At 41.3% G+C, this 144179-nt stretch overlaps 8 protein-coding genes and 2 long non-coding RNA genes across 16 annotated transcripts in view; 3 read left to right on the top strand and 7 right to left on the bottom strand.

Annotated features, from left to right (window-relative positions):
- Positions 1 to 367: 367 nt before the first annotated feature.
- Positions 368 to 17100, top strand: LOC109893516 (POZ-, AT hook-, and zinc finger-containing protein 1-like). Of its 2 annotated transcripts, none has more exons than XM_020486774.2 (4): positions 368 to 2027; positions 2209 to 2272; positions 3401 to 3572; positions 13776 to 17100. In XM_020486774.2, the coding sequence occupies exons 1-4, from the start codon at positions 808 to 810 to the stop codon at positions 14294 to 14296; spliced, it is 1977 nt and encodes a 658-aa protein (XP_020342363.1). In that variant the 5' UTR covers positions 368 to 807; the 3' UTR covers positions 14297 to 17100. The 2 variants fall into 2 exon arrangements, with proteins under 2 accessions (XP_020342363.1, XP_031680722.1); XM_031824862.1 differs by lacking the exon at positions 13776 to 17100 and adding an exon at positions 5078 to 6601.
- LOC109893548 (uncharacterized) lies at positions 14213 to 20015 on the bottom strand. 2 transcript variants are annotated; one of them, XR_004210007.1, is made up of 4 exons: positions 19974 to 20015; positions 19640 to 19789; positions 19288 to 19370; positions 14213 to 14321 (listed from the first exon to the last, which is right to left on the bottom strand). It is a non-coding gene; the product is annotated as an uncharacterized LOC109893548 (long non-coding RNA). The 2 variants fall into 2 exon arrangements; XR_002255771.2 differs by lacking the exon at positions 19974 to 20015 and having other exon boundaries at positions 19640 to 19967.
- Positions 20016 to 26809: 6794 nt separating this feature from the next.
- Positions 26810 to 44760, bottom strand: LOC109893533 (solute carrier family 2, facilitated glucose transporter member 11-like). The gene is made up of 12 exons (XM_031824867.1): positions 43913 to 44760; positions 35236 to 35334; positions 34852 to 35012; positions 34632 to 34756; positions 34372 to 34501; positions 32464 to 32612; positions 32062 to 32249; positions 30622 to 30732; positions 30196 to 30297; positions 29043 to 29118; positions 28770 to 28897; positions 26810 to 28160 (listed from the first exon to the last, which is right to left on the bottom strand). Exons 1-12 carry the CDS (start codon positions 43934 to 43936, stop codon positions 27966 to 27968), a joined length of 1488 nt encoding a protein of 495 aa, XP_031680727.1. The 5' UTR covers positions 43937 to 44760; the 3' UTR covers positions 26810 to 27965.
- A 1224-nt stretch (positions 44761 to 45984) lies between these two features.
- slc2a11a (solute carrier family 2 member 11a) lies at positions 45985 to 58615 on the bottom strand. The gene is made up of 12 exons (XM_020486753.2): positions 58452 to 58615; positions 57927 to 58025; positions 57518 to 57678; positions 56404 to 56528; positions 55998 to 56127; positions 55645 to 55793; positions 55219 to 55406; positions 51705 to 51815; positions 51173 to 51274; positions 48460 to 48535; positions 47986 to 48113; positions 45985 to 47153 (listed from the first exon to the last, which is right to left on the bottom strand). Exons 1-12 carry the CDS (start codon positions 58560 to 58562, stop codon positions 46935 to 46937), a joined length of 1599 nt encoding a protein of 532 aa, XP_020342342.1. The 5' UTR covers positions 58563 to 58615; the 3' UTR covers positions 45985 to 46934.
- Positions 58616 to 61376: 2761 nt separating this feature from the next.
- LOC109901499 (protransforming growth factor alpha-like) lies at positions 61377 to 74946 on the top strand. Its single transcript, XM_020497525.2, has 6 exons — positions 61377 to 62070; positions 67438 to 67593; positions 70536 to 70650; positions 71445 to 71594; positions 71837 to 71946; positions 73287 to 74946. The coding sequence occupies exons 1-6, from the start codon at positions 62028 to 62030 to the stop codon at positions 73292 to 73294; spliced, it is 582 nt and encodes a 193-aa protein (XP_020353114.1). The 5' UTR covers positions 61377 to 62027; the 3' UTR covers positions 73295 to 74946.
- Positions 74947 to 95947: 21001 nt separating this feature from the next.
- Positions 95948 to 108858, bottom strand: LOC109901395 (mitochondrial mRNA pseudouridine synthase TRUB2-like). Its single transcript, XM_031824894.1, has 8 exons — positions 108727 to 108858; positions 105755 to 105907; positions 105348 to 105485; positions 105132 to 105206; positions 98818 to 98873; positions 98448 to 98512; positions 96534 to 96670; positions 95948 to 96322 (listed from the first exon to the last, which is right to left on the bottom strand). Exons 2-8 carry the CDS (start codon positions 105789 to 105791, stop codon positions 96063 to 96065), a joined length of 768 nt encoding a protein of 255 aa, XP_031680754.1. The 5' UTR covers positions 105792 to 105907; positions 108727 to 108858; the 3' UTR covers positions 95948 to 96062.
- Positions 108859 to 111895: 3037 nt separating this feature from the next.
- LOC109901292 (uncharacterized) lies at positions 111896 to 114576 on the bottom strand. The gene is made up of 4 exons (XR_002256721.2): positions 114149 to 114576; positions 113865 to 113950; positions 113578 to 113748; positions 111896 to 113001 (listed from the first exon to the last, which is right to left on the bottom strand). It is a non-coding gene; the product is annotated as an uncharacterized LOC109901292 (long non-coding RNA).
- Positions 114577 to 117582: 3006 nt separating this feature from the next.
- On the top strand, positions 117583 to 129433 carry LOC109871035 (ectonucleoside triphosphate diphosphohydrolase 8). Of its 3 annotated transcripts, none has more exons than XM_031824930.1 (10): positions 117583 to 117791; positions 118548 to 118704; positions 119933 to 120050; positions 120622 to 120772; positions 121998 to 122157; positions 126250 to 126483; positions 127032 to 127298; positions 127915 to 128025; positions 128279 to 128410; positions 128773 to 129433. In XM_031824930.1, the coding sequence occupies exons 2-10, from the start codon at positions 118576 to 118578 to the stop codon at positions 128980 to 128982; spliced, it is 1512 nt and encodes a 503-aa protein (XP_031680790.1). In that variant the 5' UTR covers positions 117583 to 117791; positions 118548 to 118575; the 3' UTR covers positions 128983 to 129433. The 3 variants fall into 3 exon arrangements, with proteins under 3 accessions (XP_031680790.1, XP_031680788.1, XP_031680786.1); XM_031824928.1 differs by having other exon boundaries at positions 117584 to 117665; positions 126253 to 126483; XM_031824926.1 differs by having other exon boundaries at positions 117605 to 117665.
- On the bottom strand, positions 126538 to 139689 carry LOC109893491 (uncharacterized). 3 transcript variants are annotated; one of them, XM_020486744.2, is made up of 10 exons: positions 139462 to 139689; positions 135064 to 138706; positions 131018 to 131168; positions 130700 to 130834; positions 130483 to 130564; positions 130195 to 130309; positions 129952 to 130056; positions 129738 to 129814; positions 129484 to 129582; positions 126545 to 128948 (listed from the first exon to the last, which is right to left on the bottom strand). In XM_020486744.2, the coding sequence occupies exons 2-9, from the start codon at positions 138652 to 138654 to the stop codon at positions 129489 to 129491; spliced, it is 4350 nt and encodes a 1449-aa protein (XP_020342333.1). In that variant the 5' UTR covers positions 138655 to 138706; positions 139462 to 139689; the 3' UTR covers positions 126545 to 128948; positions 129484 to 129488. The 3 variants fall into 3 exon arrangements, with proteins under 3 accessions (XP_020342317.1, XP_020342333.1, XP_020342325.1); XM_020486728.2 differs by having other exon boundaries at positions 126538 to 129582; positions 139462 to 139688; XM_020486736.2 differs by having other exon boundaries at positions 126545 to 129582; positions 135064 to 138662; positions 139462 to 139688.
- A 560-nt stretch (positions 139690 to 140249) lies between these two features.
- Positions 140250 to 144179, bottom strand: part of LOC109893482 (serine/arginine-rich splicing factor 3-like) — a 7838-nt gene continuing 3908 nt past the window's right edge. Inside the window, exons 6-7 of the mRNA XM_020486716.2 lie at positions 142568 to 142654; positions 140250 to 140721 (exon numbers count right to left, since the gene is read on the bottom strand). Coding sequence (XP_020342305.1) covers positions 140694 to 140721; positions 142568 to 142654 — 115 coding nt within the window. The 3' untranslated portion in view covers positions 140250 to 140693. The remainder of the gene's footprint in view (positions 140722 to 142567; positions 142655 to 144179) is intronic.

Below are 144179 nucleotides of genomic sequence, written 5' to 3' on the forward strand. Positions count from 1 at the left end.
GGAAGCACACTTGTTTTTTTTTTTTGGGGGGGGGGGGATCTTATTGAATGTCATGGTGGTTTACCTTTCTGCTTTTGGGGTGGCAACTGACGATAAACATGGAATTTTACATTTCAAATGGTGTTTCGGTTCTCGTAATTTCTTTGCCTTACTGTCATGAGCTGGTTATTTGCATATGCGAGTAGCGCCTTTTCAAATTGGGCAATTCTCCAAAGGCATCTGCAATGTGTGAATGGCAGCAAGCCATATACATGTGTTATAGACTAATGTGTAGTGTCAGAATTGGATGGGTCATAAAAAAATATTGCCGCATCAAAGTTATGATTGGAGTCGTCTATAGTTCAACTTTATTTTTTTGTTATATTCTAACATGCGCACGGTCGCACCCTTTTTTTGTTCTGAAAGCTAGACGGTCAGCCTTTTCTCAGCGGCGGCTGGGGGAGGGGGCTTGTTGGAGAAAAAAAAGATGAAGGGAGAAACCAGGAAGAGGAATATTATGAATGTATTTGACAACTTCAAACCAACCTCTTGTCGGCTAAATGGCTGTAGTATCAGAATAATACATTTTACATGAGACACACACTTTGTCGAGTATCTAAAAGCGACGTGGAAATATAGAACGATTACCCCCATTTGAAACGAAAAAGGTTAAAGTTCACAGGAAGCTGGGGGTCTGCCATTTTTCCCTGCTAACATTTTAGATGCTAAACAGGGAAGGGTGGTCGTCGTGTTTTTTATTTAATTTACTCGGACTATTGAGCTTTATACACTATTTGTTTCGCCACCCCTAGTCGCTAACCTAAATTGATGTTGAATGAATTCGGCATGGAGAGAATAGCGGAGCAGTCGTGGAATTCTTCATACACCTATCAGGTGAGCAATCATAGCGCGGAGATGCTACACAACCTCAACATTCAGAGGAAAGATGGAGGCAGGTTTTGCGATGTGATCTTGCGCGTTGGCGAAGAGAGCTTCCCTGCCCACAAGGCGGTACTGGCGGCGTGCAGCGAGTACTTCGAGTCCGTTTTTGGTTGTCAACCGGAGGGCGACGGGGAGGCAAAAGAACTCGAGATGCATACGATAAGCCCCAAAGTTTTTAAAGACATTTTGGACTTTGTCTACACCTCTAGGATTGTGGTACGATTGGAATGTTTCCCCGAGTTGATGACAGCTGCTAAGTTTCTGTTAATGCGTTCTGTCATCGAGATATGCCAAGAAGTAATAAAACAGTCCAATGTACAAATCCTTATACCACCCTCTCGAGGAGGCGACGTCAGTTTGTTCCGTGCCACGGGGGGCTCTGAATTGGGTTTCAAATTAGCGGTAGACATGTCAAATGGGAATGGCTTGTTGGAAAATAGCAACAATGGGCACACACATAATGTGGACGGAAGTCATGCCAATGACACTCTTGTTTCGGATAGCAGCCCCCAGTCCACTATTCCAGTTCTGCAGCCCGTGTCTCCATCAGAGAAGACGGGCAACCCGTTCCAAGAAGAGGGATCTCCGGGTTCTAAGAGAGGCAGGGGACGACCAAAGAAAGCGACAGCCATAGAGCATATACATTATAACCACAGCACCTCTGACGTTAAAGACATTGAGCAGCTATTTCCTTGTGGAATATGTGGCAAAGCATTTACAGAGGCTGTGCGGTTGAGAAATCACGAAGCGCAGCATGGAGCGTCCAGCCATGGCGCGAGTAGCGGAGGCGGCCCTACCTTGATAACGCACTCTGGTCAGCCCGGTCTGTTGGAGAATGGCATGCCCTTGCATGGAACAGTAGATATCAGCCGTAAACGAGAGAGGACGAGACGTCACGTTGGCTGTGACATTTGTGGAAAGGTATTCCGGGATGTCTACCACCTGAACCGACACAAATTGTCTCATTCCGGGGAAAAGCCATATGCGTGCCATGTCTGTGGCCTGCGATTCAAGCGCAAGGATAGGATGTCATACCATGTGCGGTCACACGATGGATCTGTGGGCAAACCTTACGTCTGTCAAAGCTGTGGAAAGGGGTTTTCAAGGTGAGCTATGGACAGTTATTATGGTAGACCTACATTACCATCACTACTTCCAGGGTCATTCCCTATTCTATTCTAAGCATTCTGTGTTCCGAGGGAAAATATAGACAAATGGTCTTCCTACTCAGAATCATTCTTGTACTGTCTGCATCTGTCTCAACATGCCTATGTTTGTTTTATTCAGGCCAGACCATCTTAATGGACACATCAAGCAGGTTCACACAACAGAGAGACCCCATAAGTGTCAGGTGAGACAATAGTAACAACTGGATTCTCTTAGGAGAGTTGATGTGGATGCAATATTTGTCACAATGAATGAACAACACTTTAAATCAGTCAGTGTGGTATTTGTTTTAATGATTGAATATGGTTACTCAATGACAACACAAACTAATATAATAGTTTGTTTAAAACGTTTACGTGCTTTGCAAAATAAACAATTTCTCTAATAATGGACACATCTGAAATTAGGCTACCTGATGGGACTGAAATAAATGGCGAGAATCGCCAATCAAAATAAACATTCTACCAACATACCATGTTATTTTTGCAAAGACTATTTGATTCTGAGTTGAGACATACAAAGTTTTTATGTGTGACCTTTTTTTAAGATGCTTACTTTCAGTTTTGTTTTACTCACTTGACTAGGGAAAGGGGGATAACCTAGTCAGTTGTACAACTGAATGCCTTCAACTGAAATGGGTCTTCCACATTTAACCCTACCCCTCTGAAACAGATAGGTGCGGGGGGCTGCCTTAAATCTACATCATTTACAAAATAGCCTCTAACACTCTACTCAGAAAATTGGATGTTATCTATCACAGTGCCATACGTTTTGTCACCAAAGCCCCATATACTACCCACCACTGCTACCTGTATGCCCTCGTTAGCTGGCCCTCGCTTCATATTTGTCGCCAAGCCCACAGATACATAAAAGCTATTTCTTTGTTTCCCGTTCTTAAGTTTAGTTTTTTTTCATCTTTTACTTTCGGTTTTCTACACCAGCATCAAACAGCTGAAAGTACTATATTTTGGTTTATGGAAAATATATTTCACAGTGGTTTAGATACTACCGTGACTCTCTACACAATACTTGCATGTTTTGTCACATAAACAAAAAACGAGGACTGAATTTTGGCAACCAGGAAATGGCAGAGCGATTTTTGCATAGTGCATCTTTAAAATAAGCAGAGTAAAGTGTTTATGGCTATTGCCATATTCGGCCTACTGCCATAATCAGTTAAATATGGAATTATTTGGTTGCATGTAAACATACTCATTCTTGTCGATTAGAATATGGTTGACGGTAAATGAATACTGTTTCTGTAGGTAACGTATGAGGGCATGCTCTTTACCTGCATTTTCCTCCTCTTCAGATTTGTAATGCCTCCTTTGCTACGAGAGATCGTCTGCGGTCCCACCTGGCTTGCCACGAGGACAAGATCCCGTGCCAGGTATGTGGGAAGTACCTCCGGGCTGCGTACATGACCGACCACCTCAAGAAACACAGTGAAGGACCTCACAACTACTGTAGCATATGCAACAAAGGTAACCTCAGGCCTAGTGTGCAGCATCATCTCCTCATACATGTCAGGAGAATTAGGATGGCAGCTTCCTTCTATAACTGTGTCTTCTTGTTTCTTAAATTTGTATGTTTTTTGTTGTTGTTGTTAACCTGCCTTTCTTCCAGAATGGTATTTCGATCTTGCCACAAGGATGATCTACCAATATTTTTACTATTCAAATCTAATAATGTAAGTAACTACCTCAGCTGGTGCAAAGAACTTGGGTTGCTTTCTACATGTGTGACCTGCAAGGTAGTACATACAGTGGGGTCTGAAATAATTTACACCAGCAAAAATGAGTGTATAAAATAAATAATTAAAATAGTGAGCTGTATTGTACGGGCCCAAAAAAATGAAATTATTTTATACTAAAACAATTGCTGAAAGAAAGAGATTTTGTTTAACAAGTAATATGTTTTTTTTTCTCAAAGGTAGGGGTAGAATTGACACCCCTGTTTTCAAAACCTCACCTCAGCCTTTTTCTAAAATGTTTTATGAGTTGGAGAACACATTGGGAGGGATCTTAGATCATTCCTCCATACAGAATCCTTCCAGATCCTTGGTATCCGTCATCTGCACTTATGGACTGCCCACTTCAATTCAAACCACAGCTTTTCAATGGGTTTCACATCCATAGACTTGAGATGGCCATTGTAAAATGCATATTTTGTGGCCAATTAACTATTTTCTTTGTGGATTTTCATATGATCCACTTGCGGCCAAGTTTCAGCCTCCTGCCAGAAACAACTAGGTTTTGTTTAAAATGTCCTGGAACTGGGTAAAGTTCATGATGCCGTTGACCTTAACAAGCGCCCCTGGACCAGTGGAAGCAAAATATCCCCTTAACATGAAAGATCCACCACCATGTTTTACAGTTCGTATGGGGTTCTCTTTGAGCAATTGAATGTATAAAATAATATAATTTCCCAATTTTTTGGCGCATACAATATAGCTCAGTGATTTAAATTATGGTGCCGGTGCCGTTTGTCTTTAGACCTATGGTCTGAAATTTTGCCCCAAAATACTGTATTGGGCTTATTTTGTCTTCATTTACCTTGCTTCTTTTGTCTTGAGTTACCTGGCTAGAGATGGTGTCATTCTTGTGGTAAGCCTAATAGCTTAGATAAGAGAGAACAGTGGTTGCATATTTTTTTATTCTTGCTTGAGGTTACCCTTCCTTTTGCAGGTTCACATTCTCCCTTGCCTTCTGAAGTTAGATGCGCTTCATATTTATTTTTGAGGGGTTGTTACATCATCCAAAAGCTCAGCTCAGTTCACCAAAATCATATTATTATCCCTGGTACCAGCTCTTATGCTTGTCTGCATGAAAATATAAAACAGTTTCACGAAAGGTGGACGTGGGAACAAGTTTTTGTTGTTGTCCCACAGTCATCTTTAGGTACATGACAACAGGGAGCATCCATTCTCTCCCAGCTGGATGTGTAGTGCCACTGCCCTTTTGTTCTGTGTTCTTCTCCTGGTCTCCAGGTTTCTCCACTGCATCCTACCTTAAGGTGCACGTAAAAACGCACCACGGCTCGCCATTGCTCCCCGCTACCGCCCCAGCACACGGTGCCTTCCCCGAGCCGCAGAACCACGGTGGTGCCCTCTACCACACGGGACGCCAGTGCGCAGTGGAAGGCAAGCAGCCGCCCACCCTGCTCCGCTCCACCTTGCCATATGTCTCTTTATTGCTTTGTATGGATCATAATCTGCTCTGCTGCTGCTTGTGGGGAAAACCTGCTCTGTCTGTCTTTTTAAAGCCTGACCAAAAACACAAGCATACACAAACACATACGCACATAAAATATATAGGCATGCTTGTCTATGCCTGTGCAGTAATGCTAACACCAAAGGATCTATCCGCTCTCTGCGCCTCCATCAGCTAACGGTAGGGACACTGTCTTCAGAAGAAGCGCCATACTTACAAAGCTGGCTGAAATAGCTGTCCTGGCTGATATTGTGTATAGGGTCGTTCTGCATTAATGCACTTTCTGACTGCACCTCATTTGATTTGAACTAAACCTTCAAAACATGTTTGCCCATGGTAGACATCCATGTCGTCATCACTGAAAAAGTAAAACGTTTGAGTTTGATATGATTTGAAAGTGTACAAACATGGTTGTTAAACAGTTTGTGCCATTTTCTTTTAACCTTTTAATGTCAATTATCAAAAAAATGCGTAAACATATGTTGTAACTTAGATTAGAGGTCTTCTTTGTTCCAAAATGTTGGACCCAGACCTGAGAACAATCAGACTCGAACATGAATGGACCGGACAACAGCCAGACCTAGACTCTACCCGTACCCTAACGGGTTTGGATTTAGACTAGACCCGAGTGACAAAAAAAAGTATGTTTATCAGCCATGTTGCTCTTCCGGTTAACTAATAGGTCTTTATATGTTGGCTAGGCCTTCTATAAGTTAATAAATTCACCTTATTAGCATAAAATAAATATGCTATAGAAGGGATGGGCAACTTTTTAATGGGGGTGGTGGGCACAAAACAAATCTGCAAATATCATTAGGGGTCACAGTGGCTGGCAGGTCTGCATAACCACATCCATACCTACACAGAGCTGGCCCTAGCCTCTTGAAAGTGGAGAGAAAATTGAAGTTTTAGAGTTAGTTTCCTGAAATTCTACTAAATGTTCTATGGGGCGAGGAGAAAATGTTGCACTTTTAAACCAAGTTTGTTCTAATTCTACATTTAAGCGGAGAGACGATTTAGCATTTATTTGATCTAATTTCATTCAATTCTACTTATTTTGCCATGGGACAAAAAATAATACATTGAAGTTTATAGCTCATTTTCTGCAATTCTACACATTTTGCCATAGGGTAAGATAAATGTTAGCAGTTTTTAATATGATATCTGAGTGAGGGTAACTAACAAAATCAATGGGGGTCCCCCCGGTCGGTAATCGACCATGATTACTCCACGTTGCACCTTGTGTATTCTACTATACTAACTCTCAACAGTAAGATCCCGACTGAGTTCCTCCCCCCAAAATATATATATATACATACATATTTAGTACCAGTCAAAAGTTTGGACACACCTTCTCTTTTCATGTTTTTTCTTAATTTTTTACTTTTTTCTACATTGTAGAATAATAGTCAAGACACTATGAAATAACACCTATGGAATCATGTAGTAAACAAAAGTGTTAAACAAATCCAAGTATATTTTATTTAAGGAGCCACCCTTTGCCTTGATGACAGCTTTGCACACTCTTGGCATTCTCTCAACCAGCTTCATGAGGAATTATTTTCCAATAGTCTTGAAGGAGTTCCCACATATTCTGAGCACTTGTTGGCTGCTTTTCCTTCATTCTGCGGTCAAACTAAAATATATTTTGGTATGTTTAGCACTTTTTTGAATACTCCATGATTCCGTATGTGTTATTTCATAGTTTTGACGTATTCACTATTATTCTACAATGTAGAAAATAGTATAAAGAAAGAAAAACCCTTCAATGAGTAGACATGCCCAAACATTTGACTTGTACTGTATATATGTACAATATGTATATCACCTGTAGTTATATAGACCCAATGACAATGAAACAGGACCTGATCTGGACCCAAGGGAATAGTTCGAATTTTGGACCTGGACCCGCTCAGGTCTCGGGTATTCGGTTCAGGTTGACCCGTGAAGACCTCAAGCTTAGGCCCTATTTTACATCACCTGAGGTGTTTGTTGTGCCCGTCATCGGTTGAGACACGCATACTCTTGAATACAGGGTGGGTGTCATTTCGATCATAGAAATGTAATTCATAGAATGGATCTATCCCTTCAGACCACTGCAATTTATCTGGTACACCATTGAAACATTAACTTCCAATTACTACAGAATGATGGTGGCTGGTCCACCCACTGTCAAATAGCAATTTGAATGTCTATTCTATTATGCATATTTCTAGTTCAATAGGTTTCCTATGGAATATTGACAGTATAATTTAAAAGAGTGTATATTCCCACTCAATACGACATTGTCTGATTTCCATCTTTGTGGTTCCATTTGAGAAAGTTGACATTTCAATTGTATTCACATTTTAGTACATTTATCAGCCAAAACATGACACCCAGCCTGTATGCTGTGTCTCAACGATGGTGAGCACAACGCAAACATTTTAAATAGGGTGCCCTTCTGCATGACTTTATGGCGAAGAGAGGGTGAGGAAAGTGAGAAGTTGAATGGGGAACTTCACGTTTAGATTTTTTTAGATCATGTGAATTAATCTTTTAATAAGGATAACTTTGCTCAATGGGTTAGAATTTGTATAGGCCTATTTCTTGAAGTGAAAAGATTGCTAATCAAAGTGAAAGGAACATTTTAAATTGTAGCCTTTGGTGTCTTTTTTAATGGGTCACTGCCCCCCAGTGGTACATTTTTGGACACTGCAGTATCTACAACGAAGAAGTGTATGTATGCCACCCCATTTTCCAAATCAAGGCTCAGACATATAGACTGTTAAGCCTAATAGCCTTAGTGCCACACCCATCTCTGTCTGTTCAGCATGGCAATGTGAACGCTGTTTGTCGCTTGCTGTCATCTCCATCGCCTTGTGGCCATTGGTCAAACAATGCACTAATGTTGTTGCATGTCTATTGAGTCGTACTGTGCAATGTTCCTCTGGATTCAATGGAGCTTTTTTCAACTATATTATTGCCATGGCAACCAGCAGCAGCCTATGGATTTTGCTGTACAGTACGTCTGACTCCGAGAGAGAGCCAAAGCAGTGTGGAGAGAAGTTTAGATGTGGCGCAAAAACAGTTTTTTTGGTTGTAGAAAAGGGCTTCCTAGTGATTACATATCTCCAATCTAAAATCAATGAAAAAATGTGACAGAATGCCAGAATTTAAAATCTATTGACCAACTGCTTTTATTTAGAATGAATAACTGTAGAATGCCATTGTAGTGTGACTCTGATCATGACAGTTTTAATAGCATCTTCATTCAACACCATTGCTCAACTCTTTTGGCCTGATTGGCATGAGATGAGGGGCCTGTGCTGCAGACAGAACCCCGTTCGAGAGGAGTGAGTAGTAGGGTTAAAGCGACGTGGAGGAGCTGATAAGAGTATGGATTGAAGAATGGGAGAATGCTTCATGAAGATAAAAATATATATTTTATAAAGGAAATAGAAAGAAATAGCATAAAGAATAGCTGTAAACTTCCTAAAGGAAAAAGTTTTTTGACAGAATAAATACTATTGCAACCATTCAATTCTCTAGAACAGACTAGCAGTCTGCTGGCTTGGCAAGTAATACAGGAAAAAGTTTCATTCCACTGGACAAAGTAAAACTACTAAGTGAAAGACTTCATGAGGTCTGGATAACATTCGGACTACGTTGACTGTATGGTTTCCGCTGGCCTTGTCTGTTGTCTCTGCTGTCCCCACTCTACTTTCTGTTGGTGGCCTGGTGTTTGTCTGTCGGTGGTGTAGACCTGTGCACCAGTCGCCGGCTACTGGTCACCTTTCAAGAGGCAGAGGGTCACTGCTTTCTCCCCCAGCCCGGCCCTCCCTTCCTGGGCCTGCAGCCCGAGCTGCTACTGGGGAAACCAGGGCCTGGGGGGGCTCCGTATTTCTGGGAATGCTCTGCCGGCCCGCCTGGGTTCCAACCCCTCCACGGGCCTCTGCCAGGTCAGTACGGGCCAGCCGGAGGGTGGGGGCTGGGCCGTGCCTGGGCGCTAACAAGGCCCACTGATTGGACGGGTAACAAGGGTTCCACTGTAAAGGGTTGGTTGGATGAGGAGATTCCACCCTTTATGGGTGTATGGGTATAAAGGGTCAAGGAAATTTGGTTGACGGGATGCATGAGTAAGTTTTCCTGGAAATAAGCGCTAGAAGTTAGCTGATGTGGAGACATGAGATGTCGCAGGAGTAGTTCCGATGTGGTTTTGGTATCGTGAAAAAAACTGATACAATAGACTATTTCAGGGATGGGCAACTGGTGACCCCCCCCCTTTTGTAGGCCCTTTTTTTAGGTACTCACTCGGGGACTCAACTTACTGTTGAGTTAGAATAATAGAATACACACGGTGCAATTTCAAAATTTGGTTTTGCATCAGCAGTTTCTCTTATGTCAGTCACTGACAGTCACTCAATTAACCCATGTCAGCAAACATTTTTTGGATTGTTAAATTACTCTAGCCAGCGATCTAAACTTGAAGTAATCATGGTCGAATTACCGACCGGGGATGCCCCATATATTTTATTTTAGTCTCTCACTGAGATATCATAGAAAAAACTGCAAACATTTAACTCCACCCTATGGCAAAATGTGTAGAACTGCAGGAAATCCACTGTAAAACTTGTCATTTATTTATCTGCCCCATGGCAAAATGAGTAGAATTACATTCAATTTGTTAAAAATGGCAGCATTTTCTCTACGCCCCATGGCAGAAATGTGTAGAATTGCAGGAAATTAACTCTAAAAGTGAATTTGTTTCTCTCAACTGTCAAGAGGGGGGGCTGCTAAAAATGTTTTGCTCGCAAATTTCACTTAGGGCCACCAAAAGGCTAGGGCCGGCTATGACTGCATGTGTGGGTATGGATGTGGATACGCAGACCCGCGAACCACTGCTGCTCCCTTATAATGAGTTCAGTTTTTTTGTGGCTCACACCCCCATCAAAGTTGCCTAAACCTGGCCTTTTTCATATCAGATATTCTGGGCTGATATTGTACAATCAGAGCTAAAATAATCTGCCATGGCTTGCTACCAACCAACACTTGTTTCCCGGTGAAAATCTCAAGTGTAAGGAAAAGCCAACAAAGCAGTTGTGTAGAATAGTGTTTTTTTGCCTGAAACTCACAAGGAAGAAACATACTTTTTGCTCTCAATGAAAGCATATTATCTATTGGATAAAGGAATGAAACTGCGGAATGTTTGTTTACAACATAATCTGAACAAATATGCCCTCTGTTCCTATAAGTATATTATTCGCTAACGTTCAGTCCCTGGAAAATAAAGTAGACGAACTCAGGTTGAGGAGTTCCTTCGAGAGAATAATGGCTCTCTCTCCAAATATGTTGTTCTTGTCCATTCAGCCAGCGGGGTTCTCCATCCATTGTGAGGACAGGAAGAAAGAACTCTCCGGGAAAAATAAAGTTGCAGGGGTTTGTTTCATGATTAATGATTCATGATGTGATTGTGGTAATTGGTGGACTATGTGCAAACTGGAAACCGCATATCATAAGTCTGCATTTATTGTAGTTGGGGATTTAATAAAGGAAATTTGAGGAAAACGCTACTCAAATTCTATCAACACATCTGCTGTGCTAGATGCCCAACACAGACCCTGGATTATTGCTACTCTCCCTTCCGGGACTGCCCTCCCCCACCCTCCCTTCGGCAAATCAGATCATGCCTCTTTTCTGTTCCTTCCCACCTATAGGCAGAAACCTAAACAGGAAGCTCCCATGATAAGGACTGTTCAACGTTGGTCTGACCAATCGGAATCTATGCTTTAAGATTGTTTTGATCACGGGGACTGGGAAATGTTCTGGGTCGTCTCTGAAAATAGTATCGACGTATACACTGACTCTGTGACTGAGTTCATCATGGAGTGCATAGAGGATGTGTTTCCCACTGTGACGATATAGAACTTATCCAAACCAAAAACAATGGATAGATGGCTGCATTCACGCAAAACTGAAATCCGGAACCACTGCATTTAACCATGGTAAGATGTCTGGGAACATAAACGTCTACAAACAGACCAGGTACGACCTCTGTAAGGCAATCAAGAGGCAAAATGATAGTACAGGGACAAAGTGGAGTCGCAATTCAATGGCTCAGACACGAAACATATGTGGCAGAGACTCCAGACAATCACAAATTACAAAGGGAAAACCAGCCATGTCGCCGACACCTCGTTCCCTGATGAGCTAAAGACTTTCTTTGCCCGCTTCGATGAAAACAACATTGAGACGCGGGCCCACAACACTCACGAGGACTGTGTTCTCTCGTTCTCCATGGCCGACTTAAGTCTTTTAAACATGTTAAATGTGCAATATGCAGAAATCGATCCACCTTCCTGGTTGTAAAAATTCTAATAGTTTGCCTAATTTCAGTTTGTGACAAAACAAGCAATGCATAGTGTAGAGAGTCATTGTACTATCTAAACTACTAAGACATATCTTTTCAATAACCAAAAATTATGTATTTTCAGCCGATTTGAAGCTGGTGTACTAAACCGAAAGTAAAAGATAAAAAACTAAACTTAAGAACGGGAAGCATAGAAATAGCGCCCACAGAGCATGTGCAGACCAGCTGGCTGGAGTCTTTACGGACATATTCAATCTCTCCATATTCCTGTCTGTTGTCCCCACTTGCTTTAAGATGTCCATTGTTCCTGTACCCAATAAAGCGAAGGTAACTGAACTAAATGACTTTCTCCCTGAGGCACTCACTTCTGTCGTGATGAAGTGCTTTGAGAGGCAAGTTAAGGACCATATCACCTCCACCTTACACAACACCTTAGACCCAGTACAATTCACATATTGCCCCAACAAATCCAAGGACAATGCATTCGCCATTGCCTTATCCCACCTCTACAAGACTAATTCCTATGTAAGAATGCTGTTCATCGGCTACAGCTCAGCTTTCAACACCATAGTGCCCTCCAAGCTCATCACTAAGTTCAGGGCCCTGGGTCTGAATCCCTCCCTGTGCAACTGAGTCCTGGACTTCCTGACGAGCCGACCCCAAGTGGCAATAACACCTCTGCCACCCTGAACCTCAACACGGGGCCCCACAGGGGTGCGTTCTCCGCCCCCTCCTGTACTCCCTGTTCACCCATGACTGCCATGACTGCCATGGCCATGCAAGTCTCCAACTCAATCAAATTAGCTGATGACACGACAGTGGTAGGTCTGATTACCAACAACAATAAGACAGCCTACAGGGAAGAGGTGAGAGCCCTGGGGGAGTGGTGCCAGGAAAATAACCTCTCCCTCAACGTCAACAAAATGAAGGAGCTGATCGTGGACTACAGGAGACCGCAGAGATAGCACGCCCCCATACACATCGATGGGGCCGCAGTGGAGAGAGTCAAAAGCTTCAAGTTTCCCGGTGTACACTTCACTGACCACCTGAAATGGTCCCTTCACACAGACAGCGTGGTGAACAAGGTGTAACAGCACTTCTTCAACCTCAGGAGGCTGATGAAAGTCAACTGAGACCCTCACAAACGTATACAGATGCACCATTGAAGCATCCTGTCGGGCTGTATCACCGCCCGGTATGGCAATTGCACAGTCCCCAACTGCAGGGCTCTCTAGACAGTGGTGCGGTCAGCCCAACTTTTCACCGGGAGCACACTGCCTGCCTTCCAGGACATCTAAAGCACCCGGTGTCTAAGGAAGGCCAAGAAAATCGTCAATGACCTCAGCCACCCGATCCACGTCCTGCTACCATCTAGAAAGAGGTATAGGTGTATCAAAGCTGGGACTGAGAGACTGATATAAGCTGTTTCTCTCCAGGCCATCAGACTGTTGAACAGTCGTCACTAGCCGGCCTCCGCCCAGTACCCTGCCCTGAACCTTAGTCACTATTCTAGCTGGCTACCACCCAGTACTCTACCCTGCACCTTAGAGACTGCTGCCTTGGTCACTTTTTAATAATGTTTACATACTGTTTTACCCACTTTATATGTAGATAGTGTATTCTAGTCATGGCTCAGCCTATATAACTCATTTTTTTGTAGTTATGTGTATATTTCTTTTATTATTATTGCTAGGTATTACTGCACAGTTGGAGTTAGAAACACAAGCATTTGGCTGCGGTAACATCTACAAATCTATGTATGTGACCAATAAACTTTGATTTGATATGAATGACCACCATGTCTTCTAAGAATTGCAGTACAATTCTACTTAAAAGCAATACTATAAGAATACTGCAGATGGGAGTAGATGGTTAGTACACAAAGCATTAAACTGTCCCGTTCATGTTGCAGGTGATGGTGGTGAAGAGCAGTGCTGCCTCGAGGTCTCGCCAGATTTTGTGTTGTGCGCATGGCCTAATTTTCATGTTTTTCTTTCTCCCCTTCCCCTGCTTCCTGACTCTCCCTGTGACCTTCCCCTCTCCCCAACCCACTCTGTACTCTCCCCATCCCACCAACCATTCCAACTCCCACCTCCTGTCTCTCTCCCCCTTTGTCTTTACCTCAGACGGGCAAGAGAATGCCGGGAAATGTCCCCATCAGGGAGAATCTGAGGGAGACGAGCCGTCTTTCAGGGAGCTGCCCAATGGCGACGAGATGAAATCTCCGCATAAGTCTGAGGGGGAGGAGCTTGGGTCTCCGACACCATTCGCCTGCAACGGAGCCTCTGCTGGTACCGGGACAGTGCCGGGGTCGCCACCAGGTGGCGCTAAAGCCAAGACCAGCCAGGACTCTCCAGAGAAAAAGTTCCCCTGCAGCGAGTGCACCCAGACCTTCCGAACAAAGTCCTACCTCAACAAGCACGTCAACAGAGTGCATCATCATGGGGTCCAGAAGAGTCTGGTGGTGGGTGCAGGGTCGGGGTCAGGTCTGGGGGAGCTGGGTCCTTCGCTGGGCTCGCCCTTCTCCCCACAACAGAACATGTCTCTGCTGGAGTCGTTTGGCTTCCAGATTGTCCAGTCTGCCTTTGCCTCGTCGCTGGTGGACTCTGAGGCAGGGCATAGTGGGATGGACCTGGGGGGGAAGTGACCCGTACGCCCTAGGTCTGTTCAGCCTATCAGATGGAAGGGAATGATGTTGTCTTTAGACTACTTTGCTGTTCATTGCATCATCTCTCACTGTTGTTGTTTATCACCTTCTGTTACCTTTCTGTATCATGGACCTCGCTATTACTATCAATATAAATGTTCCATTTCATAGCAATATATAAAATGTACATAAACGTGAATCATTTGAACATTAATCAACTTCAAACGCTTTTTTGAATCTGCTGTCTGTCTTTGAAGTCTACCGTCAGTCATGTTTTTGTCTTTATCGTGTTTGTATTGTTTATGACATGACCATCCACTTATGATCCATTACCAAACACATGCACATATAAGAAACATATATTAGTCAATGCTGTTATTGTTGTTATGTCTGGTCCAGGGTTTTCTTTCAACCAAAATGGGGCGTGGGCTGGGCGTGGAGTCCCGATTGGGCACCGAGAGAAAATTTCCTGCAATTTCACCAAGCTAATTTCTTGCAGTTCCATACATTTTATCATGGCGCTGGGGGGGGGGGGATTTCCTGCGATTGTACACACTTTACCATGGCTTATGCGCATTCTTATGCTAGCTGAGTGACTCAAACATTAAAACAAAGTCAATGGGGGGACATTTTTTTTTTTTACATTTTAGTTTCTCCCCGACTGTAGTTTTAAAAATGTTGATCCAAAGAGGATCTGTTTGAAAAATAAATATGCCTAGGTCCATTATCTTTTCAACATACGTTATATCTGGTTTTAGCCGTTTACACTGAAAACGTTTTCACTGTTTGGATTTAGGCGGCCCGGCCAAGACTTTTCTATGCAGAAAAAACCCTGAGGTCCTAGTCATATTGGTAATCTGTGGGTTAGTACATATGTTGACTGGGCCATTTTGAAATGCTTTGTTTATCTACATGGTTTTCACAGCTGCAGTGACGCCTTCTAACCCAAGGTTCCCCCTTACTTCAGACAGAGCCTCTGATGGGAAGAGGCTGCAGATGGACATCTAGTCCAACTCCGAATATAAAGGAAAGGGAGATACCTAATCAGTTGTACGACCGAATGCATTCAACTGAATATAATCAGTCAATTCTACCAGTTTCTGCAGGGCAAGAATATAACCTTATGCCTCAGTATGGCTGTTACATTTGATAATGTTGTATTCTCTTATTATGACATTTTAAAGAACCGATGTATTTGTTAGTCACATACTTGTGAAATCAGTTCTGGATATTCAACAGGGACCAAGTTCAGGTTTGACTATTAGAAATCGTGAGAAATGTAGAATATATATTTTATTAACTTATTGATTGCCCTGTCCGTGTTGTGCACAAAGTTGTTTTATTTTTACTTTTTTATAAATCAACGTTTGAGATGTCGATGTGCTGTGCTGATTTTACTCTTTAAGTTATGCTAGAGACGGGAGGCCTACTAGGGAGCGACAAAAAGAGTATGTATGCTGAAATATCTGTGTGTGTGTGTGCGTGCGTGTTTGGTGCTCTGATATGTGTGCTTTTGTCCTCAGAATGTAATCAACCAGAAGGCTTTTGATCTTTAATTTGTTTCAGATAATTTTGCTCTATTACTTTCAGTACATTCCTGCTTTTATTTATAGTTATATTGTGATTGTAATGAGTCTATATAACATTCATATATATGTATATATGAAATGCGTATATATGTGATCAAACCTAATGATTGATTTTAATAGTTTGTCAATTAATGGGGATCCTGCGGGAAAGAGGTGTGTAGGTTTTGGTGGTGGTGGTTTGATTTGAAAGGTTTTCCTCACAGTGCACACCCATGGTCTGCTGTGTACTGTTCTGGATATAAATGTTTTTTGGGGGTGTGGATGGTGACGGAGGTTTCGCTGTTCACTGAAGACCTGGGTTCAAAAAGTACTCGAAAAGCATTTGCTTAAGTCTGGCTGGAGTGACTGATGGGTGGGTTTGCACTTTTGGGACTCTTCTATTGTGCCAGGCAAGCTAAATCAAATACTATTTGAACCCAGGCCTGGTTCACGGCTCTGTTACCTGGCTCTGGTAGTGTACACTACCAGTTTAGTGATAGGACCCATGGCTTTGATCAATCAGTCTGTTTAGGTCATATTAAGCTCTTTTTATATCCCCACTAAATAGTGATGCTTTTCACACAGCGAATGGAGTACAAAATCATTTATAAAGGCCTGTTTTGTGTTATTTATTGGATAAGTGAGAGACGATGCTGTTTAGAAATATGCCCTTATATAATTGGTGGTTGTGGCAACACTTGGGATCGCCCATACATGCTAATCAAATCATCTGGTGGTATTGTTTTATTTATCTCATCTGTTTGGTACTTCAATTTATAGATGTTTTGATTGATTGCTTGGATACTTACCTTTGCTGTTTTCTTGTCTTATTCTGTTGGTCTGTTGCAAAGTGCCTTCCCAATACTGATTGTGCACGGCAGTGGATTTGAAACGCGAGATTTAAAAAAAGGACCTTTCTCTTGAAATGGTAAATCATGCGCAGATTGACTTGCAATGACACTTTTGTACGCATAAAAACATGCACACACAGAAGATGTACATTTGTATATGAATGTTACCTTGGTATTTTATCTCTGTACTCTGCAAGATTGTTGAACTTAAAAAAAATATATAAAAAAATTGGAGTTACATGTTTTGTTATAAAACCTTTGGACATATTTCAATATAAGCATACTTTTCTATAGATGTCTGTTTTTGTACACTGTTTTTGAGTCTGTCATCTCTGTCTAATTGATACAGAGATGGGGATTCAATAAAGATGTATCTGAAACTGTTCCTGAGTGTGTTATCTTTGTTGTGTTTATTATTGTGCTTAAGTTTAGGATGAGTTGACTTAGATTTTCTCTTGAGCATGACGCATCACGGGTCACTTTAGCCACGCCACTATGACTGGATTCAAACTTTTCATGAGGCCATAAGTAGAAAATAAAGATGTCACTGTGCAGAATAGATTATGAAATGTTCTGCCCCTGAACAAGGCAGTTAACCCATTGTTCCTGGGCCGTCGTTGTAAATAAGAATTTGTTCTTAACTGACTTGCCTAAAATAAAGGTCCTGAATAAAACATGGTAGCATAAACGCTACATCATTGATGACAAACACAATTTAGTCTAATATATATATATATATATATATGTGTGTGTATATACTGAACAAAAAATAAACGCAACATGTAAAGTGTTGGTCCCATGTTTCATGAGCTGAAATAAAAGATCCCAGAAATGTTGAATATGCACAAAAAGCGTATTTCTCTCAAATGTTGTGCACAAATGTGTTTAGTGAGCGTTAGTGATCGTTTATCCTTTGCCAAGATAATCCATCCACCAGACAGGTGTGGTATATCAAGAAGCTGATTAAACAGCATGGTCATTACACAGGTGCACCTTGTGCTGGGGACAATAAAAGGCAATTTTGTCACACAACACAATGCCACAGATATCTCAAATTTTAAGGGAGCATGCAATTGGTATGCTGACTCCTGGAATGTCTACCAGAGTATTTGTCTGAGGAGTATTTATATCTGTAATAAAGTACTTTTGTGAGGGAAAACTCATTCTTGGCTGGGCCTGGCTCCCAAGTAGGTGGGCCTATGCCCTCCCAATCCCACGCATGGCTGCGCCCCTGCTCATGAGAATTCCATAAATTTGTGCCTAGTTAAACTTCAATGGACTGATTTCCCTATATGAACTGTAGCTTAGTATAATCATTGAAATTGTTGAATGTTGCGTTTCGATTTTTGTTCAGTATATATTTCTACTCACTTCCAGACAACCAATCTGCATAGACATCGGCTCCAAAGTGGTGACATTTAGGTGTTGAAAAGGAAAGACAGTCATGACATTTCTTGCCCAGCAACATTGTTTTGATGGGTTATTTTGTTTTCAGTGTCATATCATTGGGGCTCATGGTATAGATTTAGTCAGTTGACTGTCAAATGAAAACAGAGGGCCCAAATGTAGTGTCTTGTTGGTTAATCAATGGTAATATACAATTTTAATCGGCACTAAGTTATATCAAGTAGTCCTTACTTAAACACATTTTTTGACAGTTTCCCGGACAAAAGATAAGGGTACAGACAGACAGTAGGACCTCAGAGATATGCAACTGTCAAGAATGGCAGTCTTTTTGATCACTGAAATGTTTGCAACTTTGCGGTTCTGTGTGTATGTTGACTTGGAGCAGCATTTGACCACTACGTAGCTCACTCGACTCCCAATACTAAGATCTGGAATCGTACACACCACTTAGCCTACAGCTGTAGACTTGTGAAAATAAGACATGCATAATACATAAGAAATGATGTACTCACAAGGTCCTAGTCCATAAATACAGATGACAAAGAAGATGAGGGTGATGTTAACATAGGGAAACCATGAGTACAGGTCCTCTCTGCTATATGACCTATGGTATAGTACTTATGTAACAGTATAGACTTTACTTCCGTCCCCTCGCCCCGACCTGGGCGCGAACCAGGGACGCTCTGCACACGTCAACAGTCACCCTCGAAGCATCGTTACCCATCGCTCCACAAAAGCTGCAGCCCTTGCAGAGCAAGGGGAACCACTACTTCAAGGTCTCAGAGCAAGTGACGTCACCGATTGAAACGCCACTAGCGCGCACCAACGCTAACTAGCTAGCCATTTCACATCGGCTACACTCACCCCCGTTTTGACCTCCTCCTTTTTCCACAGCAACCAGTGATCTGGGTCACGGCACCAATGTAACAGTATAGACTTTACGTCCGTCCCCTCGCCCCGACCTGGGCGCGAACCAGGGACGCTCTGCACACGTCAACAGTCACCCTCGAAGCATCGTTACCCATCGCTCCACAAAAGCCACGGCCCTTGCAGAGCAAGGGGAACCACTACTTCAAGGTCTCAGAGCAGGTGACGTCACCGATTGAAACGCCAATAGCGCGCACCACCGCTAACTAGCTAGCCATTTCACATCGGCTACACTTACACAGAGAGTGATGGTGATGAGATCTGTTGTTCTGATGCCAATGGACAGGTAATGCATCTCGTCCTCTGCTACTCCAGCTTCACCTAAGATGTCGAAAGTGTAGAAATAAATCTATAGAACATATTTTGGGTCATTTTGGGTAATTGTGGAGACGATGAGATGAAAAGAGAAAGGTAGAGCAAGCGAGGGCTCCTATTTGGAGCTGTTTAATTCTGAAAAGGGAAGGGAATGGAACAGCTCTTCACTTTACAGAATAACCTAATCAGGGAAAAATAAAGTATTGACATACTTGTAACTAATGGTAAATGCAGTAAAGTTGCAGTAAAGGTAGATACGGTTAAAACAGACTCACTGCGTTATTACTACAAAACTGAATATCGGCACAAGGGATGACCAGAGCCAGCAGTTGCCACCTGACATAGCGAGAAGTCAGCACGTTGTCTTAACCTTCGGGCCCTGCATGCCTCTCCTTCCCCATGTCATCCATCTACAGGTCATCCTCCTGTAGATGACAGATACATACACATAAATCATATTTTATACAACAGAAGCATCATATACACGCCTCACCTCACCATATCAGATGATATGATGTGTACTGATATATGTTATATATCCACTGGGATTCTCTGCCTCTAACCCTATTACAGGGGCTGAGTCACTGGCTTACTGGGGCTCTTTCATACCGTCCCTGGGAGGGGTGCGTCACTTGAGTGGGTTGAGTCACTGATGTGATCTTCCTGTCTGGGTTGGCGCCCCCCCTCCTTGGGTTGTGCCATGGCGGAGATCTTTGTGGGCTATACTCGGCCTTGTCTCAGGATGGTAAGTTGGTGGTTGAAGATATCCCTCTAGTGGTGTGCTTTGGCAAAGTGGGTGGTGTTATATCCTTCCTGTTTGGCCCTGTCCGGGGGTGTCCTCGGATGGGGCAACAGTGTCTCCTGACCCCTCCTGTCTCAGCCTCCAGTATTTATGCTGCAGTAGTTCATGTGTCGGGGGGCTAGGGTCAGTTTGTTATATCTGGAGTACTTCTCCTGTCCTATTCGGTGTCCTGTGTAAATTTAAGTGTGCTCTCTCTAATTCTCTCTTTCTTTCTCTCTCTCGGAGGACCTGAGCCCTAGGACCATGCCTCAGGACTACCTGACATGATGACTCCTTGCTGTCCCCAGTCCACCTGGCCGTGCTGCTGCTCCAGTTTCAACTGTTCTGCCTTATTATTATTGGACCATGCTGGTCATTTATGAACATTTGAACATCTTGGCCATGTTCTGTTATAATCTCCACCAGGCACAGCCAGAAGAGGACTGGCCACCCCACGTAGCCTGGTTCCTCTCTAGGTTTCTTCCTAGGTTTTGGCCTTTCTAGGGAGTTTTTCCTAGCCACCATGCTTCTACACCTGCATTGCTTGCTGTTTGGGGTTTTAGGCTGGGTTTCTGTACAGCACTTTGAGATATCAGCTGATGTACGAAGGGCTATATAAATCAATTTGATTTGATTTGATTTGATGATATAGCCCTGGACTGAGCGCATACTCGCTCTCTCCTTCCCCATTTCATCCATCTCCATCTGCAGGTCATCTTCCTGCCACAGCCAGTGCAGGGCTATTAAACACACACACACACACAAAGATTCATAATTTGTTGATCAATCAAAGCAATAGAAAACTTACTCTCTCTGATTGCCTTAAAATACTTGATTATCTAAAATCAAGTAATTAAATGATAAATACAACAAGAACATGACAAGCCCTCCCCCCTCCCTGTGATGTGTTTGACTGTAATGTAATGTTATAGACCATGCCTGGACTGGACGTATACCTTTTCTGCATCCCTCAGTGTCTCCCTTGTCGATGTATAGGTAGCGGGGAGCCTCAGGGTAAAAGAGAAAGGTCACAAACTGGAGGATGGCAGGGAGGCCACCAAGGGCCATGAGCCAGGGCCACATGATGTACCCATCAGATGTATGTACCCATCATGATGATGTACCCATCAGCTCCCTGCAGAGAGAGAGAGACAGTGAGAGAGAGAGTGGGAGAGAGGGTGAGCTAGTGTGTGTGTGTGTGCGTGCACGTGTGCGTGCGTGACTATTTCAACCACACTGTGTCTTCCTTCCATCCTAATTCTATGTTTGATACTTGAACATCAACCTCCAAATTTGCTAAAATTCTCCTATTAGAATTGATTTCACATATTTATTTTGAGAACTTTGCCATAAATGTGTACAACATCATGCTACAAAGGGATTCCATTTCTAGTAATTTGTCCGATGAGTTGTTCAGAATCTTGTTCTTCAGCCCAGCCGGACCAGGACAGGGTACTCCAGGGCACATGATGGTGAGGTTGAGCTGGTCCGATTTGGAGTGGAGAAGGCTCAGGGCGGTCAACTGGAACATTCAGAAGGGGATTTGACTGAATGGTGTGAACCTTGAAAGTTCTACTCTTTCTCTAAGTAAGATAGATGGCAAGAGAGTTGGCTTCATCTTTTACAGAATGAGACCGTCACAGTGGCCGAGCTAACCGGTATGTTGCCCTCTTTGACTCTATGGATGCAATCTATGTAACTCCACTGTGATTGTGGGTACTGAGGACGTATTAAGGTGTCATGAACATGAACTGTAGCCCGTCAACCAGACTGAGTGACCGCTACACTGTGAGCACAACACCGAGGTCAGTATGCTTGACCAGGCTAGAACATCTGACCACTGAAAGGGTAAACGGACCACAGGACGCGAGTTAGGTGGTTAAGTAACAAGGGTACTGACAATCTGACCATGACCTTCCTGAAGCCATTGAAGATGGAGCTAGTTAGGGTCAGGAATCCTCTCAGCTTCTTGGGTGAACTTTCGCCCAGGTACACCAGGTGCACACTCAGCCCCAGGCCTAAAAGATAGTGAGAGAGAGGAGGGAGCGGTATGAGGAAAGAGATATATAGAGTAAGATTGAAAGAAAGAGAGAGAGAGTGAGCGAGAGAAGGGAGGGAGAGGTTACAAAAACAAATGGGTCAGTTACAAAAACGAATAGGTAAGCTACACAAACTAATAGGTAAGCTACACAAACTAATAGGTAAGCTACACAAACTAACACCATAGGCTATGCCCATATTGTCATATATATTAGGTTATACACAGAGGAAAAAACTACCACAACACACATACCAATATTATATCCTTAGAGAAATATGTTCAGCAGGATCATCTCAAAGGACTTGGCCAAGCGACGAAAGACCATCAGTACAGCGTCTATGTTGAACAGCAGGGCTTTCTTCCTGCAAAACCATACAGAAGACATCAGGAAAACCTGCTTAATATTGAGTTGCACCCCCTTTTGCCCACAGCACAGCCTCAATTCGTCAGGGTGTGGACTACACATGGTGTCGAAAATGTTCCACAGGAACGCTAGCCCATGTTGACTCCAATGCTTCCCACAGTTGTGTCAAGTTGGCTGGATGTCCTTTGGATGGTGGATGTTTCTTGATACACATAGAAAACTGTTGAGCATGAAAAACCCAGCATCATTGCAATTCTTGACACACTCAAACCGGTGCGACTGGCACCTACTACCATACTTAAATCTTTTGTCATCCCCATTTGCCATCTGAACGGCACACATACACAATCCATGTCTCAATTGTCTCAAGGCATAAAAATCCTTCTTTAACCTGTCTCCTCCCCTTCATCTACACTGATTGAAGGGGATTTAGCACAAGACGTCAATAAGAGATCATAGCTTCCACTTGCATTCACCAGGTCAGTCTACGTCATGGAGATGTTTTGTACATTCAGTGTGTGTGTGTGTGTTGTTGTGAACAGTGCCTAACCGACCGTGGGTGACAGAGAAGCTGCCACTGTCTATAGCCCGACCCATCCTCCCAGGCTGAACACAGACACGATGAAAGACCAGATGATGAAAGACGAGATGATGACCGGATGATGACCAGATATGATGACCAGACATAATGCTTCTACTCTCTATTGTTATCATCGATGCATAGTCACTTTAATAACTCTACCTACATGTACATATTACCTCAACTAATCGGTGCCCCCGCTCATTAACTCTGTACCGGTACCCCCCCGTAAATAGTCTGGCTATTGTTATTTTACTGCTGCTCTTAATTACTTCTTACTTTTATTTCTTATTCTTATTTGTATTTTTTGAAACTGCATTGTTGGTTAGGAGCTTGTGTGTAAGCATTTCACTGTAAGGTCTACCTGTTGTATTCGGAGCATGTGACTAATAACATTTATTTGATTTGAGATAATAACAGAGTAGCAGCGGTGTAAAAGAGGGGGAGGGGGCAATGCAAGTAGTCTGGGAAGCCATTTGATTAGATGTTCAGGAGTCTTATGGCTTGGGGTTAGAAGCTGTTTAGAAGTCCTTTGGACCTAGACTTGGCGCTCCGGTACTGCTTGCCGTGCGGTAGCAGAGAGAACAGTCTATGACTAGGGTGGCTGGAGTCTTTGACAATTTTTAGGGCCTCCCTCTGACACCACCTGGTATAGAGGTCCTGGATGGCAGAAAGCTTGGCCCCAGTGATGTACTGGGCCGTACGCACCACCCCCTGTAGTTCCTTGTGGTCAGAGATCGAGCAGTTGCCATACTAGGCAATCATGCAACCATACTCTCGATGGTGCAGCTGTAGAACCTTTTGAGGATCTGAGGACCCAATGCCAAATATTTTCAGTCTCCTGAGGGGGAATAGGTTTTGCCGTGCCCTCTTCACGACTGTCTTGGTGTGCTTGGACCATGTTAGCTTGTTGGTGATGTGGACACCAAGGAACTTGAAGCTCTCAACCTGCTCCACTACAGCCCCGTCGATGAGAATGGGGGCGTGCTCGGGTCCTCCTTTTCCTGTAGTCCACAATCATCTCCTTTGTCTTGGTCACATCGAGGGAGAGGTTGTTGTCCTGGCACCACACGACCAGGTTGGATGATCACTTGTGCAAGTACTTTGAATGTAGACTATTCTAAATGAGCAAAAACGTGTTAGATATTAGTGTATTCATTTCCACTTAAACTAGAGGTTTAGCTGAGTAAGCAGCTGATTTATCATGTGTGTCATCCCAGTGCTTAGGAAGTGAACAGGATGAAGCTCTGTTGACTGATCAACCCATGGTTAGTAGACAACCCTGCTTATGTTGGCCATACTTCAAATAGTATCACGCATAATATGCATTGCCTATCATATACAGTGCAAACATATGCCAACAGGATTCCTGTAACCTCAACCCCACCATGTTTTTTTCTCTCTGCTCACATGATATGACAATGCACAGTTGGATCTGTAATAAATTGGATTTGAGAAAAAGCTGAAATGTTGATGAACTGTTGATTCACTTTTATCCCTCAATGTTATTCTTCACTGTCAAGTTCATATTCAACTCCACAGAGCTGAACATCAGACAGCTTTCTTACCTCAGCTGGAGAAGCCATGATGGAAACTTGCATCCCATGCTGATCCCCCGATTCCCAATAACAACTTCAACAGGCAAGGCCTCCAGTACTGCAACCAGAATAGAAAGAAGGATGTCTTAAAGTAACTACAAATTCTAAACTTCTCAATGAAACTGTCACGCCCTGATCCTAGAGAGCCTTTTTATTTCTCTATTTGGTTAGGTCAGGGTGTGATTTGGGTGGGCATTCTAGTTTTTCTATTTCTTTGTTGGCCGGGTATGGTTCAGCTGTCTATCGTTGTCTCTGATTGGGGATCATACTTAGACAGCCTTTTTCCAACTTCAGTTTGTGGGATCTTGTTTTTGTGTAGTGCCTGTGAGCACTCCAGTAGTTACGTCTCGTTTGCTGTTTATTGTTGAGTTTCATTTTAATAAACATGTGGAACTCTATGCACGCTGCGCATTGGTCCGCTCATTTCAAAGATCGTGACAGAAACAAACGCTAATATCAAAGACATTATTCAAATTTGATAGATCAGTCAAATAAGATGCTTAAGTTTTGTGTAAAGTTTTGACTAAACAATAGATATTTGTATGAAATTGTAATTTCAGGATGTCACTATGAGAGCAGAAATTGCAGTGTGCAGTATATATATTTATTTTTACTATTTACTGAACAATTCCATCAGCGATTGTGTAACTGATGTTCTATTGTCTTACCAGGTCGTTGAGTGTTTCTCCTATCTTTCCGTTTGAGGCTCCCTGGTTGCTGGTTGGAACAGGAGAGGAGGTAGACATTGGGTCGATCACATGATGCTGGCCCATGGGCTAATAATCGCCACCCTCTTCCCCCTGTCCCTGTTACTCATCACACCGTATGGGTTGATCATTCAGCCAGCATTTCAGCCAAAACTAAGTTACACCATGTTCGCTTGTGTCCTGTTTGGCATTAGGTTGAATTTTTTTGTAAGGGATAGACGTTTAGGGAAGTGTCTTGGTACAACAGAAATAACTTACCAATTGTTCCGTGAGACACTGTCTGAACATGTCCATCTGTAAACTGGACAGTACAGGTGTTGCCCAAAGCCCAGTTTCACATTGAGCACATTATAAGGAATAAATAAAACAGTAATTTCCGACTTGGTTTGATACATACTGTAAGTTATGTATTGGAAAAGTATTGTGCATTATTTTAAAGTTATAAACTATAAAGATAGTTGCACACTCCATATAAAAACTTCCAGTAATTTACTGGGCAAATCACCAACGCCTCACCCTGAAGAAGGCACATGGATGCCGAAACATTGGTGATTTACCAAATAAATTACTGGGAGTTTATATATGGAGTGTGCGACTCTCTTTATTTTTTTTGGTTTAGTTTATTCGCTATTAGTCAGCACCTCCACACAAAATAATTTTTCTGGGTGTACGCCATCATGTTTTTTGTTGTTCTACTATTGTATTTAAGTTGCCTTTCTTTTTCCCTGTTTGTTTGTGTTTTGATGACTGAGCATCACCGATTGTTATTGGCAACAAAAAAAACTACAAGAGAATTGACCTCTAAAAAGAATAAAGAAACAGACAAAGGCGTTACTGCATTTTTTCTACTGAACTTCTGAACTGATTTCCTAACGCAAGTTGAGAATAAAACATGAATTAACATTAATTTTCATGCGCATATGACAGATAAATATAGCAGTTAGATTTTCATAAATGAAATGTCCAGCATTATCGTATGTATTTGATGACTGCTTTCTCCAAATTAGATAATTTGTCTAATTGGTATTTCAATGCACTATTTATGAAAAACCATGGGGATGCCAATTTAACTGATAAAACAACGATCTGTACTGAACGTAAACTTTGCCGCCATAATAAAGAATATGCAACGACATGGGGTCTCCCTTTACGTGTAATGTTTATCATACTGTGTAAATCGGTTAGTTTATCTTACTCACTGTTCTCTGCTGGTCCTCCATCTGGCTCTACAGTACACTTATTAATGTGGTTCACATAGACAGATGGCTTGAATGGTCTTGTTTATTCGGACAAATCTTAGGTCGTCATGTTCTTGCTGTAACGAAGGTTTTCATGAAGGATATCTATGGAATGATAGACCGCACGGGACCAAAGTTGAAAGCATGTAGACATTTATTAACTTCGATCATTGATTTTCCAATCTAACAAAAGGATACATCATGTATTATCACAATCTGTTCTAAACAATTCAATGTTATAATTCAATATCATCCACCATATATGTATGATAACCCTATGACACATGTAACAGCAGTCGAGCTTTCCCTTTGACCTGGATAGCAAAAACATTGCTGCGCTTATAATGTGAAGAAATAACCCAATCGTTTATCAACCTTTTAAACTTAACGTTCTCATCTGTTGCGTCAGGCTCATAGCTTAAAACAGTTAATTTTTTTATGATAGTGGTTGTATTCATTTGGGATCTATCGTATCCCACAACTGTCTCAGACTATGTTTGGAATATTTATAACTCGCACAGAATAGTTCAACATAAATAACTCTAAAGTAAGCATATAGGAGTAGCTGTTTCCTTAAGCACTCAACACAGAATAGCCACATGTGCACACTCCCTCAAATCCTTTGGAGAAAATATAATTTATATTTTATTCAGCTATGTTCAATTTTATTCTTCATACTATGAAATAATATAGAATAATGCCACGGAATTCTAAGCAAATCTTGTCAAATGAACTAGTGTAACCCACAGCAATAATGGCATAGCCAGATCAGGGCCTAACAAAAGGACAACTCAGAGTATGCTATTCTGTTCTTCTGAAATAGACTACATTTTCTATTTATTGTGATGGTGTGGGCAATATTACATGGATTTATTAGACTTTATTAAATGTAGATGTTCCAAAGGTTTGCATTAGGCTTGTAGGCTATGAGTGGAAGCCAGGAGATGCTAAATGTATTTATGTTCATTAACGGTCAATTACCCTGAGACCGGTAGTTATTTGCTTGACAATCATCTGCTGACAAAATTTCATGACCACCACAGCCCTATATAGGACCCCTGACTAGAATGTAAGAACAGCGTTATGACAGATTTTTGGCTGTAAAGCCACATTCAAAATAACAACTAAACAAAGTACATCTCTTAACACTTCTATCCAAACATAACCCTTTCCACAGAGGGTTCTACCTGGAACCAAAAAGGGTGCTCCTATGGGGATAACCGAAGAACCCTTTTGGAACCCTTTTTTTCTAAGAGTGTACCAATATCGCTCAAGCCACTCAATACATTTCTTTAAAATTTCGTTGCCATAACAAAGTCAGCCTTTTCCGTGTCTGTTCCCCTGTTCTTGTAGTTGAGTTTGTTAAAGTCCTCCATGATCTCCACCATGCCCTTGCCTTTGGTCTCTGGGATGAAGTAGAGTACAAACACTGCGCTGAAGAGGCAGTATGCTACAAAGATCAGGAAGCAGAACTGACCCAGTCCGTCCTACATGGGGCACACAAATACCAACGTTAAACAGATCCATAGATCGACAGCAGTGTTTCTTGATGGAGCCGCTGATGAGCCCAAGCACACTCGATTCAACTAATCAAAAGTTTGATGATGAGTTGACAAGTGGAATCAGGGGTGTAGTGCTCGGGCAAGAGCTAAAATGTGCACCCCTTCGGGTCCCCGGGACCAGGATCTACAGTAACTCACTGACCCTCTGTCAGGGGACACTATATCCCATTAGCCTGCATATGACAGAGAAAAAAGAAAGACTTTCAGAAACCGTCTACCACAATCCATTAGCATTTATCTTATTTAATTTATTTTCAGTAAAATGCAGGCTTATTGCTTGCTACAGTATGTCAAGTGTGTTCTAATGCTAGAATCACGCAATAGGGGGTGGACCTGAACCATACTATGCTCGTTTGAATGTTTTCTCTTTACATTGTCCTTTCTAGCACAGTCCGAGCAATTATGGTGGATATGTAACCAGGCCAGCCCAGTACAGTTTGACTTGGCTCGGCTCGATTTGTTTCCATTGTGAAAAAAGGGTATGTTCCAATCATCAAGTGTGTGCATGAAGACTTAGACCAGTAAGTATCTCACCACTAGGAAGGGGAAGAACATTCCAATCAAGAACAGGCTTAACCAGTTGACGGAGCCGTTAATGACGTAAGCGGACGGTCTCCAGGCCTGCAGGAAGATATCTGCAGGGAGGATGCTGGCTATTCCAGCTAGGAAGAAAATTTAGTACCATGACAAATAACTCCGTCTGGGGTTTGCTCGCTTAGCTAGCCACAACCACAAACCACTCAGACCACAGGTGTAGACATGTGAAATATGACTCATGAGGGGACTATCATTTTTTTTAGAACTCACAAGGTCCTAGTCCATAAACGCAGACGACAGAGAAGATGAGGGCGATGTTAGCATACGGGACCCATGAGTACAGGTCCTGTTGAGAGACAAAGAACTGTATTGGATCTCATGCTTGGCCCTTCTTCTATGGCATGGCACCAGCAACATCAAAGCTGTGGGTTCAATTTCATCAGGAATCACATCATGTACATGTATACAGTGGCAAGAAAAAGTATGTGAACCCTTTGAAATTACCTGGATTTCTGCAGAAATTGGTCATCAAATTTGATCTGATCTTCATCTAAGTCACAACAATAGACAAACATAGTGTGCTTTAACTAATAACACACATTATTGTATTTTTCTTGTCTATATTGAATACATCATTTAAACATTCACAGTGTGGGCTGGAAAACGTATGTGAACCCCTAGGCGAATTGGAGTCAGGAGTCAGCTAACCTGGAGTTCAATCAATGAGACGAGATTGGAGATGTTGGTTAGGGCTGCCTTGCCCTATAAAAAAACATTTACAAAATGTGCGTTTTCTATTCACAAGAAGCATTGCCTGATGTGAACCATGCCTCGAACTAAAGAGATCTCAGAAGACCCTAAGATTAAGAAATGTTGACTTGCATAAAGCTGGAAAGGGTTACAAAAGTATCTCTAAAAGCCTTGATGTTCATCAGTCCACGCTAAGACAAATTGTTTATAAATGGAGAAAGAATATTGCTGAACTGAAACAGTTTTGTAAAGAGGAATGGTCCAAAATTCCTCCTGACTGTTGTGCAGGTCTGATCTGCAACTACAGAAAATGTTTGCTTGAGGTTATTGCTGCCAAAGGAGGGTCAAACATTTACTAAATTCAAGGGTTCACATACTTTTCCCACCCTGCAATATGAATGTTTACACGGTGTGTTCAATAAAGACATGAAAATGTATAATTTTCTGTGTGTTATTAGTTTAAGCAGACTGTGTTTGTCTATTGTTGTGACATACTGTAGATGAAGATGTTATGTTATGACCAATTTATGCAGAAATTCACATACTTTTTCTTGCCACTGTAAGTTGATTTGGGGGTTTTAGCTTGGTGAGTAAATGTCAGCTAGGTGGCATATATTATTATAATTTGAAAGAACAACCCAGAAAAGCCCTGAGGATTTGACCTGTTAGTTACCTTGATAGACAGCATAACAATCAGGATGGACATGATGACTCCCATCAACAGGTAGCCATAGCCCATCAGCATCTTCCTGCCCGCGCGGTCGATCAACAGAGACTGGCCCACGACACAACCCGTAATGTATTGTAAACACATTATAGAAACGAAACAATATAAATTACATAAACAAAACAATGTCATTTATATTATTAACATTTGTGAGTATATCTATGGACACAAAAAGACTGATTGTGAGACAACAAGGCTTGATCAAGGGAAAAGGTCAAGGGAAAGGAAGTCATCCAGACACAGATTAAGCCTAGACCTGGACTAAAAAGCATGTTCAAACAAGATTCTCAATTTGAAACACTGTTTAGGACTCGACTCAGTTACAGACTGTAATGTTATTCTCTGCTATATGACCTATGGTATGGTACTTACACAGAGAATGATGGTGATGAGATCTGTTGTTCCGATGCCAATGGACAGGTAATGCATCTTGTCCTCTGCTACTCCAGCTTCACGGAAGATGTCAAAAGCGTAGAAATAAATCTATAGAACACATTTTGGGTCATTGTGGAGACGATGAGATGAAAGGAGAACGACGAGAAAATGTAGAGCAAGAAGGGGGCTTAGCTGGAAAATTGGAACAGTTCTTAAGTTTGATTAAGAATACAGAATGACATTATCAGTCAATTATAATGCATTTACATTAAATGTACACTACCGCTCAAAAGTTTGGGCTCACTTAGAAATGTTTTTGAAAGGAAATGTATTTTTTTGTCTATTAAAATAACATCAAATTGATCAGAAATATAGTGTAGACATCATTAATGTTGTAAATTACTATTGTAGCTCGAAAACAGCAGATTTTTAATGGAATATCTACATAGAAACCATCACTCCTGTGTTCCAATGGCACTCTTTTTCTTTGCCAATCTGCCTAGAAGGCCAGCATCCCAGAATCGCCTCTTAACTGTTGACCTTGAGACTGGTGTTTATATTTAATGAAGCTGCCAGTTGAGGACATGTGAGACGTCTTGTTTCTCAAACTAGACACTCTAATGTACTTGTCCTCTTGCTCAGTTGTGCACCGGGGCCTCCCACTCCTTTTCCTATTCTGGTTAGAAACAGTTTGCGCTGTTCAGTGAAGGGAGTAGTACACAGCGTTGTACCAGAGCTTCAGTTTCTTGGCAATTTCTCACATGGAATAGCCTTAATTTCTCAGAACAAGAACAGACTGACGAGTTTCAGAAGAAAGTTATTTGTTTCTGGCCATTTTGATCCTGTAATCGAACACACAAATGCTGATGCTCCAGATACTCAACTAGTCTAAAGAAGGCCAGTTTTATTGCTTCTTAGTCAGCACAACAGTTTTCAGCTGTGTTAACATAATTGCAAAAGGGTTTTCTAATGATCAATTATCCTTTTAAAATGCTAAACTTGGATTAGCTAACACAACGTGCCATTGGAACACAGGAGTGATGGTTGCTGATAATGGGCCTCTGTACGCCTATGTAGATATTTCATTAAAAAATCAGCCGTTTCCAGCTACAATAGTCATTTCAAAATTAACAATGTCGACACTGTATTTCTGATCAATTTGATGTTATTTTAAATGGGAAAAAAATTGGCTTTTCTTTCAAAAACATGGAGTTTTCTAAGTGACCCCAAACGTTTGAACGGTAGCGTATAATTGCCATGAACGTAGATCAATATTTTGCCCTTTTGGACCGAGCTGAATTGTACTGCGCTGGCCTGGTTACACCACCACGTTGTTGCTGGAACCGTGCTGGAGAGGACAGTGTGAAAGGAAAATATCTGAGCAAGCACATAATGATTTCAGTCTGCATAATAGTTTGAAAAGGGTATTGGCCACACCGCGTTAAACCCACAGAACTGAACGCCGGCACAGGGGATGACCAGAACCAGCAGCTGCCACCTGACACAGCGAGAAGTCAGCACATCCCAAATGGTCTTAACATTCTGGCCCTGCATACTCGCTCTCTCCTTCCCCATTTCATCCATCTCCATCTGCAGGTCATCTTCCTGCCACAGCCAGTGCAGGGCTATTAAACACACACACACACAAAGATTCATAATTTGCTGATCAATCAAAGCAATAGAAAACTTACTCTCTCTGATTGCCTTAAAATACTTGATTATCTAAAATCAAGTAATTAAATGATAAATACAACAAGAACATGACAAGCCCTCCCCCCTCCCTGTGATGTGTTTGACTGTAATGTAATGTTATAGACCATGCCTGGACTGGACGTATACCTTTTCTGCATCCCTCAGTGTCTCCCTTGTCGATGTATAGGTAGCGCGGAGTCTCAGGGAAGAACAACAAGGTCACAAATTGGAGGATGGCAGGGAGGCCACCAAGGGCCATGAGCCAGGGCCACATGTCTTCGGTACCCATCAGCTCCCTGCAGAGAGAGAGAGAGAAAGAGAGAGTGAGACAGAGAGAGGGTGAGATAGTGTGTGTGTGTGGGTGTGTGTGCGTGCGTGCGCGTGTGCGTGGGAGACATGACCCATTCCAATATACTGAGTTTTTTCCTCCTATAGTTTGATTCCAATATTTACATCTTTTGATAATTGAACTTTCTAGCCAAAGTTCTGCAACTAAATTCAAATATATTATGGGTGTTTCACACAATTGTCTCACACAATTTGTACGTCGTGCTCACAAAATGATGACATTTTGAATAATCAGAATCTTGTATTTCAGTTTGGCAAGGACCAGTAATGGTGCGTGGTTAGAATCACTGGGAAAGGTAAACCAGGGGGAAAAAGCCATAATACAACCTATGTGTTGTGATAATTGCATTGTTTGCTCTATAACCTACACGCCTTGCCACAGTTATACACAGTATAGGCTTAAGGCCGAGACAATAAGAAGACACAGTGGCAGAATAAATTAAACCACACCTTTGTTTCATCACAAAACCGGAGAGCAACCTCTGTCCGGTGAAGTCCACAAAGCATATTGCATGTAACAAACCGTTACAAGCAAGTTAATGTTTCCGACATTTTCTGACTACTAAACAACTATTGATTTAGAACCACAGAGTGGAGAGTCGCAAAGAAAACAAGAGCTGCCTTCACTATTCCAGCACCATTTCAACATCATCAAATCACATATGCTTAGTCTAGTACAGTGACAACTAAAAGATTCCCAAAACTATTTAGTCCAATCAACATAAGCTAAATATCATGTGGCAGTCCATGGTGCAGATGTCTGTGTGTGTGTGTGTGTGTGTGTGTGTGTGTGTGTGTGTGTGTGTGTGTGTGTGTGTGTGTGTGTGTGTGTGTGTATGTGTGTGTATGTGTGTGTGTGTGTGTGGTAGACTCACCCTACTTGTAGAGAAACGCCAATGCCATCCTCCTCTCTTTCATGTTGACGAAACTGTCATACAGTACACTATTTTAGTTTTTGTTGTCCTAGGCTACCTGGTTAAAATGCTTGCTCACTAGCCTAACTTCCTTTCATTGGCAAACGCTTAGTCAGCTATTTAACATTAGCCTACTACATTTAGCTACATATTAAACTTCCATCCTCTCAGGCCAGAGGCACAATGTATGAATTTGTGGTTGGATCAGAATTGCCGTTATAGTCATTGGCCAGTACTTAGAATTAAGTAAAATGACAAGTCCAAATCCCTATCTCCATCCATGGCTAATTTAGGAAAGGGCCAATTTTAGCTGGCTAGCTAGGCACTGGAGGATAACAACACAACAAGCAACAACTGTTTTTTTTCTGTCAATAACATTGGACTTGATGTGATGTGATTGGTGTGAAGCCAAATCCAAATGGTCTTCCCTTCATACTTTTTTTTTGTGCTCCAGGACCATTCACAGATGAGCTCACTCAGTTTAGCTGAATGCTATTATTGTATTAAAAAAAATATCAAGGGAGGCCAAATGCTCGCAGGCTTCCCTTGCATTCAATGCTACGGGTGGCAACAGTATCATACTCTTTTTGACCATTATTTTATATGTTTTTTTCTTGTTAATTTTTTGGGTGAAGCCTGGCTTCCCCTGGCATCATGAATACATGCTAATGGCCAGGACAGGGACATGTGAGAGTGAGTAGATTCGATCTAAAGTGGAGAAGACTCAGGACGGTAGGTACTCAGGGCGGCAGGTAGCCTAGTGTTTAGAGTATTGGGCATTGATGGTACTGACTTGATTCCAGCAATCTGACCCGTGACTTTCCCCAGGCTACTGAAGATGTTGATGGTGATGGTCAGGAATCCTCTCAGCTTCTTGGGTGAACTCTCGCCCAGATACATCAGTTGCACGTTCCACCCCAGGCCTGAGAAAGAAAGCAAGAGAGGGAGAGGCCAGGTAGAAAGGCACAAGAGATGTTACAAACACTAGTACCACGGGCTGCCCCGACATTCTCACAATAAAGTACACACACATGAGACAAAACAGACACATACCAGCATTATATCCATAGAGAAATCTGCCCAGCAGGATCATCTCAAAGGACTTGGCCATGGGACTGACGACCATCAGTACAGCGGCTACGAGGGCCACTATGTTGTTGAACAGCAGGACTTTCTTCCTGCAAATCCAGACAGGAGATACATTAGGAGTATCCTCATTAGTTAGTATAAAAACAACACTTCCTGGGTGTGTGTATCGTGTACAGTGTCTGACCTGCCATAGGTGACAGGGAGGCTGCCACTGTGTATAGCCCCGATCCATCCTCCCAGGCTGAACACAGACACTATGAAAGACCAGATGAGCATGTTGGTTGAATCGCTTACTGGAACCTCATACCTCCTCAGCCAGGTCTGGTTCACAAAGCTCTGGATGTGCTACAGACACACAGAGAGGGAGAGACACTGGTTTACTACAATGAGATTTGGCTCAAAGAATAATATGTTTATTCTTGATGGCAATGGCATGGCCAGATGTTGTGATCCATATGTTATTACTCATATTATGCATTGTGTACATTAACTTTGATCCCTTAGCTCCTCATAGCAAATACTGAACACTACAGAGCTCAGAGCTGTGGCCGTCAGTATTCTTTCTTACCTCAGCTGGAGAAGCCATGATGGAAACGTGCATCCCCAATTGAAATGATCCCCCAATTCCCAATACCAACGTCAACAGGTAAAGCCTCCAGTACCGCACCTAGAATACAAAATGATGTCTACACCAGGGATTGACCTTAATGGTTGCCATATTACCTGAGGCAAGTGAACTGGGCTGTTTTCTTTTTCTGAAAACAACAAAACTGCAAAGAATTCCAGTATGCCTAAAATCCCCATTTTTGAAGTAAAAGACGGACAATTTATGGCATTTATGGCAGGCGGGCAAGTTGAGCCTGTTCTGTGGTTTCCCAATTTGGCAGGTGATTTTTCACAACTGAATTCCAGTAGCCTAACATTGGGGCTACACTGGGTATGGAAAGCCAATAGGTTGAAATCGTCTCACCTTGAAAACGCATGGGATTGGTATCTATTACAAGCGGTGTTGTCGCCTGGTATTAAACTACACACGTGTTGTGAATGTCCAGTGTGCATTTACAGGTGAATAGACCACCTGTCTTCTGTACATCAAACAAATATTCCCCTGTTCAAATGTCGTCGTCCCCCGCCCCCTTGCCCTCAGAACAGCCTCAATTCGTTGGGGCATGGACTCTACAAGGTGTTGAAAGTGTTCCACAGGGATGCTCCAATGCTTCCCACAGTGTGAAGTTGGCTGGATGTCCTTTGGGTGGTGGACCTTTCTTGGTACACACTGTTGAGCATGAAAAAACCCAACAACATTGCAGTTCTTGACACAAACCAGTGCGCCTGGCATCTACTACCATACCCCTTTCAAAGGCACTTGAGTCTTTTGTCTTGCCCATTCACCCTATGAATGCCACACATTCCATGTCTTAGTTGTCAAAAACAAACATTTCAACCCTTCTTTAACCTGCCTCCTACCCTTCATCTACACTGATTGAAGTGGATTTAACAAGTGACATCAATAAGGGATCATAGCGTTCACACAGCTTTAAATGTACACTTAGTGTACATTTAAAGCTGCAATATGTAACCTTTGAGCAACCTGACCAAATTCACATAGAAATATGAGGTATAGATCTGCCATTGTCATTGAAAGCAAGTCTAAGAAGCGGTAGATCGATTCTACATGCACTATTTTTATGCTTCCTATTCTTAAGTTTCTTTTTGTGTCTTTTACTTTCGGTTTTGTACACCAGTCTCAAACAGCTGAAATCACATATTTCACAGCATTTAGATGGTACAATGACTCTCTACACTATACTTGCCTATTTTTTTAAATAAACTGAAATTAGGTGAACTATTAGAATTTTAGCAACCAGAAAATGCAGGAGCTATTTCTGCATAGTGCATGTTTCAGGTATTGTATTTAACATTAAAGGGATAGTCCACCGGAATTATAAAATGACACATTGGTTTCTTTACCTTGTAAGCAATCTATGGACAAGGTATGACAGCAATCCATGCTTTGGTTTAGTTTCCCTGGCACTGTTTTTAAATGCTAACGTTTTAGCATTTGTGGCACAAATCCCATTTAAGTGGTGTAGATATTAGCATATTTCGTGCATGATGTCCAAATCATCCAAAACTATTTAAAATTGATTGTGAAGCACCAAGCTCTAAAATTGAGTGTAAAGCTGACAAAGTCAGATGATTACAAACTGGGTGGTTCGAGCCCTGAATGCTGATTGGCTGACAGTTATGGTATATTAGACCGTATACAACAGGTATGACAAAGCATTTATTTTTACTGCTCTAATAAGGTTGGTAACCAGTTTATAATAGCAATAAGGCACCTCTGGGCTTTGTGGTATATAGCCAATATACCACGGCTAAGGGCTGTATCCAGGCACTCCGCATTGTGTTGCTCAAAGAACAGGCCTTAGTGGTATATTGGCCATATACCACACCCCCTCGTGCTTTATTGGTTAATTAGAATATAATGCAAAAAATGCTAATACCGATACAATGACTTGTATGGGATTCCTTTCCTTTTCTCCTATCCATGCTGATATTCATTTCCTGTCCTTTCCTAGCAATCTTTCTGCCTTTCCTTTCCTATCCTCCTTTCCTAGCACCATTTCCGCCCATCCTTTCTTAGCTCTCTTTCTTTCCTTCCTTTTTTAGCTCTCTTTCCTTATTTATTTTTCTAGCTCCCTTTCTTCCCTTTACTTTCCAATCTCCCTTTCCTCCATCCTTTTCCTAGCTTCCTTTCATTATCTAATTTCCTCTCATAGCTACTTTCCTTTCCTCCTATACTTTCCTTGCTCCCTTTTCTTCCCTAGCTTTTCCATTTTCTTCCTTTCCTCTCCTCCTTTCCTAGTTCCTATTCTTTCTGAGCTTCCTTTCCTCCTTTTCTAGCTCACTTTAATCCATTCTAGGAAATGAGGAAAGGAAATTAGGAAAGGGAGCTAGGACAGGATGGGAGGAAAGGGAGCTAGGAAAGGATAGGATGGGAGGAAAGGACAAGAGCAAGGAAATGAAGATAGGTAAGGAGGAACAGAAAGGGGGCTAGGAAAAGGAGGAAAGGAAAGGAAGCAAGGGAAGGAAAATGAGTTAGGAAAGGATAGCAGGAAACAGAGCTAGCAAAGCAAAGGAGGGGAGGAAAGGATCAAAGAAAGGGAGCTAGGAAATGTAGAAAACAAACTAGGAAAGGAGGAAATGGGGCTTGTAAAGGAAGCATAGAATGGTTAGGAGGAAAGGAAAGGAGGAAGAATAGGAAATGTGGAAATTGAGGTAGGAAAGGAGAAGATGAAAAGGAGATAGGAAAGGAAATAAGGAAAGTGAGCTAGGAAAGGAGGAAATTAAGCTACAAAAGGAAAGGATGAAAAAGAGCTAGGAAAGGAGGGGAGGAAAGGGGATAGGAAAGAAGGAAAGGAATCTAGAAGACAAAATAAGGGAGCAAGTCAAGGAAGCTCTGAAAGGTTAGAAAGAAAAAGAAAGAAGGAAAGAAGCAAGGAAGCAAAACTACCCAAAAGAGCTAGGAAAGGAAAGGAAGAAATGGAGATAAGAAAGGTGGAAAGGAAGGTAGGAAAGTAAAGGAGAAAAGGGGTCTAGGAAAGGAGGGAAAGAAAGGGAGCTAGGAAAGGAAAGGAGGAAAGGGAGTAGGGATTTTTTTGACTGCTAACTACTCACATTTTTTTTTTTTAGAGTGCTGGAATACTCAAATGGAAAAAACGTATTTGCGTATTTATCTACAGTATATGCCCACAGGTCGCAACAATGCAACATGTATCATAACCATTACAGACAACAAATCCTAATTGCTAAATTGCCCCATATATATTTAGTCAATAAAAAAGCAAGTGGCGTTTAAGATGAATTCATTGAAACCATAATGTCAATATTATATCTCAGAACACCATGTTAAAAAAGGCAGTAACCTCAGCAGTGGCGCTTGCTTGTAGAAGCTTATGGCTGTGCAATAGCATAGCCTTGCTTTGTTCATTTAGAAGACAAGGCGCTCTTATTACCCGAGTCGTTGTCACAGTCAAGACACACCTAATTTATAGTAAAAAAAACAATGATATATCAGTTTAAAATAGGATCAAACATTTTTCCAAAATAAAAATGTAATAATGTTTACTTATGGTCCATCCTATTCAACTTTTGCTGTATATATACTATTCTGTCCTACGTATTCAAATCAAATCAAAGTTTATTTGTCATGTGCGCCGAATATAACAGTGAAATGCTTACTTACAGGCTCTTAAGGAAAAAAAGGTATGTTTGTGTATGTAGGTAAGTAAAGAAATAAAACAACACTAAAAAGACATTTGAAAATAACAGTAGCAAGGCTATATACAGACACCGGTTAGACAGGCGTATTGAGGTAGTATGCACATGTAGGTATGGTTAAAGTGACTATGCATACAGTGGGGCAAAAAAAGTATTTAGTCAGCCACCAATTGTGCAAGTTCTAGAACTTGAGGCCTGTAATTTTCATCATAGGTACACTTCAACTACGACAGACAAAATGAGAAGAAAAAAATCCAGAAAATGTAATGAATTTATTTGCAAATTATGGTGGAAAATAAGTATTTGGTCACCTACAAACAAGCAAGATTTCTGGCTCTCACAGACCTGTAACTTCTTCTTTAAGAGGCTCCTCTGTCCTCCACTCGTTACCTGTATTAATGGCACCTGTTTGAACTTCTTATCAGTATAAAAGACACCTGTCCACAACCTCAAACAGTCACACTCCAAACTCCACTATGGCCAAGAACAAAGAGCTGTCGAAGGACACCAGAAACAAAATTGTAGACCTGCACCAGGCTGGGAAGACTGAATCTGCAATAGGTAAGCAGCTTGGTTTGAAGAAATCAACTGTGGGAGCAATTATTAAGAAATGGAAGACATACAAGACCACTGATAATCTCCCTCGATCTGGGGCTCCACGCAAGATCTCACGCCGTGGGGTCAAAATGATCACAAGAACGGTGAGAAAAAAATCCCAGAACCACACGGGGGGACCTAGTGAATGACCTGCTGAGAGCTGGGACCAAAGTAACAAAGCCTACCATCAGTAACACACTACGCCGCCAGGGACTCAAATCCTGCAGTTTGAGTTTGAGTTTATTTTTATTTTTACAGGGACAGTGCACATTAATCAACATTTCAGTAAAAGTGCCGGTTTTAGCCAGCCGGCTAATTTTCAACCGCAGTCCCTGGGCAGGTTATTAAAAACAATTACAATATAGACAATAGCAACATAGAACAAGCAAGACATAGCAACATAGGACAAGCAAGACATAGCATACAGACAGAGCATCATAGGACAAGCAAGACGTAGCATACAGACAGAGCAACATAAAACAAAAAGCAGCAAGACAAAATTCATAAAAGCAACAAAGTGTTTCCACACCTCACAAGCTACAGACAACATGGAGAGCGGCAACACACAGCTAGGGACCATGTTCACAAATCTGATTGACCTTTAGCCATGTCTTCAAGCATTTTGTGAAAGTGTGATATGTGGTGCAGTTATGTGTGTCTGATGGCAGTGTATTCCAGACATGGGAAGCTCTCACAGAGAATGCAGATTTACTAAAGGTGCTTTTCCTTAGGGGAACTATACAGTCACCTCTCATGGCAGACCTTGTGGATCTGCTGCCATATGTCTGGGTTTTCTGTTTAACAAAAATATTGAGTGGAGGGTGCCAGACGTGTCCCCCTGCTTAAGCCAGTACATGTCCAGGCCCATCTGAAGTTTGCTAGAGAGCATTTGGATGATCCAGAAGAAGATTGGGAGAATGTCATATGGTCAGATGAAACCAAAATAGAACTTTCTGGTAAAAACTCAACTCGTCGTGTTTGGAGGACAAAGAATGCTGAGTTGCATCCAAAGAACACCATACCTACTGTGAAGCATGGGGGTGGAAACATCATGCTTTGGGGCTGTTTTGCTGCAAAGGGACCAGGACGACTGATCCGTGTAAACGAAAGAATGAATGGGGCCATGTATCGTGAGATTTTGAGTGAAAACCTCCTTCCATCAGCAAGGGCATTGAAGATTAAACGTGGCTGGGTCTTTCAGCATGACAATGATCCCAAACACACTGCCCGGGCAACGAAGGAGTGGCTTCATAAGAAGCATTTCAAGGTCCTGGAGTGGCCTAGCCAGTCTCCAGATCTCAACCCCATAGAAAATCTTTGGAGGGAGTTGAACGTCCGTGTTGCCCAGCAACAGCCCCAAAACATCACTGCTCTAGAGGAGATCTGCATGGAGGAATGGGCCAAAATACCAGCAACAGTTTGCGAAAACCTTGTGAAGACTTACAGAAAACGTTTGACCTCTGTCATTGCCAACAAAGGGTATATAACAAAGTATTGAGATAAACTTTTGTTATTGACCAAATACTTATTTTCCACCATAATTTGCAAATAAATTCATTAAAAATCCTACAATCTGATTTTCTGGATTTTTTTCCCCATTTTGTCTGTCATAGTTGAAGTGTACCTATGATGAAAATTACAGGCCTCTATCATCTTTTTAAGTGGGAGAACTTGCACAATTGGTGGCTGACTAAATACAGTACTTTTTTGCCCCACTGTATATGATGAACAGAGATTAGCAGTAGAGTAAAAAGAGGGGTTGGCGGGTGGTGGGACACAGATAGCCCGGTTAGCCAATGTGTGGGAGCACTGGTTGGTCGGGCCAATTGAGGTAGTATGTACATGAATGTATAGTTAAAGTGACTATTCATATATGATAAACAGAGAGTGGCAGCAGCGTAAAAGATGGGTTGGGGGGGGGGGCACACAATGCAAATAGTCCGGGTAACCATTCGGTTACCTGTTCAGGAGTCTTATGGCTTGGGGGTAAAAACTGTTGAGAAGCCTTTTTGTCCTAGACTTGGCCCTCCGGTACCACTTGCCATGTGATAGTAGAGAGAACAGTCTATGACTGGGGTGGCTGGGGTCTTTGACAATTTTTAGGGCCTTCCTCTGACACCGCCTGGTGTAGAGGTCCTGGATGGCAGGCAGATTTGCCCCAGTCGGAGGTGTGCCTTGCAGTCGGAGGCCTTGCAAATGCCGTACCAGGCAGTGATGCAACCGGTCAGGATGCTCTCATGTTGCAGGTGTAGAACCTTTTGAGGATCTCAAGACCCTAGGCTCGTGTCACACGTATTCTTCAGATATACTACATATTCTATCCACATACTGTCCATAATGTTTATAAATCCCATCCATATATTTACATATATTCTATATTTTGGAATTGCATTATTTTACTTTTAGACTTGTGTATTTTTAGATATTACTGCACTGTTGGAGCTAGGAAGAAGCATTTCGCTACACCAGCAATAATCTGCTAAATATGTGTATGTGAACTATAACATTTCATTTGAATTCAGCATTGAACACTGCATGGAGATGAATTACGGACAGGACATCCGTTTGGCGAGTAGGCATATGCTTAATGATTCTGATGAAAATACACTCTTTGTCTTTATCAAACTAATGTTTTTGCATATTTTCAGTGTGGAACCTGTTTACGTTTAGGGGGGTTATAGCCTAGGCTAACCCATTCTAAAAGGCACCAGCAGTTCGCAAAGGAGCTTCAAGCCAAGCATCACACCGTTCTTCTCCCTAAATTCCCTTTTACCTACATGTCCCATTCACTCAATTGCGTTCCGACTGCTCCCTCCACATAGGCATGCTGAGTGTGCACACAAGCTCCCTTTAGGACTACAGAAATGCCTATAAAAACATCAGTTAGATGTATCCCATCTAACTAATGGGATACACAAGCTACATTCCTTGCCAAATGACGACAGTCTCATCACAAATTAAAAATGGACTGGTTGATTGAAGTAGGACAATATGTGTTCCAACAACGAGCTGCAGATTTGGAATAATTTCTTTGCGTCTATTTTCCATTTAAGCTGGCTTGGTTTCATTTTTGTTGGGTCTGCAAATGTGCATGTATAAATGGAACCCTAGAGTCAAAGCAAATTAACGTTATCTTCAAGACAAAATTTCACTTGTCCGTTCAAGCAGCCACAAAGCACATTCCGCCAAATAGTTTTACAGTATTAAACAAAATCTCTGGTTAAATATCGATCTTTGACATCCGTTTACTCGATTACTCATGCCCATCCCTGAAAGGGAGCTAGAAAATGAGGACAGAAAGCTCAGGAAAGGATGGAAAGAAGATAATTTGTTAGGAAAGAAAATTAGGAAAGGAAAGGAGGAAAGAGAGCTAGGAAAGGAAATGACATTTATCTTCATGTACAGAAGACAGGCGATCTATTCCCCTGTAAATCCTCACTGGACAGGTGTAAAGATCAAGTATCAAAATACATAACAGGCGTTTACAACAAGAGTAATTGAAACAGGCGATATAGTATATGTGCATATAGAAATGCACAACGGACATGTGAGAACATCAAGTTTAAAAAATAGATTTGACAGTTTAAAAAATGAAGTGGAAAATAATAATAACAAGCGTTAATATGGCCTGATTTACGAGCCAAACTTTTCCTGTGACACTACACAAGTTTTCAACTCGTGTAGAGGAATAACAGGCGACCACATCGCTTGTAATTGACACCAATACACTTGTTTTGGACGGTATATTAGCAAAAGCCTGTTTTTGTGGTGAGACGATTTGAACCTTTTGGCTTTAAAAGTCTGCAACACTGGAAGCATAACTTTTGGTCTGGGCGAGCAGAATGTGTCGACATCTTGAAAATACATTTATAACCAGAACTCACGCAAATGTTGTACATTCGACATAGCCCTGCAGGCCAGTAAAACATTTGTTTCTGCTTCCTCCCTGTTGTTTACTTAAGTGACCAACAGGTTCTGACAATGTTGTGTGAAAATAACATTTTCGTGCAAGAGAGAAGTGACCAACAAAATACTGCTGACTTGTCCGATGGAGAAGTGCCTTTCAGACCTTAATGTCAATCCCTGTTCACTCCAAACTGTACCTCATAACTCATTGAAACAAAGGGCAACATTAGGGTATACAGTACACAGACATGATTCAAGTTTGATATTACTGTCAACAGTCAAATTGGATGCATATGCCTACATTGACATAGGCTAAGTGCCACATAACAAAAGGATTAGTCATTTCAAAGTGTGCCTCATCAGTTAATCAAATGTATTCGTAAAGCTCTTTTAACATCAGCAGTTGTCACAAGTGCCTCATGATCAGTTAGTTTGTGAGTGATGTTCTGCGCTCCTACCAGGTTTTTGAGTGCTTCTCTCATCTCTCTGTTTGAGGCTCCCTGGGATGCTGACTGGAACAGGAGAGCAGGCGGTCATTTATCCCCACGACCAACCCGCCCCTGTCCCTGAAATAGTTACTATTTACGCCAACTGGGTTGATCATTGAGCCTTATAGTGGAGAGGAGGTAAGATGGGAGAAGGAGGTTGGAGGGAAGGTCGGAATGAGAGAGAGACGGAGAAAGAGACAGAGAGATAGAGATAGAGGGAGAGAGAGAGTGAGTATAAGATAGAGAGAGTGACAGGAGGAGGGAGAGGGCAGGCAGAAAGGTGTTCTACCTGAGAGCTGTTTGTAGGTATTGCATTTGGTAATTGTTTAGTATGGCCACACAAATCTTTTTGCAGTTTTCAACTTGAATATGTATGTGTTTTTATATTGCTCCATAGGATATCATTTTTGTTGGCATGGGTATACATTTGTTTACAAAAACCTTTGGGACAACAACATAGTCATTGATTAAGGAACTATCTGCACTTGGTCTGACGGATGGTATATTTTCCTGCCAAAATAAAGATATGCAACTTCCTGTTAGTGTTGTGAAGTAACAGACATGGGTCTCAATTGTGTAATAAGTTAGTTGATATCTAACTCAGTTTCTCTGCTGGTCCTTCTATACTTATTTCCCAAACATACAGTGCCTTCGGAAAGTATTCAGACCCCTTGACTTTTTCCTAATTTTGTTAGGTTACAAGCTTATTTGAAAAATTATTACATTGATGAGGGGAAAAACAATCTACACACAATACCCCATAATGACAAAGAAAAAATGGGTTTTTAGACATTTCTATTAATTTATTAAAAACAAAAAACAGAAATATCACATTTAGATAAGAATTCAGACCCTTTACTTGGGCAGAAATTACAGCCTCAAGTCGTCTTGGGTATGACGCTACAAGCTTGGCGCACTTGTATTTGGGGAGTTTCTACCATTTTTTCTCTGCAGATCCTCTCAAGCTCTGTCAGGCTGGATGGAGAGCGTTGCTGCACAGCTATTTTCAGGTCTCTCCAGAGACATTCAATCCGGTCTGGGCTCTGGCTGGCCACTCAAGGACATTCAGAGAACTGATGAAGCCACTTCTGCGTTGTCTTGGCTGTGTGCTTAGGGTCTCCTTGTCCCTGCTGCTGAAAAACACCCCCACAGCTTGGTGCTGCCACCACCATCCTTCACCGTAGACTTGACGCTTGGCATTCAGGCCAAAGAGTTGAATCTTGGTTTCATCAGACCAGAGAATCTTGTTGCTCATGGTCTAGGAGTCTTTAGGTGCCTTTTGGCAAACTCTAAGCGGGCTGTCATGTGCTTTATACTGAGTGGCTTCTGTCTGGCCACTCTACCATAAAGGCCTGATTAGTGGAGTGCTGCAGAGATGGTTGTCCTTCTAGTTTCTCCCATCTCCACAGAGGAACTCTAGAGCTCTTTCAGAGTGACCATCGAGTTCTTGGTCACCTCCCTGACCAAGGCCCTTCTCCCCCGATTGTTCAGTTTGGCCAGGCTGCCAGCTCTAGGAAGAGTCTTGGTGGTTCCAAACTTCTTCCATTCACGAATGATGGAGGCCACTATGTTCTTGGGGACCTTCAATGCTGCAGTAATTCTTTAGTAACCTTGCCCAGATGTGTTCCTCGACACACTCCTGTCTCTGAGCTCTAGGGACAATTCCTTCGACCTCATGGCTTGGTTTTTGCTTTGACATGCACTGTCAACTGTGGGACCTTATATAGACAGGTGTGTGCCTTTCCAAATCATGATCAATCAATTGAATTTACCACAGGTGGACTCCAATCAAGTTGTAGAAACATCTCAAGGATGATCAATGGAAACAGGATGCACCTGAGCTCAATTTCGGGTCTCATAGCAAAGGGTCTGAATACTTACGTAAATAAGGTATTTTTAATATACTTGCAAAAATGTTGAAAAACCCGCTTTGTCATTATGGGGTTATTGTGTGTAGATTGCAGATATTTTTTTGTTTTGTTAATCCATTTTATAATAAGGCTGTAACATAACAAAATGTGGAAAAAGTCAAGGGGTCTGAATACTTTCCGAAGGCACTGTATTTCACATAGATACAATACATGGTCTTATTTGTTTATGATCACAATCTATTCCAAACAATGAAATATATGACATAATGTTCAAAACAAGTTGATTATTTGATAATATAGTTTGATATGAAATGATCTATAAATACAGTATAATACTCTCACAACATACAGTAGCTTAGATATCTTTGGTTTTATCTTGTTACAATATCATCCACCATATCTGTATGATAACCCTATGACACATGTAACAGCAGTTGAACTTTGCATTTGATTTGGACAGCAAAAATAAATAAATAATCAAATTTGATTTGAATATACTTTCTTCATTTTCATCACAAGGCAATATGTGATTGATACGGCATAAACAGGCTCACAGGGATTTGTAAATATTGGTCCTAAAAAAATAAAAACATAACTTCACTGATCAGTGTATATGGGATTCACCATTAAATATTTATGTGGATTACATTCACCCTTTCAAGATATGGGACCCACAACATTGCATTTTCTTCTGTACTGGTAGACTAAAAGCGCAGACTACTTGATGCCAAAGGCACATTATTAAAATGAACATCTTTCAAAGTAAAGACAGTCCATCCCTTAGCACCCTTTGTACATAAAGCTTTCACTCAAGCCACTCAATACTACATAATTACATATTATAACTTTAATGGGATCTCTGTGCTCAAAACAATAATTATTCTCTCCAAGAGTTTATTGCCGAAAATTGACTTACTGTACTTTCATTTTAATGAAAGGGAATACACCATCTTTGCATGCTTTTTCCAAACCCAAGACGATGGAAAACCTGGTTTCCTGTGGGAAAAAGGTATTCTGACCTCAACTTGATCTTCCCGGTTAATTAAGGTTAATTAATTAACCATAAATAGTACTGTGGTCAATGGTAGAAGTCATAGGTCATAGGTAGGAGAGCAGTAGGCCTACAGGGCAGTGGAGTGGCAGACCTCTCCCAGCTGATACTGTGCCTGAGGGGCAGGTAGACCCTGCTTGTCCTGGCCCCTGTAGTTGAGCTTGTGGAACTCGTTGGCGATGGCTGAGAGGGTCTTCCCTTTGGTCTCAGGCAGAACCAGGCCCACGTACAGAGCAGACAGGAAACAGACAGCAGCAAATGGGACGAAGCAGAACTCACCCAGCTCACTCTGCAGAGAGAAAGAACAACAAAAACGAGTCCGTGTGTGTGTTTGTATGCGTTTGTGTGTGTGTGTGTGTGTGGGGGGGGGGGGGGGTCGTTCCGCCAATTACTTGCCTTTTGAGTATTGGAACTTGATGAAAAAAACGTTTTATTTCACCTAATTTTAACATTTTGTTAAAATGTTCAACTTAATAAAAACATGTTTTCCCATCTCAAGAGATTCAGTTACAAAATGCCTACTAAAGTAACAGGGTTGACCGTAACAGGGTTGACGACTTCATCTTAAATCATACATAAATCCCCTTGTGACAGGGGGAATGGAAGCTTGTTGTGTGCAACAGAGAGGGGCAATTGAATGCAAGCTTCACCCAAATGTTTTTATTGTTAAAACATTTCTGTCTTGTCTATTGTATTTATTGTTAACAGGGTTAATTTATAGATTTTTCCATGTGGTCTATTTGAAAACGGCACTTATTTGATATAACAAGCTTTTAAAATGCAATATTTTTACACAATTTCTACTTCTATCAAAGTGACGCAAAAGGAACTCGTTTAGTAGAATGACCCTGCGTTTGTGTGAGCGTTTTTATTTATTTAACCAGTGAAGTCAGTTAAAAACAAATTCTTATTTACAATGACGGCCTACCCCAGCCAAACCCTAACCCGGACGACGCTGGGCCAATTGTGTGACGCCCTAAGGAACTCCCAATCACGGCCGGTTGTGATACAGCCTGGAATCGAACCAGGGTCTGTAGTGACGCCTCTAGCACTGAGATGCAGTGCCTTAGACCGCTGCGCCACTCGGGAGCCGTTTGTGTGTGTGTGTGTTTTTCACCCACCACCAGGAACGGAAAGATCATCCCCATAATGAAAAGGTTGATCCACATCATTGAGCCAGCTATCATGTAGGCTGCTGGACGGGCAGTCTGGCTAAAGATCTCTGTAGGGAGGACCCCTGTCACTCCAGCTGTAGGCAAAGATAAACACAGACCTTACCAATACCGATCAATAATGAGATGAGTGTACTTTATTCATCCCCAAGGAAAAATACATTTGTCATCCTTACAGCCATAGTTGAAATGAAATGAAATCACAGTTTATTTGCACAGACCCTTATATATGATCTACAGATGCTCAAACTATCAACAAACTGTCTGCTGCAGCTCTGTTGGATACTCTGTAGTGTGTAGGATAAAATACTTAAATGCCAATGTAATTCCCTTCAATATTAGCTAGTATTTCTAACTGACTGGTCTGATAATATTAAGCTAAATATTAATATTAAAGCTATTGAAAGGAAGAGACTGGCTCACCTGGGCCCATGCCAAAGCTGAGTATATAGGTGAAGATACAGGCCATACTCAAGTAGGGCATCCACTCCACCTTGTGCTGTTACAGTAAAACAAAGAACTTAGTTATCAAGTCGAAAATAGATGATTTAACAAGTTTATTTGTATTTTATTTTTTATTTCACCTTTATTTACCCAGGTAGGTTAGTTGAGAACAAGTTCTCATTTACAACTGCGACCTGGCCAAATTAAAGCAAAGCAGTTCAACACATACAACAACACTGAGTTACACATGGAATAAACAAACATACAGTCAATAATGCAGTAAAAAAAGTATATATGCAGTGTGTGCAAATGAGGTAGGATAAGGGAGGTAAGGCAATAAATAGGCCATGGTGGCAAAGTAATTACAATATAGCAATTAAACACTGGAATGGTAGATGTGCAGAAGATTAATGTGCAAGTAGAGATACTGGGATGCAAAGGAGCAAGATAAATGAATAAATACAGTATGGGGATGAGGTAGTTGGATGGGCTATTTACAGATGGGCTATGTACAGGTGCAGTGATCTGTGAGCTGCTCTGACAGCTGGTTCTGAGGGAGATATGAGTCTCCAGCTTCAGTGATTTTTGCAGTTTGTTCCAGTCATTGGCATCTGAGAACTTGAAGGAAAGGCAGCCAAAGGATGAATTGGCTTTGGGGGTGACCAGTGAGATATACCTGCTGGAGCGCATGCTACGGGTAGGTGCTGCTGTGGTGACCAGTGAGCTGAGATAAGGCTTTACCTAGCAGAGACTTGTAGATGACCTGGAGCCAGTGGGTTTGGCGGTGAGTATGGAGCGAGGGCCAGCCAACAAGAGCATACAGATCGCAGTGGTGGGTACTTTTGGTGACAAAACGGATGGCACTGTGATAGACTGCATCCAATTTGTTGAGTAGAGTGTTGGAGGCTATTTTGTAAATGACATCGGCGAAGTCGAGGATCGGTAGGATGGTCAGTTTTACGAGGGTATGTGTGGCAACATGAGTGAAGGATGCGTTGTTGCGAAATAGGAAGCCGATTCTAGATTTAATTTTGGATTGGAGATGCTTAATGTGAGTCTAGGAGAGTTTACAGTCTAAAAAGACACCTAGGTATTTGTAGTAGTCCACATATTCTAAGTCAGAACCGTCCAGAGTAGTGATGCTGGATGGGCGAGCAGGTGCTGGCAGCGATCGGTCGAAGAGCATGCATTTAGTTTTACTTGCATTTAAGAGCAGTTGGAGGCCACGGAAGGAGAGTTGTATGGCATTGAAGTTCATCTGAAGGTTAGTTAACACAGTGTCCAAAGAAGGGCCAGAGGTATACAGAATGGTGTCGTCTGCGTAGAGGTGGATGAGAGAATCACCAGCAGCAAGAGCGACGTCATTGATGTATACAGAGAAGAGAGTCAGCCCGAGAATTGAACCCTGTGGCACTCCCATTGAAACTGCCAGAGGTCCGGACAACAGGCCCTCCGATTTGACACACTGAACTCTATCAGAGAAGTAGTTGGTGAACCAGGCGAGGCAATCATTTGAGAAACCAAGGGTGTTGAGTCTGCCGATAAGAATGTGGTGAAGCCTTGGCCAGGTCAATGAATACGGCTGCACAGTAATGTCTCTTATCGATGGCGGTTATGATATTGTTTAGGACCTTGAGCGTGGCTGAGGAGCACCCATGACCAGCTCTGAAACCAGATTGCATAGCGGAGAAGGTGCGGTGGATTCGGTGAAGGAGAAATGGGGAGGCTTGGGCGAGTTTGGGGGGGGGGGGGGTGCAGGGCTGTCAATCGGGGTAGGGGTAGCCAGGTGGAAAGCATGGCCAGCTGTAGAAAAATGCTTATTGAAAGATTTATCGGTGGTGACAGTGTTTCCTAGCCTCAGAGCAGTGGGCAGCTGGGAGGAGGTGGTCAGATTCTCCATGAACTTTACAGTGTCCCAGAACTTTCTGATTTTGTGCTACGGGATGCAAATTTCTGCTTGAAAAAGCTAGCCTGAGCTTAATGTGGATGATCATTTTTTGTAGGGATTTGATACATTTTTCATTAGGGCAAATCAAGTCTGACCTTTTTACGTGGAAATGACAAACTCTCAAACCCTTTTTAAACCTTTGAATACACTACAAGTTTGCATTTTCTGCCGTGCAGATAAATTCTCAGCAACAGAAGAGTGATCAAATTAAGATCCTACAACTGTACCTGACTACACCTATCCAACCACCCACTGCACCGACACATGCAAAGCACAAAGTAGAATCACCCCTCCTAGTGGATAGAGTATTGTGTTGTCACAACATGAAGAGGAACAGGGGGTTCAAAAGGGTATGTTTACTTTTCTGCCTGGTACACAGCAACCCAAGCGTGACTGCGACGCAGATGCACCATGTGCAGACTGCTGTCCTTCCAATTGGATGAGTACGTTCGCACTTCAGAAGTAATAGAGTCGTTCTGCCCTTGAACAGGCAGTTAACCCAATGTTCCTAGGCCGTCATTGTAAATAAGAATTTGTTCTTAACTGACTTGCCTTGTAAAATAAAGGTAAAAAAAAAAAAAAGGTAAATAAAACCAATGAAATTAGAGACTGGGACATGACTAGGACATGGCATTTCAGCCACGTATCTCCATCATCTAGTTTCAGATCACCTTTTGATTTCCACTCGCACTTTTATTTTCTTACATTGACAGGGGAAGAGGATGACATAAGAAGATAGAATACCTCAAAACACAGAGCTATAGTGAAGACAATGGCCCAGACCGTCATTAAAGCGTAGCCTCCCATCAAAAGAATCTTCCTGCCCTGTCGCTCAATCAGCAGGTTCTGAGGAGGATGCAAACATTACAATGTATATTAAAATCATGTCATTTTCAGCCCTGAGGTTAGCAGTAGACGCAAAAGAGAGGTGTTTCATCTTCTTTTACGTCTCTGGTTACCCTGAGGTGAGCATGTTTTGTTTTTTTGCCTTGTGTGAAAATACATAAAATAAAAAAGAATTCTAATCCAAACAGAATGCCTAGAAAAGCACTTTAACAGCTCTCAGAATGCAGGAACAATTTTAAAATGTAACTTTTCTTACAGAGCAACTTTTTCAAAGGTCTGGATTAAGGATTTAACAAGAACAAGAACAAGAACAAGAGAGAGAGAGAGAGAGAGAGAGAGAGAGAGAGGTAAAACAATCCCTACTTGCCTCTGGGGTGGTTAGTTAGTTACCAATAGTTACACAACAGCCACATTACTCAGGAATACTCACACATATTATACAGGCTGTGAATTCACATGTACCAGTGCATATGGTGATATACTGGATCATATCCGGAGAGATCCCGGACTCTTTAAACACATAGTATGCATAGAAGTAGATCTGTTGGAGTGAAAAAGAGAACATCACATACACTGTACATAGAGTAAGCGTACTGACAGAGTACAGTGGCTGCTGTTTCAGTTATGATGATTTTTGAATAAAACGATGCTTTTTCTATCGTTTTTCATAAAATGAGTCCCGTCCTTATCATGTACTGACAGAGTACTGACAGACTGACTGAGCATTTCAAATCATTACATCAAATGACCAAATTGAAATTGTGTTGTTGATAAGCTGATTCAGCCGCAAAGCATTTAGCATATTACTGCTCTAATACCCAGTCAGCTCTCTCCCTAAGGCTTCCAGCTCCCTGGTCTAAATAATCCCCTGAAGAAAGAAAGGTACTGTAATTACACAGTCATCAGTTAGGGACTGTGAGATGTAGCATGAAGGCAACTAAGAGACTGCAGCAGCACTATTAACTTGGCATGGCCTTGGACTGACTACACCTCTTCATTAAACCCTATCTGAAATACACACAACACGCTCTCTTTCAAATAATCGTTTGGTGTCTCACATTGGGATTCGCTGGATAAGCAAATCACTACAGAAGGTCCAATCTCACGATGTTTGTCGCAGACAGACACGTCACGTAGTGAATGAGGAGAGACCCTACTCATTATAAGTTGCTACGGCCCCGCCCTCTGGTCATTCACCCCCTCTAAGCTCTCCTCAGCACGACTTGATCCCTGTCTCCCTGCTTAACTGTTCTCCAATGAACCGTGAGCTTTACGCTGCCGAACGTAGGACCTCAGCTTCTCGTCTCTAGTTTTGAGTACTGTCCAAAAGTCACGTTTTTGCTTTGAGTAGAATTGCTTGCTCCAAGTATCCGGTGGTAGCTAGCGTCACATGCCTAGCTACTGCAGGTAGCCTACTGGTTAGAGTGTTGGGCCAGTAACCGGATGGTTGCTGGATCAAATCCCCGAGCTGACAAGGCAAAAATCTGTCGTTCTGCCCATGAGCAAGGCAGTTAACCCACTGTTTCCCGGGTGTCAAAGACATGGATGTCGATTAAGGCAGCCCCCCGCACCTCTCTGATTCAGAGGGGTTGGGTTAAATGCGGAAGATACATTTCAGTTGTACAACTGACTAGGTATCCCCCTTTCCTTTTCCCTTACTGAGACTTGGTTAGCTCACGCTGCAAAGCTAAGCTACTTGGTTAGCTCGCTGAAAATCCAGCTCACCTCTACTAGGTCTTCATACCTGCCCAAATGGTAGAATTGCTAGCTTCCTCCTCTCGTCCAGTAAAACCTACGTTCATGCTCACTAACCCCGAGTCCTGTATGCGTGCATTGTAAGGAGTTGCCAAGGACGAAAACTATGTAGAGCATCCCCTCTTCAGGGCTCCTCACAGCCGCAACAAAGTCCCGCCCCGCTGACTCCCTTGGAGGGAAGAAGGGGCAACCGACCTCGGGTTCTAGTAGCTGAGGTAAGAAGACACATTTTCAGTCCCCACCCAGTGTCTCAACACTTCCCATTGTAATAAAAGTCTCTGTTGCATCCAAGCGTCTTGGTAAGTTAAAAAATACAATAAAAGGGCAACTCCCCATTGCGCCGCCAGAGAGTGAGTCATCAAACTTATGGGCAACTCGTCACAAGAGCAGAGAACTGGCGTGCATGCATATTACAGCCCTGGGTCATGTCCACAGTTACAGAGGGGTACAGACTGCAGTTTGCTACGAAACCACTCGCTTTCAATGGAATTCTGGCAAGTGGCAACTCAGCTTGCATACTAGAGCAGGACGTCTCCTCTCTATTGAGCAAATGGGCAATCGGAGCTACAACGGCGGCAGAGTGCCAACTCGGCTACTACTGCCTGTACTTATTGGGGGGGGGGCACACATATAATAGGATACTTGGGTGTCAGACTGGATTCTCTCTCTTTCCGGGCTACACTATCAGATGGACGCATAACCTTAGGGTAGTGTCAGCGAGGACAGATGCATCACTCACATGGTGGGGGGTGGGCGCAGTTCACAAAGATAAGAGTGGTTAAACAGGTTGTGGTCCCCACAGCTCCGCCCCGCTCACATAAACTACCCTGAAACTGATCAAATCAAATCAAATCAAATGTATTTATATAGCCCTTCGTATATCAGCTGATATCTCAAAGTGCTGTACAGAAACCCAGCCTAAAACCCCAAACAGCAAGCAATGCAGGTGTAGAAGCACGGTGGCTAGGAAAAACTCCCTAGAAAGGCCAATACCTAGGAAGAAACCTAGAGAGGAACCAGGCTATGTGGGGTGGCCAGTCCTCTTCTGGCTGTGCCGGGTGGAGATTATAACAGAACATGGCCAAGATGTTCAAATGTTCATAAATGACCAGCATGGTCGAATAATAATAAGGCAGAACAGTTGAAACTGGAGCAGCAGCACAGTCAGGTGGAAGTTGAAACTGGAGCAGCTGATGACACAGTGTTCCTATCTCCGAAACACTTTCTGCCTTATCTTTCCAAATTGTTACATCCTAGCCAGGACAGGCAATACCACTGTGCTAGCATACATCAAAACGCCAGTATGGCCCTCCCTCTCTGCAGCTATACAGGTTCCTTTTTCAAATATTATTATGTGGAGCGGCGCACACCTCTTCTCAGTGGAGAACCAGATCTGGGAGAGATACGTTGGAGCCAGCGTAGATCTCTTGGCGATCCACAAAAGACGCACACTGCCCTCTGTTCTTTGCGCTGGCAGGAGACGCACAACCAGGGGTGGACGTGCTGGCACACCCCTTATCCCATCGAATCCCAATGTGAGACACCCCACTCTATTATCAGAGAACTGGCGTTACGAAAGTAACCTTAAGTTATGTACTCCTCCCTAACTCCCGCAGGATTACAACTGTAAAGTACAACCACATGTCATCATCACCAGCATGCATTTTTAACAAGGAAATGTAAACCCGTCTACACACAGTATGAAATATTGATAGCTGATATCACATTTCTAATCAAGTTTGCTGTGAGAAGGAGGGGTCAGGAACACTGTGGCCAAAATTGTGTCTGAGCTGGGTATGTTCTACTGTCAGAACAATGGTGTTCTTTAGAGGTAGGTAACTTTGATCCTAGAGAGAGAGTTCTCAGTCAGAAACCCCAGGACCAGAGATAACCAAAACCCTGCTTACTCAAAACCAAACATCTGAGAAACCCAGTAACTGTGGGGAGAAACCATACTTACAATAACAATAGAAGTCTGCTGGCAGGAGTCTGCTTCTTACATCATTTGTAAGAGGGTAAATTAATAATAAAAGGACATTGCATCATCATTCACCACAGATATTATTTGTGATTTTATGCGACACATGTGGCCTACTTAATCCACTAGAAATTAAGTTCCCTGTTGAAAAACACAGTTATTTAAAATTCTACGTTTTAGTTCTAATTCACAAGTTTTTGCAGTAACTCACGGAGTCGTTGCCACAGAGTTGCATGGCGCTGCTGAGAGTGATGATAGAGATCACCTGCCAGCGCACATTACGGTCAGCGAACAACTCCCAGGGTCTGCTGGGCCTCAGGCCTTTAGCTTCAGCCTGCTCCTGGAGGATCTCATCCAGCTCTGATCTCTGGACCTCACAGCCACGCAGACGCCTCAGAGCTAACACGCACACACAGACACATACACGTGGACGGGCAAAATCGATTTCGGAAATACAAATGATGGCAAAGTACACAGATGCACATATAAGATTTAAAGACTACCCCTCCCTGCTGACGCAGAGGCGGCACAATGAACATCCACAGAACCTGCTCATGCTTTTACTGTATATCTCCCTAACTCACATACAAGAGGAACAGAACAACGTGGACCATGATTTGGCTCTCCCCCTACCTACCATTGATACAGGCTTCCTTGTCCCCCCGGTCTATGAGGAGGTATCGAGGGCTTTCTGGGAACCAGGGGAGAGTTAGGAGCTGGATGAGGCCTGGGATGGCATTACTGGCCAGTAAGTATTGCCAACAGGGCTCACTGCCCAAGATCTCCCTGGAAACATGACACCATCAAATGAAATATTGACTTAATTAAAACAAAGTTTACAACTGCAATTATTTCCCCAAACAAATCACACAATCCATTGTAGTGCTAGATTTATGTGTAAGTAACACTAAATTGCAGGCTTATTTGGTAGCCTCTGAATGCTTTGCTTGGATGTTGATCTTATGTGTCGGTGTATTGTATGTTGCCTACCTGAGGCCCACGACCTGTCCTAACACCACTCCAAATGCTGTGAAGATGGCTGATGACAGGGAAGCAGCCCCTCGCAGGTGCTTGGGAGCACTCTCACCAAAATACATGGGTTGCACATTCATACTGATCCCTGTGAAAGGAGTGAATAATTTCTCTACTGTCTGTGGTTTCAGTTTCTTGCATCAAACATAATACTGTAATTGTACAGCTGCTTGTCTTATCTATATCTACACTTTACATGTCATTGACATTTAAAGACCAAAGACAGCAACAAACATACAACCAGTATTACACTTTTTTCTCTATACACAACGTACAAGTAATGCAGTCAGTTGCACAATGAGCATGGTTTGATGACATGAGAACCCCCATTTGAGAACCCTCTGGTTGAATATACAGTAGATACCAGCATTGATTCCAACCAGGACCCTGGAGATGATGATCATCTCAAAAGACTTGGCAGCTCTGCTGGTCAACGCTAGGAGTGAACTCAGCATCAAGAAAATATTATTCAACAGCATAGTCTTCTTCCTGTGGGAGCAACACAAGGGGGTTAGAGTAGAGTAGAATATAGTGGAGTAGTGTAGAGTAGAGTCGAATTTAGTAGAATAGAGTAGAATTTAGTAGAGTACAGTAGAGCAGAATAGAGTAGAGACAAGTAGAATAGAGTAGAGACGAGTAGAATAGAGTGAAGATGAGTAGAGTAGAATTTAGTAGAGCAGTGGAGTGTAGAGTAAAGTAGAATATAGTAGAGCAGTGTAGAGTATAGTACAATTTAATAGAGTAGTGTAGAGTAGAATTTAGTAGTGTAGTGTAGAGTATAATAGAATAGAGTGGAGACATGTAGAGTTGAGTGGAAGTGAGTATAGTAGAATATAGTGGAGATTAATAAAGTAGTGGAGACTAGTAGAGTAGAATACAGTGGAGAAGAATAGAGTAAAGTGGAGATGAATAAAGTAGTGTAGAGTGGAGACTAGTAGAGTAGAATATAGTGGAGACGAGTAGATCCAAGTAAATCTTGAGTATCAATTAACTTATACTGTAGTAATGATGTTAAAATTACGTTTATGCAAATACTACTATCTGTCCAGATATCATATATGCCCTGGCGCCAGCCTGCAAGGTTCAGTGTGCTCTTTCAGCCTTGAGAAACATAAACACCACCACATTGTTCATTAACTGACTCCACTGTGAAGAGAAATCATAAAGTAGCCTTGCTGTCTTCAGCGACACTGTGTCTATGCTCTCTTTGATGCAACCCCCTTCTACATCTGACCCATAAACAGATGAAAATCTTCTCATCAGTCACTAAACATTTCTCTTTGAGACATTATATCACTGATAGATCCCAGGTAATATTGAATTCTAAAGCACATAGTGAGCTTTTCAGTGAGGGCCACATATCAAGGTTACCGCACATCCTTGTGTCAATATCTGACATTGACATCGCCTTGACATTGATGACATTACCTTCCAAAGGTTATGATCATGGATCCAGATATACAATAATACATTATTACCTTCCAAAGGTTATGCTCATGGGTCCAGCTATAAGAGCTCCGGCCAGCCCTCCCAGGGAGTAGATGGACACAATGCAAGTCCAGACCAGAGTGACCTGGTAGTTCTTCAGCTGCACGTCCCAGCGCTCCCGAAATGTCTCGTTAACAAAGTTCTGAATGAACTGAAAGGAAAGGTCAAGTGTGGTCAAATACACTCAAGTGAGCATGTGCACACACACATACATACACAGATTGTATTTGTTTATTTGGATACCCATTAGCTTTAGAAGAAGCACAGGTACCCTTCCTGGGGTCCAAACACACACACACACACACACACACACACACACACACACACACACACACACACACACACACACACACACACACACACACACACACACACACACGTGTGTCAAAATAACCTTACTATGGTGGGTGCATTCATTATGGCAAGGTTGTAGCCATACTGAAGAGTGCCTCCAATGGCACATGACGTCACCATTAACATCAAGTTTAGATCATTGCCCTGTCAGTACAAACAAGTATTAATAAAAAAGAAACAACAATGATTGGTTGTTCACTTTAATAAATATTGGAGATGTACAATAGTGCACAGTACATAGCCACAGAGTATTGATTTACATAAGAGACTTAGGAGAAACACTGTGTTATGCCCCCAGTCCTATATTTTCAGGTACTATTCGAAAAATAGGCAATGGGAACAACAGTGCACGAAAAGAACATGCCAATAGTCAGAATAGTCTGACTAAATGGATAAATGTCAATAAACAAAAAAAACGCGTTCACATATTACATTTTTGTGACTATCATTATTTTCACATGGGGGAAAAGGTGCATTTTGCTAAAATAAGTTTAACGCGACACCAAACTACATTACACGGTCCATAAAAAATATATAGCCTATTACGAAATAAAAACAAAATTACTGTACCTTTTTATCCACTCCAACATGCGACATAGCGAATCGAAAATTATATTTAGTATTTTTAAGTAGAAATATAACAGCGGACCTATTCAAGTCTTTGCAAAATCCTTGACTCATACAGGTTGCCAGGACGCAGAGCGCAGGACTGTGGACATCACCGAACTCCCCAACCCCAACCTTCTGAAATACTGTATAAGTACAGTATCCACTCCCCCTGCACGTGTGTGTGTCACGTTTCGTGTGACACCCAACTCCTGTTATGTTAAGGGAATGTTTAACCACTATATGAACTGTCAGGTTTATGTATAACATTGACCTTCACGTGGGTGTTATCCTACTGTAGGTCTCATACAATACGTTGTTATTCTCTATACAATACCTCAGATATGGAATATGGATCGCCTCCCACTGGGCAGAGACGTAAATTCTACGTGTACTCCACGCTGGTTCAACTGACGTGGAAACAACGTTGAATCAACCAGTGTGTGCCCAGTGGGCTGTTGCCTTAGATCAAATATGTAATGGCACTAGGCTATTCACCGGTCACCTCGCTCGAGTCATTTACCTATACTGTGGAATTTGTCTCATATCGTTGTCAAAAAATTGCGGCATCATAAGCCTACCAAATTTTTGTATAGCAGTTTATTATTATATGCAACGCATGTGCACAATATCTGCCCAGTCTTTCTGAAAATCATCTTCCAGGCCGTGTCGCGACAACGAACATTACAGGTGCGTGCAGCTTGCTCTAGTCCAGTCGCCAACGTCCGATAAGTCATGCTTCCTGTCGATTTACAAATGCTGGACCATGTCTGGAGTTATGCTCAAACCAGACCTATAGCCTATACTCTCATTATGGGGCTGCATCTTTACTTCAAACGCACGTCCTTGCGAAAATGTCCAATTGACATCAATTTATGACATTGTTGATGTTTGTGTAGCCTGTACGTCACCAAATGGAATTGAGGCATATACTATCATCATTCGTCATTGGCTACCATGATCAGCCTCTTCAAATGTCGCTGTCTAGCCAGCAGATGGTGCTGAATTGTAAGCCTATAAATTACTGCATAGGATGAGTCTTCAATACAATACTTCCAAGGCACAACACAGTACTAAAATACCAGGGTTGCACCAACATGAATTAACACTTAAACTGTGTTAAATCAAGGTTTGTCTATTAATCATGTTGCACAAAACTTTGAATCTAGTATGAAATTAGTCATAGTTAGATGTAACCCGTAATCTAATTTTAAGTTTAATTTTCACTATGATTGTTTGTTGTCACTCTTGGCCACTATAGTGTACTATTTATTCTTGCCTGCCTTGAACACATTCAACTTTTAATTGATTAGTCCATCATGGACGGAATGGGCTTTTAGATGTTCTCTCATTAACTTCCTGGTGGTAAATTAATGTACACTTTATATACAAAAGTATGTGGACAACCCAGCCACACCCATTGCTGACAGGTGCATAAAATAGAGCAAAAGAGAACCATTGCGCTCTCCTAAAAGCTTGGCTCGTGCATAAAAGCCACACATTTAGAAAAATGAAGAGTTGTAATGGGTTTGCTGTCAAAAATATGTTGCCTAAAATGTACTTCATTATTCAATGTATTATTTTTTTTACTGCATCAGGGATAGTGTACACAGACTGTTTTGGCTTTACAGCCTTCTTCAGTCTACACACACACAGCCATGCAATCTCCATAGACAAACACTGGAAGTAGAATGGCCTTACTGAAGAGCTCAGTGACTTTCAATGTGGCACTGTCATAGGATGCCACCTTTCCAACAAGTCAGTTCAACACATTTTTGCCCTATTAGAGCTGCCCCGGTCAACTATAAGTGCTGTTATTGTGAAGTGGAAATGTCTAGGAGCAACAATGGCTCAGTCGTGAAGTGGTAGGCCACACAAGCTCCCAGAACGGGACCACCGAGTGCTGAAGCACGTAGCGCATAAAAATGGTCTGACCTTGGTTGCAACACTCACTACCAAGTTCCAATCCACCTCTGGAAGCAACGTCAGCACAATAATTATTTGTCTGGAGATTCATGAAATGGGTTTCCATGGGCGAGCAGCCGCACACAAGCCTAAGATCACCATGCGCAATGCCAAGTGTCGGCTGCAGTGGTGTAAAGCTCATCGCCATTGTACTCTGGAGCCGTGAAAACGCGTTCTCTGGAGTGATGAATCACGCTTCACCATCTGGCAGTCCAAATCTGGGTTTGGCGGATGCCAGGAGAATGCTACCTGCCCCAATGCATAGTGCCAACGGTAAAGTTTGATGGAATAATGGGTCAGGCTAGGCCACTTAGTTCCAGTGAAGGGAAGTCTTAATGGTACAGCATACAATGGTATTCTAGACGATTCTGTGATTCCAAATTTGTGGCAACAGTTTGGAGAAGGCCCTTTCCTGTTTCAGCATGACAATGCCCCGTGCACAAAGCAAGGTCCATACAGAAACGTTTTGTCGAGATCGGTGTGGAAGAACTTGACTGGCCTGCACAGAGCCCTGACCTCAACCCCATCAAACACCTTTGGGATGAATTGGAACTCTGGCTGCAAGCCAGGCTTAATCGCCCAACATCAGAGCACAAACTCTAATGCTCTTGTGGCTGAATGGAAGCACATTTCCACAGCAATTTTCCAACGTGTAGTGGAATGCCTTCCCAGAAGAGAGGAGGCTGTTATAGCAGCAAAGGGGGACCAACTCCATATAATTGCCCATGATTTTGGAATGAGATGATTTTGGAATTAGATCCATGGGTGTTGTTGGATCAACATAAAGGGAGTGATTGCTCATCATCCGTTTATATTTTATGCTGATTTGTTTTTGCCCTAGGAAGGCATAATCAGGCCAATAAAATTCAGCAATATGAAGTATGCACCCACATATGGGTGCACTAGACCTAGGCTATACAGGCACTGCTCATATGAAAGCTACCACAAATGCTACAAAAGCTACCACAAATTGAAATATGAAAGCTGGTAACTTGAAGATTGAGTTATCATAATGAGATTCTTGTGATGAGAGTAATTCTACAACATTCCCTAAAAACAAGTTATTTTAGGCAACTAGAAGTGAGCCCGGCAGAGAGAGAGCAATATTGATTTCTCTCTCGCTCCCTCCTCAGGGGAAACCATTGAAAGGATTATGTGTGAGAGCGTTTATTTAGACTGTGGAGGAGAGTGGAATTGTTTAGCGCTTGGACTAAACTTATCCGTTTAAATTGAAGAGAAATGAATCGAAACAAAGTATTTGAAGACTTGTTTGTTGTTACGTTAAATTAATGATATATCAGACAAGGAAACTCAGCTTGCACATGGCACTGGAAATTAATCAAGTTGCCGAATAGCGACGCACTTGCATTTTTTTGGAACATTTCTGAAGACTGTCAGTAGCCTATAGTCTAAGATACGCGGAAGGGGTTTTGTGATGGAAGAAGGATTTACTTAATTTTATACAAACACATTTCTCTCTCCTGACTGACCTATGCGAGCATATACAAATGTTTATGGACTTGGGAAAAGAACACTAGCATTTCGGAGGATTACACTGACAAACATACAACCTTCATGATGAATCGGGCATTCTGGGATGTGATCTTTCTCATTACTGGTGAGTTCTAAGAAGAAAAAACAACACTGTTGGTAAAATATTTGAAAGACTACAAGCGAAGTGGCAGAAAGTGGGAATGATTGTAAAATGTTATATGGAGGGGGGGACGTGCGGGGAAACGAACAATTGAATTATAAAATGTAATCAGTAACCTCAATTTCCCCAATTTATCACATTTTAAGGAGGAGCATTGGCTAGTGAGCATCAGAAAGGAGAAAGTTGAGAAACCCAGGACTATAGGCTAGCCTTCCCTACTCTTAGCAGGAAGTCCCGTTTACAGTTTTGATTGTATCTGACTCCAGTTTGTGAATTATAACCATTGTCAGGCTCAGTGATATTTTAACATTTCTATGAGAAACAAAGATGGTAGACCTACCAATGAGCCATCATTGATGTTTTATGTGGCGTGCGTATGCTGCCAGTGCAGACCTATTCATAGGTTTCTAATGGCCTCATCCTTTTAGCAGGGGATACTTGACCCTGTTACTGTTATTGGCTGGTCAATCACTCTCTACGTCCCAACTGGTACCCTATTCCCTTGATCACGACTTACAGTTACATTACATTATGCCTAAGTCATTGGTATTCTGTATTGGGAGTTTTGCTAAGAGCGCCGACCGACGCTTAATCAAAACATCAGTATGATTATGGAAGCATAAGGACCTTTTTCTTTCATATCAGCGAGAAATAATAATTTAAAAAAAGTTAAATTGATACACACCTTGATAGGGTTAGTGTTTCCACACTGCCATATCTCCATGTCACAGCGTTTGTTTACGGAAGACAAGAGGCCTGTGCTATCTAGCATGCGGCAAACACCTGTGTGTAAGCGTAACTCGGGAAGTGTAGGTCAAGTGTACAGTCGTGGCCAAAAGTTTTGAGAATGACACAAATATACATTTTCAAAGTCTGCTGCCTCAGTTTGGCAATTTGCAAATACTCCAGAATGTTATGAAGAGTGATTAGATGAATTGCAATTAATTGCAAAGTCTCTATTTTCCATGCAAATGAACTGAATCCCCCCCAAACATTTCCACTGCATTTCAGCCCTGCCACAAAAGGACCAGCTGACATGTCAGTTATTCTCTCGTTAACACAGGTGTGAGTGTTGATGAGGACAAGGCTGGAGATCAGTCTGTCATGCTGATTGAGTTCGAATAACAGACTGGAAGCTTCAAAAGGAGGGTGGTGCTTGGAATCATTGTTCTTCCTCTGTCAACCATGGTTACCTGCAAGGAAACACGTGACGTCATCATTGCTTTGCACAAAAAGGGCTTCACAGGCAAGGATACTGCTGCCACTAAGATTGCACCTAATCAACCATTCATCAGACCATCAAGAACTTCAAGGAGAGCGGTTTAAATGTTGTGAAGAAGGCTTCAGGGCGCCCAAGAAAGTCCAGCAAGCGACAGGACCGTCTCCTAAAGTTGATTCAGCTGTGGGATCGGGGCACCACCAGTACAGAGCTTGCTCAGGAATGGCAGCAGGCAGGTGTGAGTGCATCTGCACGCACAGTGAGGCGAAGACTTTTGGAGGATGGCCTGGTGTCAAGAAGGGCAGCAAAGAAACCACTTCTCTCAAGGAAAAACATCAGGGACAGACTGATATTCTGCAAATGGTACAGGGATTGGACTGCTGAGGACTGGGATAGTCATTTTCTCTGATGAATCCCCTTTCCGATTGTTTGGGGCACCCGGAAAAAGCTTGTCCGGAGAAGACAAGGTGAGCGCTACCATCAGTCCTGTGTCATACCAACAGTAAAGCATCCTGAGCACCCAACCATCCAGGAACAGTTTGGTGACAAACAATGCCCTTTCCAGCATGATGGAGCACCTTGCCATAAGGCAAAAGTGATAACTAAGTTGCTCAGGGAACAAAACATAGATATTTTGGGTCCATGGCCAGGAAACTCCCCAAACCTTAATCCCATTGAGAACTTATGGTCAATCCTCAAGAGGCGGGTGGACAAACAAAAACCCACAAATTCTGACAAACTACAAGCATTGATTATGCAAGAATCGGTTGCCATCAGTCAGGATGTGGCCCAGAAGTTGATTGACAGCATGCCAGGGCGGTTTGCAGAGATCTTGAAAAAGAAGGGTCAACACTGCAAATATTGACTCTTTGCATCAACTTCATGTAATTGTCAATAAAAGCCTTTGACACTTATGAAATGCTTGTAATTATACTTCAGTACTCCATAGTAACACCTGACAAAAAATATCTAAAGACACTGAGGAAGCAGACTTTGTGAAAATTAATATTTGTGTCATTCTCAAAACTTTTGGCCACGACTGTAGTTTTTTTTCGGGTGGAGGCACCCAGGACCGAGTTTGAGAAACCCTGTCATGCATTGTACACATCTTTTGACCAGGGCTCGTAGGTCTCTGGGGTAAATCCATTTACATTCAGACACTGTTTGACAGCATTCTTTTTGATTTAAGCAAAACCTTCCATACATGATTGCCCATGGAAGACGTGGTCAGAAAGTTACTTTTTGGACCTGAATGGCAAAACATTCAAGAGATAAAGGTGTTCAAAGTTGACCCATTTTGCCTACCCCACCATACCCTGAGACATCCATGTCTTCATCACTGGGAAAGATTAAAGGTTGAGTTTGATACCTTACAAAAGCTTACATTTAAAATCTGACAAACAGTGTTGTCAAACTATTTTATTATTTGTTGAGAAAAAAAAAGGTTCACATAGGTCGCAGCTTAGACCATATTTCACAACATCTGAGGTTTTTGAGTTGTACCCGCTATCGGTTGAGACACAACATGCTCTTGAACACAGGGTGGGTGTCATTTCAATCATAAAAAGTGTATTTCCCTAAAGATCACTTCAATTTAGCGGCTACTTCATTTAAATGTAATTGAAATTATAACTTCTAATTACTACCACAAAGATGGCTGCCGCTCCACCCACTGTCAAATGTCAACTTAAATTGTCTTGTCTATTCTATCTATATTTCTATGATTTCAATATGTTTTCTATGGAGGCATGACAGTTTGAATTTAAAACAACAGATATTCCCATTCAAGTCAATATTCTCTGATGGGTGAACCTCCAAATATCTTTGGAAGTTGACATTTCAATCTGATTCCCATTTTAGTACATTTATCAGCCATAACATGACACTGACCCTCTATTCAAGAGACTGTGGTGTCTCAAACGAAAGCCAGCACAACACAAAAACCATAGATTACGAAAAATCGGGTCTAAGCTACAACATATGTGAACATGAAAAACATCTGAGTTTAGGCGTTTTTAGATTTAAAAAAAACATTTTTTTTTAATTAAAGAACATTTTCACAGAAATTATCAAATATGTTGACAAGCTTTTAAATGATATCAATCTCAACCATTTGATATTTTCCAGTGATGAAGACATGGATGTCTCAGGGTATGGTGGGGTATGCAGCATGGGTAAACTTTGAGCACCTTCTATCTCCTTGAATGTTTTCTCATTCATGTTCAAAAAGTCACTTTCTGAGCACTTCTACAACGGGCAAATATGTACGGAAGGTTTCATTCAAATCAAAAGGGATGCTGTCAAAAAGTAATTCAATTCAAATTGATTTTACCCTCTTGTCAAAAGTAGTGCACTATGCACGGAATAGGGTGCCATTTGTGACGCAGCCTGCCTTGACACAGCATTCATCCACCGTCTCTCTCTCTGGGCTTTGTACCTTGTCACACTGTCCTTAGCAACATCAGGGACGATTGACTGACTGATGAAATGCTCAGTGGTTCTCCTCTCCTTCATAACCAACTGATATGGATTAACCTGTGTTATGTGAGCAGTGTGTTTTCAACCATTATTTTAATTGAACCGGAGAATGAAGCTCTAATTTGATACTCAGCACTTTCATTGTCTGATATCTCCACATCACTGAATCTCATGTCTCATTGGCTGCCTTGCAGAATTCTAATTGTGTGATCACTCTCCGGGATCTGTCTATATTAAGACTATCCCAGCTTAGTCCCATTACAGACCCATTGTAGTGTGTCCATCCTTTCATCCTATTGTCATTCTTGAAATACGCAACACAAGCTGGTAAGAGGAAATCCAAACATAATGACAAATGGGAAAGTTGTGTGAGAGTTATGAGGACTGTACACGCCTCAGGATTCAACCCCCGATGGGACCAATGCAACAGAAAAAGGGAAAGTGGTTAATTAAGGTCAAGAACTAGAAATAAGATATAACACCATTTCAGTGCAATATTTGGTTAAGATCTCCTGGCAAGAGGGAAAAGCCCTCACACAGAAGATTCAGATGGACACCCTATGCTCCCAAGGGGGCCAAGAGGTTTAAGTTAAGTAAGTCTGATATGTTAACAGATAGTGGTTTGGCAACGGAAAACAAAAATCTGTGTTCTTAGGTAGTACCTTAATTTCAGTCAGCTTTTCTCTACTGAATAGGACTCTGGTTGATCAGTGGAGACATAATTAATGTCACCTTGCTCTGCTGGGATCCGTGAGTTGGGAGATGAGTTCTATTTTAAGAGCAACAAGTCATTTGTAGACGGCTTGTTTCTCTGATTCAGTCAACTAAGTCACTTCGGATGAGAGCTGTTAGGTACCCCAAATAATGTAATAATTATACTGAACAAAAATATAAATGCAACATGTAAAGTGTTGGTCCCATGTTTCATGAGCTGAAATAAAACTTCTCATACATTTTCCATATGCACAAAAAACACATTTCTCTCATATGTTGTGTACAAATTTGTTTACATCCCTTTTAGTGAACATTTCTCCTTTGCCAAGATAATCCATTCATCTGACAGGTGTATCAAGAAGATGATTAAGCAGCATGATCATTACACAGGTGCACCTTGTGCTGGGGACAGTAAAATGCCACTCTAAAATGTGTTTTGTCACACAGCACAATGCCACAGATGTCTCAAGTTTTGAGGGGGCGTGCAATTGGCATGCTGACTGCAGGAATGTCCGCCAGATAATTTTATGTTAATTTCTCTACTCTAAGCCACCTCCAACGTCGTTTTAGATGGAACCCATGTATTTGATACTATTCCACTCCAGCCATTACAACAAGCTTGTCCTCCCTAATTAAGGTGCCACCAAACTCCTATGCATTAGACATGGCAAAATGTATAGAATCGCAAAGAAATTAGCTTTAAAACTGCAATATTTTCTCTGCACATTGACAAAACTCATAGAATTGCAGGGGGGATGTTCCCCAATATAATACTGGAAGGGGGTGCCTGAGTGGAAATGTTTAGGAACCCCAGGCCTAGTGGGATCTTCTTCAATGTCCCAACCGTTTCTTTATCTGATCATAATTTTAAATCAGTACCGATTTGTATACCTAAGCATTTCATCTGTTCCTTTTAACAGGGTCCCTCTTTACCTATGGAACCGGACAGGATAATTCTACTATTGCTACTAATTCTACTATGACCACCACCCCTCCTGTGACTACTACCACTGTAAACATTATGCTATTTTCTACCACTACCAGCACCATTACTACAACCAACCTTCCAGTTAAAAGTAAGTGTTTGTGTGTGTGTGTATATGTGTGTCTCTTCAGGTGACTGACAGTCTAAATATGAATGCCCCTATAAAACCTCTCTACAGGGTGCTCCAGAGAATCTTTCACCTCTTCAGACTCATTGACTGGTGCCAAAGTTAATTCAAGGCTTCTCTAGTGAAGAGTCAGATGGCAACATAAAATGCCTTACAAAAGTGGACACATACAGACACTGTGCTGCACATGAATGAATTAGTTGAATTTTTTATATGAATCTAGTCCTCTGTTTGGATAGAAAGTAGCCAGTGTGGCAAACGTCAACCAACGCTAAAATAAAAATCCTGTAGCTTAATTCCCAGGCGACCCCCGATCACATTTCAGTCATCATCTGTGAGTCACCACAAAATCCAGAAATGCCCTAATGTCATTTTGACCATAGGGGGCCATTTGGGATGCTGCCAGAGGGGCTGAGGAGTAGCTGGGGCAGATACCTAAGGGGAGAACAGAGAGCTTTTTACAGGCTCTGAAAGAGAGAGAGGAGAAGGGACAATGCATGTAGGCTGGAATCCAACCAGCCATTTACCAATGGAATGGAGTGTGTGACGGTCGGCTGTAATGCAACCGTCTATCTTTCTGTTCATCCTCCCTCTCTCTCTCTTACTCACTCCCTCTTTCTCTGAATGCCACATTGTGGCATCTGTTTTGGCTGCCTGAGAAAAGATACTCAAACTTTTGTTTGGGCCAGTCCAGTTGGAATTTGGAACTCATTGTACAGTTGATGAGTAAGAAATTCGTCCAGACTCTGTAATTTGGTTACTGTGTTCCTCCTGAGTCTTGACCCCTTCAGCTCATTCCAATGTTCATTTATTTCAGGAGATTCATTCTGTTATTCCAGCATCGTTTGGCCATAATAAATCACGTTTGATTGGATGTGAAGGAAAGAGGCAGGAGAGGGATGGGGGGCTGTGTCTGAAAAGGTTACTAGCTGTCAAATCCTTGCCTCCTCCGTCCTTATTTCCTGAAGTCCTCTCAAAGCTCAATGGAGGAGAGGTCTGAAGAAGGGACCTTTTTGATCTTCTCCTCAAATGCACGTTGAGAGTCATTCAGAAATCAAAGGAGGAAGCAAGGATTTGACGGGTATCTTTTCAGACAAAGCCCTGGAAAGAAAAGGGTGAGGATTTTACTCCTTGGCTTCAGGGATGTGCTTTCTCCAGACTTCTAATGGGTTTGATGATGGCCAGACTTTGTGTCGTGGCACTGGGGATTTGATTGGAGTTTAACTTGTCCATTTGCATGCGACACATCTTAATGCATGGTTGTCCCTCGGAGGGCCTTGTCCCTGACATAATCCATGACAAAACCCAAGTTGTCATGAGGTAACAAAAGAAGTACAGTGCCTTCAGAAAGTATTCATTCCCCTTGACTTATTCCATAGTTTGTTGTGTTACAGCCTGAATTCAAAATGGGTGAGAAAAACATGTATTTAATCCATCTACACACATTACCCCATAATGACAAAGTGAAAATAGGTAAATACCAAATAACTTATTTACATAAGTATTCACACCCCTGAGTCAATACATGTTAGAATCACCTTTGGCAGCATTACAGCTGAGTCTTTCTGGGTAAATCTCTAGGAGTATTGCACATCTGGATTGTACAATATTTGCCCATTTATTATTATTTTTAATTCTTAAAGCTCTGTCAAATTGGTTGATCATTGCTAGACGACCATTTTCAAGTCTTCCCATAGATTTTCAAGCAGATTTAAGTCAAAACCTTTGTCATGGCCACTCAGGAACATTCAGTGTCTTGGTAATCAACTTCCAGTGTCGATTTGACCTTGCGTTTTAGGTTATTGTCCTCTGAAAGGTGAATTCATCTCTGTGTCTGGTAGAAAGCAGACTGAAACAGGTTTTCCTGTCCTTTAGCTCTTTTCAGTTGATTTTTTTTATCATGAAAAACTCCCCAGTCTTTAACGATTACAAGCATACCCATAACATGATGCAGCCACCACTATGCTTGAAAATATGTAGAGTGGTACTCAGTAATGTGTTGTATTGGATTTTCCTCAAACATTACTTTTTGTCCTGATTACAAAGAGTGTTAATTGCTTTGTCAATGATTTTGGTATTACTTTAGTGCCTTGTTCCAAACTGGATGCATGTTTTGGAATATTTTTTATTCTGTACTTCCTTCTTTTCACTCTGTCAATTAAGTTAGCATTGTGGAGTAACTACAAATGTTGTTGCTCCATCCTCAGTTTGCTCCTATTACAGCCGTTAAACTCTGTAAATGTTTTAAAGTCACTATTGGCATCATGGTGAAATCCCTGAGAGGTTTCCTTCCCCTCCGGCAACTGAGTTAGGAAGGACGCCTACATTTTTGTAGTGACTGGGTGTTTTAATACACCATCCAAAGTATAATTAATAATTTCACCATGCTCAGAGGGATAGTCATTGTTTGCTTTTTATTTTTACCCATCAACCAAAAGGTGCCCTTGCAAGGCATTGGAAGAACCTTCCTGTTCTTTGTGGTTGAGTCTGTGTTTGAAATTCACTGCTTGACTGAGGAATCTTACAGATAATTGTATGTGTGGGGTACAGGGCTGAAGTACTCAAAAATCATGTTAAACACTATTATTGCACACAGAGTGAGTCCATGCAACTTATTATGTGACTTGGTAAGAACATTTTAACATTTTTACGCCATAACAAAGGGGTTGAATACTTACTGACTCAAGCTTTTCAGTTTAAATGAATTTGTAAAAATGTCTATAACATAATTCTACTTTGACATTATGGGGTATTGTCTGTAGGCCAGTGACAAATGTAATCCATTTTAAATTCAGTCTGTAAGGCAACAAAATGTGGAAAAAGTCAAGGGTGTGAATACTTTCTGAAGTTTCCTCTGCCTCGGGGCCTTGAAAAATGTCCATATGTATCTCCTGTCTCTGACTCAGAGTTTGTGGCAGCAGCTGTTCGATCACACTTCGATGACTGTCCTGACTCGCACAGCCACTTCTGTTTCCATGGCACCTGTCGTTTCCTGATTCTGGAGGAGACCCCTGCATGTGTGTAAGTTCAACTTCCTGTCCCGTGGTGCAGAAAATACAAGGATCTCTCTCTCTCTCTCTCTCTCTCTCTCTCTCTCTCTCTCTCTCTCTCTCTCTCTCGTGTTATACAGTCATCATTATTTCAATATCCAATTAATCATTGTGTTACTCTGTCTGTATGGGAAATTGTTATTTGATAGTCATGAACTTGTGACCTGTCCTTGCTGGGGTGCAGTCACAACATAGCATATGTCCTAATTATTATATTTTTAGTTATCGAGAGTATTTGTTGGGTAACCCACCCAGTGTTAATGTCTGTGACTGACGGTTGAACAGCTCTTTCACGCTCCTCAGAACAATATGTGTTTAGGATCTGTTCTGCCAGCGCTCTGTTTGTACACGGATTCGCTGCAGTTCATAGAGCTGGTCTAAGCATGATGCAAATTGGAATTAGAGAGCGGCAGTCCACTTCTATCTGACTGAGCAGAGTAGAGAACTCCCTCCAGGATTAGGGTCTTTACTAAATAGCTTTTTAGTAGTGAATCCTTGAGACCCTTTTTTGGCACGTTCATAATACAGCCGTATTGTGTGGTTGTTTATCTGATGCAAAATAGTTTTGCAGACTGAACTTCACTACCACCTAATATTCCTAAAACTTAGGTGTACTAATTCTACTTCAACGATATATTTATAGATTGTTATGTTTTTTGCTGTGGTCTCTCCATTGCAAATGGAGTCTGTGAATTTGTCAAACACCCCTGAAGGAACAAGTCCACGTTGCTGTATGATGTCCTTTCTCCTCTCCATGTTGGACAGGTGTCACCAGGGCTTTGTAGGGATGCGATGCGAGCACGCCGACCTGCTAGCCGTGGTGGCCACCAATCACAGGCAACAGACAGTTGCCACGGCGCTAGTGCTGTGTGTGATTGGCTGTGTCTTGACGATGCTTCTCTGTACACTTTTACAGTAAGTACATCATGTTATATCTTGATTCTGGTCAATTGGAAGAAATTCACTGAACCTACAAACTTGATTGTGTAGACATCAGTGTCATCACATAGTTGATTACCCAATCCTACTGCCCATGTTACCATGATTTTGTTCATAAAGTAAGATTAAACCCTGCACTTATACTGATAGTCTTTATAAAGCTTAATGAATGTGTTCACCCGAAATCATCTGTAATTGAAACATGTCCTCTCTCCCAGTTGCTGGTGGAGGCGGGACGGTTTGGGGCGGAGGCACAGACTCCACTGTGCCCCAGAGAAACAAGACAGTAGGCTGAAGGGCCGAGGTCCCTGCTGTCACTCTGAAAGTGGTACAGACTTCCTTTTTAACTTTTGCCTAGTTTGTCTATGTTTCACATTCCAAACTCTCATCAAGTTTAAAATTGGAAACTACAGGGGTGTATTCATTACATCTTGCAAGGGAAACCAAAAGGAAGCAAGTGGAACCAAATGGTAGGGATCTACCTGAATTTGTCCAACAGAAACGGTACAAAGGATATACCCCAGGGGTTCTAATTATGATAATCGGTAAGGGGTATTTTTGTAATTGACAGGAGAAGGTAGCTATGAGCCCTTAAGGTAGGTTTAATGGCCTACTGTGTCCTAGCTGCTGAAGCATACTGAAGCTTTTCGCTGTGCATTTAGGACCCATCTGGTTTGAACGTGACGTTATTAGAGGCTCATGCTGTCAGACCTAATGTATAGGAACCATTGAGGTGTTGCTGACACTGTTGTCGCTAATTGATTGTTTCCTGTCCTTAACATCCATTGACATGTAGATCTCACTTGGGGAGCCGCTCTAGCTCTTCTAAAGGGTTATGAGAACACTACACTGAGATCATAAAGAGAGCAAAATACAGTCTACATTCTCTATAGATCTATTAGTTACAGTGAATGTTTTCAAAGATATGCTTACTACTGTACTCGACCTCACCCTAAATGAACTTTGAATGCTCTTGGCTCGTGCTTTTTGTGAAGTATACACTAATAACATGATCACACCCAGACCGCAATGTCAATCAAATGATAAACTACTTTCCTCGATAGATACGGTAGTTAGATGCTTGAAAGACTCAGTAAATACAGTGTTCTCTCTTAACCAGCAGTTGCATGCTATGGGTCTATCCGATGCTTATGCAAACCCAGGACCAGTATTTCCTTAACGTCTGCCCCCTCGTGTAAGTTTCATATATCATGTAGAAATTTGGACTTCTTCTGAAACAAATTTTTGATTATTAGTACTTTTCAGATTTTAATTGAATGACACTTTCTGTTTCTACTTTGTCCTCTGTCAGATCACGTCCCTTATTCAGAAGGTACCACTGGGGCTGTGTTTTGTTGTCGATCCTATTTTAGATGGTCTAGACTAGGCTCTAGCTCTGTTTTGTGGGATAGTGTGTTTTTTTTGTATTCCTGATCTGAGGTTATACATACAATTGCTGGAAACTGATCTCTCGTTTTAAAAGAGGGATCAGACAATTGTCATGGAATCATCCCCAAACCTTATGTGCATTGAGTAGAATGTAGAGTGACTTTGTGCTTGACTTCCAAGTCTCCATACCACATTGTCATCATGGAAGTTTCTACAAAATGGGTTGATTTCATTTCCTTATTTTCTGAAACCTTTTTTTATCTTATCATTTCCCCTCAGTGGTTTGAGAGAGAAAACGCTGCTTGGAACGCCAGGGATTTTCACGATGGGCTGCCTTCTCTTCCCATCTGTCCATTCAACCCTAATGCCTGCTGGGACTACTATGGACTACACATAAGATGGCATCAGACACCCTGGCTAATAACATCTTCACAAAACTGAAAGGGGTATCTTTCTTACCAGACCAAGGGAAGTTGAATGTCATATTTGATGTTATATTCTCCACAGACCGGGATTTACAGAACCTCAGCACACTTGGAATACTGTGATCTCACTACTGTTGAAATGATAAGAGAGGGAAACTGACCTCTCAGAAACACGGAACTCTCCGGAAGATCTCTGGAACCTGATGTGAGGAGATCCCCTCAGTGTGACATAATGACTGTGATAATAATGATGCCAAGGGCATGGTCGGGAACATACCGCCCATGCTGGACATAACTAGACAAAATACTTGCAGTCCTCTGAGGATTTTGGAGCAGGAGAGCAACTATTTATTTCAGATTTGGATTTGAGGGATAACTTTGTTTAATTCACTTGAAATCAGAGGAACTCAAAATTCTCTTTTTTTTCTCACTTTTAAAAATCTACACAAGCTAAACACAATATATAATTATCCAAATTTAAAGCACACAGAGATGTTTAAGGTGGAGCAAGAGTGTTTGAGTTTCTGTTTTTTCAACAAGGGATATTGACATGCCTCACCTGACAAAATTGGGAGAGTCCCAGTAGCAATATCTTTTTAACCCCACTGTGGATTAAGGACAAACGGTGGGACTTGGACATAGTAATGGGAGAGATTATGTTTGGATTAAATACATGCAAAAGAGTAGATTTTAAGAGGACTGTGAAGCATCCAAAGCATTGCCAACCTATAGTCCTTAGTAACTTGTAAATCAAGTAATATAACACCATAAATTAGTATTCCTGACACGAGTCTTGCAATTCCATTGCACCTCAGATGTAGTTTGTTTCTGTCCATTCCTGTACAAAACCTGCATTACATTTAAGTTTCTAAGTGAGTGATGCACAGACTTTGTTGTGTTTTAACACTTGTTTTATGCACATGCATGCAGTGTTGGTTACATGCAACATGCAAGGTAATCCGATTATTTTATGAGTAATGGAGTTAAGTAATGTTGCTTTTTCAAACTGGGTAATATTATGATTTTGTCAAACTCGTTACTTTCAGAATCAACATCTCTACCGGGCGCGTGTTTCCATGATCCGATCTCGACTCGTTTCTTCATTTAGTTCTCGAACAGGCGGAGAAAGTCTGTTTGGAGAAATCATGACAGCTGTTGTCCATAGAAATGTATAGAGGGTGCACATCTGATCTTTGCCATTGATCTCTTCCGTCTAGTGACAAGTGTGCCCTCTATACATCTCTATGGGTCCGTGTAGCCGACATGTGGTGTATAACCAAAACTGGCAGCCTGAGAGAAAGATGTTGATATTTGGCTTACAATGCATTCGGAAAGTATTCAGAACCCTTGACTTTTTCTACATTTTGTTATGTTACAGCCTTATTCTAAAATTCATTAAATTGTTTTTTTCCCTCATCAGTCTACACACAATACCCCATAATGACAAAGCAAAAACAGGCTCTAAGAAATGTTCAATAATTTATTACAAATAAACAACTGAAATATGAAATTTACATAAGTATTCACACCCTTTACTCAGTACTTTGTCGAAGCACCTTTGGCAGCGATTACAGCCTCAAGTCTTCTTGGGTACTAGCTTGGCACACCTTTTATTTGGGGAGTTTCTCCCATTCTTCTCTGCAGATCCTCTCAAGAACTGTCAGGATGGATGGGGAGCGTCGTTGCACAGCTATTTTCAGGTCTCTCCAGAGATGTTAGATCGGGTTCAAGTCCGGGCTCTGGCTGGGCCACTCAAGGACATTTAGACTTTTCCCGAAGCCACACCTGCGTTGTCTTGGCTGTGTGCTGAGGGTCGTTCCTGTTGGAAGGTGAATCTTCGCCCCCCAGTCTGAGGTCCTGAGCGCTCTGCAGCAGGTTTTCATCAAGAATCTTTCTATACTTCGTTCATCTTTCCCTTGATCCTGACTAGTCTCCCAGTCCCTGCCAATGAAAAGCATCCCCACAGCATGATGCTGCAACCACCATGATTTACCGTAGGGATGGCGCCAGGTTTACTTATAGCTTGGCATTCAGGCCAAAGAGTTCAATCTTGGTTTCATCAGACCAGAGAATCTTGTTTCTCATGGTCTGAGAGTCCTTTTTGCAAACTCCAAGCGGGCCGTTGTGCCTTTTTACTTGGCTTCCGTCTGGCCACTCTACCATAAAGGCCTGATTGGTGGAGTGCTGCAAAGATGGTTGTCCTTCTGAAGATTCTCCCATCTCCACAGAGGAACTCTGAAGCTCAGTCAGAGTGACCATCGGGTTCTTGGTCACCTCCTTCACCAAGGCTCTTCTCCCCTGATTGCTCAGTTTGACTGGGCAGCCAGCTCTAGGAAGAGTATTGGTAGTTCCAAGCTTCTTCCATTAAATAATTATGGAGGCCACTGTGTTCTTGGGGATCTTCAATGCTGCATAAATGTTTTGGTACCCTTCCCCAGATCTGTGCCTCGACACACTCCTGTCTAGGAGCTCCAAGGACAATTCCTTCGACCTCATGGCTTGGTTTTTGTTCTGACATGCACTGTCAACTGTGGGACCTCATATAGACAGGTGTGTACCTTTCCAAATCATGTCCAATCAATTGAATTTACCACAGGTGGACTCCAAGTTGTAGAAACACCTCAAGAATGATCAATGGAAACAGGATGCACCTGAGCACAATTTTGAGTCTCATAGAAAAGGGTCTGAATACTTATGTAAATGGCTATTTCCAAGAACCTGTATTTGATTTGTCATTATGGGGTATTGTGTGTAGACTGAGACATTTTTATATATTTTTTTACACATTTAAAATAGGGCTGGAATGTAACAAAATGTGGAAAAAGTCCAGGAGTTTGAATACTTTATGAATGCACTGTATATGGCTAATTAAGCAGCTCATATATAGCTCAGACTAGCAAAGGAAAGCAGCTCCACCTATGAAAGGAGAAACTAGTCATCAAACCTGAGTTAGTAAGTAGTTTGTCTTTGGTAGAGCGCGTGCGGCTCACCTTGCTCACTCCGACAGACAGACAAACAAACACTTAATTTGTTCATGAGATTTTTTTCATGATACTAACAAAGTTATATAACTACTAATATAGTGTGTTACTTTCCACACAAAGTGTAAAGTACATGTTGATCTATCTACTTAAAGTACTATATTGCATTTTAACATCTCAACACTGCATACATGTTACTGAGAACATTGTATGCATGCGATTCTTCTCGCAACTTTTTCTAGACATACACTTCATTGCATAGTAATGTTTTCCTGGAGTACACTACATAGCAAGTTTTCTCACTCCTTCGAAGCACACTTCTGCACTTATGTTGCAGTCCCTTCACTTGTGAAAGATGCCAAATGCACCTGAAGATCTTACATGTCTGATAGAGCTCAGTTACACAAGCAGAGACGCATGCTATAGGGCACATCCACCTATGCATGCATACACAAAATACACTGTTTCTAGATATGAAACAAATAAACACAGTATTTATATTATTGCACCCCACAAATATGCACAAACAGAGCTTTTATCTAGAATGTGTTGTTTTACAACTGTAAATTGTGGTTTAAGAGGAGAGAACATATGATGGGAATAGAGAGCTGAAGCATCTGAATGGCGATTTTTGTACAGTTCTGGGGGAAAAAATAAACATACAAAATAATTGTGAATTGCTGAAATACAAATACTTTGAGGGAAAGTAAGTAGGGTTGGAGACCAGCTCTATATTTATTTGTAAATGAGTGTATTCAATTCAGACATTTTGGCTATGCTTATTATTCCATAAGCCTACAAAATTCTATTTGATTAAATGAAAGCAGTCAGAAACCACATTTTTATCAGTAGATAAATATTTTGAACTTTCAGGTGCATGAAAAATGTGCAAGAGATGCTAAAAGAGAATCGAATAAGGAGGGAAAGTTAGAGGGGGTGAAATAAAATGTATGATTGAGACAGGAGTGAACTCTTTTTCCATTGTATTGTGAATATTTTGTTTAGAAGCCTCAATACAACAGTTTGTGTCCCAGATATTACTCTTGTTTTTCTGTTAACAACATCTGGTTATGAACTGAAAATGAGATTTCAAGCAACGATATCTGTGTATACAGTGAAAGTTGATGGTCATGGAGGTAAGCATGGACAACACACCTACTGAACAATGTAAAGTTGTAAACTATACAAATTAAATACACTACAGGGCCAAAAGTATGTGGACACCCCTTCAAATGAGTGGATTCAGCTATTTCAGGCACACTTGTTGCGGACACAGCCATGCAATCTACATAACAATCATTGCCAGTAGAATGGCTTTACTGAAGAGCTCAGTGACTTTCAATGTGACACAGTCAAAGGATGCCACCTTTCCAACACGTCAGTTCATCACATTTCTGCCCTTCTAGAGCTGCCCCAGTCAACTGTAAGTGCTGTTATTGTGAAGTGGAAGCGTCTAGGAGCAACAACGGCTCAGTTGTGAAGTGGTAGGCCAAAACAAGCTCGCAGAATGGAACCACTGAGTGCTTGTCTTCGGTTGCAACATTCCCTGCCGAGTTCCAAACTGCCTCTGGACGCAACTTCAGCACAAGAACTGTTCGTCGGGAAATTCATGAAATGGGTTTCCATGGCCTAGCAGCCGCACACAAACCTAAGATCACCATGAGCAATGTCAAGCGTTGGCTGGACTCTGGAGCAGAGGAAACACGTTTTCTGGAGTGATAAATCGCACTTCACCATCTGGCAGTCCAACAGACAAATCCGGGTTTGGCAGATGACAGGAGAACGCTACCTATCTGAATACATAGGGCCAACTGTAAAGTTTGGTGGCAGAAGAATAATGGTCTGGGGCTGTTTTTCATGGTCACAGGCTAGGCCCTTTAGTTCCAGTGAAGGGGGAACCTAACGCTACACCATACACTGACATTCTAGACAATACTGTGCTTCTAACTTTGTGGCAACAGTTTGGAGATGGCCCTTTCCTGTTTCAGCATGACAATGCCCCCTTGCAGAAAGCAAGGTCCATACAGAAATGGTTTGTTGAGATCGGTGTGCAAGAACTTGACTGGCCTGCATAGAGCCCTGACCTCAACCCATCGAACACCTTTGAGATTAATTGGAATGCAGACTGCGAGCCATGCCTAATCGCCCAACATCAGTGCCCGACCTCCCTAATGCTCTTGTGGCTGAATGGAAGCAAGTCCCTTCAGCAAGTCCCTTTAGCAATGTTCCAACATCTAGTGGAACGCCTTCCCAGAAGAGTGGAGGCTGTCATAGCAGCAAAGGGGGGACCAACTCCATATTAATGCCCGTGATTTTGGAATGTGATGTTCGACGAGCAGGTCTCCACACACTTTTGGTCATGTAGTGTGTAATCCATGTACACTTTTTATTTGGAAGAGAATAAGGATAATGGACTGTACAGCACATAACCGTAGTATTGACAATGTGAGTCTAACTGCAGACTTTACCTTGTCAAATATAAACTTTTTGGATCTTCATCAACAGTACAACGTTTCTGGATATTCTCGTGTGAACTAACCAGTTGTATGATGATGTAATGTCCTTGACTTGTATGGATGTTTATTTCTTTTTCAATGAAGACTGAAATCTGCAAAGGTGGCTGTCTCCCTGCTGTTTTCTGTTGCCCAGTAACATCTTAGGACTCCTACTCACTAACAAAGGAGAAATGGCCAAGAAGGAGAAGTAAGCTGATCGTTAGGAAAGCAGTGTACTCTTATACCCTTCATTCTGACCCACTTTTTGTTCCCCAGTTGACTTTCTCTCTCCTCAAAGATATTTCCTCCATTGCGTGCCTACCCTTTTCACTCACTTCTTCCGCCTCTCCTCTAACAGACCAGTTACACTCTTTATTCCGAGCTCTCTGCCCATCTATTTTTTCCTTCTACTGAATATTTTAGAGGTAGAATGAATGCAAACAGAAAAACTAAACCGCAAATCTCAGGCACAACTGAACAAAGAGCCTCGGTCTAGAGTGTTTTTTTTTTTTTAGCTGAGGGTAGCAAAGGTTTTACTTTCACAGATATTTGTTTGTTTGCTTGTCCCCTTTTAAGTGAGAGTATATTTCCCAACACGGGGCAGAACAAAATACGTGTGTACTTTGTTCAGTGCATGAGTGTAGGTGACGTGAAGTTGATTCCATCCATCACCATGTTGTTCTCCTTTCCGCTGCAGATGTTTTTGCTTGACCTCTTCCTCCTCTTGTATCTACATTTTGCTATACCCTTTCTTTTTCTCCCTCCATGTGCTGCGTTTTTCTTTCCCAATCCCATTATGTTAACAATTGGATTTGTGTGGAGCCGTCTGCCTAAGCTACCAAAGCCAGCTTTTGAATTAAGCTCTTCTGGTGGCATCCCTCCCTAAAGATACACAAAAGACTTACTGCGTGATGGATGATCGGAGAGGGGAAAAGGAGAAGCTCTAACTCACCTGTTAGGGTGCTATAAGGGGGAGATTTCCCCCAACCCTTTGGAGCCTCTCTCAGCCCCACCTTCTCCCTTTGTCTGTTTCGAACTGACCCTCAAATCAAACTAAATGTTATGCTCTGAATACAACAGGTGTAGACCTTACAGTGAAATGCTTACTCACAAGCCATCAACAAACAATGCAGTTTTAAGAGAAAAATAAATAGAAATATATCAAATAATTAAGGAGCAACAATAATATAACAGTAGCGAGGCTATATACAGGGGGCTCCGGTACAGAGTCAATATGCGGGGCAGCCGGTTAGTTGAGGTAATGTGTACATGTAGGTAGAGGTAAAGTGACTATGCATGGATAATAAACAGAGTAGCAGCAGTGTAAAAATGGGGGGGGGGGGGGACATTGCGAATAGTGCAGGTAGCTATTTGATTAACTGTTCAAGAGTCTTATGGCTTGGGAGGGGGGGGAGGTAGAAGCTGTTAAGAAGCCTTTTTGACCTAGACTTGGTGCTCCAGTACCGCTTGCTGTGCAGTAGCAGAGAGAACAGTCTTTGACAAGGGTGGCTGGAGTCCTTGGTAAATCTTTGGGCCTTCCTCTGACACCGCCTGGTATAGAGGTCCTGGATGGCAGGAAGCTTGACCCGAATGATGTACTGGGCCGTACGCACGACCCTCTGTAGTGCCTTGAGGCCGAGCAGGATGCTCTCGCTGGTGCAGAACTTTTTTAAGGATCTGAGGACCCATGCCAAATCTTTTCAGTCTCCCGAGGGGGAAAAGGTGTTGTCTTGGTGTGTTTGGACCATGATAGTTTGTTGGTGATGTGGACACCAAGGAACTTTAAGCTCTCAACCTGCTCCACTACAGCCAAGTTAATTTCTTTTAATTTCTTTGTATTTATTTAACCTTGATTTAACTAGGCAAGTCAATTAACAAATTCTTATTTACAATGATGGCCGACCAAAAGGCCTCCTGCGGGGACGGGGATAAAAAAAAGTGTGTGTATGTATTGTGACAAACCTCTTCAGGTTAGGAGAGTTTGTCACAAATGGGAGACCGTCACCAAAATCACCTCAGAATGAGAGTTATTTTGAACAGGACAGTACCTGTGTTGGTTCCTCCATCCTGGTCCACCCAGGCCGCAGCCGGGGTCAAGGATAGCAGGGTTCAGTACATGAATCGGGTTCTCGGTAGTGTTGGTCCAAACAGTCCAGGTCATACACGGTATGACCAGCCGACATATATAAACTCAAATAAAGAAACGTCCTCTCACTGTCAACTGCGTTTATTTTCAGCTAAATTAACATGTGTAAATATTTATATGAAGATAACAACTGAGACATAAACTGAACAAGTTCCACAGATCTGTGACTAACAGAAATGGAATAATGTGTCCTTGAACAAAGGGGGTGTCATAATCAAAAGTAACAGTCAGTATCTGGTGTGGCTACCAGCTGCATTAAGTACCGCAGTGCATCTCCTCCTCATGGACTGCACCAGATTTGCCAGTAATTGCTGTGAGATGTTACCCCACTCTTCCACCAAGGTACCTGCAAGTTCCTGGACATTTCTGGGGGGAAGGGTACCTGGAAGGGTACCACATGAGGGAGGAGGATGTCTTCCCTGTAACGCACAGCATTGAGATTGCCTGCAATGACAACAAGCTCAGACCGATAATGCTGTGACACACCGCCCCAGACCATGATGGACCCTCCACCTCCAAATCAATCCCGCTCCACAGTACAGGCTTCAGTGTAACGCTCATTCCTTCGACCATAAACGCAAATCCGACCATCACCCCTGGTGAGACAAAACTGCGACTCATCAGTGAAGATCATTTTTTGCCAGTCCTGTCTAGTCCAGCGATGGTGGAATTTATCATTAGAACACCCTTTTGCAATTATATTAGCACAGCTGAAAACTGTTGTGCTTATTAAAGAAGCAATACAACTGTCCTTCTTTAGACTAGTTGAGTATCTGGAGCATTAGCATTTGTGGGTTCGATTACAGGCTCAAATAATGTCCAGAAACAAAGAACTTTCTTCTGAAACTCGTCAGTCTGTTCTTGTTCTGAAAAAATGAAGGCTATTCCGTGCGAGGAAATTGCCAAGAAACTGAAGATCTTATACAACGCTGTGTACTACTCCCTTCACAGAACAGTGCAAACTGGCTGTAACCAGAATAGAAAGAGGAGTGGGAGGCCCCGGTGCAAAACTGAGCAAGAGGACAAGTACATTAGAGTGTTTAGTTTGAGAAACTGACGCCTCACAAGTCCTCAACTGGCAGCGTCATTAAATAGTACCCACAAAACACCTGTCTCAATGTCAACAGTGAAGAGGTGACTCCGGGATGCTGGTCTTCTAGGCAGATCTCGTAGACACTCTAATGCACTTGTCCTCTTGCTCAGTTGTGCTCCGGGGCCTCCACTCCTCTTTCTATTCTGGTTAGAGCCAGTTTGTGCTGTTTACTTGTGTCATGCACAAAGAACATTCCTAACCGTCTTGCCAAAACTATGGTTTGTTAACAATAAATTTGTGGAGTGGTTGAAACCAACCTAAGTGTATGTAAACTTCCAACTTCAACTGTGTATATGTGTGTCGGAAGTTTACATACACTTAGTTGGGAGTCATTAAAACCTGTTTTTCAACCACTCCACACATTTCTTGTTGGCAAACTATAGTTTTGGCAAGGTATACTATAGTTTGGCACGGTGTGTGTGTGTGAGTGTATGTATATATATATATATGTATATGTATATGTGTATATATATATATATATATATATATATATATATATATATATATATATATATACACCTCACCTGTGACCCATAAGACAATTAAATTAATATGTTGACAGTCTATTAAATGAATTATCTGACTCCATAAAGATTATTTAGCAATATGCAAGAGACTATAGTTGAGTTACAGTAGTAGAAAGGTCTAGAAAGAACTAAGAAAATATTTTATTAAAATGTTTAAATGAATGGATTCGCATAAAAGGCATACGCTTAAGCTATAGTAATAAGCATTACAAAGCATTAGTCTAGGCATGATCGGAGAGTGAGAGGGAGAAAAAGAACACAATTAGACCCAACCAAATAATGAGAAAATAAAAAGATAACTACTTGACACATTGGAAAGAATTAACAAAAAAAACAAAGCAAACTAGAATGCTATCTGGCCTCAAACAGAGAGAAACAGTGGCAGATTACCTGACCACTGTGACTGACCCAAACTTAAGGAAAGCTTTGACTATGTACAGACTCTGTGAGCATAGCCTTTCTATTGAGAAAGTCCGTCTTAGGCATACCTGGCTCTCAAGAGAGGAGAGGACCACAAAATGATGTGGAAACTGAGCTGCACTTCCTAACCTCCTGCCAAATGTATGACCATATTAGAGACGCATATTTCCCTCAGATTACACAGATCCACAAAGAATTTGAAAACCAACCCAATTTTGATAAACTCCCATATCTACTGTGTGAAATACCACAGTGTGCCATCACAGCAGAAATATTTGTGACCTGTTGCCACAAGTAAAAGGCAACCAGTAAAGAACAAACACCAATGTTTATTTATTTATTTTTATTTTACCTTTATTTAACCAGGTAGGCAAGTTGAGAACAAGTTCTCATTTACAATTGCGACCTGGCCAAGATAAAGCAAAGCAGTTCGACAGATAAAACGACACAGAGTTACACATGGAGTAAAAACAAACATACAGTCAATAATGCAGTATAAACAAGTCTATATACAATGTGAGCAAATGAGGTGAGAAGGGAGGTAAAGGCAAAAAAAAGGCCATGATGGCAAAGTAAATACAATATAGCAAGTAAAATACTGGAATGGTAGTTTTGCAATGGAAGAATGTGCAAAGTAGAAATAAAAAAATAATGGGGTGCAAAGGAGCAAAATAAATAAATAAATACAAATTAAATACAGTTGGGAAAGAGGTAGTTGTTTGGGCTAAATTATAGGTGGGCTATGTACAGGTGCAGTAATCTGTGAGCTGCTCTGACAGTTGGTGCTTAAAGCTAGTGAGGGAGATAAGTGTTTCCAGTTTCAGAGATTTTTGTAGTTCGTTCCAGTCATTGGCAGCAGAGAACTGGAAGGAGAGGCGGCCAAAGAAAGAATTGGTCTTGGGGGTGACTAGAGAGATATACCTGCTGGAGCGTGTGCTACAGGTGGGAGATGCTATGGTGACCAGCGAGCTGAGATAAGGGGGGACTTTACCTAGCAGGGTCTTGTAGATGACATGGAGCCAGTGGGTTTGGCGACGAGTATGAAGCGAGGGCCAGCCAACGAGAGCGTACAGGTCGCAATGGTGGGTAGTATATGGGGCTTTGGTGATAAAACGGATTGCACTGTGATAGACTGCATCCAATTTGTTGAGTAGGGTATTTGAGGCTATTTTGTAAATGACATCGCCAAAGTCGAGGATTGGTAGGATGGTCAGTTTTACAAGGGTATGTTTGGCAGCATGAGTGAAGGATGCTTTGTTGCGAAATAGGAAGCCAATTCTAGATTTAACTTTGGATTGGAGATGTTTGATATGGGTCTGGAAGGAGAGTTTACAGTCTAACCAGACACCTAAGTATTTGTAGTTGTCCACGTATTCTAAGTCAGAGCCGTCCAGAGTAGTGATGTTGGACAGGCGGGTAGGTGCAGGTAGCGATCGGTTGAAGAGCATGCATTTAGTTTTACTTGTATTTAAGAGCAATTGGAGGCCACGGAAGGAGAGTTGTATGGCATTGAAGCTTGCCTGGAGGGTTGTTAACACAGTGTCCAAAGAAGGGCCGGAAGTATACAGAATGGTGTCGTCTGCGTAGAGGTGGATCAGGGACTCACCAGCAGCAAGAGCGACCTCATTGATGTATACAGAGAAGAGAGTCGGTCCAAGAATTGAACCCTGTGGCACCCCCATAGAGACTGCCAGAGGTCCGGACAGCAGACCCTCCGACTTGACACACTGAACTCTATCAGAGAAGTAGTTGGTGAACCAGGCGAGGCAATCATTTGAGAAACCAAGGCTGTCGAGTCTGTAAATGTAAATGTAAATGTAAATACAACTCATGTTTATTTATTTTCCCTTTTGTACTTTAACTATTTGCACATCGTTACAACACTGTATATAGACATAATGACATTTGAAATGTATTTATTATTTTTGAACTTCTGTGAGTGTAATGTTTACTGTTAATTTGTATTGTTTATTTCACTTTTGTTTATAATCTACTTCACTTGTAATGGCAATGTTAACATATGTTTCCCAATGCCAATAAAGCCCTTGAAAGGGAGGGATAGGGCGAGAGGGAGGTCATAGCCGGAAATGCCATGCCCCAAGAGTCCCTAAGTGTAGGTATCCATGCCCCCAAGGGTGTAGGTATCTTACCAGCACAGGTCAGGAACAAAAATAGAAAGAGACAATGAATCTAAGACCCTTTCAAACATCCGAGTTGTTTGGATTCGTTGACCAATAGCATTACTGTGAAGTTAACCTCCAATCAGATATCAGACCTTACAGTACAGGACGAAAAGACAACAACACCTACTCCTTTACAGAATGGGGGATGGTGAGATCAACACAGAGAAGGCTGAATTCCCGAGAAGACAAAACCTTTTGCATAGAGGGTTGATAAGTCACTTAGGGTGCTAGGCCGCCCTACAAAATCCTCCCTGGAACAGATCTGATTCTGCATCAGATAAAAGTGTTAAAAACCGGACGGCCAGCCCTGTAGTCACTAGACAATCTTCAGACCAGCAGTTCATGGTTCTAGCAGCATCACTTCAGTGGTGTCCATTTGCGTGGGACCATTGTCTTCTGCTTTAGACATGCAAATGTCCTTAGGTAACACCTTTCTGCAAGCAAGCTAGAGAAGGAATGGTCTGTTCTTCCCTTGAGATCAAAACACAGAACTGAAGGTACATCGCAAAATCACAGATTAATTCACATTTCACTGAACATAAAATAGTCTGTTTATCTGATTGGATTGATAAATACAACTTCAGATGTAGTTTTATCAAAACAGTCAGATTAATATAAAATACATCAAAGCTCACTGCATCATATAAGAAAGAATATTTGAAATTAAGAAACTGAAGATCTTATACAACGCTGTGTACTACTCCCTTCACAGAACAGTGCAAACTGGCTGTAACCAGAATAGAAAGAGGAGTGGGAGGCCCCGGTGCAAAACTGAGCAAGAGGACAAGTACATTAGAGTGTTTAGTTTGAGAAACTGACGCCTCACAAGTCCTCAACTGGCAGCGTCATTAAATAGTACCCACAAAACACCTGTCTCAATGTCAACAGTGAAGAGGTGACTCCGGGATGCTGGTCTTCTAGGCAGATCTCGTAGACACTCTAATGCACTTGTGAGATCAACACAGAGAAGGCTGAATTCCCGAGAAGACAAAACCTTTTGCATAGAGGGTTGATAAGTCACTTAGGGTGCTAGGCCGCCCTACAAAATCCTCCCTGGAACAGATCTGATTCTGCATCAGATAAAAGTGTTAAAAACCGGACGGCCAGCCCTGTAGTCACTAGACAATCTTCAGACCAGCAGTTCATGGTTCTAGCAGCATCACTTCAGTGGTGTCCATTTGCGTGGGACCATTGTCTTCTGCTTTAGACATGCAAATGTCCTTAGGTAACACCTTTCTGCAAGCAAGCTAGAGAAGGAATGGTCTGTTCTTCCCTTGAGATCAAAACACAGAACTGAAGGTACATCGCAAAATCACAGATTAATTCACATTTCACTGAACATAAAATAGTCTGTTTATCTGATTGGATTGATAAATACAACTTCAGATGTAGTTTTATCAAAACAGTCAGATTAATATAAAATACATCAAAGCTCACTGCATCATATAAGAAAGAATATTTGAAATTAAAAACTCTCCTCCCTTTGAGAGAAAATGGAATAGCCTTTGAAAATGAGAAAATAAACAAAAGACCCAGACTTTTTAAATAATCAAGAACAATTCCTGAAGTTAAATCAGGACTTCAGGGCAACTGGTTTCACAAGCAAATTGAAAATGAAATGTATTAGCATCTCAGTATACAGCACCCAATATTAGCATACCAGTGGTGAAGGTTCTACAGCCATTTTGTTAGAAACAAGGCAATGACTTGACTCATAGCACACGCACATCTATACATACAGATAAGACTTAGCCATATGCACTTCGCAAGTATTATGTGAGTAACAGGTGGCAGTTCCTTTTGTCTAGCAGTCTGTATACATAAAAAAAAGCACATTCTCAAAAGTAATCTACATCGCCATCACAAATGGATGTAGATATGATTGAGTTGCAAGGGAAGAAATAATTAACAAATCATTGTCACATAATCAACATCCTACATTTTAGGAGAAAGCTCCTAATCTACTTTATGCTGCAAGTAGACTCGAGACGGTCGGTCCCTCTCTAAATCCCAACATCTCTGCATAGTAGAGAATGCTGAATTCCTGAGAAGACAAATGATTTTGCATATAGTGTTGATGTGTCACTTCGGGGGCTGGGCAACCCTACAATAGCACACCAAAGATTGCAATAAACGGATCAAATAAAGACAGCCCTCCTACAAACCTATTTCACACCATAAGCCTGCGGAATTTGCATGACAACTTTTCTTTCATTTTGATTTCGGCACAAATGGAAACGTGGCATTCACTCGACCATTGATTGATGTTTCAGCATTGTCTCAGTGAAGAGTTTGGCATCCGACATGCATGTGCAGTTTCAAGCCTGCTAGAGTTAACGGCAGGCGGACTAGCAATATTCACTGTTTTAATATAGATAAAAGCCTAAGCTGGAATGTGAAGCTAACTACAAGCTGGCTAGCATTAGAAAACCCAGAGTAGAACTAGCTTGCATCGTAGTATACCCCTCGGGACAGTCTGATTTCAATTGTCATACTTTGGACCCCCTCCTCTCTCATTTTTGGCTTGCTCCCCTGTCCTCTCCTTTCTGATCCTAACCCAACATTCCCATTATCTGCCTCGGAGCAGATGGCTAGGCTAGAAGTAAGAGTATTTGGGTATTAGGGTTAAGTGATCAAGCTCCTACTTCCCCACCTGGCTTCCCAGCCTCCTGGGCCCATGCTCTCTCTCTCCCCCTCGGACATCTTGGTTGATTGTGCTAAAACACAATCATCATCAAATAAAACACCCAATGACATCTGCACTCAACATAAACATAGATGGTCTTTAATGGGATATTCTTTGTAAAAAAATCTAATAAATGGATCTACTGTTCTCGCAGTAACAGCTTAACTCTTCCATTGACGCAGTACACGCTGAGTGTACAAAACATTAATGACACCTGCTCTTTCCATGACATAGACTGACGAGGTGAATCCAGGTGAAAGCTATGATCCCTTATTGATGTCACTTGTTAAATCCACTTCAATCAGTAAAGGGGAGGAGACTGGTTAATGTCCACCACCCAAAGGACATCCAGCTAACTTGACACAACTGTGGGAAGCATCGGTGTCCATTTAGAGTCTATGCCCCAACGAATTGAGCCTGTTCTGAGGGCAAAAGGGGGGGTGCAACTCAATATTAGGAAAGCATTCTTAGTGTTTTGTAAGCTCAGTGTATAGGGAAGAATCTCACGCAATCTAATCTGGGAGAAGGGATTCCAGTCCACAGACTAACTCCTTTCCCAGTAAGCGTTGACCAATGATGGTACTGTGGTTCACAGCAGATTCATGATAATGCATGTGCTCCAGTGGGCTGTGTGATGATCCAATCCCTCTTACAATGTCATAACGTCAAACTCCTCCCTCCTCTCGTCAGGCAGTTTGGCACACTTACATGCCAATTAACACACACTGCAGGCACACATTTTGTGGTTGGATTTCAAGTCTGCATTGGAATGATAAGGAGCATGTCCATGGTATTGAATTAGAGGGTTTAGGGGGTTTGCCTGTTTTGTAAGTTCTGATCCATTCCATGTGTGACACATGGGCTGTAGCCAAGCCTGTAAGCATGATATGAGATGTCTTTCTTATTGTCAACACAAAAGTAATGGTGACTGTTCTTATTTTCCATAATGCAGTTGGGATATATGATTGATGATACATGTGATATGAGCTGAAGTGTGCCAATTTGCCGCTGCAGAGCCCTAACAAAGGAGGTCGACTATGATGAAATATCGTCGGTGGTAGATGAAAGCAGGACTGGCTGCAGGACAGACATTTGTATTTATTGAACATACTCCATTTATTGAAGGCTGTCACAACAACTTGACAGAAAGTGTATTCGGAAAATGTTAGATAAATGATTCAGAATGTATTTGGACAGTGAAGCTAAACACTTTAATTGGTTTCTATACTCCAGCATTTTGGGTTTGAGATCAAATGTTTCATTTGAGGCGACACTACAGAATGTCATCTTTTATTTGATTTTTTTTTTAAATACATGCCTGTTTTACGGTTTAGAAGTCATGACTTCTTCAAATGTAAAATACTTAAGTATTTGGACAAATTCACTTATAGTGTATTAAAGTAGCAAAACGTTTAGTATTTGGTCCCATAATCCTAGCACACATTGACTACATAAAGCTTGTGACTTTACAAACATTTTGGATGCATTCACAGCTTGTAGGAAGTGAATGGTGAATAATGTAGTGTGGCCTTTCGGAGTCACTTTTATTGTAAGTAAGAATAGAATGTTTTTGAACACGTCTAAATTCATGTGGAAGATACCATTATTACGCATAATCATGAATGAATTGTGCATGATAAAAAGTGAGAAATAGGGAAAAATATCATAACAAACCCCGACTCTTCCCTTGTTACTGGTATTGATGAGAGGTTAGCATGTTTTGTTGTAACCTCTGTAACTTTATTCATGATGCATTGTTTTTCTTAATCATGGCATTATCATCATCTTATCTACTCACTCACTATTAACAAGGTGTATGGTTTGTTTAAGTTTGCAATCATTGTTGTTTGTCTTTTTTTATTTAACCAGGCAAGAGCAAATTCTTATTTACAATGAATACCTACCCCGGTGATGCTGGGCCAATTGTGCACAGCCCTATGGGACTCCCGATCATGGCCGGATGTGATACAACCTGGAATCAAACCGGGGACTGTAGTGATGCCTCGTGCACTGAGATGCAGTGCCTTAGATTGCTGTGCCACTCGGGAGCCCTAGACATTTAGTGCCTTCAGAAATGATTCACACCTGTTGACTTTTTCCACATTTTGTTGTGTTACAGCCTGGCCAACACACAATAACCCATAATGTTACAGTGAAATATTTTTTTTCTAATGTTCTACAAATTAATTAAATATGAAAAGCTGAAATGTCTTGAGTCAACAAGTATTCAACCACTTTGTTATGGCAAGCCTAAATAAGTTCAGGAGTAAAACTTTGCCTAACAAGTCACATATGTTGAATGGACTCACTCTGTGTGCAATAATAGTGAATACAAAGGTTTATGTTTGGGGCAAATCCAATAGAACACATTACTGAGTACCACTCTTCATATTTTCAACCATACTGGTGGCTGCATCATGTTATGGGTATGCTTACTCCGGGTTTACTTGATGGTAAGCGAAACCTCCTACATATTTCTGTACTGAAAAAAACATTACCACCTTTTAAAAACCATGTCTATCTTTATTTCCCAAACACAATTCAACACAATCACAATAGCTTTTTTTGCATTTTAATCATATTAACCATCTCTTAGCACAGGCTTAACATATAACAAACACTTAGTACGTTTTCTTTTTAACACTGTTAACATAGACCAGGCCCTGTTCTTAACTCATATCACAGTGATAATGCATTACACCTGGGAAGAAAACACTTACATTTGCTCAACTTGCCATTGGCTCAACTTACCCCAACGTGAACATTTTGACTATATTTAGCCCATAAAGCTACAATGATGCACTTTCATGTTAGGTTTAGGACCTTATATTGAAGTTTATAGAGACCCCAATTGTTCAATGTATAGAACAATCTTAAAAGTATCTACTTTGGTTTAGATACAAGCATCATGGAACCTCTAATGCAATACATTTATATAACTTGGTGAAAATCTGTTTTTGGACCTAACTTGCTTATCACACTTTCCATGTGATTTCTTCCTTCCAGACTACGAGAAATTCAGATTTTTTGGTCAAATTATAAACATTTTGTATGGTTTCCTAGAAACAAGGATTGCTCAATTTACCCCACTGTACCCTACTGCCACCTCATGTAAAACATTTAATCTCAAATCCAAAATGCTGGTGTTTAGAGCCACATTTAAACGTTTTGCTTCACTGTCCAAATACATATGGAGGGGAGAGTCCAGTTTTAGACAATCTAAAAGTGGTCATATGTTAATAATTTTGTGGCTGGTTTCACTAACATTGATAGTAAGCAAGGTTATTATAGAAAACAAAAACTGAAACTAAAATAAAAACAAAAATTTTAAAATCAATTTTGTAAACTGAAATAAAAATAAAAACAAAAAACATTTGGAAAACTAAAACTATACTGAAACTATTACCTTTTGCTGCAAAACGAACTCATATAAAATAAAAACCCACATAGATTATGATTAATTAGAGTTTTTTTTCCTACATTTCTGGGGATTTAAGCTTTTTTTCTAATGCTGCCAGTAGATGGCGATGTTTCAAAGAGGCCGAGTTTGTGGATCACTATCACTAGCTATCAATAGCTAACAGGGAAGAAATCTGAGGGCGAGCACAGAGCTTGGCTGGGCCAAGCTAGAGCAACTTGTGACGTTGCTGGAGCCATTCAAAATTAACACTGACCACCTTCAAACTGACAGTCGCTGTCTGATGTGGTGCCGTGCCTTCTCAAACTTGAGGCACACTTGACAAAACAGTTGACACAGGTCCTCCTGAAGTCACTGTGTGAGCACTTCTCACATGCAGCTTGGCTGATGGACCCAAGTGTGTCTCTGGTACCTCGCTCAACAGAGATGGAGCCACTGATGAGGGAAGCAGAGTCTTTTGTACTTCAGTAAATCAGAGAGTACAGCCGTGGAGCAGCAGGACCGCAGAAAGATGCCAGGAGGATGAATGCAGCAAGCATCTCAACCACAATGCTTCAGAAATATAGCTTCCTCACATTGAAGATTGTGTCTGAGGTCACTGTCCAGCCAGAGGGTCAACCTGGCAGAGAGCATTAAGTGCTCCGTGTGAGGTGAGGAAATACCTGGAATAGGTAAAGGGTGGCATGTTTACAGAGTCACCTCCAGTTCTGGCAGGCAAGGATGGCTGTTGATCGAATCAAACTTTATGTCACATGCGCCAAATACAACAAGTGTAGACCTTACCGTGAAACGCTTCCTTTACAAGCCTTTAACCATTGGATTTGATCCAAAGCTGCGCTGTGTGGCACTAGATCTGGTTTCTGCCACTGCATCCCAAGTGTTCTTAGAGAGAAAACAGAGAAACCGAAAGACCCCCTTTCTGTAACGCCATCTTCTTTAAGATAAACCACACACACACACAATCTGGCTGGCTGGGAACCGCTATATGGTTGTTGTTGTGGCTGTTTTTATTAAACCAATTTGAAGGGGTTAATCAGTGATACATAAGCATAACATGCCAGATGTGCCATGACTTCATTTGTAAGTTACCCTCTTTCTGTCAGATAAAGTTACTTGATTCTTCTTACATCTACTACTGAAGTTAAAAAACATTGGATTGGTGGAAACATGGGCAAGAGTTTCCTTCCACCCTATTTCTTGCACCAGTCTAGGTGCTTATTCTTTTAAATCCAAGTCACAATAGGATTGATTTATAATTTAAATCTAACCAAACCTATGTCCTGGCCCATCACCATATGTATTACTTCTTCCCCAGTGGCAGGAAGTGACATCCCAAACTAGCAAACTGTCACGATTGTTTGAAGCATACTCCGACCAACGTGCAGCGTGATCTGTGTTCCACATCTTTATTTAGTGAAACGCACAAAACAATAAAGCAAGAACGAAGATGCACTGGAGGCTCCTGCCCTGGAGCTGGAGCTGGAGGTTCCGGACCGTGGACCGTCGCAGGAGGTTCCGGACCGTGGCCGGTCGCAGGAGGCTCTGGACCGGGTACCGTCGCCTGAAGCTCTGGACCGGGTACCATCGCCTGAAGCTCTGGACTGGGGAGGCACACTGGAGGCCTGATGCGTGGGGCCGGCACAAGTGGTACCGGACTGGTGACATGCACTTTAGGGCGAGTGCGGGGAGCAGGCACAGGAGGTACCTGACTGGGAAGGTGCACTTGAGGGAGAGTGCGAGGAGCCGTCACAGGACGCACTGGACTGGGAAGACGCATGTACGGACTGGGGAGGTGCACTGGAGGCCTGGTGCGTGGAGTTGGCACAGGACGTACTGTGCTGTGGAGGCGTACTGGAGACCTGGTGCGTATAGCCGGCATCAATTGTAACGGAACTTTAACACACTTCGCAAGGTGAGTACGAGGAGTTGGCACAGGACGTACTGGGCTGTGAAGGCGTACTAAAGACTTGGGGCGTAGAGCTGGCACAGATGGTGCCGGGCTGAGAAGGCGCTTTTCAACGCGCCTGCGCTGCAGCATACTCCTTTCCACAACCTCTCTCCGGTATCTCTCATTACTTTCTTCTATCGACTCCCACACAGGCTCTGGCTCCCTCCCCAATTCCGCCGACCACCCCATATCCCCCCCCCCAAAAAATATGTTTGGGCTGTCTTTTGGGCTTTCTCTGTGGTTGCGAACCCCGTCGTCGTCGCTGTCCTCCCTTCTCTTCCTGCGTCCCCCGCCAAGGAAGGCGAGACGATCATTTGAAGCATACTAGGACCAACGTGCAGCGTGATCTGGGTTCCACATCTTTATTTAGTGAAAAGCACAAAACAATAAAGCAAGAACGAAACATGACGACAATGGAGTGCTGACATACAACTACCCATAAACAATATCCCACAAACCACAGGTGGAAAAAAGACTACCTAAATATGATCCTCAATTAGAGACAACAATTACCAGCTGCCTCTAATTGGGAATCATACAAAATCACCAACATAGAAAAACAAAACTAGAACCCCACATAGAAATAATAAACTAGACTAAACCTCAGTCACGCCCTGACCTACTCCACCATAGAAAATAAAGGCTCTCTATGGTCAGGATGTGACACAAACTATATGCCTACAACACAGAAATGGCTCCTAGCCTCCCACGCATAGGCTACTTTCTGTGCCTAACACTAAACCTGAAACTCAATAATAAAACAAATGAAATAGAAACATTTTTATCAAACTGAAACTAAATAAAAACTAGTAAATCAACTCTGAAAATCGAACTGGGATTGAAACAAAATTACCTTTAAAAGTCAAGTGCAGGACGATGTTGGTGTGATTTGTTTGAATCCCGGCCTGAGTTTACTTGGGTAATAAATAACATTTAGTCCATGTCTTTCTGGAGACGTGCAGTTAGCGCCTACGGGGTCTCTATCGATGCTGTGGGGTGCATCAGGGTATTTATCCCTGCCCTGTCTGCCCAGCAAGTACCCATACATATGACCTCAATTACCTCGACTAAGCTGTGCCTCCGCACATTGACTCTGTAACTGTACACCCTGTATATAGCCTGGCTACTGATCTTTTATTGTTGCTATTTAATTATGTTATTTTTCTGTTTTCTTTATTTTTTACTTCAGTTTATTTTCGTAAATACTTGAACAATTATTTTTCTTCAAACTGCATTGTTGGTTAAGGCCTTGTAAGCAGGCATTTCACTGTAAGGTCTACACCTCGTTGTATTCGGCACATGTGACAAATTAAAATGCGTTTGATTTGTAATGTGCTGTGAAAATCAAGTGTTTTCATTCCCAGTTCTTCCCTCTGAATGACCCACACAGAGATAAACTACTGATTAGGAAGTTAGCTGTCAATGATAACAGTAAATAGGGGAAGCGGGATTATTACACATGCGTGTTAAGTTATAATATACTGAACAAAAATATAAACGTAACATGCAACAATTTCAAAGATTATAGTTCATACAAGGAAATTAGTCAATTGAAATACAATCATTAGGCTATGGATTTCACATGACTGGGCAGGGGTGTAGCCATAGGCCCACCCACTTGACAGTAAGGCCCACCTACTGAGTAGCCAGGCCCAGCTAATCAGAACTCGTTTTTCCCCACAAAAGGGCTTTATTACAGACAGAAATACAGTACTCCTCAGCACGCCCCACCCCGCCTCAGACGATCCCCAAGGTAAAGAAGCCGGATGTGGAGCTCCTGGGCTGGCGTGGTTACACGTGGTCTGCTGTTGTGAGGGCGGTTGGACGTACTGCCAAATTCTCTAAAACGACGCTGGAAGTAGTTTATGGTAGAGAAATGAACATTAAATTCTCTTGCAATAGCTCTGGTGGACATTCATGCAGTCAGCGTGCCAATTACACACTCCCTCAAAACTTGAGCCATCTGTGTTGTGTGACAAAACTGTACATTTTAAAGTGGCCTTATATTGTCTCCAGCACAAGGTGCACCTGTGTAATGATCATACTGTTTGATCAACTTCTTGATATGCCACACCTGCCAGGGGATTATCTTGGCAAAGGAGAAATGCTCACCAACAGGGATATTAACAAATTTGTGCACACGGGGAGATCCCGGATAGCACGAGCCTTACTGACGGCGGTCATGTGCTGCAACTAAAATATGAGCACGGAATCTCTTGCTAAGGAAGGGTTCCATTTGAGAATGCATTACTATAATGAATGTATTGTTTTTGTGTGTTAATCCTTTACATAAATGTTTTATAATCCGAAGTGTGGTTGCAAAATTACACAGATTGCTAAAACATGATTTCTGAAATGTGGCTAATCAAATTTGTCTTGTGCTGCCATCTAGTGTTGACTTGGAAGTAGTGTAGTTCATTCTGGTATTTCTTGGTCGCTAAAGGGTATTTTGATATCATATATCGTCACAGTTGGAATATTATTTAATTTATAAGATGAATAAACACATTGATACAGAAACATAAAGACATAAAGAGGTCACACATTTTACATTGTCAGAAAAAAAGCACAGACATTGCACTTGAAAAATAGCTGTCTTTCCACATCTGCATTGATTGACTAAAACCAGTCTATTCAAGGATATCTAATCCCAAGGACATCTAGAGCCAAATGCTTTTGAGGTCAATACCAAGTGTAACCGGTGGGAATCACCAGTGACTGCTGCTTTTTCCTCTATTTCCTGTCTTCGCTGGCTGTTCCTGTATTCTCCCCTGGCTGTGTGCTCTTGGATTTTCTAGCCTTCCTGGACTGTTGGATGGCCTGTGTAACATCAGGGGCAGTCCAGTGTTGGCGGGTCAAAGTGTGCTGTACGGTGAAGGGTCCGTCACTGGTGCGGCGCACTGCTTTACATACAGTCGTGCTGCGGAGCTCCAAGCCCACCTCATGCAAGATTCTGCACAGGTATCGCTGGGTTTCATTCAAACACTGCACCTCTGATTAATGTAATGTGAAAAATGGAATTAGCAAACTATTACAGAATATCTAATACATATCGAATGCAACATTAAGGTGACTGTTGCAGTTTATCAGTTAAAAAGGGACATGTGCCAAGTCCTATTGCATGTATGAGTGTTGCTCTGTAGCCATGTGTGTGAGCAAGTGTCTATCCAGGAGGGTATTGTACAGTACAGGTGAAATACTTACCCAAGGTATAGTGGGGTGGTTGGAAGTGTAATAAACGCAGGCCTGTCATAATAGGGGGAGAGATCCAGTCGGGATGGAGTTTCCCCTTCGCAGCCAGCTCATAGGCCTCCTGGGTGTTCATGTCCACCTTAGAGTACCTGCCAGAACCAACACAGTTATCCTACACTGCTCTGCACACTAGGTATAGAAAAATTACAAATAAGCTTGAGCTGGCACTGACAACTGTGCCTTCGGGAAGTATTCAGACCCCTTGACTTAATCCACATTTTGAGAGATTACAGCCTTATAATAAAATGTATTAAAATAGTCCCGTCCCCCCCTCAATCTACACACAATACCCCATAATGACAAAGCAAAAACAGGTTTGGACATTTTTGCTAATATATATATTTTTAATTATACATTTACATAAGTATTCAGACCCTTTACACAGTACTTTGTTGTAGCACCTTTGGCAGCGATTACAGCCTTGCATTTCTTGGGTATGACGATACAAGCTCGGCACACCTTTATTTGGGGAGAATCTCCCATTCTTCATGCAGGTCCTCTCAACCTCTGTCTGGTTGGATGGGGAGTGTTGCTGCACAGCTTCTTTCAGGTCTCTCCAGAAATGTTACATTGGGTTCAAGTACGGGCTCTGGCTGGGCCACTCAAGGACATTCAGAGACTTGTCCCAAAGTTATTTTGGCTATGTGCTTAGGGTCATTGTCCTGTTGGAAGGTGAACCTTCACCTCAGTCTGAGGTTCTGGGAGCTCTGGAACAGTTTTTTTTCAAAGATCTCTCTGTACTTTGCTCTGTTTATTTTTGCCTCGATCTTGTATAGTCTCTCAGTCCCTGCGTCTGAAAAACATCCCCACAGCATGATTCTGCCACCACCATGCTTCATCGTAGGGATGGTGCCAGGTTTCCTTCAGACATGTTGCTTGGCATTCAGGCCAAAAAGTTACATCTTGGTTTCATCAGACCAGAGAATCTTGTTTCACATGGTCTGAGGGTCTTTAGATGTTTTTTGGCAAATTCCAAGCGGGCTGTCATTTGCCTTTTACTGAGGAGTGGCTTCTGTCTGGCCATTACCATAAAGGCTTGATTGGTGGAGTGCTGCAGAGATGGTTCTTAAATAGAAGAAGTTTGGAACCACCAAGACTCTTCCTAGAGCTGGCCTCCCAGCCAAACTGAGCAACCGGGGAAGAAGGGCCTTGGTCATGGAGGTGACCAAGAACCCGATGGTCATGCTGACAGAGCTCCAGAGTTCCTCTGTGAAAATGGGAGAACCTTCCAGAAGGACAATGATGGAGGCCATTGTGTTCTTGGGGATCTTCAATGCTGGAGAAATGTTTAGGTACCCTTCCCCAGATCTGTGCCCCGACACAATCCTGTCTAGGAGCTCCAAGGACAATTCCTTCGACCTCATGGCTTGGTTTTTGCTCTGACATGCACTGACAACTGTGGGACCTTATATAGAAAAGTGCATGCCTTTCCAAATCATATCCAATCAATTGAATTCAGCACAGGTGGACTCCAATCAAGTTATAGACACATCTCAAGGATGATCAATGGAAACAGGATATGCCTGAGCTCAATTTCGAGTCTCGTAGCAAAGGGTCTGAATACTTATGTAAATAAGTATTTCTGCTTCTAATTTTGAATACATTCGCAAAAATGTCTAAACCCCTGTTTTCGCTTTATCACAATGGGGTAGTGTGTGTAGATTGCAGATTTTTTTATTGAATTGTCCATACATTTTAGAATAAGGCTGTAACGTAACAAAATGTGGAAAAAGCCAAAGGGTCTGTAAACTTTCTTTGGCAATGCTCTAATTGCTATACGCCGTGGCTCAGTGAGTAGATAGAGCAAGGTGGACAGAGAGGGATATAAGAGGTGGACCACAGAACTAGAATGAATGGTGGACGTACATGAGCAAGGCCTTCTGATTGGATCCCTGGATCATGGCCAGGACTTTCTCCAGCTGTGATGTGTTCTGGAAGGCACGTCAAGGGTTTCAATGCAGTCAAGATAAGGTGTTTATAGATTCAGTATTTCTTTCAGTAAGGTGGAAGGCAAAAAAAGAAAGCGCTGTAACTACAATATGTGGTTCTCTCTATGAGGTGTGAGAGAAGTTGTCTGTGGCCATCCCGAATTCACCCTCCAATGTATAATCGTGAATAAATTAAAAGTAAAAAAAAAATGCATCATGGCAATCTCAGCATTGCATCACAACAATGCCATATGGATTTTCCACCTCCTACTCTTTTACATGTAACATAAATAGAGAGGTATGCTTACTCTAGTGACATGAGATCTGTAGAGATCAGTCAAAGCCTTGTTTGCCTGGCCAACAACTGAGGAGAAACAGATGTCATGATGATTTACAGCCTCAAACATCACATGAAAAGTGAAAACTTCATCAGTGCAGTAATGGAGGCCCAAGGGACTTCAGGTTACAAAAAAAGGTATGGGAACTGTAAAAATATCTGAACATTATAAAGTGGAAATGAACACACGTACTCAATTACATGCTTGCTTACACATACAGACTTATACACACACACCTGATCTCGCTCTCTTCTCTCACTTTCTCTCTTTTCTCTTCTCTCCCTCTATTGTCGAGAACTGTTTTATAATTTAATGTGTTTATTGTTTGTCTATCTTTTTTATGTACAGTATTTGTCTTCAAGTTTATATATGTTTACAACAAGCAAAGGGAAGATATCAGAATAGGGGCATTGGGGAATAATAACATATTGTACGGAATACATTTGTACTGTAAGTGAAGCCGTCTCTAGAGTAATGCAAGGTCTCTTTCATGATAATTTGAAACGCCAATTGCTATGGAAATGCTGGGATGTGTTTTTCAAATTAGTTTTAAGGTAATTATGATGCAACTATGATGGTGATATGATATGTATTACAATTACCATCATGAATATTACGGTTAAACGCACTACATGTTACACACATAGACACTCGACCGTGCAAATTGAGTTATTATTTATTTGGACATCACACGTTATAGTCTTACTCTTATACAGACATCGTACACACTCTCACTCCATCACATCCAATATCATACACATCAACCTACTCAAATTTGCTACACACATAATATCTTGTCTCAATTTTCTGTGGCATTGGCTCACAGGCAAACAGGCAAGGGAAACTCGCTACATCCTTAGATGAAGTTGCAAGAAAAAGAAATGGGGTGGTGAAATAATTTTCCGTCATGGACAAAGGAACTCAAAGGGTGTGATGATATTAATTAACAAACATTTCGATCTGAATGTGCAACTAGTCTGGAATGATTCGCAAGGAAGGTGGATCCTTTTGAATATGAAAGTGGACCAAAAAAATGTTTGGCCTCAATAATCTATATGGTCCAAATCAGGATGATCCACACTTCTTCGAAAACATTTACACCAATTTATTGAACTTACAGGAAACACATTTTCTAATCATTATGGTAGGAGACTATAACACAGTGTTAAATACCTAAATGGACCATAAAGGTAATCACTCTACAAACTATCATCACCGTGCCCTTAAGGAAATCATAAATATTATGGACACATTAGAAATAGAGGATATTTGGAGACTAAAAAACCCCGACCTAGTCAGATATACATGGATGAGACTTAATCAAGCTTGTCGTCTTGACTACTTTCTTGTCTCTTTCTCTCTTACATCAAAGGTTTAATAGGAGACATAATGCGATTGGCATTCACATAACTCTTATAGGTTTTCCACATGAACGGGGATATTAGAAATTTTATCAAAGTTTACTGGAGGACAACTCATTTTGAACTAAGACAAAATAATTTATAACTGAATTTTTCCAGTATAATATAGATTCAGCAAATCCCTTTATTGTTCGAGATACCTTTGAATGTACCTTCAGGGGTAATTTAATTCAATATTCATAAATAATAACAAACAGTTTCTGGCTAAAGAGACAAGACTAACATGGGAAATCCATGAACTAATAGTACAGGTAGTTAGCAATAAAAATGATACTACAGAGATAGAAAATAAGTTAGAGGAAAAACAAAAAGAACTTGAGGAAAGTATTCATGAACGATCTAATGTAATCTATTACAAAAATAAAGAAAACTGTGTGGAATAAGGAGAAAAACGCACAAAATTCTTCATGAATCTCCAATACAGTAACGCTAACAAAAAATAATTAGCAGAAACTCGTTACTGAAGACGGAGTTATTTATGGTTCTCTGAATTATATTTTAAAAGAGGAAGCTCATTATTTTAGGCAGATGTTGTCTTTTCCGTCTCATCCTTTCCCATTGAATGAAGATTATGGTAAGGAATTATTTCAAAATAATATAAAACATTTGAAGATTAACAAATTTACAGAAAGTTCAGTACGAAGGCCAAATTACAGAGGAATAAATTTTTGAGGCTATTATATCCTTTCAGTCTGGAAAAACCCCAGGGCTTGATGGCATACCAGTAGAGGTATATCAAGTATTTTTTTATATACTAAAAACTCCATTGTTAGATTGTTTTAACTACTCCCATAGAAATGGTAGTCTGTCAGGTACTCAGCAGGAAGGTCTGATTTCTCTACTATTAAAACAAGACCCAGATGGCAAATATAAAGACCCAGTCTATCTAAAAAACTGGAGGCCCCTTACACTTCAATGTTGTGATGCAAAAATAATAGCAAAATGCATAGCACTCAGAATTAAAAGAGTTTTACCAGGTATTGTTCATCCTAAACAGAGAGTTTTTTTTACATGGACGATACATTGGAGATAATATACGACAACTACTAGAAATAATAAAACATCATGAAACATATAAGAAGCCAGGAATGGTATATATAGTGGATTTTGAAAAGGCATTTGATAAAGTAAGACTGGATTTTATTTATAAATGCCTGGATTTTCTCAATTTCGGTAATTTTCGTATAAAATGGGTAAAAATAATGTATAGCAACCCCAGGTGTAAAATAGTAAATAACGGCTACTTCTCAGAGAGTTTCGAATTGTCAAGAGGAGTTAAACAAGGGTGTCCGCTGTCACCATATCTATTCGTTACAGTTACAGAAATGCTAGCTATTAAAATCAGATCCAATGACAACATTAGAGGATTAGAAATCCAAGGCTTGAAAACAAAGGTGTCCATGTATGCCGATGACTCAAGTTTTATATTAAGTCCGCAAGCTAGATCCATGCAATGTCTCATTGAAGATCTAGATAACTTTTCTGTACTCTCTGGACTAAAACCTAATTATGATAAGTGTACAATATTACGTATTGGATCCTTAAAAAATACAACTTTTACATTACCCTGCAGCTTACCTATAAAATGGGCTGATGGTGAAGTAGACATACTCGGTATTCATATCACAAAATATATAAATAAGCTCTCCACAATGAATTTCAATAGAAAACTTGTAAAAGTAGACAATATCCTGCAACCATGGAGAGGTAAATACCTGTCTCTTTATGGACAACTTGCCCTGATTAACTCCTCAGTCAATTCACTTACTTATGGCACTGCCTACTCCTGATGATTCGTTTTTCAAATCATATGAGCAAATCATATTTAGCTTTATCTGGGACGCTAAACCAGACAAAATAAAACGTGCCTATCTATATAATGAATATGAATTGGGTGGGTTGAGATTATTAAATATAAAGCACTAAACCTCTCTCTAAAAGCTTCACTCATTCAAAAGTTTTATTTGAACCCTAGGTTCTCAAGTAGATTACTAAGAAAAGCTCATCTATTGTTTAAAAATGGCCTTTTGCCATTTTGGCAGATTGCCATGTCTCATTTTCGATTAATTGAAAATGATACTTTGAAAAAAGTATCTCTCTTTTTCAAACAAGCATTGCAGAGCTTGCTACAATTTCAATTTCATCCCCCTAAAAATTTATATTACAACAAATATTACGGCTGAACTCAAAAAGATGTTTGAAAAGGGTATTTTATTCTTAAATGATATTGTAAATTGGAAGGGTTGAGTTATTTCCTTCATGGAGTTATCAGAATTGTACGGAAAGGTCTGCTCAATTCAAGAGTACAACCAATTCATTAGCATTGCCCCAAAAATGGAGGAGGCGGGTGGCAGCGGGAGGAGGTAGGGAACTGGTCTGTCTGCCCAATTTAAAGGATCAAAACTGGCAGAGGAATAAAAATAGCATAAATAGGAATGTATACCAGTTTCATTTGAGGACCAGGATGTTGACAACTGTGTCATAGAGATTGGAAAATAGTTGGGAAGAGATTTTTGATGTACCGATTCCATGTATGAATTGATATATAAAACAATGCAAGATTCATATATATAACAACGCAAGATTCAAGACTTGGTGCTTTTCAGCTAAAATTATTATATCGAATTCTTGCCACCAACAAAATGTTGAATATTTGGGGCATAAAATCATCAAAACTCTGCAGATTTTGTTGTGAGGATACATAAACAATAGACCGTTTATTTTGGTATTTCCCTCAGGTAGCCTGTTTCTGGTTACAGGTTCAAGAACGGCTGAAAATGCATAGCATTGATCTAAAATTGACCCTAGAAATAGTACTGGTAGGAAATCTGGAGAGACCGGGTCAGTCAATTACAAATATACTAATACTCTTAGTAAAAGTATTTATCTTCAAATCGCAATCTGTGGATTCTATTCGATTAGATAGATTAAAATTGTACGTTAAACATCACAGCATAGTTGAAAGATATGCATTCCGTAGAAACCCGAAGTGGGTGGCCAGCAGAGATAGGTGGGATGGGCTGAGGGAAGCTGAGGGTTGGTATGTGGAATTGGAGACAAGTGGGAGTGTAGTTTCGGTGTGAGATATAGAATGATGGTCAAAGATAAAAGTTTGGGTTCACGTTTTTTGGCCTGGTGGTAGATCGGTCAACATGCCCTTGAGCAGGGCATTGATTCTGGATGCTTCTGTGTGTCGCGCTGAACGGGAATCTGTTGGATGACTAGTATGATGTAGTTGTTGAGTGGTTTCACTGCAAGTATATTGTATGTTTTGAATATTCAATAAAAACATTTTTTTTTTTTTATGAATATGTATGGTTCAAATGAGCACATCCCTAAGCAGTTTTTTTTGGAAAGGACATGACCGGGCTCTACTTGGTTTGAATAGCGGGAAACCGAGTTACTGAGATTTCCTGCCCAAACCCACTCCCTTTTCCCGGGATAAATAATTGCGAGTAATCTGTAAATTATAATAAATTATTTCATTGAAATGGAACTATTAAATGATATGCGATGTCTAAATCTGGCTTTTCTACGGCCTTCTCTCTCTGCTTTCTGCATGATCAATCATCAACGCTCAGGGTGGGGACAAACATTGCACCCCTCAGAGCCAGGTTCCAGCTTAGGTTCCAGATTAGCTTCCAGCCTTTCTAGGGAGTTTTTCCTAGTCATCGGTCACACCCTGACCTGAGAGAGATGTTTTATTTCTCTATTTGGTGAGGTCAGGATGTGATGTGGGGTGGGCATTCTATGTTTTGTATTTCTTTGTGTTTAGCTGAGTGTGGTTCCCAATCAGTGGCAGCTGTCTATCGTTGTCTCTGATTGGAAATCATACTTAGGTAACCTTTTTCACCACCTATGTTGTGTGATCTTGTTTATGTACAGCTCTTGTAGCCTACGGAACAGTACGTTCATTTTGGATTCACTTTGTTATTTTGTTGCTGGTTCTCAATTAATAAATAAGATGACCACAAATTACGCTGCGCCTTGGTCTCCCTCAAACAATGCCTGTTACACCATCGTGCTTCTACATCTGCATTGCTTGCTGTTTGGGGATTTAGGCTGGGCTTCTGTATAGCACTTTGTGACATCGGCTGATGTAAAAAGGGCTTTATAAATACATTTGATTGATTAGTTTCATTTAACTGTTGAAAGCGAGGAAGGAATGAAGCAACAATAGAGAAAGGCATATATGCGTCAGCTTACTAAATATAAAATAGGTCCTATTAAATCTAACAATTAAAATCAAATTCGCTAGCATACACTTGTTACTTTGTCGGCCGCATGTCCTGCACCAGCATTGCATGTTTTCTCCCAGCTTCATGGTTTGAGCGAGGTGAGTAAATCCAGTACAATACACACTCAAAAAGATTAGCCTACTGGAGGTTATTTAATTTATTTACCCAGGAGAGTATAGCTACATCTTTGGGCTTTTATGTTTTTCTGTTGTGCGTAACATGCTATCCATGTGCTGGATAAAGGCACAATCATTTGGACTTTTTGGGGCTTGGGCTTATAAAATGTCTTTAATGTATGGCGCATCAGGCTTTAATTTTCATGCTGAGCAAAGCTCTAATCAAATCCACAAATATTTATATGCTTTAATAAATTACATTTCTGGTTTTGACGGGAAATGATTTATTCTCATGCTGTAACATTTGTAAATACCGGGAAAATATTCAACTATAGGCTCTACTGTGCGACCATTTTATTTGCATATGGCCATAAATATTTTGCTGTGCACATTTTTATTCAGGAGCACCAGTGCCCCAAGACAAATGAAGGATTCTAGCTTTATTAGACGCACACGTGCTCCTGATAAAAAAAGGTCAGGGTAGAGCCCTGCATGACAGAAAGTCCCACCTAGAACTCCCGAGGAGAATGCATCCAGTCGATGACCCACTGCTGCTCGTATGTACTGGAACTCAGGTCCACTCACTGATTTAGGGGACAAACAAGTAAACAATAGCACTGTTATTGAATTCATACAAATCCAGCATCATAAACTACAGTGAAAGCACTCATAAGTGGTGTAAGGCTCATAAAAAGGCTTGGAAGTGATTGTACAGTGCAACATACCCAGAGGGTGGTGGGCCAGCAAAGGGACAGAGGCTGCAGACAGGGTGAGCTCACTGGAACCCTCAGCCACAACACTGATAGGCTCAGCCAAGAACTGTAGCCGCTGATGATGGGCAGTAGGAGGGGCAGCATTTATCCCTGTGAAGATAGAGTGCATCATCATCATAATTTCCTTCATCTGCATTAACCTGGAATGAACTGGACAGGTAACAATAAATCCCCTGCAGACATTTCTTGCTAAGTCTGGTCAGGTAGTAGCTCTCAAACTCTTGGGGGCATTTAACGCCACCGCTGTGTTTTAACATTTAGAACGTCAATAATTATTGTTTGTGATATGGCATTCGAAAGATAGGACCCTCTTTCATCAGCGAGAAAGAATCTGTCAAATAAAAAAATGACACACTTACTTACTGCACAGATGCCGACAGTTATGGGTGCCTCCATCCGATGAAACTACACTTCCCGAGTTAGGCTTACACAGGTGTTCGTCTCAGCATGCTTGATAGCTCAGTTGCAGTAATTAACTGAGGTACTAGCCTCTTGTCTTCCATAAACAAGCCCTGTAACATGGAGATATGGCTGTGTGGGAAAACGAACAAGGTGTATCAATTTAACCTTTTGTTTTTTGAAAATGATTTATGCATGATATGACAGTTAAAGTTCTTATGCTTCCAGAACCATACTGCAAACGATGCGTGTTAATGTTCAAACTGAGCATCGGGCTCTTAACAAAACTCCCCTGTACAGAAGACGCCTTCTTCCAATGACTCTTGTGTGTAATGTAATGGAACTGAGAGTCATGATCAAGGGCTAGTCAGGTGGTAAAGTACTGGGGATCTATATATGTGGAACGAATTGTGCTAAGAAAAATTGGGATCGAAAAGAAGCTACAGTACATGAGGCGGTTAAGAAGTGATCCGATAAGAACACTAGTTATAAATGTAGAATACTTTTGTTAAGATGTATATTTTATCCAAGCTAATGTTCCAAAGCGTTATATTCAAAGCGTTATATTTATATCCAAAGCGGTATGATATAGAATCTAAACAGTGTGATGAACCCATCAAAGTTGAAGAGATTATAGGGCCACCCGGGTGGTGCAGTGGTCTAGGGCACTGCATCGCAGTGCTAGCTGTGCCACCAGGGACTCTGGTTTTGAGCCCAGGCTCTGTCGCAGCCAGCCGCGACCGGGAGGTCCAATTACATCAGAATTTTACAAATTATTTTCTGAACAAGTAGCTCCCATCCTATTTGAAGTTTTTTTTAGAGAGTATTAAAAACAATGTTCCCCCTCCTACAATGAGTCAGGGGTTAATAACACTAATACCTAAGCCTAAAAAATAAGTGCTACTCATCAATAACTGGCATCCAATTTGTCTTCTTAATAATGACTATAAGATATTAGCCTTACTACTTGCAAAAATAATTAAAGAAGTCCTGGATGCAATCATTGATGAAACACAGTCTGGCGTTATGAGGAACAGACATATTTCTAACAATATCAGACTAGTATTAGACATACTTGACTACTCAGACCTAATAATCGAGGATAGCTCATATTATTTTTTGATTTTTATAAAGCATTTGACACAGAAGAGCATCAGTTCCTCTTCCACTCCCTTGAGAGACTTGACTTTTTTTTTTCTGTAAGGCTATTAAGACTATACAAATGGTAACAGCTCTATCAAATTGAAATATGGCACCTCACCTAGATTTGAGTTAAAGAGAGGAATTAGGCAAGGTTGTCCTATCTCTCCATACCTGTTTTTATTGATCACCCAACTTCTTACAAATTCTTTAAATAATAGTTCTGGACAAGGTATTTCCATAGCTGGTAAAGAAATTATTATAAGCCAACTGGCTGACGATACTGCAGTCGTGGCCAAAAGTTTTGAGAATGACACAAATATTAATTTCCACAAAGTTTGCTGTTTCAGTGTCTTTAGATATTTTTGTCAGATGTTACTATGGAATATTGAAGTATAGTTAAAAGCATTTCATAAGTGTCAAAGGATTTTATTGACAATTACATGAAGTTAATGCAAAGAGTCAATATTTGCAGTGTTGACCTTTCTTTTTCAAGATCTTTGCAATCCGCCCTGGCATGCTGTCAATTAACTTCTGGGCCACATCCTGACTGATGGCAGCCAATTCTTGCACAATCAATGCTTGGAGTTTGTCAGAATTTGTGAGTTTTTGTTTGTCCACCCGCCTCTAGAGGATTGGCCACAAGTTCTCAATGGGATTAAGGTCTGGGGAGTTTCCTGGCCAGGGCCCCAAAATATCAATGTTTTGTTCCTTGGGCCACTTAGTTATCACTTTTGCCTTATAGCAAGGTGCTCCATCATGCTGGAAATAATTACTGGAGAGGAATAAGTGGAATAGCATCAAATACATCCAACACATGGTTTCCATGTGTTGGATACCATTCCATTCATTCCATTCCAGCCATTATTATGAGCTGTCCTCAGCAGCCTCCTGTGTGTCTCACCATTATTTCTCTTGAGTATTCATGTTGATCAATATTTTGGCTTTGCTGGCCTATTGTAAATGATAAAATAAATCTGATCAATACATACAGTACAATTCTGAACGTATTGTCATTTATAATGATAATGAAGAGGCACCAAGAAATTGTCCAGACACTTATTGTAGGCTGTTTTCATTTACATTCCCTTAAGTAATAATAACACATTTAATTTGTATAGCTTTTCATTACAGAGCTATCTCAAAGCTCTACTGAGGAAAGAATAAAGCATACAATAAAAATAACATAGTATATGTTACGATTTCCTAATTGTTGTGGCTAATGTTAAATAAGTGGCTAGGTTTACTAATGCTAACATTAGCTAGGCTAGGGGTTAGAATTAGGGATTAAGGTTAGGTTTAAAGGATAGGAGTTAGGTTAAAGGGGTAGGTTTAATGGAAGGGTTAGCTAACATGCAAAGTAGCCACAAAGTAGCTAAAATGTAGTAAGTTGTTACAAATGAGCTATATTGCTAAAATTGCTCATGATGAGATTTCAACACACAACCTTTGGGTTGCTAGACATTCGCGTTACATACCTACCCATCCACCACCAAACAATCATCATACTTCTGTTGCCTTACGTAAGTAACCTTCTGTTTTATGTAACCATATCAAACTTAACATATCATACTAATTTAGATGTCCTGGATTTACGTTTACTATGTCCCTGATTTACTATGTTTACGATGACAGCAGGCGGGTCAAAAAAAACGAAATGGATGATTGACATCCACAAATGAATACATACCATACGAAATGTAACATATCATACTAATTGGAGTGTCCCGGATTTACATTTACTATGTTACCCCTGAGTCCAGGTTGGAATGACATCAGACCCATTGTTTACCTTATCATCAATGCCTTGTCCCATCGGTTACCGTGTTACCTGCAATGACCACAAGGCCATTTCAAAGAGCTGTCAGTTAAGGCGAGCTGATGAATATAAGCTTCCCACCCACTCAGCCTGTTCTTTCAGGCTTCCTGATAATTAAAGATGAAATGGTAAAAATCCCCCATAAAATAGCGTACAAATATTATGGGTGATGTTTTGGTCATTCAAAGGCTATTTTTACTTAGAAAATAGAATGACTGTGTGGGACCTTTAAAAACAACCACTGCGTATGCATATTAGCCAATACATATGGCATAGCCTACACATACAGCATATCTTGCAATACAATATTTTCTATAAACAGTTGTACAATGTGCTCTGCAATAAGATAACCAGAGTTTGATTTCTAAACCAGATACTTTCTCAAAAAGCAGCTTCCCAATACCATGGAGGGCATGCATAATCTTGGATGTGTTGGAATATAAAGTATGGAGAATGATAAAGAGCCTGTAAGATCATAGAAAAAGCGGTTGGGAAATAAATGTTTGAGTTTCAAATACTAAATGTTCAGTGAGTGTGAGTATATTTAGGTGGTTTAAATTATCAATGTTCCTACTAACCTTCTAAAAGTTGATGGTGCCAAAATCTTGCCAATCCATTTATTATTCTATTATGAGACATCCCAGGTAAAAAAAATATGTATATTTTAATATACTTAAATCATACTTCATTAATATATTTAAGTAAATATTTTATTTATATTTATTTGCATTTAAGTATATTAAATACATTTTAAATTATATAAATGGGGACACTTTTTTTGAACTGAAGTATATTCTTAGTATATTTGATAAAGAGCAAAATAAATATATTTTAAAACACCCTAAGTACAATTTATGTACAGTGGCAAGAAAAAGTATGTGAACCCTTTGGAATTACCTGGATTTCTGCATAAATTAGACATACAATTTGATCTGGTATGATATTCATCTTAGTCACAACAATAGACAAACACAGTGTGCTTAAACTAATAACACACAAATTATTGTATTTTTCTTGTCGAATACATCATTTAAACATTCACAACGTAGGTTGGGAAAAAATTGTCCCCGCAAAACACCAGTCTCACCGTCAACAGTGAAGAGGCGACTACGGGATGCTGGCCTTCTAGGCAGAGTTGCAAAGAAAAAGCCATATCTCAGACTGGCCAATAAAAATATTAAGATGGGAAAAATAACACAGACACTGGACAGAGGAACTCTGCCTAGAAGGCCAGCATCGTGGAGTCGCCTCTTCACTGTTGACGTTGAGACTGGTGTTTTTCTCGTGCTATTTAATGAAGCTGCCAGTTGAGCACTTGTGAGGTGTCTGTTTCTCAAACTAGACACTCTAATGTACTTGTCCTCTTGCTCAGTTGTGCACCGGGGACTCACACTCCTCTTTCTGGCTAGAGGCAATTTGCGCTGTTCTGTACTGTTCTCTTCTGTTCTGTAGTACACAGCATTGTACGAGATCTTCAGTTTCTTGGTAATTGCTCGCATGGAATAGCCTTCATTTCTCAGAACAAGAATAGACTGACGAGTTTCAGAAGACAGCTCTTTGTTTCTGGCCATTTTGAGCCTGTAATCAAACCCACAAATGCTGATGCTCCAGATGCTCAACTAGTCTAAAGAAGGCCAGTTTTATTGCTTCTTTAGTCAGAACAACAGTTTTCAGCTGTGCTAACATAATTTCTAATGATCAATTAGCCTTTTAAAATGATACAAATTTGATTAGCTAACACAACGTGCCATTGGAACACAGGAGTGATGGTTGCTGATAATGGGCCTCTGTAGATATTCCATTTTAAAAAATCAACTGTTTCCAGCTACAGTAGTCATTTACTGATTAATTTGATGTTATTTTAATGGACAAAAAAAAGTGCTTTTCTTTCAAAAACAAGGACATTTCTAAGTGACTCCAAACTTTTGAACGGTAGTGTAGTCGTTGCGTACGTATTCAGCTCTCTCAGTCAATACATGTTAGAAATACATTTGGCAGTGATTACAGAGGTTAGTATTCTTGGGTAAGCCTCTATGAGCTTTAGTCCACTATTAGCCCATGATCTACTTTTTTATTGATCCCCCCCCCCCCAATTTTTTATTTATTCCACTTTGACATAGTATTTTGAATAAATTGTTGACATTGTTTGAAATTACAATTAAATACATTTTAACCCCACTTTGTAACACAATAAATTGTGTAAAAATCCAAGGGGTATGTATGTATACTTAATCACCCACAGAGTTTCATAAAAAATAAACAGTACCAGTCAAAAGTTTGGACACACCTACTCATCCAAGGGTTTTTCTTTATTTTTTAAACTATTTTCTACATTGTAGAATAATAGTGAAGACATCAAAACTATGAAATAACACATATGGAATCATGTAGTCATGAAGCTTGCTTAGTAGAGAATGCTAAGAGCTGTCATCAAGGCAAAAGGTGGCTACTTTGAAGAATCTCAAATAGAAAACATATTTTGATTTGTTTAACACTTTTTCAGTTACTACATGATTCCATATGTGTTATTTCATAGTTTTGATGTCTTCACTATTATTCTACAATGTAGAAAATAGTAAAAAATAAAGAAAAACCCTTGAATGAGTAGTTGTGTCCAAACTTTTGAGTGCTACTGTATAAATGATTTAACTATAAAACAACTCCATGTGTATTTTGAATGACAATACTAAATTACAATTAAAGCATTTGAAATTGAAGAATAATTTTAATGTGTGTTTAAGTTGAATGATAATGAACGTAAGGATACTTAGACAGGAAAACAATTCATTTAAAGTACACTTTTAATAAATGTATTGAAGGGTGATGATAGTATATTTTTAGTATACTAAAAGACTGAAAAACAATTAATTTAAGTACACTTTTAACAAGTGTGTTAAATGCTGATGATAGTATATGTATAGTATACTAAAATACTGAAAAACTATACATTTAAAGTACACTTTTAATAAATGTGTTGAATGTTGATCGCATATCTATAGTATACTAAAAGACAGAAAAAAATGTTATTTTAAAGCACACTGCTATTAAGTGTGTTGAAGGTTGATTATAGTATATTTATAGTATAATAAAAGACCGAAAAAAACGATGAATTTAAAGTACACTGTTAATAAGTGTATTGAAGTGTGATGACAGCATATTTATAGTATACTAAAAGACTGAATACAAAGATTGGCTTAGCATGTTTTGCATATTGTACAATCCATGCATATGTATTTGAGAAAAGAACACAATCTCTAACAGTGTTTCATCATTTGTTGAGTACGGCAACACATAGCAAAGGTGTCTATCTCAGGCAGTCTTTTTTTCTACAAGTGTCTCAGGCAGTATTTGAAGTATCTAAATATAGTGTAGCCTACAAATCAAGGTATATCAAGTTCCGTGGAGGGAACAATCTTACAATGTTGCAGTTCATAAATTAGAGCTTTTACCGTCTATGCCAAAAGCCTGGGCCTGTGATGTAGACAGTAGAACTATCATCAACACATGCTTCAGTATTCCCCCATTTGTGTGCCAAGCCCCTCATAGGCATGTCGAAAGGTTCCCATCCTGGTCAACAATGTAGCTGACCGATGTAGAGAGACAAGTGCCTTATCAGAATGCATTCTAAAGCTTGTTGTGGTCCAGAGACGAGAACTCTACCGTCTATGGCAAAAGCCTGGGCTTCTGACGGGGACAATAGAATGTTACAATAGTAAAATCATATGTTGGTCACATGTTGGTAAACTGATTATACATTGAATTTAGTCTTCAAGCTGCTCAAACAAGCACGTATATCTGCAGTTGGTGTTAATCGACTCTAAAATGCACTAGATTGAGTGAGACAAAACTCACAAAGAAAAGACAACAGGCAAATGCACATGTGGTCTCAATGTCTAAATAGTGATGTCAGGGCTGATTCAAACTGCAGGACTTCTTGGTGAATAGATAATGGGAGACAAAAGTGAGAGACAATAATGAATAAAGATGGTCAAACAAGCACGTGTATCTGTAGTAGGTGTTCTTCAACACTAAAATGCACTATACTGTATAAGACAAAATCCAAAACCCACAAAGAAAGACAACAGGCAAAGACATACAGCATGTGGTCCCAATGTCTAAATAGAGAAAGCAGGGCTAGTCCAAACTGCAGTAGGATGGTTCTCCTCACAGGGGAGGGAATCAGCTCATGCTTGGCGAATAACACTTGGTTGATCTCTGGGAGCAGGACACAAGAGAGCTGAATAGACCCTGTGAGACAAAAGTGAGGGACAAGAATGAATCAAATAAATCATCACAGCGAAGGAATGTAGCTTGTATGCACGGAAATGAACATCCTGACAGTCTGAGGCAGGGTGCTCCGTGATCATCCTACTCCAGCTATGGACAGGGACAAATGTGGCACCTCTTATTTGCCAGGATAAAATACATTAGTGGGTCCTGCCTTGATGACTGTGTTACCTTTACACTACTTGTCCTATAGATTGTTGTAGTCTTAAACTATTACTTGGAATAAACTAATAACTAAAACCCTCCTTGTCCAGGAATGACACGCTAGCTAGTGATTAAAGCCATCTGCTCCTGCTGGCTAGCAGTTTATCTACTTGTTGTAGCTTGCTAGCTAACCAGCAAGCTAGCTACATTACTAAGGTTGCAGCTATCTACAGTATGTTGAGGGTCATTTTACAGCTTGTATTGACGGTAAATATAACTAAATAGTTATAGAACTAAATATAACTAAATAGATAGCTATATTTACCATCAATGCAAGCTGTAAACTAGAACTTTTCTATAACTAAATAGATAGATGACAAAAAAATACTTTACCTGACAGCAGTTTGTCGGACGGAGATCTCTCTCGAGCTGGAACCAGCTTTCTACTACCGTAAGTATGGATAACATAATTGGCAGAGGTGATCAGCAGAGATAGTACCATGGATAGTACACAAGTTTTGATTGCTTTACAGGTCAGTACTTGGCGGGTTTTTGCATGTCCAGCTAGCGAACATAAAAGTAAGTATTTAAGAAAAAAATGGCAACAATTGACATTGCCAACAGACAGAAATGTACTCCGAAGAAATAAATATACACAACCTGTTAAAACCAGCTCCTACCTCGACAGAGAGCCACCATCTCAGAAGCTAAATCAGATAGCTTGCTATGGCCCACCACCTAAACGTGCTGAAGTATTTAATGCAACCTAAACCCAAGTAAAGCAATTTTCTATTAGAGCTATCAAGAATGAAACACAAGAATCAATCAATTAATAGTTAGTACAAAACTATGAAGATGATGCAGAGACATAAGCCTACCCAGTGCTATATGTGACATTATATCCACAAATATCATAACAGTATGCTTGTGTCTTTATTCATGTTAAACAGAATGTTTGGTCAACCTGATGAACATGGGATGCACGTGGACGTGGCAATTTCTCTTTTTCCTTAGTTTCAGCAAAACCATGTCCCATTGAGCTTCCGTGGAACCAAAGACTGGAAGCGTTGCTCAATGCTTTACTCAACGGGAAGAGGGAAACAATTGCTCTAGCCTAGTTCAGTTGTGTTGGTCTATCGTCATGAATCTAGTAATATTCTGTGGAACTTCAGTGGTAGAATGGAATTCATTATTTTGGAGTCGACATCACTAGCTTCCAGTAGCCTAGTAATGTTCTGTCATGGAAGGTTGCAAAAATCTGGTAACTTTCCCAACCCTAGTTCTGTAGAACTTTTGTGGTCATGTTCCATGCAGCTTCAGGTAAATGTCCTGAGATTTGGTGATTGATAAAGAATAACTGCAAGTAGTTAAGTATTTAAATGGTTATCTAATGAAAAAAAGGAATCACAACAACAAAAAGATGTGTAATCGATCGCTCCATCTATAAAGCAACTTGGCGTGTTTGACTGTGTGTGTGTGTGTGTGTGTGTGTGTGTACATGTGCATGAATGCCTGTGTGTATGCTTGTGCAATTACCATGTTTTTGTGATTCTGAACAATTGAATGAAGCACCGGTATTCTGTAAACAGAGACAGATCTGTAATTATTGGTCGTTTTTATTCACAGCCAACCGTTATCAATGCAGAACGTAAATTCATAATTGACTGTGACGGGCTGCAGTCTTTGTGTGGGAGGCGCAGGACAGAGGTAAGCCTTTGTAGGGAACTAGTCATGGTGCCATAGTGAGTGTGGAGAAAAGACATATGAGAGGTTGCTCACACAGGTGCTCGGAGTCCAGAGGGTCATTGCCATGGAGATGTGGAAAAATGCAGCAACTGCTAGAGGAAGTTATCTAACATTGATACACTACATAACCAAAAGTATGTGGACATCTGCTCGTTGAACATCTCATTCCAAAATCATGGGCATTAATACAGAGTTTGTCCCCCCTTCACTACTATAACAGTCTCCACTCTTCTGGGAAGGCTTTCCACTAGATGTTGGAACATTGCTGCGGGGACTTGCTTCCATTCAGCCACAAGAGCATTAGTGAGGTCGAGCACTGATGTTGGGTGATTAGGCCTGGCTCAAATTCAGCATTCCAATTCATCCCAAAGGTGTTCGATGGGGTTTGATGTCAGGGCTCTGTGCATGCAGGTCAAGTTCTTCCAAACCGATCTTGACAAACCATTTCAGTATGGACCTCGCTTTGTGCACAGAGACATTGTCGTGCTGAAACCGGAAAGGGCATTCCCCAAACTGTTGCCACAAAGTTGGAAGCACAGAATCGTCTAGAATGTTGTATGCTGTAGCATTAAGATTTCCATTCACTGGAACTAAGGGGCCTAACCCAAACCATGAAAAACAGCCCCAGAACATTATTCCTCCTCCACCAAACTTTACAGTTGGCACTATGCATTCAGGCAGGTAGCGTTCAACTGGCATCTGCCAGACCCAGATTCATCCGTTGGACTGCCAGATGGTGAAGCGTGATTCATCACTACAGAGAACGCATTTCTACAGCTCCAGAGTCCAATGGCGGCGAGCTTTATACCACTCCAGCCGACGCTTGGCATTGTGCAGGGTGATCTTAGGCTTGTGTGCGGCTGCTCGACCATGGAAACCCATTTCATGAAGCTCCCGATGAACAGTTTTTGTGCTGACGTTGCTTCCAATGGCAGTTTGGAACTCAGTAGTTAGTGCTGTAACCAAGGACAGACGATTTTTATGCACCACACGCTTCAGCACTCGGCGGTCCTATTCTGTGAGCTTGTGTGGCTTACCACTTTGCGGCTGAGCTGTTGTTGCTCTTAAATGTTTCCACTTCACAATAACAGCACTTACAGTTGACCGGGGAAGCTCTAGCAGGGCAGAAATCAGACGAACTGACTTGTTGGAAATGTGGCATCCTATGACTGCCATGGTGAAAGTCACTGAGCTCTTCAGCAAGGCCATTCTTCTGCCAAGGTTTGTCTATGGAGATTGCATGGCTGTGTGCTCGATTTTATAAAACTTGTCTGCAACGCGTGTTGGTGACATAGCCAAATCCACTAATTTGAAGGGTTGTCCACATACTTTTGTTTTCGATAGTGTATATCTCTATACCACTTACAGTATAGGAGTGTTTATCAATGTAAATTGAATGACACATTTTAACATTGGTATGGGGACTGAAGGGCCCTGTCAGTGACACATCAAATTTGGGCTCAGGTTTAAAAAATGTATCACCCAAGGCATTGGGTATGTCTTATATATGTCTTAGAGTACATCCTTGAATAATACTTATATAAGTATTATCAGTGTACAGGAGCTAGTGGCTACAAATAACTCATTCTGTTATAGCACACAACAGTGTGCTTTCTGTGCCTCTTCTATCACAGTTTGTTGTGTGATCCATGAAGGCCGTCAATGTCCTTGGCTCAGAAACACATGTTTCATTCGTTACACTCACTTCTGAAACAAAACATGCAATGCACACTATCAACAATCACGCCATCGACAAATAATATTATGTGATGAAACATGAAATATTTGGAAATATCATAACTTTCCCATGGAACCCCACCCTATTGAGTAACTGCACAAACTATGGAACTATTAGTAAATTCATTTTGTCTATTTAAAGTTACATACAAATATTGTGTGTGTATTTATAAAGGTACAAATTGAATTTAGTTAGGGTCTGGTCTGGTTTCAGTGGGATAGTGAAGATAAGATAGCGTTTTTGGAACCACTCTCCTTCCCTGTATTTATTTTATTGAACCTTTACCTTCATCAGGGAGTCATACTGAGACCAAGATCTCTTTTACAGATGAGCCTTGAATTACAGAAATGACATAAAATACAGAAATCAAAATACAAAATGCAAGCAGAAAGAAAGAAAAACACGGTCATAAGAAACAAACACAGTCATCCGTAATAAGGTCCTCAATCAGCTTTCACCAAAACACACACCAAAACACAAAGTGTTGAAGATTGTCCTACTGTACCTAACTCAGTAGAGACCAAAGCAATTTCCAGAGTTAGCCATCCCTGTGAACGGTTGTGGTAGCTCATACAATACGTCTAAAGTTTAGTAATGATGTTAGGTACAGCGGGACTTTTGTAAATGGGCTTTATAAATGAAAACATAGCAATGTATCAACTTATAGCAACATCAAAGAGGGCCAACCAACTTTGCAACTTTGTATGCAAATGCCATTTCAATTACGTGTTGAGTGGCCAAACATGAGACATCACACACTTCAAGTAATATCATTTGTGAGTATTTGTGAGCTTTAACATTACAGTTCAGCCTACCACGTGAGGAATAAAGATGACACATTCAACTTTACATCAGATCTTGGGAGGAGGAGGGAGGATGTGAGTTTATTAAGGGGAGGTGAGAGAGACGGAAACAGAGAGAGAGAGAGAGAGCAAGTGAATGGGAGAGAGAGTGTGTGAGTGAGAGCACAAGAGAAAGGTGGAACCCCTATGCTCTGGTCAGTGTAAGATCTTACCAGACTGAACATTTAGTCAATTCAGATCATTTCTAAGATAACGCATATGGTTCTAGTTTGACCTTGGGGTCAGGGAGTAGAGATCACAGAGAAGAAACTTCCTTGTCGGTAAGTCCAGTTGTTTTGACCATTTTGAACCGTGGAGGATTAAGTGGAAAACATCTATCGTCATCGCTTGTTTTAATAGATTTCTCTGTTAATGGTTGGCTACTAGTCAGTCACTGCTCCTATTTGTCTTTCATGATTATATTAAAGGCTGCATTATCTGTTCAGTATGCAAGGCATCATTTAAACATCTATATCTATAAAAGCAATATGCAGTAAACCAAGACAAATACTGTATGTGATATGAGGTTTGCATGTGCAGACAGCATTTTAAGATAAGATATTGTGCGGCAGGCTTTGTCATTTCTTTACCCCTTGAAGAAGAGGATACAGGGGCAGAGGAGACAAGTAGCATAAAGAAGATAGACTCACAATTCCTGTGGTAACAGGGTCCGTGACCCTCTGATGAGAATCAGATCAGACAAAGCAGACACGTAAGATTAGATTTGAATGTTTTTAGGATTCACTATGTATCCATCTGGTCTATTAATGAAGAAATACATTAACTCTACAATGTTCACATTGATGGCATGAAACAACTCCAGGGTAATTTGTTTTTGATAATCAAAAGTTGATTGGTTCGAAACAAATTGTCTATTAGGGTGACATTGGCTCTCTCTGTGTGTATGTGTGTCAGGGAGAGCGGGCTTACAGGTGTGTTCGAAGATGTCAATGGTGAAATGGATGTTATCTTCCGCATTGGTGGCAATAAAAAGAACACCAACGTGTAATTTGCTTTGTTGTGTGTGCGTGTGTCAGGGAGAGTTGGTTTACAGGTGTGTTTGGAATGAAGATGTCAATGGTGAAACAGGCAGCAATGGCTGCGGTGGTGGTAGTGATGGGAAGCATGGCCGTCATCGCTCTAATCCTCACATTAGTTCAGCACCACTCAGTGGATCTCCCCCATCGCATGCAGGTGATGAGAAATTACAACTGTTATCTGTGATGCGACTGCTGTAATTTACTTCACAACCCTTATCAGGGGCAGAATGAATGGAAATTCACTACGGGAAATCACCCATGTAAAATTCCAGAATTCACCTTAAAAAGTTTTACATGTCGAAATCCTTTAACTTTGGGAATTCCATTCCAACATTTTCCCCTCCACAATTCCACCCTTGTCCCTTCTGGATATCACATTGCTTTCATCATATCTCAGATTTCAATGTTATTTTATAAAGTACATACATTTACCGTTCAAAAGTTTGGGGTCACTTAGAAATGTCTTTGTCTTTGAAATGTCTAGAAGGCCAGCAACGCGGAGTCACCTCTTCACTGTTGATGTTGAGACTGGTGTTTTGCTGGTACTATTTAATGAAGCTGCCAGTTGAGGACTTGTGTGGCATCTGTTTCTAAAACTAGACACTAATGTACTTGTGCTCTTGCTCAGTTGTGCACCGGGGGCTCCCACCACTCTTTATATTCTGGTTACAGCCAGTTTGCGCTGTTCTGTGAAGGGATTAGTAAATGGAGCTGTACCAGATCTTCAGTTTCTTGGCCATGCTCGCATGGAATAGCCTTCATTTTTCAGAACAATAATAGACTGATGAGTTTCAGAAGAAAGCTCTTTATTTCTGGTCATTTTGAGCCTGTAATCGAACACACAAATGCTGATGCTCCAGAAACTCAACTAGTCTAAAGAAGGCCGGTTTTATTGCTTCTTTAATCAGGACGACAGTTTACTGATCAATTAGCCTTTTAAAATGATGAAATGTGATTAGCTAACACAATGTGCCATTAGATCACAGGAGGAATGGTTGCTGATAATGGGCCTCTGTACATCTATGTAGATATTCCATAAAAAAATATGCTTTTCTTTAAAAAACAAGGACATTTCTAAGTGAACCCAAACTTTTGAACGGTAGTGTATCTCATGGGATAAGACAGGGCCCCTGTAAAGCTTCCAATATGGGAGGGTTTTCAACATCAAAAGGGGAGTGTACAAATACAATTCCTATCATCACTAACGGTCTGAACTAAATTTTTTTAATTTTTTTTATTCTCCCAGTAAGGACAATGTTAATCTTAGTTTAGCTCTCTCCCTGTATGTATCCCTCTCTGTATCAAACACACAGGCTCTCCCATACACACAGGATTCCCCAATATGGAATGGTATTTGACTTCTCTGTCTGTGTGTCCTTCAGTACGGGATGGTGTTTGACGCTGGATCCACACACACTTCTCTCTACATGTACCGTTGGCCTGGAAACAAAGAAAACAACACTGGGGTGGTGTCACAGATGCTGGTCTGTGATGTTGATGGTCAGTGCCAAGGGCTGTCTGTGAACCATTATTACTACTCTATTATTTTACTCATTCTTAGGGGTAAATCCTAACTTACACATAACTCAAATTTTCACTTTGTCATGTGTCAACACGTTAGTGTTGCACAATTCCAGTGACTCCCCCAACCTGGAGTTACTCATCTGGGATTTGGCAACAATAGTTGATGTCAATGGAAGAATAGTTAGGATTTGCCCCTAGAAAGGGAAAGGAAAGGGGGATACCTAGTCAGTTGCACAACTGAATGCATTCAACTGAAATGTGTCTTCTGTATTTAACCCAACCCCTCTGAATGAGAGAGGTGCGGGGGGGGGGGGGGGGGGGGGGGGGGGGGGGGGGCGGCCATAATCGACATCCATGTCTTTGGCGCCTGGGGAACAGTACTTTAGAAGTTACAATACGCCCCTCAGCCATCTTATACCTATTTTGATGGCAGCTTGATCTCAAGGCCAAGACAAATCATAATTTATCACTTAGTAATGGTTGTCATATCAAAACATACAGTGTATGCCTTTAGTGTCTCACACCCCTATCCCTTGCTCTTCCATAGGATATGGCATCTCTAGCTATGCCCGGGACCCCCCTGCTGCAGGGCTCAGTCTGAGGAAGTGCCTGGACAGTACACTGGCAGTCATCCCTGCCAACCAGCTGAGGGAAACTCCTGTGTACCTTGGTGCTACCGCTGGCATGCGACTCTTGCAGTAAGTCAAGACTGCACCATTTTATCTTGATGTAATCATTTCCATTTACTACATCCCAATAATCAGACTTTATGAATAAATGCGCTGGGAAACCAACCTGGTCTCAGGGCATTTCGTATTATTCTGTGCGTAATTCCGTGGACACTCCATTTAGTATGATATGTTATGTTTCGTATGGCATGTATTCATTTGTGGATGTATTCATTTGTGGATCATACAATTTTGTATGATATGTTACGAAATACAATTTGTATTATATGTTACAAATTTGCAGAACTTACACTACGTTATGAATTTGCAAAATGTAATATATGTTACGAATTCTAGCTAGGTGGCTAACATTTGCAGGGCTAGGGGTTAGGGTTAAGGTTACGTTTAGGAGTTAGGTTAACGGTTTAAGTTTAGAGTTAGGGGAAGGCTTAGCTAAAAGGGTAAAGGTTAGGGTTAGGTGAAGGGTTAACTAAAAGGGTTAGGTGAAGGGTTAGCTAAAAGGGTAAAGGTTAGGGTTAGGTAAAGGGTTAACTAAAAGGGTTAAGGTTAGGAGAAGGGTTAGCTAAAGGGGTAAAGGTTAGGGTTAAGTGAAGGGTTAGCTAAAAGGGTAAAGGTTAGGGTTAGGTAAAGGGTTAGCTAAAATGGTTAGGGGAAGGGTTAACTAAAAGGGTTAAGGTTACGTTTAGGAGTTAGGTTAATGGTTTAAGTTTAGAGTTAGGGGAAGGCTTAGCTAAAAGGGTAAAAGTTGGGGTTAGGTGAAGGGTTAGTTAAAAGGGTAAAGCTTAGGGTTAGCTAAAAGGGTTAAGGTTAGGAGAAGTGTTAGCTAACAACATGCTAAGTAGTCGCAAAGTAGCAAAAAAGTTAAGTAGTTGAAATGTTGCTAAAATGCTAAAGTTGTCGGATGAGATTTGAACTCAACCTTTGGATTGCTATCCAGGGTTGGTAGATGTTCAAGTTATACACCCACCCATCCACCACCCCGACCAACCACCCTGAAGCTTAACATATGGTACTAAATAGTCTTGGATTTTCAGAATAATATGAAATGCTCTAAGACCAGGTTGAGGAAAACATCCCACTTATCTATGTGGTGACTATTTAACCTCCTGTACAGTATGACTGGGTACTGTGTGCTCTTCCAGGCTGCAAAACTTGTTTGATTATAATAAAGAAGCATTTCTGAAATTGACTTCCATTGTCCTGCGAGAGTGACTGAATATTGTCCTCTCCTCAGGCTACAGAATCAGACCCAGTCTGATCAGGTTTTGGAGCAAGTAACCAAGGTGATCCAGGGGTATCCTTTTGACTTTCGGGGGGCACGGATTCTCTCTGGGATGGAGGAAGGGGCTTACGGATGGATCACCACCAACTATCTACAAGAGGGCTTCATTAAGGTGTGTATAGGGCCTATAGAATAGGCAGTGGTGTAAAGTACTTAAATAAAAAAAACTTCATTAAAGTACTACTTAAGTTGTTTTTTGGGGTATCTGTACTTTACTCTTTATATTTTTGAAAACTTTCACTTTACTACATTCCTAAAGAAAATTATGCACTTTTTACTCCATACATTTTCCCTGACACCCAAAAGTACTCATTACATTTTGAATGCTTAGCAGGACAGGAAAATGGCCCAATTCATACACTTATCAAGAGAACATCCCTGGTCATCCCTACTGCCTCAGATCTGGAGGACTCACTAAACATAAATGCTTTGTTTGTAAATTATGTGTGCCCCTGGCTGTCCGCAATTTTTAAAAACAAGAAAATCGTGATGTCTGGTTTGCTTAATATAAGCCATTTGAAATGATTTATACTTGTATTTTTGATACTTAAAACATCTTTGGGATTGGTGTCCCTTTCTTGGGACAGTTGAGCTAACATATGCTAATGTGATTAGCATGAGGTTGTAAGTAACAAGAACATTTCCCAGGACATAGACATGATATTGGCAGAAAGCTTAAATTCTTGTTAATCTAACTGCACTGGTCTAATTTACAGTAGCCATTACAGTTAAACAATACCATGCTATTATTTGAGGAGAGTGCACAATTTTGAACATGAAAAGTTATTCATAAACAAATTAGGCAAACTTTGCACATACAAAATCTAAATTGCACCTGGGCTGGAATAATACATTACGGCCTTTCTCTTGCATTTCAAAAAGGTACAAAAAAATACAACGGTTGTTTTTTTCTTTGTATTATCTTTTACCAGATCTCATGTTACATTCTCATTCTCCTTTCACATGGCACCAAGAATATGCATATGCTTGCTTCAGGGCCTGAGATTTAGGCAGATAGATTTGGCTGTAATTTTAGGCTGTCAAAAATTGAATAAAAGGGGACGGATCCTTAAGAGCTTTTAAGTATATTTTTTTCCAATTAAATTGACTTTTGATACTTTTGTACATTTAAAACCAAATACTTTTAGACTTTTACCCAAGTAGTATTGTACTAGGTGACTTTCACTCAAGTCATTTTCTATTAAAAAGGTATGACAATTGGGTACTTTTCCACCACTGAGAATAGGTTACACACACACACACACACACACAAAGGCCCATCTATGCAAATACCCCTCGTTGCGGCACACAGAACGGGACAGGTTTGGCTGTGGGCAATAAGAGCTAAGACGCTAATATTTGTGTAAACTCTACATAGTGGGTGTCACTGAGAAGCATGATACCTATGGATTGTGCATCCGTGAAACAGGGTAAGACTGTACAGTGAATATAAGTATGCCCCCAATGCAATTATGCAGTCTAAATCAAATCAAAGTTTACTGGTCGTGTACACAAATGTGTAACGTTATTGCAGGTGCAGTGAAATGCGTGTGTTCCTAGCTCCAGCAGTTCAGTAATACCTAGCTATAAAAAAAACAATTTCTTTCTTTTTACTTTTTGAATTAAGAAATGGCGGAATTAATCCAATTAACCCAAATAGCACTGTAACAGTAATCCAAATGCAATCTGTACATCTACACCAGATGAATTTAAACAAGATACTGTATACTTCTTAAGGAATCGAAAACAACCCATCATTGTAGCACTGTGTGATGACGGGGAGTGCCAATCATTAGGTTTCCTTCAGTCAGAAGAAAGGACGACTGAACTGAACCTAATCTCAGCAAAAAAAGAAACGGCCCTTTCAGGACACTGTCTTTCAAAGATAATTTGTAAAAATCCAAATCACTTCACAGATCTTCATTGTAAAGGGTTTAAACACTGTTTCCCATGCTTGTTCAATTAACCATAAATAATTAATGAACATGCACCTGTGGGACAATCGTTAAGACACTAACAGCTTACAGACGGTAGGCAAATAAGGTTTAAGTTATGAACACTTAGGACACTAAAAAAAGCCTTTCTATTGAATCTGCAAAACACCAAAAGAAAGATGCCCAGGGTCCCTGCTCATCTGTGTGAACGTGCCTTAGGCATGCTGCAAGGAGGCATGAGGACTGCGGATGTGGCCAGGGCAATGAATTGCAATGTCCGTACTGTGAGACGCCTAAGACGGAGCTACAGGGCGACAGGACGGTCAGCTGATCGTCCTTGCAGTGGCAGACCACGTGTAACAACACCTGCACAGGATTGGTACATCCGAACATCACACCTGCGGGACAGGTACAGGATGGCAACAACTACCCGAGTTACACCAGGAACGCACAATCCCTCCATCAGTGCTCAGACTGTCCGCAATAGGCTGAGAGAGGCTGGACTGAGGACAGGTCCTCACCAGACATCACCGGCAACGTCGTCGCATATGGGCACAAATCCACTGTCGCTGGACCAGACAGGACTGGCAATAAGTGCTCTTTGCAGACGAGTTGCGGTTGTGTCTCACCAGGGGTGATGGTCGGATTCGCGTTTATCGTCGAAGGAATGAGCGTTACACTGAGGCCTGTACTCTGGAGCGGGATAAATTTGGAGGTGGAGGGTCAGTCATGGTCTGGAGGCGGTGTGTTACAGCATCATCGGACGGAGCTGGTTGTCATTGCAGGCAACGCTGTGCGTTACAGGGAAGACATCCTCCTCCCTCATGTGGTACCCTTCCTGCAGGCTCATCCTGACATGACCCTCCAGCATGACAATGCCACCAGCCATACTGCTCGTTCGTGCGTGATTTCCTGCAAGACATGAATGTCAGTGTTCTGCAATGGCCAGTGAAGAGTCCGGATCTCAATCCCATTGAGCACTTCTGGGACTTGTTGGATCGGAGGGTGAGGGCTAGGGCCATTCCCCCCAGAAATGTCAGGGAACTTGCAGGTGCCTTGGTAGAAGAATGGGGTACCATCTCACAGCAAGAACTGGCAAAGTGCTTAATGCAGCTGGTGGCCACACCAGATACTGACTGTTACTTTTATTTTGATCCCCTTTGTTCAGGGACACATGATTCCATTTCTGTTAGTCACGTCTGTGGAACTTGTTCAGTTTGTCTCAGTTGATGAATCGTCTTATGTTCTTACAAATATTTACACATGTTAAGTTTGCTGAAAATAAACACTGTTGACAGTGAGGACATTTTTTTAGCTGAGTTTATGATTCTGAGGGAGGGAGGGGTACTGAAACATTGGATATCAGGGCATTGCAGTCATTCATATTGTAGATAGTGAGCCATGTCAATAATCCAGTACATAAATAAATATGCAGTGTGTATAAACAGTGCAACTAAAATACAATAGTAGTAGAAATATTAGAATGAGATGTTGAGAATACAGTATTTAAAAATACACACTATAAAACCCCACCCCAATACATCCAGTGTGGTTTAAACAATTGTTTTTGTTTGTTGTCAAACTAATTACTGTATTTAATTTAAAATTATGTAAACAACATTCCAACTTTGTTGAGCATTATTCTAATTCAAATATGGCATGATTCCACTATTTGAGTCCGTTTGCATCACTTTCAATTAAATTTGAAAGGCAAACCGCAAATTCCATTGTGGCAAATTGTTATTGTGGTTAGCGTTCAGCAGAAGGACATTGGCCAATGTACAGAACTAAATAATGTAGAACAAAACATGCCTCCGATTCTAAGGAATTGTCATTTCTATTCATGGCATTCCTATCTGCAATGTTCCAAAACGTTTTTGTACTGAACATGCCAAGGCAAACCCACAGCTATATACAAACCCTGCACTGCCCATCACTTGTCTGTCTGGAATGCCTCTGCAAATGAAAAACATGTGGTAGGAGGGGGCGGCCCGGGGACGACCCGCCCACAGTCGACCCTCAAATCATTCCTTGGGCAGTGGCTTCTCCATCTGTGAGGTTGAGTCAAAGTGTTAACCTTGACTGAAGTATTCCAACTAGAGGCTTGGTCTCCTCAGACAATGGTATCAAGCTTGTTTAGGCAAAATTAACAGATGCTTGTGGATATACCGAAGGAGTACCATTTGTTACCACTAATAACCTGTTACATTGGTGAATTGCAGGTCTGCAGTTTAAAACTATTGCTAACATACAGTATTTGTACTTCTAAGCAGCACGGCTTTGAGGGAGGATGGGTGCGTCCTAAAGGAAGGAAGATCTGGGGCGCCCTGGATATGGGAGGCTCTTCCACCCAGATAGCCTTCACTCCCAGCCAGCCTGCACGGGACCCTGCCTCCACCCTGGGACCCAAGCTCTATGGTTACCAATATGAGGTGTACACACACAGCTACCTGTGCTATGGCAAGGAGCAGACTTTGAGGCAGCTACAGGTTCATCTTCTCAAGGTAAGTAGCTGTCTGGTCACCAGTTCGATGAAACTTGAATGAATTGCAGAATGGTTGCAGGTAAATCAAATCACATTTTATTGGTCACATACACATGCTTAGCAGATGTTATTGCAGGGGTAGCAAAATGCTGGTATTATTAATACCAGGTAAACTCCCCATACATGTAGATATTGTATAAAACCAGTTTTCAGGAAGAAAAAGCAAACAGGCGGTAGTGTTCTAAAGAACGATACTGAACAAACAAAGATATGTTTTGGATCTTCATGAAATGAAATCCAAAGAAAGGTCATTTGGGAAAAGGATGTTTGGCATACCTTTGAAATAATAATTTTATAATAATAATAATTCAATAAAGTTGGGACATACAGTATGTGACATTTCGGCCTCACCCAGGCCTTCTTTAAGACACATCATACATTTATTTCAGTCAATTCAGTGAAGAATTGCCCTAAAGCAGTTTGACTGAATGTGTCTGAGTCAGAAGCATTTCATGGCTGCCTTAGGTAAGTTCTTGTACGATTCAAGCCAACTTCCTCCTCTACCAGATGAGTGGGTCTACTCGCCCAGTCAACCACCCCTGCTACCACCTGGGTGACAACCTAACCCTGACTCTGGGTGACCTCTATGACTCCCCCTGCGTGTCCAGACCCATGACCTTTGACCCAGCCTCAGTGGTCACCTTCACAGGGACCAGTGAGCCACTTCAGTGTCTCAACCAGATAAAGAACATCACGAACCTGGCTGCCTGCTCCCTGGCCCCTGACTGTGGCTTCAACGGGGTCTACCAGCCCCCTGTCAGTGGAAACTTCTTTGTGAGTATTCATCCCATATCTATGCAAACCCCACTCAACTGGCACTCCAGGCAGGCTCAATCGAACACTCAAAGTATTTGAAAGATGTCTAACAGTATATACAGTGTACAAAAATATTAGGAAGGCCTGCACTTTCCATGGCAGACTAGGTGAATCCAGGTGAAAGCTATGATCCCTTATTGATGTCACTTGTTAAATCCACTTCAAATCAGTACGTGGGAAGAGACAGCTTAAAGAAGGATTTAAGACGATTGTGTATGTGTGCCATTCAGAGGGTGAATAGGTAACACAAAAAAACATTTAAGAGCCTTTAAAAAGGGGTATGCTAGTATGTACCAGGCGCACCGGTTTGACTGTGTCAAGTACTGCAACTGCTGGGCTGTTTACCGTGTGTATCAAGAATAGTCTATCGCCCAAAGGACATCCAGCCAACTTGACAACTGTGGGAACCATTGGAGCGCTGTGGAATGCTTTCGACACCTTGTCGAGTCCACGCCCTGACGGATTGACAATGTTTTGAGGGCAAAAGGGGGTGCAACTCATTATTAGGAAGGAGATCCTAATGTTTTGTACACTCAGTGTGTATCATCAACATCATTCTGTTTCCTTTCCCCAGGCTTTCTCAGCATACTATTACACCTTTGACTTCCTTGGTCTGGCACCTCAGTCCTCTCTGTCTCAGGCTACCACCACTATAGACACTTTCTGCAAAAGGACCTGGAGCTCGGTGAGATATAGAGACCTCTGCTGACCTTTCACATTGCCAGTACACTTCCTTAAAACTGTATAGCTGTACACAGATTCATCGAATCATACTCAATAACATGCTAAACAGGTGATTGAGAATGAACATTGAGTATGAGCATCCATAACATGTCATTCTTTTTAGCAGATATCAATCCACAGTAGCCTACAAACTTTACCTCGTAATGATCTAATTCCCAATGTTGCTACAACGTGCGTAATAACTTTTTTGGCAGCTCAAGAAAGAGTACACTGTAAAAGACAAGTACCTTCGTGATTACTGTGCCTCAGCCAACTACATAATGACAATACTACTAGACGGCTACAAGTTCAACCAGACCTGGGGAAACATATACTTCCAGAGACAGGTGTGTTTAACCATACAGCATATGTAAAAACGTCAACATCCTGTTGAAAGATTTAACTTCAGGACACAAAGTTAATGAAATTATACCACAGAATAAACTCAGTATTTTTTGTGCGGCAGTCAATATTAATAGATGTGCTGCCCTAATGAAGCTGTGTGCATCATACATACACACAGGACAGTGGAGGCTGCTGGGGGGAGGACGGGTCAAAATAATGGCTGGAACGGAGTAAATAGAATGGCATCAATACCATCCCACCTATTCTACCCCAGCCATTACCACGAGCCCATCCTCCCCAAATGAAGGTGGCACCAACCTCTTGTGATACAGTATATGTTTATATATACATCGGTGTCTATCAGGTGGCAGACACAGACATTGGCTGGACGCTGGGCTACATGTTGAACCTGACCAACCTGATCCCCTCAGAGCTCCCCCTGGTGGTGACGGGTGTGCAGCACAGCCAGTGGGCAGCGGAGGTCTTCTTCATTGTGTTTGCCGTGTTCCTCAGCCTGATGGTACTGGTCCTACTGTGGCTCTGGAGCCCACAGGACGGACGAGGCAACAAATGACAATCAATGAATGTCTCGGTCTTCTAGTCACCGATGATGAGATGCAATGTGATGTAACAGCAGCGATCAATAAGATCAGAACGGATCGGAAGAGTGTGGCAGCTCCTGGAACTCCCAGTAATAGTTAAATAGTCATATTTTCTGTCAATATGACTAATTATGGAGGTTGTTGAATGCATTATGAATTTATTAGGCATTTATAAGCTGCATAGCTTGATATTTTTCATGCAAATAGAAACCCTACAACTATAATATATAACTACCTAATATAAATGAATAGTGTTGGTATGAACGTATACCTCAATGATTTTATATATTTTCCCCCCATAAGCAGTAATTGAAGGAAGTACCAAAGGGAGGATAATTTCAAGTGTCACATCACTATTACTACATGATTTGTTAAATGCATTTGATATATTACACTTAGAAATAAAATACAATCATAAGGGCGTATGAGGCACAAATGTGTGTGTGCGACTGTGCACACACAATCTTCTCCACCTTGATCAGCAGCAGCCGGATTTCTTCTTCGGGGGTTCTTTCTGCAACACCAAGCTTCCCTCTTCTTGTCGCGTCTCCTCTCCCAACTGCTTTAGCGTCCTTGAAGCAACACACCAAATCAATATGCTCGACTATTCACAGAGAGTCACTTTCCACAATCAGAAGAGGACAACACGCAAAACAGACAACAGCCAAATCCACACTACGCATACCAACAACAGCTTCCACATTAAACACCAGTCTGCATGTCTTACCTTGCCAGCGTTTCCATAGACAGAGTCACATTGTCACCTGTGGCAGCACTACACTCCATGAAGAGCATGCCGTAACCCTGTAAGAGTGACATCAATATTATTTCAGCACCAGCTACAAAACTGTAAAATACCCATTTAGAACACATCCCTTACCACATGTTAATCTTACAGCCCAGTTGCCCAAATTCTGGCTGTTCAAGTTACAGTAACATACCGTTGCCAGGTTTTCCCCTTCACGAGTGTGAACCTCTCGTTCTAGATCAGCACAATCGGCCTTGTTCCCAAGAAGTATAACGATGACGTCATCTGGGGCCCCTTCCTACAAAATCCAAAGTTAATGACAGCACAATGGATACCAATGGAAAAAAACAGTGAATCCTGCAAAACAATTGTTTGTGTTGTTACATAGTTGTTCTTTGCTTCTAAAAATGAAAGGCATGATTTAAATGCCCCCTACCTGAACGCAGTTGACCCAGTAGCGGATGTCACAGAAGCTCTGAGAGGAAGTGATGTCATACATCAGCACTAGACCCTGGGCTCTGTGGAACACCTGCCTGGTGATACTGTGATACCTGGGGAAGACAGTAAATAATAAGATGTTACAATAGTCTAATATGAATGTAATTATATACTGACAAATAAAACACACACACACGATGGGTTCAAATAAGAACAGAGGAACAGATTCTGTATCTAATGCATGATGTACAACAACCAACTGTGATGAACTTAGGGATAGTGTCACCTTTCTTGACCTGCAGTGTCCCATAACTGTAAAGTCACTGGGCTGCCATCCACTGTCACAGGCTGTATACAGGTATCAATACCTGCTCGGAACAGAAACAAACAAACATGAAACCAGACGAATGAGCAGCACAGTAACATTGTACCATGGTGTTTGTTTCGTCACACTACATGGAAGGGCATGGTGCCAAACATACAAATAGGATAATGATACTCACCAATGGTAGCATAGTGGTCCATACAGAACTCGCCACTTTGGAAGCGCTTCATGAAGGATGTTTTGCCCACACTGCTGTTTCCAACCATCACCACGTTGTAGGGGTTTGATCGAGAGCCATTGCTTCCTAAGGTACCTGGAGGCAAGGGGATCAGAGAGACTGGTCTATTACAGTCACTATCACTTCTCTGATCTCACTCAAAGTCAAGCGGAGCAAAGGGCCTCAACAACGCATCTCCAGCAAATTATTTCTAAGTCGATTTACTTACTCAAGACTAAACTTATGGTACCCCCCTCACTGCTGCAATTCTATTCTTACCAGATGGCTGTTTCTTCTTCTCTCTGGTGACTGGGCTCTTCTCCATACGCTCTGCCCTTTCTTGAACTCTTTTATTCCCATGGCCTGGCTGTCTAGCTGCAGTCACTTGTTCAGACCCTCCTCCACTCAAAGCAGCGCTTGAGGGAACAACCTTAGACAAATAGAAAACGTTATCTCTGAAAAATAAATGGATATGCTAATCTCTTCAACGTGAAATGTGTGATACTGTTGTGTGTTCAATATCCTACATACTATCTGGTATACACGGTTCGGAAAACATTTAAATGTAACAAATTAGATGTTTAACATAGTGGGGCAGAAAAGTATTTAGTCAGCCACCAATTGTGCAAGTTCTCCCACTTAAAAAGATGAGGCCTGTAATTTTCATCATAGGTACACTTCAACTATGACAGACAAAATGAGAAAAAAAAATCCAGAAAATCACATTGTAGGATGTTTAATGAATTTATTTGCAAAATAAGTATTTGGTCACCTACAAACAAGCAAGATTTCTGGCTCTCACAGACCTGCAACTTCTTCTTTAAGAGGCTCCTCTGTCCTCCACTCATTACCTGTATTAATGGCACCTGTTTGAACTTGTTATCAGTATAAAAGACACTTGTCCACAACCTCAAAGTCACACTCCAAACTCCACTATGGCCAAGACCAAAGAGCTGTCAAAGGACACCAGAAACAAAAGACCTGTAGACCTGCACCAGGCTGGGAAGACTGAATCTGCAATAGGTAAGCAGCTTGGTTTGAAGAAATCAATTGTGGAAGCAATTATTAAGAAATGGAAGACATACAAGACCACTGATAATCTCCCTCGATCTGGGGCTCCACGCAAGATCTCACCCCGTGGGGTCAAAATGATCACAAGAATGGTGAGCAAAAATCCCAGAACCACACGGGGGACCTAGTGAATGACCTGCAGAGAGCTGGGACCAAAGTAACAAAGCCTACCATCAGTAACACACTACGCTGCCAGGGACTCAAATCCTGCAGTGCCAGACGTGTCCCCCTGCTTAAGCCAGTACATGTCCAGGCCCCCCTGCTTAAGCCAGTACATGTCCAGGCTCCCCTGCTTAAGCCAGTACATGTCCAGGCCCGTCTGAAGTTTGCTAGAGAGCATTTGGATGATCCAGAAGAAGATTGGGAGAATGTCATATGGTCAGATGAAACCAAAATTGAACTTTTTGGTAAAAACTCAACTCGTCGTGTTTGGAGGACAAAGAATGCTGAGTTGCATCCAAAGAACACCATACCCACTGTGAAGCATGGGGGTGGAAACATCATGCTTTGGGGCTGTTTTTCTGCAAAGGGACCAGGACGACTGATCCGTGTAAAGGAAAGAATGAATGGGCCATGTATCGTGAGATTGAGTGAAAACCTCCTTCCATCAGCAAGGACATTGAAGATGAAACGTGGCTGGGTCTTTCAGCATGACAATGATCCCAAACACACTGCCCGGGCAATGAAGGAGTGGCTTCGTAAGAAGCATTTCAGTCTCCAGATCTCAACCCCATAGAAAATCTTTGGAGGGAGTTGAAAGTCCGCATTACCCAGCAACAGCCCCAAAACATCACTGCTCTAGAGGAGATCTGCATGGAGGAATGGGCCAAAATACCAGCAACAGTGTGTGAAAACCTTGAAGACTTACAGAAAACATTTGACCTGTCATTGCCAACAAAGGGTATATAACAGAGTATTGAGATAAACTTTTGTTATTGACCAAATACTTATTTTCCACCATAATTTGCAAATAAATTCATAAAAAATCCTACAATGTGATTTTCTGGATTTTTTTTCTCGTTTTGTCTGTCATAGTTGAAGTGTACCTATGATGAAAATTACAGGCCTCTTATCTTTTTAAGTGGAAGAACTTGCACAATTGGTGGCTGGCTAAATACTTTTTTGCCCCACTGTACGTGCCTTCAGAATGTATTCACACCCTTTGACTTTTTCCAGGTTTTGTTGCGTTACACCCTGAATTTAAAACAGAGCAGGTTGAAGTTTCTATTGTGTTATTCAATGACTCAAAATCCTCTGTGATTGTCAAAGCATCTGACTCAAATAAATGATCTGACAAATGCCCAGAGCTGGGAAATGTGAAGGACACCACCTCAGCATGCTCACTTTCCTGCCTCCTCTCTTCCTGTTTCTTCCACTCCCGTGTTATTGGCTTACACACAATACTCCATAATGTGAAAGTGGAATTGTGTTTTTAGAAATGTTCACTGATTAATAAAAAATAAAAAGCTGAAGTGTCTTGAATCATTAACTATTCAAACCCTTTGTTATGGAATGCCTTTTTTTTGTCCCATCGCTGCAACGCACTCAGGAGGGGCAAAGGTCGACATTGTTACTGCACAATACTAACCTAAATGACAGAGTGAAAAGGAAGGCTGTACAGACTAAAAAAATATTCCAATAAGGCACTAAAGTAAAACTGTGATAGAGGAATTATTTTAGATCCTGAATACAAAGCTTTATGTTTGGGACAAATCCGAACACAACATCACTGACTACTACTCTTCATATTTTCAAGCATGATGGTGGTTGCATCATGTTATGGGTATACTTGTCATCGGCACGGACTGAGGTTTTTTTTAGGATAAAAATAAATGGAATAGAGCTAAGCCCAAGCAAAATCCCTTTAGGGAAAACCTGGTTCAGTCTGCTTTCCAACAGACACGGAGACAATTTCACTTTTCAGCCGGACAATAATCAGTAAATGTTACTGAGTGGCATAGTTAAAGTTGACTTAAATTGTCTTGAAATTCTAATGGCAAGACTTGAAAATGGCTGTCTTGCAATGATCAACCACCAACTTGACAGAGCATGAAGAATTTAAAAAAGAATAATGTGCAAATATTGTACAATCCAGGTGTGCAAAGCTTATGCTGACCAGAACGTCTGCGTGTGCCATCGCGCACATGTTGATTCGTCCACCTACACGAAACGCAATCAGGACACGCAGGTTGAAATATCAAAACTAACTCTGAACCAACTATATTCATTTGGGGACATTTGGCGACAAACTTTAAGGTGCATTACCACCACAAACTGGACCTCAATTCATATTTCAATCACCCAGGTGGGTAAATGCTCCTAAAAATCAATGAGGAGATGGGAGAGGCAGGACTGGCAGCGTGTCAAGTTCTATATTAGCGCCTGGCTACGCACGAGCAGTGTGGGTGCGGTGATTGAATAACATTTACACATTTATTTTGCAACGTGTGCGCTGCAATATAAATGTACACATATATGTTATTCAATCACCACACTGCTCGTGCTAATCTGCGTAGCCAGACGCTAATATAGAACTTGGTTAAATTTGTGAGGCTTGACGTTCTGCAAGTCCTGCGAGCGGTCTGGTCAGTAACCAGAAACAATCACAGCTGTAATCATTGCCAAATGTAATTCTAAAATGTATTGACTCAGGGGTGTGAATACTTATGTAGATATTTCTGCATTTTATTTTCCCAAAAATGTGCAAAAAAATCCTACACCATGTTTTCACTGTCATTATGGAGTCTTTCATGTAGATGGGGGAGGAAAAAAATACCTATTTAATAAATTTTTAATTCAGGCTGTAACATGTGGAAAAAGTCAAGGGGTATGAATGCTTTCTGAAGGCACTGCATTTTGAAAGGTTAGGGCCGAGGTCAGACTTACAGCCTATGAACAATTTCCAAGTATATAAAAAAAAAAAACAGACAAAAGGTAGAAGTTCAAACAAGTTCTTCTTTCTGGGGCGGCAGGTAGCCTAGTGTTTAGAGTGTTGAGCCAGTAACCGAAACGTTGCTGGATCGAATCCCCGAGCTGACAAGGTAAAAATCTGTCATTCTGCCCCTGAACCAGGCAGTTAACCCACTGTAGGCCGTCATTGTAAATAAGAATTTGTTCTTAACTGACTTGACAGGTTAAAAAATAAATCCATTGAGCCTTCCAATAAACGCATCAAATTCCTAGTTGTGACAAATCTTTTCTTTATTATAACATTTTTCAAGAATGAGAATCATTTGTAAGGAATGCCACAGTACCTCTATGAATATTGTCTCCTTCTCTGTGCTCTTCCTCTCCTGTTGGTCCTCCAGACTGACAGCTTTAACCCTGCGCTCCTCTTGAAATCGTTCCGAAATAACATTGACGTCCAGATCTCCAATGGCTTCCTCTCTAACCTCTTCCCCCGTTACCTTTTCTCCTGTCTCCTGCTTTTCTTCCTCTGAGTGGAGTCCACCTGGTGTCCTACGGGTAGAGCCCATCTTTCTTCTCTTCCCTGTAGCTTTGGATTGATTAACATCCTTGTGAGATTGGGAACTCAGAGAGAGAGATAATTTTGAAGGAAGACTGGGGCTTGGTGTTGAAAGACGTTCCATGTAAGCAGTTTGGGTGAGTCTATGAGAATCTATACAAACCATATCACCTGACTCTTGGGCTGCTAAACCACAGGAAGTTTGGTTGCTTTCGCTCTCAGCGGCTACTTTCACTTCTATCTCCTCCGCCTCTCTAACTTTAAGTTCTACAAACTCAGACTTTAAGGCAGATTCTCCTTCTACTATAGTCTCTGTCACCTGCCCCACTGTCACCTTTTCTAGAAGTTCCTCAAGCTCATTCTTTTCTATGCTAGACTCAATTTCTACTGCTATAATGACTGCTCTTACATCTTCTAGAACATCTGTGTCTTTTTCTTTCTCATCCGCCTTTCCCTCTGTTCTCTCCTCTCCTTGTCTATCTCGAGGAGCCCTGCGAGTGGAACCCATCTTCCTTTTTCTCCGTGGGGCGCCTGCCGTTTCTTTCGGACCAAGAAAACTCTGCAGTGAGGGGGGATCTGGAGGGGAGTCAGTGTTTTCTCTTGATTCACAGAGTGTTACCTCCAATGATGTTTCTTTGTGTTGCAAACCAGAGACATTAGGATTTGAGTACGGTGTGTCATTGGTCAGGTAGGACTCTACAGTGGGAAAATGAAGAGTTTGGCTACTATCAGTCAACTCAGATTCACTTTGAAGAATGAGTTGTGTTGCCATGGATTCATCATTTACGATTGACTGTCTCTTACTTTCTATTTTGTTACCATCCATTCGTCCCTTTTGATTTAAAGTACGGACAGAAAAGCTGAGGTCAGTCAGGACTTTCTCATCTCTTTTTTCTCCTTCGTTCTTCTCTTTACCAGCTCCATCCTTTGATTCCATCAACATTTCAAACTCCATGTCCTCTCCCTTGTCTTCTATCACCTCAGTTTTTTTAATTTCTTCTTGTTTTTCCTCTGTGCCCCCTTCTCTTTGTGCAGGATGCCTGCGAGTCGACCCCATCTTTCTCCTCCTGCTTGGAGAGGAACTCTGATTGGAGTCTGCGTTTGCTGCAGTATCACCTTGGTCCCAAACACTCTGCAGTAAGGGTGGTTTGAGAAAGGAGTTGGTGCTTTCATCGGAGTATGAAGCTTGGACGAGTTGACTAGCAGAGAGATTAGGATCAGTGCTCAAAGGCTCATCTGTTTGGCGGGGCTCTGTTGTGAGAGTTGCGCCATCATACGTAATTTGGCTGCCAACACCCACTTCATTTACAAGCAACACGTGATCACTAACTTCCCCCTCGCTGAGTAATATGACTGATGTGTCCAGTCCGCTTGTGGTATTGGAGTCAGTGTTTGCATCCTCCTCATTCCCTTGAATACTCTGCAGTAATAGTAGTGGTTTGAGAATGAGAGAGGGGTTAGTGATTTCCACACATGGAGTATGGATGAGTTGACTAGGAGAGATATTGGGATCAGTGCTCAAGGTGTCATCGGACTCGATTGTAAGAGCATGATTATATATTATTTGGCTGCAGTCACTCACTTCAGAATCATTCCCAAGCAACGTATAATCACCAACTTCCTCCTCGCTGAGAAAAGGGTCTCCTGATTGGAGGCCTTCAGTGTTGGACTGGAACAATGGGTCAACTATGTGAGCCATGCTTGCTTCACTGTTGCTCTCAGTTTCTATATGGCCAGTTTCTATAAACACAGTGGCTCTGTTGTCTTTGTTATACAATTGATCATCAATACCAAATGAAGAGATGACATGGTCAAAAGGGGTTGGTTCAATCAGAACATCCTCTCCTTTCTCATCATCTGCTCTATGCTCCGGTTCCAATAACAGAGGCTTTTCCAATGTTTTAACACCGAATCCTTCCACTGTTCCCATGTCCCACTCTAACTGCTCTCCTATCGCTTCTATGTTTTCTGTGTCTTCCTCTGTTTGGAAATTCCCCTTTCCCATCTGCTCGCCTTCCTTCTCGTCTCCACTGGCACTGCCTTTAGGCTCCATAGACATTTGACACTCAGTCTCGTCGATGCCACACACTGGTTCTTTTCCCACGATGGCCTCTTCACCCTCACCATAAAGATACCGATATTTACGTATCTTACTCTCTCCAAGTTCTTCCACTCTGCGAGTGGAACCCATCTTTCTTCTTCTCCCTGGAAAGCTGGATCCTGTGTGAGCACGTTCGTCGTGACCGAAAGAACTATCCGAGGGGGTTGATTTTAAAAAGGAGGTAATATCCTCACTTCGCTCAGGTTGATAGCTTTCTACGTTGTCTAGTTGTCTAAAATGAGGCCTATATGCCAGTACTATATTTTCTTCAACTATCAGATCAACAAAGTCCTCTGCTTCATCTCTTTGGTGCAATGCTTCCTGATTGCCTGGTCCAATAGAGTTAATATCTTGGACTTTGGACTCATTTAGATCAGGTTGAAGTTTCTCTTCACCTTCTCCACTTTGGAGGACTATTGTGTTACTGAATGACTCAAAATCTTCTGTGATGGTTGAAGCGTCTGACTCAAGGTATTGATCTGATGAATGTTTCCACATGTTTAATGTGGATGACTCCGCCTCAGCATGCTCACTTTCCTGCCTCCCCTCTTCCGGTTTCTTCCAGTCCTCTGCTATGGGTTCAGCAGCGAATACTTGAACAGCTTGCAATGCAAGGTCAAGAGACAGATGGGGGAGTGAGTCAGTTCCAGGAGTATCTTGAAGCAATTCACTCCTATAACTAGCCACAGCTTCACTATTAGGTTCAGTATCCTCACCAACTTCCTCTTTACATTTGTCATCCGATTCGTCGGGTGTGTTAGAAGCAAACAAAATAAACTCACATTGACTTCTCCTCTCAGTGTCCATTTCAATTTTGTTTGGTCCCAGAAGCCCTTCAGTGTTGCTGTGGGACTCAAATTCCACAACGGATGCCTGAAGTTCTAAGGATGTTTCTGTGTCTCCAGTTTCGTCATGTTGTTTCTCCCCAAAGTCTGTCTCTTCTCGGTTGCCTTTATTCCTACGAGTAGACCCCATTTTCTTCCTCTTCCCTGCAGTGTCAGGTGATTGTAGCAGATATGGGTTTCCAGGTTGAGACAGCTGTGACTCTGCGAGGTCATTTAGTGATGGATTAACATCTTCCATGAATTGTGGTGTTATTGAATATAAGCCCTTCGATGAGAAAAGGTCTGTTTGTATGGTTAACGAAACCGAATCAACTCCTTTCCTTTGAGCTGACGACATTTCGGACTCATCGTTCTTAGTCTCATTTTCATCTAGATTCCGAGGGCGTCTTCGTGACGACCCCATTTTCACTTTTCTTGATTTCTTGTCAGACATGGCTCTTCCTATATCACCACACAGATGGTAGGTTGTTAATCCCTAAATCTCGCTGGAATTAAAAAGGCTTCCAGTTATGATATGCTCTTTGCAACTTTTATACAATACAATTAACTTATTGTGAAGACACCACAAATGTTTAGGCACTAAGATGTTTAAGCCGACACTCCCAGTTATGTAACTAATGCATAACTATAACACACAAATGTTATCTGAAAATTTATTTAACTCAAAGCCAAGATTAGACACGAAAAAGCTAAGGCGAATACACATTTACATTAAATGCACCAGCTAATAATCAAATCAAATTTTATTTGTCACATACATGGTTAGCAGATGTTAATGGGAGTAGGGGTTATCAATTACATGCAAGTTATGCAAACAATAGGTTTGCAACTACCCCCCATTTTAAACACTGTATGATGAATAATTTCCTGTTTCCAATGTCAACAACACCCCAGAGTGTCACACAGAACAGTCCCTCTAGACATCCGCATTGCCACACGACTTTCAACTGCTCCGGCTTATCGCCTAGGATCTGGTTTGAAGTTACACTAATAAGAAAACATTTAAAATGCAGATGAAAGTGACTGCTCACAATTCTCAAATGTCCTTTTTAAAAAGGTGGAGATTTGCAGACATGAGTAAATGTAGATGCTGGTGTTTTCATTGCTGAAACCATGTCATCACAAATGTGTTTAAAATAATTGTAGTCATTAGTGTAATACCTAATCTTTTGAAATGTTCCAATGTAAATTAACCTGACATACGCCTTCCACCAACAACCACAATACTTTATGTACTCACCTCCAGAATCCACTTGTGACTTCTACCTTCAGATGTTCAGGAAATCCTTTTAAAAAAGTATCCAAAAAAACACTGTATGATGTCAAGTCCTAGCTAGTATAGCATGCCAGGTTTAACTCTTCTGTTGAAACCGTTTCCGATTTCAGCAACTGTGACCAAAGACTTCCTGTGTAATTGAGACTAGCTCTTATGTCAAAACAAACTGAACTGCGCAAACATCCTTGAGCAAAAAAGATCCTTCCTGAAACTGCTAAACTAATAGCTTTGAGGCAGTTCTGGTCATGAGAACTTCACTGTGAATACGTTACGGCGAAATTTAAAAAAACCCATAATTTCTTACTGTTACCAACCAATAGTGATGTGTGTGATGTGTAAATACATGGGCCTATTACCCTTCATGGTTTAACTGGCGTTATGATTACAGTAAATCCTGGATGGGTGAAAGGGAATATCAGTCAAATTTTGTTTAACCAAATACAGCTCTGAATTAGCAGTGGTCATTGTTTCCCAGCCCTATTTCACTATGACTTAAGGGATTGCAAGTTATTCAACTTAGAATAAATTGAAAAGACATACATTTGCAATGCAGACGGAGCTACCCAAATCATTCAAACTCTGACTCAGATTTTCAACCCGAGTCACAAATTTCCATCTTAAGAACAATTTAATGACTAAGCTTTGATTTACACATCAATCCCTCCATCTCCCATCCAAGAATCTAGCATTCAGCCACAATCAAAAGTAAATTAAACATAACTCAAAATAATCCAAAAAGTTATACCCAGGGAAACCTGTTACCAAATGTTTAATTCAATCACTTCAAACAGTTTAACAGAAACAAATACAAAGTAGTTGAGTTACCACATTCTACTCAACATGCAGTGTGACAGCTACTTCCTGTATGAATTCTACTTCAGAATTTATGGGGGAAATAATTGCCAAGTGGACTGAAAACATTTTCTAAATCAATCCTTTAACTCATTTGACAATGCGTCATGTAAATTTAAACAAATTAAAACAGGACACATTTGGTAAAATAAAGACAGTAATTTGTGAATGATACAGTTTGCAAAGACGGAATTGTTTCAAAGATGGATAGACACGGCCGTTTCACTTCATAAAAAGGAAGAAAGAAAAAACAAATCTAAAAGATTATTTAAAAATGAAACGCACTCATCCAAAACCTGATTCAATACAAGAGACATCCTCAGGGTTGGACTTCAGACTGTCACTCACTTTCTCTCCGTGGTCCTAGAGCGGCTGGGGGAAAAACAAGGATCTGTCAGAAACAATAATTACTTGCACTACAATCCAATGTCCACAGCCCTACAAATACAGTGGGGTCCGAAATTATTGACACCCTTGATAAAGACGAGCAAAAATGACTGCGTAAAGACATTTTACATTTAGAAGATGCTCTTATCCAGAGCGACGTCCAGTATTGTGCAAACTAGGGCTGACCCAATTTAGTCGGCTTCGCGATTGTTTGGTCAAAAACTGTTGGTCGACCGAGATTTCTGTAGGCGAGCAGTCAAATAGATTTTTTTGTTGCTATGTGCATAACAGCGAGGTTAACCAGCATATTGGTGTTGAACAATTTTTTACTTTACCTTTATTTACCTAGGAAAGTCAGTTAAGAACAAATTCTTATTTTCAATGACGGCCTAGGAACAGTGCCTTGTTCAGGGGCAGAACGACAGATTTTTTTATATTTTTTTTATACCTTTCGGTTACAAGTCCAATGCGCTAACCACTAGGCTACCTGCCACCCAACAATGTGGCGGAGGCAGCAGCGGAGTAAAAAGACGAGGAAACAGCCCTTGCCTTAATTGTCTAAAAACTGATTACAGAAGATACCAACTTAATTAGGTCCATAATCAATAGCCTACCTGTTAGCAGGCTTCTTATAATTGTGGCCCTGTATAACCACCATCGTGTTAGGTCTAAGAGCACGTCCTGTTTAGTCTTAATACCGTAACTTACATAGGCCTATATTTCATAGTAATCATTTATTCGTTAATTTCATCACATTTCAAAGCATGAATGGCTCGTATGCTATCAAGCATTTGCTTTAAAATGAAATAAAAAGGGATCTTTGGATAATTAGCCTAAACAATAAATAAACCGCAATTCATGCAACTGTTTATAGTCGCTGCTGTAATAAAGGCTTTAAAATATATATTTTTAATTGAATTTTCTTGTTCGAACAGACTGGAACATTTATAATTTACTTAATGTTGCTTACATGGTTCCAAATGGTCTTTGGAAATAGATTAATCTAACAGCACTTGTTACAATACAAACAATACAAACGCAGCACTTGCTCCTACACCCTAATTTTTCTTGATTTCCGGTAGTTTCTACAATTAAGTCAAATGTCTTTCATACCTCAACTTCCTCTTTCCCTCCTGAGCAACCAGTAAACATTTGCGTTCCTAGTTTCCCCCCGCGTCCTCCGCATCCATTTTGCTGTTGCGGTGTTCGGACTTTGTTATAACTAATTTATTGATGTGATGATGTGCTATAGTCGAGGCCCTATTGGTGACGTGCATGCAATGCATACATGTTTCATGTAAAGACAGCAAGGAATATTTTTCCTAGACAAATTAGCTATTTGGGTAACAGCACTTTTCAGTCAGAAACAAGAAACGAACGTGCTCTAATTATGTTGCAGCTTCAGCCCGTACAACACTGTGCTACCTGTTTTGAGTGCCTGTGATGTTCGCCAGTCACTGGTACTCACTGTTATTTTATTATTTTTGTACACCGCGTGGCCAAGCTCAGTGCATATAGATCATTTTATTCAAACACATTGGGTTTTTGGCTAATATGTCCCGGTACTGGGTAAAGTTCATGATGCTCTTGAATGGCCATCTCAGTCTCCAGACTTGAAACCCATTGAAAACCTGCAGACTGAAGCCCATAAGAGCAGACAAAGGCGCTGGAAGGACTCTGTATGTAGGAACGGTCTAAGATTCCTTCTAATGTGTTAACCAACTCATCAAGGGTGTCAATAACCCCACTGCACCTATCCTTATAGGAAGACGCCCGTGGATAAACAAAGACAAGAAACAGACGCCATTTAACGTCATGAACGCACACTTACCTCCGGGACCTTGAGAAGGATCTTGAAGGTTTATGGTTCCTGTCTCTGGAGATAGACCTATCTCTCCTTCTGTCTCGTGACGGAGACCTAGAGAAGAACAAGTCAATTAGAGTGCGTTTCCCGATGTACTCGCATGTATTCACACGGTCAGAAATTGTACATTTGAACAGTGGTCACTTTAAACTATAGAGCATCGATTAGTATTGACCACGTCAGAGCCATGTATAAACATTTTATAACAGGCGGCAGTGGGTACTTCAGATTGGGAGGGCGAACATTTTTGGAGTAACATATGAAACAGTACTATGGTATTCTAAAAAGTTGGTATCATAAGTACCATGTTGTTTTGGGTCCGTGATATAACCGGTATACTGTGCAACACTATTAGACAGGAAATAATTCCTTGGTCTAGATAGGCTCAGAAATGTGACAGGTCACTCAGCAAATGTAGCATCTGAAACCTGACACTTCAGTTCAGCCATGCTGGTATAGCAGGAGTGGAGAGATGGGGCTTTCTTGCACTATAAGACACGGGACCCTACAACACTCAAAGCGCTTTGTACACCAAAACGCCCAGCCCAGAACCAAATAGGGAACTTAACGTTAAGATGTACAAATGTTTTTAACCCAAACTATTGCTAATGGTGAACTTTAACAAAAAAAAATCAAATCTATAGTAAGCCCTGTTCAGCAGGTATAGCCAGATAAGTGTTTATCCCAGTAAAACACCATTTAACATTTGCAGAGACAACAATCTAGCAAATTGCACAGGTTCTCACTCAACTAATAAAGCCTAATATCACGCAAGCCATTTTAGCATTTGAATGCTGAAGGTGCCGAGCAGATGTGCACGATCAGGAACAGGCCGACTAACTCATGTTGGTCAGCACGTAAAGCTGGGCACAGTGCAGTTTGACTAGGCTACTGATATTGCCTGGGGTTGTTCGGCATGCAAAATGACTTGTAGATCAATGACGGGCAACAGTTACATGCAGTTTGCCACTAAAGGAGAGGATGCGTTAGTGGTCAGTCACAAAAGATGAGGTATTTTCGGAAGGTGGAAAGAATAATATGAACTTGTATTTTAAAATCAGGGACTGATGCAGATTGGTGAATCTTTACATCCCTACTAGTTAGATAGCTACCACAAATCTATCGAGTAGCTTGGATGAATAAGGTGCCCAGAGTAAACTGCCTGCTACTCTGTCCCAGATGCTAATATGCATATTATTAGTAGTATTGGATAGAAAACTGACATTTCTAAAATTGTTTGAATTATGTCTGAGTATAACAGAACTCATATGGAAGGTGAAAACCTGAGAAAAATCCAACCAGGAAGTGGGAAATCTGAGGCTTGTAGTTATTCAGCTCTTTGCCATTCCAATATACAGTGTAAATGGGGTCATATTGCACTTCCCAAGGCTTCCACTAGATGTCAACAGTCTTTAGAACTTTGTTTGAGGCTTCTACTGTGAGGTGGGGGCGAATGAGGGGATTGGCCAGGTGACTGGCAGAGTGCCACAGGATCATGACGCGCGTTCACGAGAGAGTTAGCTCTCGTTCCATTGCTTTTCTACAGACATAGGAATTCTCCGGTTGGGACATTATTGAA

Source organism: Oncorhynchus kisutch, linkage group LG1 (assembly GCF_002021735.2).
Source record: "Oncorhynchus kisutch isolate 150728-3 linkage group LG1, Okis_V2, whole genome shotgun sequence".
Lineage (NCBI taxonomy): Eukaryota > Metazoa > Chordata > Actinopteri > Salmoniformes > Salmonidae > Oncorhynchus > Oncorhynchus kisutch.

Coding starts and splice junctions, on each gene's coding strand:
- LOC109893516 (XM_020486774.2), top strand. CDS start 808: ATGTTGAATGAATTCGGCATGGAGAGAATAGCGGAGCAGTCGTGGAAT. Junction 2,273..3,400: donor AGAGACCCCATAAGTGTCAG/GTGAGACAATAG, acceptor CCTCCTCTTCAG/ATTTGTAATGCCTCCTTTGC. Junction 3,573..13,775: donor CTGTAGCATATGCAACAAAG/GTAACCTCAGGC, acceptor TCTTTACCTCAG/ACGGGCAAGAGAATGCCGGG.
- LOC109893533 (XM_031824867.1), bottom strand. CDS start 43,936: ATGAGAGAAGCACTCAAAAACCTG. Junction 32,613..34,371: donor GGTCAGATTGCTGGAATCAA/GTCAGTACCATC, acceptor CTCTCTCTGCAG/GGAGCTGATGGGTACCGAAG. Junction 30,298..30,621: donor TCATCACCATCATTCTCTGT/GTAAGTACCATA, acceptor GTCGTGGGCCAG/TCTCTGTTGATCGACCGCGC.
- slc2a11a (XM_020486753.2), bottom strand. CDS start 58,562: ATGAGTCAAGGATTTTGCAAAGACTTGAATAGGTCCGCTGTTATATTT. Junction 58,026..58,451: donor ATGTTGGAGTGGATAAAAAG/GTACAGTAATTT, acceptor TTGTACTGACAG/GGCAATGATCTAAACTTGAT. Junction 51,275..51,704: donor TCACAGCCTGTATAATATGT/GTGAGTATTCCT, acceptor CATCCTCCTCAG/AACCTGCTGATTGAGCGACA.
- LOC109901499 (XM_020497525.2), top strand. CDS start 62,028: ATGATGAATCGGGCATTCTGGGATGTGATCTTTCTCATTACTG. Junction 70,651..71,444: donor GAGGAGACCCCTGCATGTGT/GTAAGTTCAACT, acceptor CATGTTGGACAG/GTGTCACCAGGGCTTTGTAG. Junction 71,595..71,836: donor CTTCTCTGTACACTTTTACA/GTAAGTACATCA, acceptor CCTCTCTCCCAG/TTGCTGGTGGAGGCGGGACG.
- LOC109901395 (XM_031824894.1), bottom strand. CDS start 105,791: ATGGAGGCACCCATAACTGTCGGCATCTGTGCAGTAA. Junction 105,207..105,347: donor GCTGGCCCACCACCCTCTGG/GTATGTTGCACT, acceptor CCCCTAAATCAG/TGAGTGGACCTGAGTTCCAG. Junction 98,513..98,817: donor ACAGATCTCATGTCACTAGA/GTAAGCATACCT, acceptor CGTGCCTTCCAG/AACACATCACAGCTGGAGAA.
- LOC109871035 (XM_031824926.1), top strand. Junction 118,705..119,932: donor ATCTCCCCCATCGCATGCAG/GTGATGAGAAAT, acceptor TGTGTCCTTCAG/TACGGGATGGTGTTTGACGC. Junction 128,026..128,278: donor GCAAAAGGACCTGGAGCTCG/GTGAGATATAGA, acceptor CTTTTTTGGCAG/CTCAAGAAAGAGTACACTGT.
- LOC109893491 (XM_020486728.2), bottom strand. CDS start 138,654: ATGTCTGACAAGAAATCAAGAAAAGTGAAAATGGGGTCGTCACGAAGA. Junction 130,310..130,482: donor GACACTGCAGGTCAAGAAAG/GTGACACTATCC, acceptor TGTCTTCCCCAG/GTATCACAGTATCACCAGGC. Junction 129,583..129,737: donor TCTATGGAAACGCTGGCAAG/GTAAGACATGCA, acceptor TGTTGCTTCAAG/GACGCTAAAGCAGTTGGGAG.